General features: G+C 36.2%; 3 protein-coding genes across 5 annotated transcripts; 1 reads left to right on the top strand and 2 right to left on the bottom strand.

Annotated features, from left to right (window-relative positions):
* Positions 1-22,510: 22,510 nt before the first annotated feature.
* Positions 22,511-29,317, top strand: LOC138307665 (protein NEL-like). The gene is made up of 6 exons (XM_069248486.1): positions 22,511-22,697; positions 22,879-22,995; positions 23,264-23,346; positions 23,882-24,052; positions 24,298-24,534; positions 25,253-29,317. Exons 1-6 carry the CDS (start codon positions 22,694-22,696, stop codon positions 25,304-25,306), a joined length of 666 nt encoding a protein of 221 aa, XP_069104587.1. The 5' UTR covers positions 22,511-22,693; the 3' UTR covers positions 25,307-29,317.
* A 20,251-nt stretch (positions 29,318-49,568) lies between these two features.
* Positions 49,569-69,639, bottom strand: LOC138307674 (ciliary microtubule associated protein 1A-like). 2 transcript variants are annotated; one of them, XM_069248496.1, is made up of 5 exons: positions 69,500-69,639; positions 57,674-58,096; positions 52,406-52,530; positions 51,243-51,383; positions 49,569-50,845 (listed from the first exon to the last, which is right to left on the bottom strand). In XM_069248496.1, exons 2-5 carry the CDS (start codon positions 58,071-58,073, stop codon positions 50,753-50,755), a joined length of 759 nt encoding a protein of 252 aa, XP_069104597.1. In that variant the 5' UTR covers positions 58,074-58,096; positions 69,500-69,639; the 3' UTR covers positions 49,569-50,752. The 2 variants fall into 2 exon arrangements, with proteins under 2 accessions (XP_069104597.1, XP_069104606.1); XM_069248505.1 differs by lacking the exon at positions 69,500-69,639 and adding an exon at positions 58,883-59,035.
* A 4,357-nt stretch (positions 69,640-73,996) lies between these two features.
* LOC138307681 (DEP domain-containing protein 7-like) lies at positions 73,997-109,490 on the bottom strand. 2 transcript variants are annotated; one of them, XM_069248517.1, is made up of 7 exons: positions 109,349-109,490; positions 78,007-78,206; positions 77,363-77,583; positions 76,728-76,933; positions 75,563-76,083; positions 75,055-75,256; positions 73,997-74,761 (listed from the first exon to the last, which is right to left on the bottom strand). In XM_069248517.1, exons 1-7 carry the CDS (start codon positions 109,434-109,436, stop codon positions 74,562-74,564), a joined length of 1,638 nt encoding a protein of 545 aa, XP_069104618.1. In that variant the 5' UTR covers positions 109,437-109,490; the 3' UTR covers positions 73,997-74,561. The 2 variants fall into 2 exon arrangements, with proteins under 2 accessions (XP_069104618.1, XP_069104626.1); XM_069248525.1 differs by lacking the exon at positions 109,349-109,490 and adding an exon at positions 81,854-81,991.
* Positions 109,491-110,138: the final 648 nt, after the last annotated feature.

Consider the following 110,138-nt stretch of genomic DNA (forward strand, 5'->3'; position numbering starts at 1 on the left):
GGAAGTTGTGTGATGGGTTGTTGTAGGGATGAGTTGTTGAATTGTGATGGAAGGAAGAGAAGATGGTGAAGTTGTGATTGTTGTGATGTGTTGTGTGAAATTGTAGGGGGAATTGAAGGTGGAAGTTGTGATTGTTAGTGATGGTTGTGTGAAAATTGTAAGGGGAAAGAGAATGAATGGAGAGTTGTGTTGATTGGTTGTGTGAAATTGTTCGGGGGGAAGAGAAGATTGAAGTTGTGATTGTTGTGATGGGGGTTGTGATGAATTGTATTGTTGTGATGGGAAGAGAAGATGGATTGTGATTGTTGTGATTAGTGTGTTAGGGGAAGAAGGTGGAGTTTGATGATGGGTTGTGTGAAATTGTAGTGGAAGAGAATATGGAAGTTGTGATGATGGGTAGGTGGGAATTTAGGGGAAAGAAGATTGGAAGTTGTATGATGGGGTTGTAGTGCAAATTGTAGGGGGAAGAGAAGATTGAAGTTTGTGAATTGTTGTGATGGGTTGTGCTTTAAATGAATTGTTAGAGGTAATAGAAGAATGAAGTTGTGATGATAGGTTTTGTCGATGAAGTGTAGGCGTAAGAGAATATGGATTTGGATGATGGGTGTGTGTGAATTGTAGGTGAAGAAGAAGATGATGGACGTTGTGATGATGGGGTTGTGTGAATTGTAGTAGGGAAGAGAAGATGAAGTTGTGTGATGATGGTTGTGTGAATTGTAGGGGGAAGAGAAGATGGGAAGTTGTGATTGTTGTGATGGTTGGGTGAATTGTAGGGGAAGAGAAGATGGAAGTTGTGATTGATGATGGGTTGTGTGAATTGTGGGGGAAAGAGAAGATGGAAGTTTTTGATGATGGGTTGTGTGAATTGTAGGGGAAGAGAAGATGATTGGAAGTTGTTGATTGTTTGTTATGGGTTGTGTGAATTGTAGGGGAAGAGAAGATGGAAGTTGTTGATGATGGGTTGTGTGAATTGTACTGGGGGAATAGAAGATGGAAGTTTTGATTTTGTGATGGGTTGTGTGAATTGTAGGGAGAGAAGATGGAAGTTGTGATGAAGTTGTGTGAATGATGGGGAAGTGAATATGAATTTGTGAGGTGACGAGTTTTGTAATTGTAGGGGAAGATTAGATTGAATTTGTGATGACGGGTTGTGTGAATTGTAGGGGGAAGAGAAAGAAAGTTGGTTGGTTGAATAGTTGTGATTGTTGTTATGGTTGTTGTATGAAAATTGTAGGGTAAGAGAAGAATGGAATTGTGATTGATGGGATGTTGTGAGAATTGTTGGGGAAGAGAAGATGAATTGGTGTTGATGGGTTGTGTTAATTGTAGGGGAAGAGAAGATGGGAAGTTGTGATATGTGTTGTTGTGAATTGTAGGGGAAGAGAAGATGGAAGTTTGTGATGATGGGTTGTGTGAATTGTTAGGGAATAGAATATGGAAGTTGTGATTTTTGGTGATGGTTGTGTTAATGTAGAGGAAAGAAGTGGAATGATGAAGATTGTTGTGATGGTTGTGTTAATTGTAGGGGAAGAGAAGATGGAAGTTGTATATGATGGTTGTGTGAATTGTAGTGGGAAGAGAAGATGAGAAGTTGTGATGATGGTGTTGGGTTGTGAGAATTGTAGGGGGAAGAGAAGGTGGAAGTTGTGATTGGTGTGATTGGTTTGTTTGAAATTGTATGGGAAGAGAAAGATGGAAGTTGTTGTATTGTTGTGATGGGTTGTTGAATTGTAGGTGAAGAAGAAGATAGAAGTGTGATGATGGGTTGTGTGATTGTAGGGGGAAGAAATATGAGTTGTGATTGTTGTGATGTTGTGTGAATTGTAGGGGAAGAGAAGATAAAGATGTGAAATTATTGGATTGTTGTTTGAATTTAGGTGAAGAGAAGAAATGGGAAGTTGTGATGATGGGTTGTTGAATTGTAGGGGGGGAAGAGAAGAAGGAAAAGTTGAGAATAGGGGTTTTTTTAATTGGAATGTAAGATAATATTAAGAATTTTCTGAAAGTTAATAATCGCAATACGTTCCTCCCTCAGTAGGTAATATAAATAATATATGAAGTTGGAACATGATGGGTTGTGAGGATTGTAGAGGAGAGAAGATGGAAAGTTGTAATGATGGGTCAGTGAGAATTTTAGGGAAGTAGAAGATGGATTGTATGATGGGTTGTGTGAACGGTTTCCTCGCTCAGTCCCTAATATATCAGATCAATTTAATATATCCAATACGTTTCCTCTCCTCAGTCCCTAATATCAATAATTAATCAGTTAATATGATCCAATACGTTTCCTCTCCTGAAGTCCTAATATCAAGTGAAGATGGACAGTTAATATGTCAATACTCGGTTCCTGTGAATTGTCAGGTAAGAGAGAGATCAGATTTAAACTATCCATGATGATGGGTTTCCTCTCCTCAAGTCTAATATCATCAGTTAATATGATCCAATACGTTGATCCTCTCCTCAGTGTGAATTAGTAGGTTATCAGGAGAATATATGAATCGTGATGATCCTTCCTCAGCTCCTGAATATCTAGGGAATAGTAGAAGATGAAAGTTGTTATTGGTAAAATCAAAAATGCCCGTTCCCTCTCCTTTGTCCTAATAATATCATCAGTTTAATATATCCAATACGTTTCCTCTCCTCAGTCCTAAATCAATCATCAGTTAATATATCCAATACGTTTCCTCTCCTCAGTCCTAATATCATCATAATATCAGTTAATATATCCAATACGTTTCCTCTCCTCAGTCCTAATATCAATAATATCAGTTAATATATCCAATACGTTTCCTCTCCTCAGTCCTAATATCAATAATATCAGTTAATATATCCAATACGTTTCCTCTCCTCAGTCCTAATATCATCAGTTAATATATCCAATACGTTTCCTCTCCTCAGTCCTAATATCATCAGTTAATATATCCAATACGTTTCCTCTCCTCAGTCCTAATATCATCAGTTAATATATCCAATACGTTTCCTCTCCTCAGTCCTAATATCAATAATATCAGTTAATATATCCAATACGTTTCCTCTCCTCAGTCCTAATATCATCAGTTAATATATCCAATACGTTTCCTCTCCTCAGTCCTAATATCAATATATCAGTTAATATATCCAATACGTTTCCTCTCCTCAGTCCTAATATCATCAGTTAATATATCCAATACGTTTCCTCTCCTCAGTCCTAATATCATCAGTTAATATATCCAATACGTTTCCTCTCCTCAGTCCTAATATCAATAATATCAGTTAATATATCCAATACGTTTCCTCTCCTCAGTCCTAATATCATCAGTTAATATATCCAATACGTTTCCTCTCCTCAGTCCTAATATCAATAATATCAGTTAATATATCCAATACGTTTCCTCTCCTCAGTCCTAATATCATCAGTTAATATATCCAATACGTTTCCTCTCCTCAGTCCTAATATCATCAGTTAATATATCCAATACGTTTCCTCTCCTCAGTCCTAATATCATCAGTTAATATATCCAATACGTTTCCTCTCCTCAGTCCTAATATCAATAATATCAGTTAATATATCCAATACGTTTCCTCTCCTCAGTCCTAATATCAATAATATCAGTTAATATATCCAATACGTTTCCTCTCCTCAGTCCTAATATCATCAGTTAATATATCCAATACGTTTCCTCTCCTCAGTCCTAATATCATCAGTTAATATATCCAATACGTTTCCTCTCCTCAGTCCTAATATCATCAGTTAATATATCCAATACGTTTCCTCTCCTCAGTCCTAATATCATCAGTTAATATATCCAATACGTTTCCTCTCCTCAGTCCTAATATCAATAATATCAGTTAATATATCCAATACGTTTCCTCTCCTCAGTCCTAATATCAATAATATCAGTTAATATATCCAATACGTTTCCTCTCCTCAGTCCTAATATCATCAGTTAATATATCCAATACGTTTCCTCTCCTCAGTCCTAATATCATCAGTTAATATATCCAATACGTTTCCTCTCCTCAGTCCTAATATCAATAATATCAGTTAATATATCCAATACGTTTCCTCTCCTCAGTCCTAATATCATCAGTTAATATATCCAATACGTTTCCTCTCCTCAGTCCTAATATCATCAGTTAATATATCCAATACGTTTCCTCTCCTCAGTCCTCATATATCAGTTAATTATCCAATATCCTCAGTCCTAATATCATCAGTTAATATATCCAATACGTTTCCTCTCCTCAGTCCTAATATCAATAATATCAGTTAATATATCCAATACGTTTCCTCTCCTCAGTCCTAATATCAATAATATCAGTTAATATATCCAATACGTTTCCTCTCCTCAGTCCTAATATCATCAGTTAATATATCCAATACGTTTCCTCTCCTCAGTCCTAATATCATCAGTTAATATATCCAATACGTTTCCTCTCCTCAGTCCTAATATATCAATAATCATCAGTTAATATATCCAATACGTTTCCTCTCCTCAGTCCTAATATCAATAATATCAGTTAATATATCCAATACGTTTCCTCTCCTCAGTCCTAATATCATCAGTTAATATATCCAATACGTTTCCTCTCCTCAGTCCTAATATCAATAATATCAGTTAATATATCCAATACGTTTCCTCTCCTCAGTCCTAATATCAATAATATCAGTTAATATATCCAATACGTTTCCTCTCCTCAGTCCTAATATCAATAATATCAGTTAATATATCCAATACGTTTCCTCTCCTCAGTCCTAATATCAATAATATCAGTTAATATATCCAATACGTTTCCTCTCCTCAGTCCTAATATCATCAGTTAATATATCCAATACGTTTCCTCTCCTCAGTCCTAATATCATCAGTTAATATATCCAATACGTTTCCTCTCCTCAGTCCTAATATCATCAGTTAATATATCCAATACGTTTCCTCTCCTCAGTCCTAATATCATCAGTTAATATATCCAATACGTTTCCTCTCCTCAGTCCTAATATCAATAATATCAGTTAATATATCCAATACGTTTCCTCTCCTCAGTCCTAATATCAATAATATCAGTTAATATATCCAATACGTTTCCTCTCCTCAGTCCTAATATCATCAGTTAATATATCCAATACGTTTCCTCTCCTCAGTCCTAATATCATCAGTTAATATATCCAATACGTTTCCTCTCCTCAGTCCTAAATCAATCATCAGTTAATATATCCAATACGTTTCCTCTCCTCAGTCCTAATATCATCAGTTAATATATCCAATACGTTTCCTCTCCTCAGTCCTAATATCAATAATATCAGTTAATATATCCAATACGTTTCCTCTCCTCAGTCCTAATAATAATCATCAGTTAATATATCCAATACGTTTCCTCTCCTCAGTCCTAATATCAATAATATCATATATCCAATACGTTTCCTCTCCTCAGTCCTAATATCATCAGTTAATATATCCAATACGTTTCCTCTCCTCAGTCCTAATATCATCAGTTAATATATCCAATACGTTTCCTCTCCTCAGTCCTAATATCAATAATATCAGTTAATATATCCAATACGTTTCCTCTCCTCAGTCCTAATATCATCAGTTAATATATCCAATACGTTTCCTCTCCTCAGTCCTAATATCATCAGTTAATATATCCAATACGTTTCCTCTCCTCAATCCTAATATCAATAATATCAGTTAATATCCAATACGTTTCCTCTCCTCAGTCCTCATCAGTTAATATATCCAATACGTTTCCTCTCCTCAGTCCTAATATCATCAGTTAATATATCCAATACGTTTCCTCTCCTCAGTCCTAATATCAATAATATCAGTTAATATATCCAATACGTTTCCTCTCCTCAGTCCTAATATCATCAGTTAATATATCCAATACGTTTCCTCTCCTCAGTCCTAATATCATCAGTTAATATATCCAATACGTTTCCTCTCCTCAGTCCTAATATCAATAATATCAGTTAATATATCCAATACGTTTCCTCTCCTCAGTCCTAATATCATCAGTTAATATATCCAATACGTTTCCTCTCCTCAGTCCTAATATCAATAATATCAGTTAATATATCCAATACGTTTCCTCTCCTCAGTCCTAATATCATCAGTTAATATATCCAATACGTTTCCTCTCCTCAGTCCTAATATCATCAGTTAATATATCCAATACGTTTCCTCTCCTCAGTCCTAATATCATCAGTTAATATATCCAATACGTTTCCTCTCCTCAGTCCTAATATCAATAATATCAGTTAATATATCCAATACGTTTCCTCTCCTCAGTCCTAATATCATCAGTTAATATATCCAATACGTTTCCTCTCCTCAGTCCTAATATCAATCAGTTAATATATCCAATACGTTTCCTCTCCTCAGTCCTAATATCAATCAGTTAATATATCCAATACGTTTCCTCTCCTCAGTCCTAATATCATCAGTTAATATATCCAATACGTTTTCCTCTCCTCAGTCCTAATATCAATAATATCAGTTAATATATCCAATACGTTTCCTCTCCTCAGTCCTAATATCATCAGTTAATATATCCAATACGTTTCCTCTCCTCAGTCCTAATATCATCAGTTAATATATCCAATACGTTTCCTCTCCTCAGTCCTAATATCATCAGTTAATATATCCAATACGTTTCCTCTCCTCAGTCCTAATATCATATAATACGTTTCCTCTCCTCAGTCCTAATATCATCAGTTAATATATCCAATACGTTTCCTCTCCTCAGTCCTAATATCATCAGTTAATATATCCAATACGTTTCCTCTCCTCAGTCCTAATATCATCAGTTAATATATCCAATACGTTTCCTCTCCTCAGTCCTAATATCATCAGTTAATATATCCAATACGTTTCCTCTCCTCAGTCCTAATATCATCAGTTAATATATCCAATACGTTTCCTCTCCTCAGTCCTAATATCAATAATATCAGTTAATATATCCAATACGTTTCCTCTCCTCAGTCCTAATATCATCAGTTAATATATCCAATACGTTTCCTCTCCTCAGTCCTAATATCAATAATATCAGTTAATATATCCAATACGTTTCCTCTCCTCAGTCCTAATATCATCAGTTAATATATCCAATACGTTTCCTCTCCTCAGTCCTAATATCATCAGTTAATATATCCAATACGTTTCCTCTCCTCAGTCCTAATATCATCAGTTAATATATCCAATACGTTTCCTCTCCTCAGTCCTAATATCAATAATATCAGTTAATATATCCAATACGTTTCCTCTCCTCAGTCCTAATATCAATAATATCAGTTAATATATCCAATACGTTTCCTCTCCTCAGTCCTAATATCATCAGTTAATATATCCAATACGTTTCCTCTCCTCAGTCCTAATATCAATAATATCAGTTAATATATCCAATACGTTTCCTCTCCTCAGTCCTAATATCATCAGTTAATATATCCAATACGTTTCCTCTCCTCAGTCCTAATATCAATAATATCAGTTAATATATCCAATACGTTTCCTCTCCTCAGTCCCAATAATCATCCTAATATCATAATAATTATATCCAATACGTTTCCTCTCCTCAGTCCTAATATCATCAGTTAATATATCCAATACGTTTCCTCTCCTCAGTCCTAATATCAATAATATCAGTTAATATATCCAATACGTTTCCTCTCCTCAGTCCTAATATCATCAGTTAATATATCCAATACGTTTCCTCTCCTCAGTCCTAATATCATCAGTTAATATATCCAATACGTTTCCTCTCCTCAGTCCTAATATCATCAGTTAATATATCCAATACGTTTCCTCTCCTCAGTCCTAATATCATCAGTTAATATATCCAATACGTTTCCTCTCCTCAGTCCTAATATCAATAATATCAGTTAATATATCCAATACGTTTCCTCTCCTCAGTCCTAATATCAATAATATCAGTTAATATATCCAATACGTTTCCTCTCCTCAGTCCTAATATCATCAGTTAATATATCCAATACGTTTCCTCTCCTCAGTCCTAATATCATCAGTTAATATATCCAATACGTTTCCTCTCCTCAGTCCTAATATCATCAGTTAATATATCCAATACGTTTCCTCTCCTCAGTCCTAATATCATCAGTTAATATATCCAATACGTTTCCTCTCCTCAGTCCTAATATCAATAATATCAGTTAATATATCCAATACGTTTCCTCTCCTCAGTCCTAATACATCATCAGTTAATATATCCAATACGTTTCCTCTCCTCAGTCCTAATATCATCAGTTAATATATCCAATACGTTTCCTCTCCTCAGTCCTAATATCATCAGTTAATATATCCAATACGTTTCCTCTCCTCAGTCCTAATATCATCAGTTAATATATCCAATACGTTTCCTCTCCTCAGTCCTAATATCATCAGTTAATATATCCAATACGTTTCCTCTCCTCAGTCCTAATATCAATAATATCAGTTAATATATCCAATACGTTTCCTCTCCTCAGTCCTAATATCATCAGTTAATATATCCAATACGTTTCCTCTCCTCAGTCCTAATATCAATAATATCAGTTAATATATCCAATACGTTTCCTCTCCTCAGTCCTAATATCAATAATATCAGTTAATATATCCAATACGTTTCCTCTCCTCAGTCCTAATATCAATAATATCAGTTAATATATCCAATACGTTTCCTCTCCTCAGTCCTAATATCAATAATATCAGTTAATATATCCAATACGTTTCCTCTCCTCAGTCCTAATATCATCAGTTAATATATCCAATACGTTTCCTCTCCTCAGTCCTAATATCATCAGTTAATATATCCAATACGTTTCCTCTCCTCAGTCCTAATATATCATCAGTTAATATATCCAATACGTTTCCTCTCCTCAGTCCTAATATCATATATCAGTTAATATATCCAATACGTTTCCTCTCCTCAGTCCTAATATCATCAGTTAATATATCCAATACGTTTCCTCTCCTCAGTCCTAATATCATCAGTTAATATATCCAATACGTTTCCTCTCCTCAGTCCTAATATCATCAGTTAATATATCCAATACGTTTCCTCTCCTCAGTCCTAATATCAATCATCAGTTAATATATCCAATACGTTTCCTCTCCTCAGTCCTAATATCATCAGTTAATATATCCAATACGTTTCCTCTCCTCAGTCCTAATATCATCAGTTAATATATCCAATACGTTTCCTCTCCTCAGTCCTAATATCATCAGTTAATATATCAATACGTTTCCTCTCCTCAGTCCTAATATCATCAGTTAATATATCCAATACGTTTCCTCTCCTCAGTCCTAATATCAATATATCAGTTAATATATCCAATACGTTTCCTCTCCTCAGTCCTAATATCAATAATATCAGTTAATATATCCAATACGTTTCCTCTCCTCAGTCCTAATATCATCAGTTAATATATCCAATACGTTTCCTCTCCTCAGTCCTAATATCAATAATATCAGTTAATATATCCAATACGTTTCCTCTCCTCAGTCCTAATATCATCAGTTAATATATCCAATACGTTTCCTCTCCTCAGTCCTAATATCAATAATATCAGTTAATATATCCAATACGTTTCCTCTCCTCAGTCCTAATATCATCAGTTAATATATCCAATACGTTTCCTCTCCTCAGTCCTAATATCATCAGTTAATATATCCAATACGTTTCCTCTCCTCAGTCCTAATATCATCAGTTAATATATCCAATACGTTTCCTCTCCTCAGTCCTAATATCATCAGTTAATATATCCAATACGTTTCCTCTCCTCAGTCCTAATATCAATAATATCAGTTAATATATCCAATACGTTTCCTCTCCTCAGTCCTAATATCAATAATATCAGTTAATATATCCAATACGTTTCCTCTCCTCAGTCCTAATATCATCAGTTAATATATCCAATACGTTTCCTCTCCTCAGTCCTAATATCAATAATATCAGTTAATATATCCAATACGTTTCCTCTCCTCAGTCCTAATATCATCAGTTAATATATCCAATACGTTTCCTCTCCTCAGTCCTAATATCATCAGTTAATATATCCAATACGTTTCCTCTCCTCAGTCCTAATATCATCAGTTAATATATCCAATACGTTTCCTCTCCTCAGTCCTAATATCATCATATATCAGTTAATATATCCAATACGTTTCCTCTCCTCAGTCCTAATATCAATCATCAGTTAATATATCCAATACGTTTCCTCTCCTCAGTCCTAATATCATCAGTTAATATATCCAATACGTTTCCTCTCCTCTCCTCAGTCCTAATAATCATCAGTTAATATATCCAATACGTTTCCTCTCCTCAGTCCTAATATCAATATATATCAGTTAATATATCCAATACGTTTCCTCTCCTCAGTCCTAATATCATCAGTTAATATATCCAATACGTTTCCTCTCCTCAGTCCTAATATATATATCATCAGTTAATATATCCAATACGTTTCCTCTCCTCAGTCCTAATATCATCAGTTAATATATCCAATACGTTTCCTCTCCTCAGTCCTAATATCAATAATATCAGTTAATATATCCAATACGTTTCCTCTCCTCAGTCCTAATATCAATAATATCAGTTAATATATCCAATACGTTTCCTCTCCTCAGTCCTAATATCATCAGTTAATATATCCAATACGTTTCCTCTCCTCAGTCCTAATATCAATAATATCAGTTAATATATCCAATACGTTTCCTCTCCTCAGTCCTAATATCATCAGTTAATATATCCAATACGTTTCCTCTCCTCAGTCCTAATATCATCAGTTAATATATCCAATACGTTTCCTCTCCTCAGTCCTAATATCATCAGTTAATATATCCAATACGTTTCCTCTCCTCAGTCCTAATATCATCAGTTAATATATCCAATACGTTTCCTCTCCTCAGTCCTAATATCAATAATATCAGTTAATATATCCAATACGTTTCCTCTCCTCAGTCCTAATATCATCAGTTAATATATCCAATACGTTTCCTCTCCTCAGTCCTAATATCATCAGTTAATATATCCAATACGTTTCCTCTCCTCAGTCCTAATATCATCAGTTAATATATCCAATACGTTTCCTCTCCTCAGTCCTAATATCAATAATATCAGTTAATATATCCAATACGTTTCCTCTCCTCAGTCCTAATATCAATAATATCAGTTAATATATCCAATACGTTTCCTCTCCTCAGTCCTAATATCATCAGTTTAATATATCCAATACGCTTCCTCTCCTCAGTCCTAATATCATCAGTTAATATATCCAATACGTTTCCTCTCCTCAGTCCTAATATCATCAGTTAATATATCCAATACGTTTCCTCTCCTCAGTCCTAATATCATCAGTTAATATATCCAATACGTTTCCTCTCCTCAGTCCTAATATCAATAATATCAGTTAATATATCCAATACGTTTCCTCTCCTCAGTCCTAATATCATCAGTTAATATATCCAATACGTTTCCTCTCCTCAGTCCTAATATCATCAGTTAATATATCCAATACGTTTCCTCTCCTCAGTCCTAATATCATCAGTTAATATATCCAATACGTTTCCTCTCCTCAGTCCTAATATCATCAGTTAATATATCCAATACGTTTCCTCTCCTCAATCCTAATATCAATAATATCAGTTAATATATCCAATACGTTTCCTCTCCTCAGTCCTAATATCATCAGTTAATATATCCAATACGTTTCCTCTCCTCAGTCCTAATATCAATAATATCAGTTAATATATCCAATACGTTTCCTCTCCTCAGTCCTAATATCATCAGTTAATATATCCAATACGTTTCCTCTCCTCAGTCCTAATATCATCAGTTAATATATCCAATACGTTTCCTCTCCTCAGTCCTAATATCAATAATATCAGTTAATATATCCAATACGTTTCCTCTCCTCAGTCCTAATATCATCAGTTAATATATCCAATACGTTTCCTCTCCTCAGTCCTAATATCATCAGTTAATATATCCAATACGTTTCCTCTCCTCAGTCCTAATATCAATCATCAGTTAATATATCCAATACGTTTCCTCTCCTCAGTCCTAATATCATCAGTTAATATATCCAATACGTTTCCTCTCCTCAGTCCTAATATCATCAGTTAATATATCCAATACGTTTCCTCTCCTCAGTCCTAATATCATCAGTTAATATATCCAATACGTTTCCTCTCCTCAGTCCCTCATCATCAGTTAATATATCCAATACGTTTCCTCTCCTCAGTCCTAATATATCAGTTAATATATCCAATACGTTTCCTCTCCTCAGTCCTAATATATCAGTTAATATATCCAATACGTTTCCTCTCCTCAGTCCTAATCAATCATCAGTTAATATATCCAATACGTTTCCTCTCCTCAGTCCTAATATATCATCAGTTAATATATCCAATACGTTTCCTCTCCTCAGTCCTAATAATAATCATCAGTTAATATATCCAATACGTTTCCTCTCCTCAGTCCTAATATCAATAATATCAGTTAATATATCCAATACGTTTCCTCTCCTCAGTCCTAATATCAATAATATCAGTTAATATATCCAATACGTTTCCTCTCCTCAGTCCTAATATCATCAGTTAATATATCCAATACGTTTCCTCTCCTCAGTCCTAATATCATCAGTTAATATATCCAATACGTTTCCTCTCCTCAGTCCTAATATCATCAGTTAATATATCCAATACGTTTCCTCTCCTCAGTCCTAATATCAATAATATCAGTTAATATATCCAATACGTTTCCTCTCCTCAGTCCTAATATCATCAGTTAATATATCCAATACGTTTCCTCTCCTCAGTCCTAATATCAATAATATCAGTTAATATATCCAATACGTTTCCTCTCCTCAGTCCTAATATCATCAGTTAATATATCCAATACGTTTCCTCTCCTCAGTCCTAATATCATCAGTTAATATATCCAATACGTTTCCTCTCCTCAGTCCTAATATCATCAGTTAATATATCCAATACGTTTCCTCTCCTCAGTCCTAATATCATCAGTTAATATATCCAATACGTTTCCTCTCCTCAGTCCTAATATCATCAGTTAATATATCCAATACGTTTCCTCTCCTCAGTCCTAATATCATCAGTTAATATATCCAATACGTTTCCTCTCCTCAGTCCTAATATCAATAATATCAGTTAATATATCCAATACGTTTCCTCTCCTCAGTCCTAATATCATCAGTTAATATATCCAATACGTTTCCTCTCCTCAGTCCTAATATCATCAGTTAATATATCCAATACGTTTCCTCTCCTCAGTCCTAATATCATCAGTTAATATATCCAATACGTTTCCTCTCCTCAGTCCTAATATCAATAATATCAGTTAATATATCCAATACGTTTCCTCTCCTCAGTCCTAATATCATCAGTTAATATATCCAATACGTTTCCTCTCCTCAGTCCTAATATCATCAGTTAATATATCCAATACGTTTCCTCTCCTCAGTCCTAATATCATTAATATATCCAATATCAGTTAATATATCCAATACGTTTCCTCTCCTCAGTCCTAATATCATCAGTTAATATATCCAATACGTTTCCTCTCCTCAGTCCTAATATCATCAGTTAATATATCCAATACGTTTTCCTCTCCTCAGTCCTAATATCATCAGTTAATATATCCAATACGTTTCCTCTCCTCAGTCCTAATATCATCAGTTAATATATCCAATACGTTTCCTCTCCTCAGTCCTAATATCAATAATATCAGTTAATATATCCAATACGTTTCCTCTCCTCAGTCCTAATATCAATAATATCAGTTAATATATCCAATACGTTTCCTCTCCTCAGTCCTAATATCATCAGTTAATATATCCAATACGTTTCCTCTCCTCAGTCCTAATATCATCAGTTAATATATCCAATACGTTTCCTCTCCTCAGTCCTAATATCATCAGTTAATATATCCAATACGTTTCCTCTCCTCAGTCCTAATATCAATAATATCAGTTAATATATCCAATACGTTTCCTCTCCTCAGTCCTAATATCATCAGTTAATATATCCAATACGTTTCCTCTCCTCAGTCCTAATATCAATAATATCAGTTAATATATCCAATACGTTTCCTCTCCTCAGTCCTAATATCATCAGTTAATATATCCAATACGTTTCCTCTCCTCAGTCCTAATATCATCAGTTAATATATCCAATACGTTTCCTCTCCTCAGTCCTAATATCAATAATATCAGTTAATATATCCAATACGTTTCCTCTCCTCAGTCCTAATATCATCAGTTAATATATCCAATACGTTTCCTCTCCTCAGTCCTAATATCATCAGTTAATATATCCAATACGTTTCCTCTCCTCAGTCCTAATATCAATAATATCAGTTAATATATCCAATACGTTTCCTCTCCTCAGTCCTAATATCAATAATATCAGTTAATATATCCAATACGTTTCCTCTCCTCAGTCCTAATATATCATCAGTTAATATATCCAATACGTTTCCTCTCCTCAGTCCTAATATCATCAGTTAATATATCCAATACGTTTCCTCTCCTCAGTCCTAATATCATCAGTTAATATATCCAATACGTTTCCTCTCCTCAGTCCTAATATCAATAATATCAGTTAATATATCCAATACGTTTCCTCTCCTCAGTCCTAATATCAATAATATCAGTTAATATATCCAATACGTTTCCTCTCCTCAGTCCTAATATCATCAGTTAATATATCCAATACGTTTCCTCTCCTCAGTCCTAATATCATCAGTTAATATATCCAATACGTTTCCTCTCCTCAGTCCTAATATCATCAGTTAATATATCCAATACGTTTCCTCTCCTCAGTCCTAATATCAATAATATCAGTTAATATATCCAATACGTTTCCTCTCCTCAGTCCTAATATCATCAGTTAATATATCCAATACGTTTCCTCTCCTCAGTCCTAATATCAATAATATCAGTTAATATATCCAATACGTTTCCTCTCCTCAGTCCTAATATCATCAGTTAATATATCCAATACGTTTCCTCTCCTCAGTCCTAATATCATCAGTTAATATATCCAATACGTTTCCTCTCCTCAGTCCTAATATCAATAATATCAGTTAATATATCCAATACGTTTCCTCTCCTCAGTCCTAATATCATCAGTTAATATATCCAATACGTTTCCTCTCCTCAGTCCTAATATCAATAATATCAGTTAATATATCCAATACGTTTCCTCTCCTCAGTCCTAATATCATCAGTTAATATATCCAATACGTTTCCTCTCCTCAGTCCTAATATCAATAATATCAGTTAATATATCCAATACGTTTCCTCTCCTCAGTCCTAATATCATCAGTTAATATATCCAATACGTTTCCTCTCCTCAGTCCTAATATCATCAGTTAATATATCCAATACGTTTCCTCTCCTCAGTCCTAATATCAATAATATCAGTTAATATATCCAATACGTTTCCTCTCCTCAGTCCTAATATCATCAGTTAATATATCCAATACGTTTCCTCTCCTCAGTCCTAATATCATCAGTTAATATATCCAATACGTTTCCTCTCCTCAGTCCTAATATCAATAATATCAGTTAATATATCCAATACGTTTCCTCTCCTCAGTCCTAATATCATCAGTTAATATATCCAATACGTTTCCTCTCCTCAGTCCTAATATCAATAATATCAGTTAATATATCCAATACGTTTCCTCTCCTCAGTCCTAATATCATCAGTTAATATATCCAATACGTTTCCTCTCCTCAGTCCTAATATCAATAATATCAGTTAATATATCCAATACGTTTCCTCTCCTCAGTCCTAATATCAATAATATCAGTTAATATATCCAATACGTTTCCTCTCCTCAGTCCTAATATCATCAGTTAATATATCCAATACGTTTCCTCTCCTCAGTCCTAATATCATCAGTTAATATATCCAATACGTTTCCTCTCCTCAGTCCTAATATCATCAGTTAATATATCCAATACGTTTCCTCTCCTCAGTCCTAATATCAATAATATCAGTTAATATATCCAATACGTTTCCTCTCCTCAGTCCTAATATCATCAGTTAATATATCCAATACGTTTCCTCTCCTCAGTCCTAATATCATCAGTTAATATATCCAATACGTTTCCTCTCCTCAGTCCTAATATCATCAGTTAATATATCCAATACGTTTCCTCTCCTCAGTCCTAATATCAATAATATCAGTTAATATATCCAATACGTTTCCTCTCCTCAGTCCTAATATCAATAATATCAGTTAATATATCCAATACGTTTCCTCTCCTCAGTCCTAATATCATCAGTTAATATATCCAATACGTTTCCTCTCCTCAGTCCTAATATCATCAGTTAATATATCCAATACGTTTCCTCTCCTCAGTCCTAATATCATCAGTTAATATATCCAATACGTTTCCTCTCCTCAGTCCTAATATCATCAGTTAATATATCCAATACGTTTCCTCTCCTCAGTCCTAATATCATCAGTTAATATATCCAATACGTTTCCTCTCCTCAGTCCTAATATCATCAGTTAATATATCCAATACGTTTCCTCTCCTCAGTCCTAATATCATCAGTTATATATCCAATACGTTTCCTCTCCTCAGTCCTATCAATATCATCAGTTAATATATCCAATACGTTTCCTCTCCTCAGTCCTAATATCATCATCAGTTAATATATCCAATACGTTTCCTCTCCTCAGTCCTAATCAATAATCATCAGTTAATATATCCAATACGTTTTCTCCTCAGTCCTAATATCATCAGTTAATATATCCAATACGTTTCCTCTCCTAGTCCTAATATCATCAGTTAATATATCCAATACGTTTCCTCTCCTCAGTCCTAATATCATCAGTTAATATATCCAATACGTTTCCTCTCCTCAGTCCTAATATCATCAGTTAATATATCCAATACGTTTCCTCTCCTCAGTCCTAATATCATCAGTTAATATATCCAATACGTTTCCTCTCCTCAGTCCTAATATCAATAATATCAGTTAATATATCCAATACGTTTCCTCTCCTCAGTCCTAATATCATCAGTTAATATATCCAATACGTTTCCTCTCCTCAGTCCTAATATCATCAGTTAATATATCCAATACGTTTCCTCTCCTCAGTCCTAATATCATAATATCAGTTAATATATCCAATACGTTTCCTCTCCTCAGTCCTAATATATCATCAGTTAATATATCCAATACGTTTCCTCTCCTCAGTCCTAATATCATCAGTTAATATATCCAATACGTTTCCTCTCCTCAGTCCTAATATCATCAGTTAATATATCCAATACGTTTCCTCTCCTCAGTCCTAATATCATCAGTTAATATATCCAATACGTTTCCTCTCCTCAGTCCTAATATCATCAGTTAATATATCCAATACGTTTCCTCTCCTCAGTCCTAATATCAATAATATCAGTTAATATATCCAATACGTTTCCTCTCCTCAGTCCTAATATCATCAGTTAATATATCCAATACGTTTCCTCTCCTCAGTCCTAATATCAATCATCAGTTAATATATCCAATACGTTTCCTCTCCTCAGTCCTAATATCATCAGTTAATATATCCAATACGTTTCCTCTCCTCAGTCCTAATATCAATAATATCAGTTAATATATCCAATACGTTTCCTCTCCTCAGTCCTAATATCAATAATATCAGTTAATATATCCAATACGTTTCCTCTCCTCAGTCCTAATATCATCAGTTAATATATCCAATACGTTTCCTCTCCTCAGTCCTAATATCATCAGTTAATATATCCAATACGTTTCCTCTCCTCAGTCCTAATATCAATAATATCAGTTAATATATCCAATACGTTTCCTCTCCTCAGTCCTATATCAATCATCAGTTAATATATCCAATACGTTTCCTCTCCTCAGTCCTAATATCAATAATATCAGTTAATATATCCAATACGTTTCCTCTCCTCAGTCCTAATATCATCATTAATATATCCAATACGTTTCCTCTCCTCAGTCCTAAATATCATCAGTTAATATATCCAATACGTTTCCTCTCCTCAGTCCTAATATCATCAGTTAATATATCCAATACGTTTCCTCTCCTCAGTCCTAATATCATATATCAGTTAATATATCCAATACGTTTCCTCTCCTCAGTCCTAATATCATCAGTTAATATATCCAATACGTTTCCTCTCCTCAGTCCTAATTCAATATCATCAGTTAATATATCCAATACGTTTCCTCTCCTCAGTCCTAATATCATCAGTTAATATATCCAATACGTTTCCTCTCCTCAGTCCTAATATCAATAATATCAGTTAATATATCCAATACGTTTCCTACGTTTCCTCTCCTCAGTCCTAATATCATCAGTTAATATATCCAATACGTTTCCTCTCCTCAGTCCTAATATCATCAGTTAATATATCCAATACGTTTCCTCTCCTCAGTCCTAATATCATCAGTTAATATATCCAATACGTTTCCTCTCCTCAGTCCTAATATCAATAATATCAGTTAATATATCCAATACGTTTCCTCTCCTCAGTCCTAATATCATCAGTTAATATATCCAATACGTTTCCTCTCCTCAGTCCTAATATCATCAGTTAATATATCCAATACGTTTCCTCTCCTCAGTCCTAATATCATCAGTTAATATATCCAATACGTTTCCTCTCCTCAGTCCTAATATCAATAATATCAGTTAATATATCCAATACGTTTCCTCTCCTCAGTCCTAATATCAATAATATCAGTTAATATATCCAATACGTTTCCTCTCCTCAGTCCTAATATCAATAATATCAGTTAATATATCCAATACGTTTCCTCTCCTCAGTCCTAATATCATCAGTTAATATATCCAATACGTTTCCTCTCCTCAGTCCTAATATCAATAATATCAGTTAATATATCCAATACGTTTCCTCTCCTCAGTCCTAATATCATCAGTTAATATATCCAATACGTTTCCTCTCCTCAGTCCTAATATCAATAATATCAGTTAATATATCCAATACGTTTCCTCTCCTCAGTCCTAATATCATCAGTTAATATATCCAATACGTTTCCTCTCCTCAGTCCTAATATCATCAGTTAATATATCCAATACGTTTCCTCTCCTCAGTCCTAATATCAATAATATCAGTTAATATATCCAATACGTTTCCTCTCCTCAGTCCTAATATCATCAGTTAATATATCCAATACGTTTCCTCTCCTCAGTCCTAATATCAATATCATCAGTTAATATATCCAATACGTTTCCTCTCCTCAGTCCTAATATCATCAGTTAATATATCCAATACGTTTCCTCTCCTCAGTCCTAATATCATCAGTTAATATATCCAATACGTTTCCTCTCCTCAGTCCTAATATCATCAGTTAATATATCCAATACGTTTCCTCTCCTCAGTCCTAATATCATCAGTTAATATATCCAATACGTTTCCTCTCCTCAGTCCTAATATCAATAATATCAGTTAATATATCCAATACGTTTCCTCTCCTCAGTCCTAATATCATCAGTTAATATATCCAATACGTTTCCTCTCCTCAGTCCTAATATCATCAGTTAATATATCCAATACGTTTCCTCTCCTCAGTCCTAATATCATCAGTTAATATATCCAATACGTTTCCTCTCCTCAGTCCTAATATCAATAATATCAGTTAATATATCCAATACGTTTCCTCTCCTCAGTCCTAATATCATCAGTTAATATATCCAATACGTTTCCTCTCCTCAGTCCTAATATCATCAGTTAATATATCCAATACGTTTCCTCTCCTCAGTCCTAATATCATCAGTTAATATATCCAATACGTTTCCTCTCCTCAGTCCTAATATCAATAATATCAGTTAATATATCCAATACGTTTCCTCTCCTCAGTCCTAATATCATCAGTTAATATATCCAATACGTTTCCTCTCCTCAGTCCTAATATCAATAATATCAGTTAATATATCCAATACGTTTCCTCTCCTCAGTCCTAATATCATCAGTTAATATATCCAATACGTTTCCTCTCCTCAGTCCTAATATCATCAGTTAATATATCCAATACGTTTCCTCTCCTCAGTCCTAATATCATCAGTTAATATATCCAATACGTTTCCTCTCCTCAGTCCTAATATCATCAGTTAATATATCCAATACGTTTCCTCTCCTCAGTCCTAATATCATCAGTTAATATATCCAATACGTTTCCTCTCCTCAGTCCTAATATCAATAATATCAGTTAATATATCCAATACGTTTCCTCTCCTCAGTCCTAATATCATCAGTTAATATATCCAATACGTTTCCTCTCCTCTCTAGTCCTAATATCATCAGTTAATATATCCAATACGTTTCCTCTCCTCAGTCCTAATATCATCAGTTAATATATCCAATACGTTTCCTCTCCTCAGTCCTAATATCAATAATATCAGTTAATATATCCAATACGTTTCCTCTCCTCAGTCCTAATATCAATAATATCAGTTAATATATCCAATACGTTTCCTCTCCTCAGTCCTAATATCATCAGTTAATATATCCAATACGTTTCCTCTCCTCAGTCCTAATATCATCAGTTAATATATCCAATACGTTTCCTCTCCTCAGTCCTAATATCATCAGTTAATATATCCAATACGTTTCCTCTCCTCAGTCCTAATATCATCAGTTAATATATCCAATACGTTTCCTCTCCTCAGTCCTAATATCAATAATATCAGTTAATATATCCAATACGTTTCCTCTCCTCAGTCCTAATATCATCAGTTAATATATCCAATACGTTTCCTCTCCTCAGTCCTAATATCAATAATATCAGTTAATATATCCAATACGTTTCCTCTCCTCAGTCCTAATATCATCAGTTAATATATCCAATACGTTTCCTCTCCTCAGTCCTAATATCATCAGTTAATATATCCAATACGTTTCCTCTCCTCAGTCCTAATATCAATAATATCAGTTAATATATCCAATACGTTTCCTCTCCTCAGTCCTAATATCAATAATATCAGTTAATATATCCAATACGTTTCCTCTCCTCAGTCCTAATATCATCAGTTAATATATCCAATACGTTTCCTCTCCTCAGTCCTAATATCATCAGTTAATATATCCAATACGTTTCCTCTCCTCAGTCCTAATATCAATAATATCAGTTAATATATCCAATACGTTTCCTCTCCTCAGTCCTAATATCATCAGTTAATATATCCAATACGTTTCCTCTCCTCAGTCCTAATATCATCAGTTAATATATCCAATACGTTTCCTCTCCTCAGTCCTAATATCATCAGTTAATATATCCAATACGTTTCCTCTCCTCAGTCCTAATATCATCAGTTAATATATCCAATACGCTTCCTCTCCTCAGTCCTAATATCAATAATATCAGTTTAATATATCCAATACGCTTCCTCGTCCTCAGGTCCTAATATAATATCAGTTAATATATCCAATACGTTTCCTCTCCTCAGTCCTAATATCATCAGTTAATATATCCAATACGTTTCCTGTCCTCAATCCTAATATCATCAGTTAATATATCCAATACGTTTCCTCTCCTCAGTCCTAAATATCAATACGTTTCCTCTCCTCAGTCCTAAATATCAGTTAATATATCCAATACGTTTTCCTCTCCTCAGTCCTAATATCATCAGTTAATATATCCAATACGTTTCCTCTCCTCAGTCCTAATATCATCAGTTAATATATCCAATACGTTTCCTCTCCTCAGTCCTAATATCATCAGTTAATATATCCAATACGTTTCCTCTCCTCAGTCCTAATATCATCAGTTAATATATCCAATACGTTTCCTCTCCTACCATGATCGCTCTACAATGTCTATCACAACTAATTGTAATTGCGTAGACATCAAAGGTAGGGTTGATGGTCCGACTGGACTTTATCTGACGGAGCTCCGTCAATAATTACTGAGACGACCTAGGCCAGTGTAACCGGGGCCATCGGGTACAGAATCGCCACAGAGTAAGGTCTATTAAAAGGTTTTGTGCTAGCATGCATATGACAAAAATCCTCTTAAACGTATTATCAAAATAAAACGACCAAGTTAGCCTGTTACCATTTGATTTATGAACTTGTTGACTATGTTTCAAATCCAGTATGATCTGTACTGTCGTCTGGGATCAGTTCTTCGTTATTAAGATTTTATATTACATGGACATCCAATCTTACAAACTAATTTTCTTATTGCCAACTATGGACAGTAACAAATAGTATTAAATACGAAGGATGTCATTAGATTTAGTTAATATGGCAGCATTGATGGGAGTTAATATTCAAATAGCATGTAAAGGTGTAGAATATTTATCAACAGAGCTGAAAATATGAACTTCAACTTTCGGTGTCCAAGACGAGGGCTTGTTAATATAAATTGTGTGAGAACTGTTAAAAAGATCTACACTGGACGATGCAAGTCTTAGTCGACATCAGGATGACTTAGCAGAGTCGTCCAGTTGTGATATTTTGTCCGATTTGTTCAATACTTCTGATGGATATGATAATTTGTAGCCTGATCTGGGTGGGACCTAGATCTGTATTGCACGTGTTTTGACAGATATAGACGAGTGCGCTATAGAGATTGCCGCCTGCCATCAGAACAGTATCTGTGTGGATACCCCCGGCTGGTACCAGTGTGACTGTATAGAGGGATTCCACAGTACCTGGCCAGACAACCGTTACGGAAGCCTCTGTATGGGTAGGTTTCATCCGCGATCCTTCTCAATAGTTCCACTCCTTGTACAGTTTGCTTTTTATTGTATTTTCGTTTGGAAGCTTTCTTCATTTACTCCAAGCATACCGCGATGCAATTCTGGTTCCACCATAATGCATTAGATGAATTAGGAAAGATTGGTATCATTGGTGGTTTTTTCCTTCAGACATCAATGAGTGTGCGGGAGAGGGCCAAGGACACACCTGTCACCCTAGTACAAAGTGTCATAACCTGGAGGGCAGTTATGAGTGTCGGTGCCAGCCCGGAAAGCCTTGTATACAGCGTAAGTCACCTGCCTCTCCACTGTAGATTCTATTTTGACTTTAGCTCGATAGATTAAGTGTGATATTAGTAAGCCAGATGTCCCGGGTTCGATCCCTAGCTTACACAACTACGGCGTGAATTAGGAGTTCAGTCAAAATGTCAACTACAAAGGTCACTGTTACTAAAATTAGGTAACGGTCACTGTAATAGCTTCGGGAGATCGGCAAAGAAAATGTATTGGTTCAGAAATACCCAGAATACGTATATACCTAATGATTTGTTTCCAGAATGTCACGACAAGGATAGTTACCATGACAACGGAAGCATTTGGACGCCATCGGAGGACAAGTGTATGGAATGTTCATGCAAGGTATGGCAGATGGCATTGCGTTGGTCCCCACCTCAATCAATGTCTTTATCAGCGGTAGAAATGATGTCTTAGTGTTTTGGAGATCTCTATATGGTCTGATAACAAAAAGTTCAACCATTTTTGCATTTATTTTATTTGGGAACATGTGGTGTTAACTTAAAAATTTTGAAACTGTGCATTATTTACTGTGTTATCATGTCTAAAACAATGGTTATATTCCTCAAATGTTAAAACGAATACTAAATAGTAACGGATGACGTATTTGTGTTTCAGTCAGGGGTGACCTTATTAAATGATGACATATTTATGTTTCATTTAGGGGTGACCACACAATATATGATGACATATTTGTGTTTCAGTCAGGGGTGACCACACAATATATGATGACATATTTGTGTTTCAGTCAGGGGTGACCACACAATATATGATGACATATTTGTGTTTCAGTCAGGGGTGACCACACAATATATGATGACATATTTGTGTTTCAGTCAGGAGTGACCACACAATATATGATGACGTATTTGTGTTTCAGTCAGGGGTGACCACGTGCCATAAACGTGAGTGTGACTGCAGTAACCCCCACACAGACTATGACTGTTGTCTTCACTGCGACAAGTCGTCCCAGTGCATGCATCAGGAGGTACCCCTGATGTTTGATAACGGGGAGAGGTGGATCTACCAGTGTCAGACCTGCGAGTGTCTCGTACGTCGCTTTTATTTATACTCAAATGTTTCAAATATTGTGTTGTTTTTAATGAGAAATTAGCAACGACATTTTGTTCAAAGGATCTAATGATAAAGGCAAGACAAAATCTTACAGTAAGAAAATATCCAGGTGTTCTCTTTTGTTAAAGTTTAGGGGACAAATGGAAGTATAACTGTCAAACTGATTATTTGTTTCTTTACCTGCATTTCTATGATGTAAAAGCTATTTCGTTGTTTCCCTAGGAGGGTGAGATTGATTGCTGGCCGCTTCAGTGTCCTTCGATAACATGCCATACAACAGTCCTAGAGCCCGGGGACTGTTGTCCGCGCTGTGTGGAGGACAATCCGTGTGTCAGTCAGGCTTACGTCACAGGAGGGGCAGATAACTCCGCTACTACATGTCTGTACAAGGGACATGCGTACACACATGGAGATACCTGGGAACTAGGAGCCAAGCCATGCAGCACTTGTGAATGTAGAGTAAGTGTATGGTGCACAATTGCTTTCCTGGTAATGGTAATAACTTGTACAAAATATATCGCTGAAAACTCGAAGTCATTTATTTTTTTAGCCCGCCATCTGATTCAAATCGCTTTTTGTCCGTGGTCCGTCCGTCCGTTAACAATTCTTGTTATCAAGATTTCTCAGAAAGTACTGATAGTACTGACAGAAAGTAAATTTCAATGTAAGTTCTCCTATGGAGTTGTGCATGTTGTCTTTTGGGACCAATCGGTCTACAAGATGGCCGCCAGGCAGCCATCTTGGATTTTAATAGTTAAAGTTTGTTATCGCTATTTCTCAGAAAGCATTGAATGGATCATTCTCAAATTTCACATGTCGGTTCCCCCAGGGCCCTAGTTGTGCATATTGTGATTTGGGACCGATTGATCAATAAGATGGCCGCCAAGGAGTCATCTTTGATTTTGATAGTTAAAGTTTGTTACTGCTATTTCTCAGAAAGTACTAAAGCGATCTGTCTCAAATTTTATATGTAGTATATTTGAAAAAAAATGAAAAGTAGAGAAAAGATCCAACTTTCCATTGTCAGATATAGATCATTCTTTGGTGGGCGCCAAGATCCATCTGGGATCTCTTGTTTTTTAATTTTCATTTCGTTGATAAATTGCGATGTATTTTATACATTCCACTTACAGATCTAGCTTTACGTTAATTATGATGGTTTTTTTTCTGTCTGTAGGTTGGTCACATCTGCTGTCTCTACAACCAGAACTGCACCTCTATACTCGATTAGTACAGCTGCGAGCTGCTTACAAATTACATCATAATTTAATTAGTAGACGTTGTTTTTTAACTTCTGCTAAAAAGTGACCTAATTTATTACGATTGCATTGTTTCTATTGTAATGTAATAACAAAGCCATCTGACGGTAAATTTGTAGACGATTTGTCTAACAATGAATCCGCTATATCAGTGTGTAACGGACATTGTTGTAGTTGGACCATCGCTGTGATATGTGTGCGTAGTTTGTGCAACACCAGACCTTTCAGAGTTGGGTGGAACGAACATTTACAGAAGAAGAGAGACAACTCTTTATTGAAGTGGTTTTATTCACTGCATGTTTAATTCCATTCTGCTTGATACTGGAGCAGTGTGTACGACGGCTTGTGAAGTCAGTCGACGGTATAGTAACTAGTTCAATTGGACGACCGTTTTACCTTGTGGTAATGTTATTGTATTTTACTCAACTGTAGTTGGTGTTTATAATGTATTTAAAAGTATAAAAAAATGTGTATTAAGTGCAAGCCATCTTATTCAATCATGTTCATTTTACTCAAACATGACAATTTCTTAATTGGACTGATCTCTGCCATTGAAAATTACTTGTGAAGTGTTTCAGATTTGTGGGTGAAGTCAGAAATATAAAGATACAAAAATCAATGGATTTCTTTTTTCGTTACTCTTTGTCGTCATTAAGTGACTCTGACGTAAATCTATGCCCAGGTTTGTTCTAAGTGTTTGTACTTTATTTCATGTTTAGTCGTATTTTTGCTGAAAGTTTGAGTCCCTAGTTCCGACAACAAACTTTATTTTATTTTCATTTTTCATTGCTCTTTGCCGACATTTTGTGAAAATGTGTTTCTATGTTGACATTGAGTGACTCCGATGTATTTATGTCCATGTTTGCTGTAAGTACTTGTTATTTATTTCATGTTTATTTACACTTGGTAATACAGAACTGTAGCATGATTTACCGACACCAGACTTAGTCCCGTACATTTGGTAATATCTTGATTTACTGACACCAAACTTAGTCTCGTACACTTGGTATATATAGAGAGAAAAGTCTATAGAGCCAAACGCATGTGGTCAGTGTGTCAGAATGTCTGAGTTTAGTGTCAGAGTGTTAGTTTGGTGCCAGAGTGTAAGTTGGGTATCAGAGTGTAAGTTTGGTGTCAGAGTGTTAGTTTGGTGTCAGAGTGTTAGTTTGGTATCAGAATGTTAGTTTGGTGTCAGAGTGTTAGTTTGGTGTCAGAGTGTTAGTTTGGTGCCAGAGTGTAAGTTGGGTATCAGAGTGTAAGTTTGGTGTCAGAGTGTTAGTTTGGTGTCAGAGTGTTAGTTTGGTATCAGAAAGTTAGTTTGGTATCAGAGTGTTAGTTTGGTGTCAGAGTGTAAGTTTGGTGTCAGAGTGTAAGTTTGGTGTCAGAGTGTTAGTTTGGTGTCAGAGTGTTAGTTTGGTATCAGAGTGTTAGTTTGGTGTCGGAGCGTTGGTTTGGTATCAGAATGTTAGTTTGGTATCAGAGTGTAAGTTTGGTGTCAGAGTATTAGTTTAGTATCAGAATGTTAGTTTGGTATCAGAGTGTTAGTTTGTTACCAGAGTGTTAGTTTGGTACCAGAGCGTCAGTTTTGTGCCGTAGCATCAGTTTTGTGCCATAGCGTCAGTTTTGTGCCATGGCGTCAGTTTGTTACCAGGGCGTTAGTTTTGTGCAATAGCGTCAGTTTTGTGCCATAGCGTCAGTTTGGTACCAGGGCGTTAGTTTTGTGCTGTAGCGTCAGTTTTGTGCCATAGCATCAGTTTTCTGCCATGGCGTCAGTTTGGTACCTGGGCGTTAGTTTTGTGCTGTAGCGTCAGTTTTGTGCCATAGCATCAGTTTTGTGCCATGGCGTCAGTTTGGTACCAGGGCGTTAGTTTTGTGCCATAGCGTCAGTTTTGTGCAATGGCGTCAGTTTTGTGCCATAGCGTCAGTTTTGTGTCATAGCGTAAGTTTTGTGCCATGACGTCAGTTTTGTGCCATAGCATCAGTTTTGTGTCATTGCGTTAGTTTTGTGCCGTAGCGTCAGTTTTGTGCCATAGCGTCAGTTTTGTGCCATAGCGTCAGTTTTGTGTCATGGCGTCAGTTTTGTGCCATGGCGTCAGTTTTGTGCCATGGCGTCAGTTTTGTGTCAGTTTTGTGCCACAACGTCAGATTTGTGCCATGGCGTCAGTTTTGTGCCATAGCGTCAGTTTTGTGCCATAGCGTCAGTTTGGTAGTAGAGCTATGTTACTACCTCAGTGGACATTAGGACCAATATTATACAGTGGTAGATGTAACGTTACATTGCTACAGAAGCTCCTCAATACGTGTTGTGATTAGTAAGCCCAGCATATAGGTCACATATAGACCTGTGTTGCTGTAGAGGCTTGATTGTAATTAATTTTAGACTATCGCATATATCATATGCAATTTTATGTGCTTTAACTCTTAGTTGATAATAGCTATTTTGTTCCATAAACAGACACAATATTAATCCTAAAAAGCGCAGTCTGTGATTTCACAAATACAAAACGGTAAATGACCTGCGAACGGATTGGAAACAAAATATCAATAAGTGGTGTGTGAATGCCTCTATTTAATGACACTGAAGATCTTTGTGGAAAACAATTTGATTTTTAAAAAATAAAATGAAAAAAAAATAATAATAAAAACATTGCAATGTTTCTTATCGGGAAGTAATTGCCATGATGTTGAAGAAGCAGTCGCGCTTCTTTGGATTAATACGGCGTACAGTAAAATAGCTGTGGTACTGGGTAGCCAGTCTGTCAGTAATAATTTCTGATGTCATTGTGTCATGTTTTATACCTGTATTTACAGATATACAGGTAAGGGTCGGCAGATGTTTGTACAGTGAGGTTTTCATGGTAGGTATAGAAATACTGTATACATTGGCGTTGAGTAAATACCAGTTCTCGGTATTTAAGGCTAATTGTAAACTGTGTACAATTATAATGATCAAATACAATACCATGTAATATCGTTATATAGAAAGTTGATATCATACTTATAGATATTTGTTTGAAAAAAAAAATATTAAACAGATTTTGTTAAAAACGTATCAGAGAACTAAACACGTTTATAAAATGTTTTCATCGTGATTTATCTTGTTATCAATAATTGTCTGGTAGGTTTTGTCACCTCATGGAAGGTCTGTGAACTCTGAAAACACAGTCACTTCCAACAATCGGCTGGTCTGTGAACTCTGAAAACACAGTCACTTCCATCAATCGGCTGGTCTAAGAACGCTGGAAACACAGTCTCGTCCATCAATCGGCTGGTCTTAGAACTCCGAAAACACAGTCACTTTCCAACAATCGGCTGGTCTGAGAACTCTGAAAACACAGTCACTTCCATCAATTGGCTGGTCTGAGAACTCTGAAAACACAGTCACTTCCAACAATCGACTGGTCTGAGAACTCTGAAAACACAGTCACTTCCAACAATCGGCTGGTCTGAGAACTCTGAAAACACAGTCACTTCCATCAATCGGCTGGTCTGAGAACTCTGAAAACACAGTCACTTCCAACAATCGACTGGTCTGAGAACTCTGAAAACACAGTCACTTTCCATCAATCGGCTGGTCTGAGAACGCTGGAAACACAGTCTCTTCTAACAATCGGCTGGTCATAGAACTCCGAAAACACAGTCACTTCCATCAATCGGCTGGTCTGAGAACTCTGAAAACACAGTCACTTCCAACAATCGGCTGGTCTGAGAACTCTGAAAACATAGTCACTTTCCAACAATCGGCTGGTCTGAGAACTCTGAAAACACAGTCACTTCCATCAATCGGCTATATCTTATATCCCTTGTTCTAGTCTTGGTAAATCTGTTCAGTGATTGAATTCTACATTGGAGAACACGGTTCCTTGTAGAAATAGTGCCTATAATGTTTTGGTGGGTATTGATAGACAGTTTATATGAATGTATGTGGTGTACACTTTATATCATCTGATTCTTTTGTTCTACAACTGTTGTATAGAGGTTAATGTCCATACATTGAGTATGTCTGGTATACAGTAGTTTGTATTTCTATGTTGTCGACTGTAACTGTTATACATCGTATGGTATCTAGTCACCTTTTTATATTCTGTTATATATCGTACGAAATCTAGTCACCTTTCTGTATTCTGTTATACATCGTATGATATCTAGTCACCTTTCTATATTCTGTTATACATCGTACGAAATCTAGTCACCTTTCTATACTCTGTTATACATCGTACGAAATCTAGTCACCTTTCTATATTTTGTTATACATCTTATGGTATCTAGTCACTTTTCTATATTATGTAAACATCGTACGAAATCTAGTCACCTTTCTATATTCTGTTATACATCTTATGGTATCTAGTCACCTTTCTATACTCTGTTATACATCGTACGAAATCTAGTCACCTTTCTATATTTTGTTATACATCTTATGGTATCTAGTCACTTTTCTATATTATGTAAACATCGTACGAAATCTAGTCACCTTTCTATATTCTGTTATACATCTTATGGTATCTAGTCACCTTTCTATACTCTGTTATACATCGTACGAAATCTAGTCACCTTTCTATATTTTGTTATACATCTTATGGTATCTAGTCACCTTTCTATATTTTGTTATACATCTTATGGTATCTAGTCACTTTTCTATATTATGTAAACATCGTACGAAATCTAGTCACCTTTCTATATTCTGTCACACATCGTACGAAATCTAGTCACCTTTCTATATTTTGTTATACATCTTATGGTATCTAGTCACTTTTCTATATTATGTAAACATCGTACGAAATCTAGTCACCATTCTATATTCTGTTATACATCGCACGAAATCTAGTCACCTTTCTATATTTTGTTATACATCTTATGGTATCTAGTCACTTTTCTATATTATGTAAACATCGTACGAAATCTAGTCACCTTTCTATATTCTGTTATACATCTTATGGTATCTAGTCACCTTTCTATACTCTGTTATACATCGTACGAAATATAGTCACCTTTCTATATTCTGTTATACATCGTATGATATCTAGTCACCTTTCTATATTATGAAAACATCGTACGAAATCTAGTCACCATTCTATATTCTGTTATACATTGCACGAAATCTAGTCACTTTTCTATATTCTGTTATACATCGTACGAAATCTAGTCACCTTTCTATATTCTGTTATACATCGTACGAAATCTAGTCACCTTTCTATATTCTGTTATACATCGTACGAAATCTAGTCACCTTTCTATATTCTGTTATACATCGTACGAAATCTAGTCACCTTTCTATATTCTGTTATACATCGTACGAAATCTAGTCACCTTTCTATATTCTGTTATACATCGTACTCTGAAAACATAGTCACTTTCCAACAATCGGCTGGTCTGAGAACTCTGAAAACACAGTCACTTCCATCAATCGGCTATATCTTATATCCCTTGTTCTAGTCTTGGTAAATCTGTTCAGTGATTGAATTCTACATTGGAGAACACGGTTCCTTGTAGAAATAGTGCCTATAATGTTTTGGTGGGTATTGATAGACAGTTTATATGAATGTATGTGGTGTACACTTTATATCATCTGATTCTTTTGTTCTACAACTGTTGTATAGAGGTTAATGTCCATACATTGAGTATGTCTGGTATACAGTAGTTTGTATTTCTATGTTGTCGACTGTAACTGTTATACATCGTATGGTATCTAGTCACCTTTTTATATTCTGTTATATATCGTACGAAATCTAGTCACCTTTCTGTATTCTGTTATACATCGTATGATATCTAGTCACCTTTCTATATTCTGTTATACATCGTACGAAATCTAGTCACCTTTCTATACTCTGTTATACATCGTACGAAATCTAGTCACCTTTCTATATTTTGTTATACATCTTATGGTATCTAGTCACTTTTCTATATTATGTAAACATCGTACGAAATCTAGTCACCTTTCTATATTCTGTTATACATCTTATGGTATCTAGTCACCTTTCTATACTCTGTTATACATCGTACGAAATCTAGTCACCTTTCTATATCATGTTATACATCGTACGAAATCTAGTCACCTTTCTATATTCTGTTATACATCTTATGGTATCTAGTCACCTTTCTATATTTTGTTATACATCTTATGGTATCTAGTCACCTTTCTATATTTTGTTATACATCTTATGGTATCTAGTCACTTTTCTATATTATGTAAACATCGTACGAAATCTAGTCACCTTTCTATATTCTGTCACACATCGTACGAAATCTAGTCACCTTTCTATATTTTGTTATACATCTTATGGTATCTAGTCACTTTTCTATATTATGTAAACATCGTACGAAATCTAGTCACCTTTCTATATTCTGTTATACATCGCACGAAATCTAGTCACCTTTCTATATTTTGTTATACATCTTATGGTATCTAGTCACTTTTCTATATTATGTAAACATCGTACGAAATCTAGTCACCTTTCTATATTCTGTTATACATCTTATGGTATCTAGTCACCTTTCTATACTCTGTTATACATCGTACGAAATCTAGTCACCTTTCTATATTTTGTTATACATCTTATGGTATCTAGTCACTTTTCTATATTATGTAAACATCGTACGAAATCTAGTCACCTTTCTATATTCTGTCACACATCGTACGAAATCTAGTCACGTTTCTATATTTTGTTATACATCTTATGGTATCTAGTCACTTTTCTATATTATGTAAACATCGCACGAAATCTAGTCACCTTTCTATATTCTGTTATACATCGTACGAAATCTAGTCACCTTTCTATATTCTGTTATACATCGTATGATATCTAGTCACCTTTCTATATTATGAAAACATCGTACGAAATCTAGTCACCATTCTATATTCTGTTATACATTGCACGAAATCTAGTCACTTTTCTATATTCTGTTATACATCGTACGAAATCTAGTCACCTTTCTATATTCTGTTATACATCGTACGAAATCTAGTCACCTTTCTATATTCTGTTATACATCGTACGAAATCTAGTCACCTTTCTATATTCTGTTATACATCGTACGAAATCTAGTCACCTTTCTATATTCTGTTATACATCGTACGAAATCTAGTCACCTTTCTATATTCTGTTATACATCGTACGAAATCTAGTCACCTTTCTATATTCTGTTATACATCGTACGAAATCTAGTCACCTTTCTATATTCTGTTATACATCGTACGAAATCTAGTCACCTTTCTATATTCTGTTATACATCGTACGAAATCTAGTCACCTTTCTATATTCTGTTATACATCGTACGAAATCTAGTCACCTTTCTATATTTTGTTATACATCGTATGATATCTAGTCACCTTTCTATATTCTGTCACACATCGTATGATATCTAGTCACCTTTCTATTTTCTGTTATATATCGTATGGTATCTAGTCACCTTTCTATATTCTGTTATACATCGTACGAAATCTAGTCACCTTTCTATATTTTGTTATACATCTTATGGTATCTAGTCACTTTTCTATATTATGAAAACATCGTACGAAATCTAGTCACCTTTCTATAGTCTGTCACACATCGTACGAAATCTAGTCACCTTTCTATATTCTGTTATACATCGTACGAAATCTAGTCACCTTTCTATATTTTGTTATACATCTTATGGTATCTAGTCACTTTTCTATATTTTGTTATACATCTTATAGTATCTAGTCACTTTTCTATATTATGAAAACATCGTACGAAATCTAGTCACCTTTCTATAGTCTGTCACACATCGTACGAAATATAGTCACCTTTCTATATTTTGTTAACATCTTATGGTATCTAGTCACTTTTCTATATTATGAAAACATCGTACGAAATCTAGTCACCTTTCTATAGTCTGTCACACATCGTATGATATCTAGTCACCTTTCTATATTCTGTCACACATTGTATGATATCTAGTCACCTTTTGTTATGTAACTCTTTTGTCATACTGGGAAATTGTCATTGTTTCTCGATATATATACGTTTTGTTGATATTAGAATGATGAGATTCCACGATACATAGTAATTAACTTTGATATTCAAAATTCTTGAAATGCCTTTTGTTTCAGGATTGTTATTATCAAATTATTTATGTTTACAACAAAACCATTTTATTATAACAGGGTACTGAATAGTGTTGAAACGTCTCACATGTCAACATACACCACAGTTATTAGGATGAACATATGGTAGGACTACTATTGTGGCATACATTTATTACTTGTGATAGGGCTACTATTGTAGCATATATATTACTTGTGACGATTTTTACTGATTTGTGATTCTTGTCCTTGATATGTTTTCCAGTGATAATTATGTATTTGCTACATTGTATAGAAAATGCCTTATTTCAAAGAACAATACTAACAAACCATCCACAGTGGATATTTGTTTACATTTAATTAGTGTTCATTTTTAGCATTTTGATCTATATTCTATACGTTTGCTGTATACGTTGTGTTTTGGTGTAGACAAAGAGCTCTTTTGAAGTAGACAAAACGTATAATACGACTTTATTCTAATGTGTTTTATAGATAAGAAAGTGTTTACCTATCGCCTCCTCAGACTTTACAAATTGTAAGTAGATATGCATTGCAATGGACATTTTGGACGCGTATGCTACAATGTCACCTTTTCAGAAAACGAAATGGTAATCGATTTTTATGTTTATATGAATATATATATCGAGAATATTCAGGATGATGTCGCTTGATGATGCAACACTTGTTAAGCTTTGTCACGTGGTGGAATTGATGTTTAACATGTAAACGAATCTGTCGTGTTAATGCGCACGTTTATTAACAATTTACACTTTTTCATTTTCAATGTCTTTTGGCGCCAATTTATTTTAATGAATAACATTTACGTGAATACATTAAAATCGTGATAAAGGAATTCCTCGCTATTAAAAAAAATAAAATGATGAAATCGTTTTACTTTAAGGTCGCAATTCTACAATCAAGTCATATCGTGAATTTGATAAGTACTTTGTGTGTCACAAGTGCCGTATTTTGGTGTTTTCACTGGTTCACGACACATTTCTTCTGGTTATCAGTTTATTGGAAAGAAACATGTTTACTTTCCAGAGGTAGGGAATAAACTATCACCTGTAAACCTCTCTGATCACGATAATATTAGTTACACAGCTCGATAATGACCTAATAAGGCCATATCGGGCGAGACGAAGTCTGATACAGGTTTCTTTTAAACCAAATATTTTCCATGAGGTCATCAACAGAACGGTTAAAAAAATTTATCTCGTCAAAGTACGGTGGCTGATTTGTGCCATTTCGTCTTTTCGCCCCGAAAAGACGAAATTTAACAAATTTAAATTTCGTCTTTTCGCGGCGAAAAGACGAAAAGACGAAAAGTCAAACACGAAAAGACGAAAGTGATACACGCTAATTAGCGACTTTGATTCTCGTCTTTTCGCCTTCAAAATTCTCGTCTTTTCGTCTTTTCGCCCCGAAAAGACGAAAATTATTCGTCTTTTCGCCCCGAAAAGATGAAAATTAGCAAACCTTAAATTTCGTCTTTTCGTCTTTTCACCCCGAAAAGACGAAAATTAACAAACCTTAAATTTCTTCTTTTCGTCTTTTCGCCTTCCGGTCCGGTGTGGAAGTCAATTTGAAATCTTTTTATCTTAATATTGACTTAATTGTTCAATATAGAAGCATCAAAGTAGTTTATGATAACAATCGATTTATTAAATTGATAGTATTACAAGTATCGTCATCAATAACTAAGATTAGAAGTTTTAAAACAGAATTCAACATGTTTTTACAGCAGTTACGTAGATTTCTCAAACGTGGCATATGCCACGTGCCACTAACAGATTCATCATTCCGCAAATCCTTTAGCGTGATTGATACATTTTTTAAAATTCATGAATATCTTATTTTTTGTGTTCTAATCGCCCTCTTTAGCAATTACGCTTATCAAAACATTGCCGTGTATATGTTAGGACCATAATGAACTTAAGATGCTATTAAACATAGCACTTACAGGAGTTACCTCCCCTACACAACTTGAAAAAAAAAAGTTGTCGGCGGGTAATATTTGAAAGCGTTTGAACCACGGATAAACTTGTTAACAAAATAATTTATGAAAGACAACTCGTGAAGACTTTGAGTTTAAAGGAAGGACTTGTACCAAGAAATTGCTCAAATACAGTTAATTATAACAGTCAATCAGTAGGTACAATGTACTGTGTATTATTTGAAAAGACATTTTTGCCCTGCTCATTCTTATACAGCTCTAAACTACTACTTGGACTACATCGTCTTCCCTGCAGCATAGCTCTGTTCACACAAAATGATCAATGCAACAAGGTAATGGCGTTCATGGCTCACCCCAGCCGGGGTGGCCGGATTTATTAATAATAAAGTCGATTAAAATCTTACTTTTTTATCAAAATATAAGTTTTTTGTGTGAAGGTGCGGCTAAAATACCGCCAAACTTATGGTAAATATAAACACAACCTTTGACTAGAACAACTTACTTAAAATCTATTAATAAAATGCATCATATTGAATGTAACATCATGAAAATAATACTGATCGGTTCCATAATACATAAAATTAAAGTGAACCAAAAACTAAATGGAGCTGATAAGAAAAGAAGGGCTTGTGGAGGGAGGGTTTTTGTTAAAATGAGAACAATTGAGCCATTACTCTGGAGCGTTTTTGGCTGTGATGATTTTTAAAGATGGCGTCTCTATAAGGGGTTAGCTGTGGGGCCGCTGTGGGGCTACCCAAAGGTAAAGTGCCCACGGGGTCACCAGTCAGCTAAAATTTCGAAATCGACAAACGGACGGACCGAAACTCGGGATTAATGATTAAACTATCAAATAAATATTATAAAGAGGGGCGAATAATTGTGCAAAAAATTGTCTATAAATATAGACGTTTATTTTTGCCCTGCTCATTCTTATACAGCTCTAAACTACTACTTGGACTACATCGTCTTCCCTGCAGCATAGCTCTGTTCACACAAAATGATCAATGCAACAAGGTAATGGCGTTCATGGCTCACCCCAGCCGGGGTGGCCGGATTTATTAATAATAAAGTCGATTAAAATCTTACTTTTTTATCAAAATCTCAATAATGCATGTTCGTTCCAAATTGAACGACAATGTGACCAAAATACAATAAATGGTTCTGCATGTAGACGAGAGGAAAGCAAGGCATTGACTCTGGCGACACGTTCATTGTAAATAGCAACCGAAACATCACCCTTGTGTAATCGCGTTTTCGCCCGTTCAAATAAAGCACACACGTAAACAACACGAACCCCGAAGCGTGCTAAAAGGCATGTTGCCAACTCGATAATGCCATCAGCAACACGATCGGCATTGGCTGAGTGGGAACTCAAATCGTTACCTCCAATTTGTAGGCAAACTGCATCGTAGCGATTCCCCGCAAAAATACGTTTGAGGGCTGATCGAATACGACAGATCTGAGCTCCCGGCAAGCCATGAAAGGTGACGTAATCCCGATCGAGACCTAAATTAGCCTGCCCGTGTAAGTCTAAAGCATAACGCTCTAAACGCGCTATGAAACTATGCCCCAACACCAAAGCTTGCCTCCCTCGACCTGCCATAACGGATTATCTTGAATAAAACCGTTAAACCGAGAGATAACCTCTCAAAATATCACAAAAGGATACTAATAATGTAAACAATGTAAATACTCACTTGCTTTGTCCAAATATTTTTGTTAAAATGAGAACAATTGAGCCATTACTCTGGAGCGTTTTTGGCTGTGATGATTTTTAAAGATGGCGTCTCTATAAGGGGTTAGCTGTGGGGCCGCTGTGGGGCTACCCAAAGGTAAAGTGCCCACGGGGTCACCAGTCAGCTAAAATTTCGAAATCGACAAACGGACGGACCGAAACTCGGGATTAATGATTAAACTATCAAATAAATATTATAAAGAGGGGCGAATAATTGTGCAAAAAATTGTCTATAAATATAGACGTTTATTTTGACTACATACATGACATGGTCTTTATCATGATTGTACATTAGAAATAACATTATAATCTCCGTCGTATATGAAAGATGACAAAGTCTTTTCGCAAAAGACGAAAATTAAAATTTGTTAAATTTCGTCTTTTCGGGGCGAAAAGACGAAATTTAAGGTTTCTAATTTTCGTCTTTTCGCCCCGAAAAGACGAAAAGACGGGATTTTTGAAGGCGAAAAGACGAAAATTAAAGGCGCTAATTAGCGTGCTTCACTTTCGTCTTCGTGTTTGACTTTTCGTCTTTTCGTCTTTTCGCCGCGAAAAGACGAAATTTAAATTTGTTAATTTTCGTCTTTTCGGGGCGAAAAGACGAAAAGACGAGAATTAAGATATTTAATTTTCGTCTTTTCGGGGCGAAAAGACGAAAAGACGGAATGGCATAAATCAGCCACCGTATCAAAGGCCATTAAGAAATAGTTTTTAATTTTTGGTGTCCTCTGGTGTATGAACGGCATTTTTTTATTAATATTTTAAATGACGCGCGTCATGATGAAATACCTGTCCAAAACTCACAGCAAGTTTTTCATAACAATACTTTCAATCGTAATGAGATATTTGTTATTTTGACGTTATACGCATGATTGGGACAGCCGTGGAACTGATTGAATGTTGTAACAGCCTATCCAGATGTCTCGAGAAACTTTGTTACAACAAAATAGAGTTCAACAATGGGTTCGTCTTTGTATTCCGTGTCTATGGACATTTCAAACATTTACATGTTCAAATTTATAAATTCATTAGATTTGGATATTAAGGGATGAGTTTATTTGCAAAATAGAAATTAGGACGTAAAAGGTTGTATTTGCCGAATCAATGTCCCGATCTTTACTGTCAATGTATTCGTATGCGTCAAAGTAAAAAACGGTTTTTAAGCTGTGTTTGTGTCCTTGATTGAGATTTGGCCAGTAATGTGTTCATTGATTAACCATTCTTTCTGAGATTCGGTCAGTTATGTGTTCATTGATTAAACATTCTTTCTGAGATTCGGTCAGTTATGTGTTCATTGATTAAACATTCTTTCTGAGATTCGGTCAGTTATGTGTTCATTGATTAAACATTCTTTCTGAGATTCGGTCAGTTATGTGTTCATTGATTAAACATTCTTTCTGAGATTCGGTCAGTTATGTGTTCATTGATTAAACATTCTTTCTGAGATTCGGTCAGTTATGTGTTCATTGATTAAACATTCTTTCTGAGATTCGGTCAGTTATGTGTTCATTGATTAAACATTCTTTCTGAGATTCGGTCAGTTATGTGTTCATTGATTAAACATTCTTTCTGAGATTCGGTCAGTTATGTGTTCATTGATTAAACATTCTTTCTGAGATTCGGTCAGTTATGTTATCAAGAAGGACATGGAATCGACAAGGTGAAGGTCGATTCGGCAATATACGTTTTTATTAACGGTTTTAGGGTTACTTTGCTGAAATTTGGCCAGTTACGATTATTATAACGATCTTGTATTTTGCCATTGATGATTCGATATTTGGTCAGGTGAGTTTTCATTGATGATTCGATATTTGGTCAGGTGAGTTTTCATTGATGATTCGATATTTGGCTAGATGTGTTTTTGTTGATGATTCGATATTTGGTCAGGTGAGTTTTCATTGATGATTCGATATTTGGTCAGGTGAGTTTTCATTGATGGTTCGATATTGGTCAGGTGAGTTTTCATTGATGGTTCGATATTTGGTCAGGTGAGCTTTCATTGATGATTCGATATTTGGCTAGATGTGTTTTCATTGATGATTCGATATTTGGTCAGGCGAGTTTTCATTGATGATTCGATATTTGGTCAGGTAAGTTTTCATTGATGATTCAATGTTTGGCTAGATGTGTTTTTGTTGATTTCATCGATGATTCGATATTTGGCTAGATGTGTTTTTGTTGATGATTCGATATTTGGTCAGATAAGTTTTCATTGATGATTCGATATTTGGTCATGTGAGTTTTCATTGATGATTCGATATTTGGTCATGTGAGTTTTCATTGATGGTTCGATATTTAGTCAGGTGAGCTTTCATTGATGATTCGATATTTGGTTAGATGTGTTTTCATTGATGATTCGACATTTGGTCAGGTGAGTTTTCATTGATGATTCGATATTTGGTCAGGTAAGTTTTCATTGATGATTCGATATTTGGTCAGGTGAGTTTTCATTGATGATTCAATATTTGGCTCGATGTGTTTTTGTTGATTTCATTGATGATTCGATATTTGGCTAGATGTGTTTTTGTTGATGATTCGATATTTGTTCAGATGAGTTTTCATTGATGATTCTATATTTGGTCAGGCGAGTTTTCATTGATGGTTCGATATTTGGTCAGGTGTGCTTTCATTGATGATTCGATATTTGGTTAGATGTTGTTTTCATTGATGATTCGATATTTGGTCAGGTGAGTTTTCATTGATGATTCGATATTTGGTCATGTGAGTTTTCATTGATGATTCGATATTTGGTCATGTGAGTTTTCATTGATGATTCGATATTTAGTCAGGTGAGTTTTCATTGATGATTCGATATTTGGTCAGGTGAGTTTTCATTGATGATTCGATATTTGGTCAGGTGAGTTTTCATTGATGATTCGATATTTGGTCAGGTGAGTTTTCATTGATGATTCGATATTTGGTCAGGTGAGTTTTCATTGATGATTCGATATTTGGCTAGATGTGTTTTTGTTGATGATTCGTTTTTTGTCTAGATGTGTTTTTTTGATGATTCGATATTTGGTTCTAGATTGTTTTTCATGATGATTGATTCGATATTTTAGATGGTTTTTGTTGATAGATATTTTCATTGATGATTCGATATTTGGTCAGGTGAGTTTCATTGATGATTCGATATTTGGTCATTGATTGATGATTCGATATTTGGTCAGGTGTGTTTTCATTGATGATTCGATATTTGGCTAGATGTGTTTTTGTTGATGATTCGATATTTGGTCAGGTGAGTTTTCATTGATGATTCGATATTTGGTCAGGAGATGATTCGATATTTGGTCATTGATGATATTCGATATTTGGCTAGATGTGTTTTTGTTGATGATTCGATATTTGGTCAGGTGAGTTTTCATTGATGATTCGATATTTTGTATGTTGTTTCATTGATGATTCGATATTTGGCTAGATGTGTTTTTGTTGATGATTCGATATTTGTTCAGATGAGTTTTCATTGATGATTCGATATTTGGTCAGGCGAGTTTTCATTGATGATTCGATATTTGGTCAGGTAAGTTTTCATTGATGATTCGATATTTGGTCAGGTGAGTTTTCATTGATGATTCAATGTTTGGCTAGATGTGTTTTTGTTGATTTCATCGATGATTCGATATTGCTTAGATGTGTGTTTTGTTGATGATTCGATATTTGGTCAGATAAGTTTTCATTGATGATTCGATATTTGGTCAGGCGAGTTTTCATTGATGGTTCGATATTTGGTCAGGTGTGCTTTCATTGATGATTCGATATTTGGTTAGATGTGTTTTCATTGATGATTCGATATTTGGTCAGGTGAGTTTTCATTGATGATTCGATATTTGGTCATGTGAGTTTTCATTGATGATTCGATATTTGGTCATGTGAGTTTTCATTGATGGTTCGATATTTAGTCAGGTGAGCTTTCATTGATGATTCGATATTTGGCTAGATGTGTTTTTGTTGATGATTCGATATTTGGTCAGATGAGTTTTCATTGATGATTCGATATTTGGTCAGGTAAGTTTTCATTGATGATTCGATATTTGGTCAGGTGAGTTTTCATTGATGATTCAATATTTGGCTCGATGTGTTTTTGTTGATTTCTTTGATGATTCGATATTTGGCTAGATGTGTTTTTGTTGATGATTCGATATTTGTTCAGATGAGTTTTCATTGATGATTCGATATTTGGTCAGGCGAGTTTTCATTGATGGTTCGATATTTGGTCAGGTGTGCTTTCATTGATGATTCGATATTTGGTTAGATGTGTTTTTATTGATGATTCGATATTTGGTCAGGTGAGTTTCATTGATGATTCGATATTTGGTCAGGTGAGTTTCATTGATGATTCGATATTTGGTCAGATGATTCGATATTTGGTCATGTGAGTTTTCATTGATGATTCGATATTTGGCTAGATGTGTTTTTGTTGATGATTCGATATTTGGTCAGGTGAGTTTTCATTGATGATTCGATATTTAGTCAGGTGAGTTTTCATTGATTATTCGATATTTGGCTAGATGTGTTTTTGTTGATGATTCGATATTTGTTCAGATGAGTTTTCATTGATGATTCGATATTTGGTCAGGCGAGTTTTCATTGATGATTCGATATTTGGTCAGGTAAGTTTTCATTGATGATTCGATATTTGGTCAGGTGAGTTTTCATTGATGATTCAATGTTTGGCTAGATGTGTTTTTGTTGATTTCATCGATGATTCGATATTTGGCTAGATGTGTTTTTGTTGATGATTCGATATTTGGTCAGATAAGTTTTCATTGATGATTCGATATTTGGTCATGTGAGTTTTCATTGATGATTCGATATTTGGTCATGTGAGTTTTCATTGATGGTTCGATATTTAGTCAGGTGAGCTTTCATTGATGATTCGATATTTGGTTAGATGTGTTTTCATTGATGATTCGACATTTGGTCAGGTGAGTTTTCATTGATGATTCGATATTTGGTCAGGTAAGTTTTCATTGATGATTCGATATTTGGTCAGGTGAGTTTTCATTGATGATTCAATATTTGGCTAGATGTGTTTTTGTTGATTTCATTGATGATTCGATATTTGGCTAGATGTGTTTTTGTTGATGATTCGATATTTGTTCAGATGAGTTTTCATTGATGATTCGATATTTGGTCAGGCGAGTTTTCATTGATGGTTCGATATTTGGTCAGGTGTGCTTTCATTGATGATTCGATATTTGGTTAGATGTGTTTTCATTGATGATTCGATATTTGGTCAGGTGAGTTTCATTGATGATTCGATATTTGGTCAGGTTGATTCGATATTTGGTCATGTGAGTTTTCATTGATGATTCGATATTTGACTTTATGTGTTTTCATTGATGATTCGATATTTGGTCAGGTGAGTTTCATTGATGATTCGATATTTGTTCAGATGATTCGATATTTGGTCATGTGAGTTTTCATTGATGATTCGATATTTGACTTTATGTGTTTTCATTGATGATTCGATATTTGGTCAGGTGAGTTTCATTGATGATTCGATATTTGGTCAGGTGAGTTTTCATTGATGATTCGATATTTGGTCATGTGAGTTTTCATTGATGATTCGATATTTGGTCAGATGAGTTTTCATTGATGATTCGATATTTGGTCAGGTGAGTTTTCATTGATGATTCGATATTTGGTCAGGTGAGTTTTCATTGATGATTCGATATTTGGTCAGGTGAGTTTTCATTGATGATTCGATATTTGGTCAGGTGAGTTTCATTGATGATTCGATATTTGGTCAGGTGAGTTTTCATTGATGATTCGATATTTGGTCAGGTGAGTTTTCATTGATGATTCGATATTTGGTCAGGTGAGTTTCATTGATGATTCGATATTTGGTCAGGTGAGTTTTCATTGATGATTCGATATTTGGTCAGGTGAGTTTTCATTGATGATTCGATATTTGGTCAGGTGAGTTTCATTGATGATTCGATATTTGGTCAGGTGAGTTTTCATTGATGATTCGATATTTGGTCAGGTGAGTTTTCATTGATGATTCGATATTTGGTCAGGTGAGTTTCATTGATGATTCGATATTTGGTCAGGTGAGTTTCATTGATGATTCGATATTTGGTCAGGTGAGTTTCATTGATGATTCGATATTTGACTTTATGTGTTTTCATTGATAATTCGATATTTGGCCAAGTGTGTTTTCATTGATTATTCGATATTTGGCCAAGTGTGTTTTCATTAATAACCCGAGATTCAATCAGTGAGATTGTCATAACGACTTAAGATTATGTTTTAATTGTCTAAATCCGGCCATTTACATGTTCAGTACAGAAATGTGATACGCGGCCTTTGACACGTCAATATGAACTTTTAACTTTGTAGTCAGTATGATTGTATCTGTGATCAGCTTATTGGTTAGCTAGTTAGAATCATATATTGTAACCGCCTTATCAATATGAATAAATTTACACTAAGATGATTTGTGTTGAGTAATTTGTTAAAATCATGAATAAAATGAAGCGTCATCATTTCAGGCAGGTTTCAGTTAAATCAAACTGTTCAAACTTGATTTTTTTTAAAGATGGCAGCTGTGGCGGCCGTTTGGTATTGCAGATCAACCCGAAAAATAACAACACTTGGTCGGTATCAATATTTGATCAGGATCATTTTATTTCAGTTTCAGCTAAATCGCAATGGTAGAACTTGAGAAAAAGTTTAAAATATGTTTTTAAGATGGCGGTCAACTTAGATTTCAAATTGACCCAAAAAATAACAGCACTTTGTCGGGACCATGTGAGAATCATTTCAAGCAAGTTTGAGCTAAATCACACTGGTGAAACTTAACTCGAAAAATAACAAACACTTTAATTAGTCAGTACCAAGTCGGGATCATTTCTGACAAGTTCCAGCTGAATCACATTGACAAAACTACAGACGATCAATATGTGTCTTTAAGATGGTGAAACTGTTGGCCATCTTGGATTTCAAATTGACCGGAAAAATAACAGCACTATACATGAACCAGACCATGTCGGAATCATTTCAGGCAAATCACACTGTTAGTTAACAGACGGCGCTGACTGGTCACGTGTCCTAAAACTCCTAATACTGGCTAGTAAATCACTTCAGCATTCTCAAATTTAAGTAGAATAAATTGATACATAATTTTCTACATAGAGAGCCAGGCGCGTAGCTACCATAGACTCCGGCACTCCCGTGCATCAAAATAATTTTCATTTTCATTTTAAGATTAATACGTTTTCACACAAAATTTATAAGAAGCAAGATTGCTCTGTACTTGTATTGTAAGCTATACTCTTGCTAAAATAACTCCAATGAATATCTATACTCCCAACCAGATTTATTGATAGCTTTAAAGTAACTAGCGTTACTATGGTGATATTATATTGTTGGAAATCAAAATGTATTGCTAGTAATCATATATACAGTGTATATATATTTAGATAAAATTTTCAAATAATCTTATGGCCACGTGGAGGTCGGTATGACATAGCATATGGACTTGGGTTTTCATTTTTTTAGAAACATTAATGACATAGCATATGGACTTGGGTTTTCCTTTTTTTAAACACATTAACTAATATTAGTTTCAGTGACGTCATAGACGTATTCATATTCACGCGGCACTTTTGAATTCCACTGTGCAAACGTTGAGTTCACTAGGGTAGTTTTCTATGACCATTTTTTGTTAGTACATGAAGCAAAAAAAATTGGAAGTACATGTAATTTTGATCTTAGCATACAAGGAAATCTCTACAGAGAGGATTTTGCATCCACATTGTTTTAACCTTGGGTATAGATGAGCTCCATTTGGCAAAACTCGGACGGAATCGGCCGAGGTTTGCCGAATGTTATGAGCGCAGTCTAGCTAGCGGAGAGAATTGGTACTAAGGCAGGTAATCCAGTCTAACCCTGGCTACGCCCCTCAGAGCATTAACAAACAAGAGGCCCATGGGCCTTAAAGGTCACCCGAATTCAGATATAGAATGAAACAAAGATATTAACACTATGAACGTACTGGCCCTCGACGTCGGTCAGTGATTTTTAATCTATGAAGAGTATTTGCTTCCATCAAACCCACAGGGACCCGGCACGAAAATTTTTAACCAACAGTATACATATATATATGTTATAGTATCAAGGGTATGAATTCGGCGGTCGAGAAAAACGGACCTATTTTTTTTTTAAACCGTGATTATTTTCATAAATGGGTTCTATACAACATTGACGGATATCTTACCTTTAAGAGAAATAATTTATCTTTCCATTGAGTGCTTGATGAACAAAATTGGCCAAGTATTGACGAAGTTATGGCTTGATATATCGGGAAATTTACGAAAAATATGCTAGGTAGACATTTCCCTGTCCGGTCGAAATGTCGTCTCGGCTCTAATGGGTACCTCAAAAACCAAGCCAAAATCACAAAATCTACGCTTGTGGTGGTAAACAGTACCCATAACTGTGTTCATCCACAATCTCCTTTGGAGGTGTCATGACCCGTACTTTGTAGAAACTCCATAAAAACATCGTGTAGCTCACTTACTTTAACCGTCACCGCCATGTTCATTTTTCTCTCGGAACGCTTCTCGACTTTACATAATGTGACTACATTATGCAAATTATGTAATGTTGTGCTTTTGGGTAAACTCGAGAAGCATTCCGAAGAACAAATGAACATGGCGGTGACGGTTAAAGTTAGTCCGAATGATTCTGACTATCTATCCGCTTTTTATATACTGACGTGGGCGGATGATAGTCAGAAGTCCGTGCTCTTTCAAAACGCCAAAAGTCAGCGACCCTCAACAGGGTCGCTAGTTTTTCAATGTTTTCTCTTTTCAGGTTTCATGTGATTTTTTAGTCTCGCATTCCCCAGACTCTCGCCGCCCTGAACGAGAGTCTGGTCCGGTTCGTGTTTGAATTTCGCGACCGGTAGAGGGCGCGCTGAAACAGTAAACAAACATGGACGGCAGCAGACGAAAAGTAGAATGTATCTTCTTTGTGCATAATATTATCCTGAAGAAAGGTGATTTGTATTTTTTTTAACTGAAAATTTTATTTTTGTTGTTTAAGTGTGGCTAACAACGTTTTTTCAATTTTTTTTTATCCGTCATATTTGTGGGTGTGTAGCTATCAGCCAATGAAAAGCTTTACCGATTTTTCGGTAAGCCTCGATTTGAAATCACAAAACGGAAATACGAACCGGACCAGACTCTCGTTCGGCTGATCTCATTCAGCGGCGAGAGTCTGGGGAATGCGAGACTAGTATTTTTTTTGACAATTGCATAGTTCGATAGAAAAATTATTTTTACACTACCTTGACATGTTGAAAAAAGTAAATTATATCTCTCAGCGTGCAACTTGTGGTATTTCTTTGAGACTTCTCAAAATTTCCCGGCTAGATCGTCCATATTGGTTGAAGTTATCACGTGATTAAAATCTCGCCGGAAGTCAAGGGAAGCCGTTGATTTTTAACCTTCATTTTCTGACGTCACTCAAATTCTCGCGAGATTGGTTTTGGCAGCCATATACAAACAACGTGCTGAAAATGACGAAGTCCGAAGAAACTGGAGGAAATGCATTTGTTAATAGTCGTTTACACATATAATTGATATGGAAGGTAGTGTAAAAATAATTTTTCTATCGAACTATGCAATTGTCAAAAAAATCACATGAAACCTGAAAAGAGAAAACATTGAAAAACTAGCGACCCTGTTGAGGGTCGCTGACTTTTGGCGTTTTGAAAGAGCACGGACTTCTGACTATTTTCATAAGAATTTTTTTGTTCTGTGTATAATTGTTGATTGATGATTGTTGGTTGTTTTCGAACCGTTGATATTGGGTTAAATTAGCAGGACACAAAACAAAGAGTTCGACTGGCTTGTACTAGTTTCTTGTATTGTTAATTTGATTTGGTTTTCATATCATAATTTAATAAAATAGTGGCACATTGCTTAGAAGGTAAAATTAAAGTTCACTGATATTGGTAATCCAATGTAGACACTGTATATTATGTCCGTAGATGGCAATCCATCAATAAGTTCACTGTTTCACACTTGTTCTCTATTTGGAAATCCAACATTGAAAATATGTAATAAATGTCCGATGGTGGACCGTCCTGTCCGGTTGATCGTTGGCAATCCAACTGGCCTCCAAATATCAAAAGGCGTTTTTATGAAGTCTACTGTCCAGTTTGGCAGGTAACTCCGGATGTAAGGTTAATTACATAACAATTGAAAGTCTTGACAATAGAGTGTGTGCTTTGATATACAGTAAAAAAAAAGACTTTCCAAGCCTTAATGACACCAACGCCTCAGGTAGAGATATCGACAGTATACACGCTTTGATTGACACGTGAAGAATTGAGCGTCATATTAATTGGCGGTAATTCCACAAAGATAAGGACATAAGGTAGATATAAAGATCTGAATAATTAACTATCAAAACATTCACAGGTAAATTATAAACAATTATGTAAGAACAATAAACGTACGAAATTTCGCTATGATACTATCATCCGCCCACGTCAGTATATAAAAAGCGGATAGATAGTCAGAATCATTCGGACTAGGTTAAAGTAAGTGAGCTACACGATGTTTAAATGGAGTTTCTACAAAGTACGGGTCATGACACCTCCAAAGGAGATTGTGGATGACGACAGTTATGGGTACTGTTTAACACCACAAGCGTATATTAGGTGATTATGGCTTGATTTTAGAGGTGCCCATTAGAGCCGAGACGACATTTCGACCGGACAGGGAAATGTCTAACAAAGTTACCTGGCATATTTTTCATAAATTTCCCGATTCATCAAGCCATAACTTCGTCAATACTTGGCCAATTTTGTTCATCAAGCACTCAATGGAAAGATAAATTATTTCTCTTTAAGGTAAGATATCCGTCAATGTTGTATAGAACCAATTTATTAAAATAATCACGGTTTTAAACAAATAGGTCCGTTTTCCTCGACAGCCGAGTTCATACCCTTGATACTATAATATATATACAGTATATGTATACTGTTAGTTTAAAAAAATCGTGCCAGGTCCCTGTGATCAAACCTGTGAACTCAGAATTTTTTGAAATTTTAGTAATTTTGACCCTGTTTGGTCCCGTCCCTCTGGGCCCCCAGGGGGTCAGCGAGGACCGATATGGACGACTGCTATATCTTCTAGGCAAAAAAAAATCATCAAGTTTGACTCTTTTCCTATGAATATTGAGCCAATACTGTTTATAACTAACCGTATGGTAATGACACCGGAACTAGGTACCTCCTGAAGAGAGAGTGAGAAATTAAGGATTTGAACAGAGCTAAGATTGTCACACCAAGGGAGGTACCGATGGAAAGTTCTTTTCCAGCATCTGCTCTAACGACAGGCGATTTATAAAATTACGTCGGTACATCCCTTGGTGCATGTTTACAGCTGGCAAGTTTTTTTTCGCGACACTTCTCGAAAAACATTTATCATTGTGTGGCTGATATATTCGGAAACAAGTGTACCAAACGTCAGTACCAAACGTGAGACCCCAGGGTCGTATAATTCACAATTTTTATAAAACACCTTAAGACCTTTCCATCAATAAGGAGCATTTGATTCTACCATTTCCAGAATTTCAGAATAAGACTTTTGAAGTTTTAGCTTTTTTACCCCTTTTGGCCCCGCCCCTCCCCAAGGAGGTCAGCCAGAGCCAATATGGATATGATGTTAAAATGAAAAAAAAAATATATCAGGTTAATAATTCTAACTAAGTTTGACTCATTTCATATGAAAATTGGGCAAAAATGCTTATAAATGTGCTTTCCCTATATAAATTATAGTAAACTTGACACCCTCCTTAGGGGGAATCGAGACCCCAGGGTCATATAATTCACAATTTTGTTAAGGACCTTAAGACCTTTCTATCTATGAAAAGTATTTGATCCTACCATTTCCAGAATGTCGGAACAAGATTTTTGAAATCTTAGCCTATTTGACCCCTTTTAACCCTGCCCCTAAGGCCCCTGGGGGTCAGTCATGGAAAAATTTGTTTTACAGAATTCAATGGCCATCTGATACTGCTAATTCTGACAACATTCGACTCATTTTCTATTACAAATGACCAAATAATTCTCAAAAATGTGTTTTCCCTATATAAATTACAGTAAAGGGGAAACAAGAGACCCCAGGGTCATATAATTCACAGTTAATGTAGAGGGCCTTGAGACCTTTCTATCTATGAAGAGCATTAGATTCTACCACATCTGTGAATATAGAAGAAGATTTTTGAAATTTTAGTCAGTTATAGCCCTTTAGGCCCCTTCCCACAGCACCCTGGGGTTTGGGAACCAATATGCCTTAGAAGGTTTGTGCAAAATTTCATTGAAATTGCTTCAGCAGTTTTGGAGGAGAAGCAGAAAATGTAAATTGTTTATCGTTGCACAACAGTCGACGATGGACAAAAGGCGATTAGCATAGTTCACCTGATAAACATCTTACAGAAATATTAAGGAATGAAAGCAAAAAAAAACACACTAAATATAGCATGAAGGCATTTTATTGATCTGTTAGTTCATTACCACAAAAAGGTAGCACATATACAACAAAACCTACACTACTAGGTGTCGCTGGACAAAAATACTGATCAATATGTGCTGGTATTTTGTAGGCAATACTTAGGTAGGTGGACAAATGGGTTCATTGTATTGAGCAATGCAATTTCATCTAGGATTGTCCCATTTCACTTTTTAATTAGATCCCAGATCGGAGAATAAATCACAGAAACTTTTTAATACCAATTATCTTTTGATCTTAATTCTGAGCATGAAAAATTATCTGATTTTAATCAATCAATCAATCAATCAATATTTAATAATTGTAATAGTGTTGGGGTAATAGTTACAGAACATATGAGAATCAAAAGGAATGGAAAATTTGGCATATGGTATCATATGTTGAATAAAACATCCTTTGGATCAGAAAATGACAGCATAATGCTTGCTATTTAATACTTAAATTGGCATCCATACAGACACACACAATACATGATTTGATAGCATTAGTTTATATCTACAATGTATAAGCCAGGAGATTGCAGCATACGAAAAGATAAAGAATCTATAAAAATGTTTATATACAAAGGACTGAAAATCATTAAATATGTAAATAATCTTTCATAAATACTTGCTATCTGAACATTACCAGATATATCATACAGATGAATGAATGTAAAAACATGACCAGTTCATTATCACAATAGTGCCATTGTTACAAATGTGACGACAAAAATAACCTCCAAAAAATCTCCTGACCAAAGGTTCTACACACAGACTATAGTAACATATAAATATAGAAATAAATCCTCTCTTTAACTTCCAACAATCTGACCCTGAATGTGATACGGTATTAATACTGACATCGTTAACACTGAGCTTGGTTTACTTTATATTCTAAAAACTCACTGGGAGAAAAATAAACACAGAACTGAAAGACAACAATAACTAGAATCTACTACACAAAAACAGCGATATCACAGCCAATGGTCGGTTAGAGTGCATGGAAACAAAGTCCAAGAATTAAAAGAAAAAATTTGAATAACATTTCAGAAATATATTGGCAGGAATGTATAATAACTTATCTTACAGAATTTAACTGTAGATTACAATTGTAAACAAAAGAGTCTTTATCCAAAAATTTAAAATCATCCAAGAATGTGTGATGTTGTTAGTCTACACAATCCACTATCAGAGGAGCCAGGTACTGTGAATGACGAATCCCAAATGAATATTGTGGGGCATGCTTCTTATTGATGTTTACCTGTCAAAACAAGACAAAAATATTAATGACATATTTCTGTAAACATGACAATTCATCATTTGAAATAGTTTCAGAAAAAGTTATAAGAATAACATACGAAATGTATAAAGAAATTCATTGCGCTTTGTTCCTTCACTACTAATTAATGCTCTCATTTTACTAGAAATTATTTAAGTTTCAAATGAAAATACTTTCCATAACTTATAACCAAACGAACCTATCAAATCAACAAGTCTAGTATGTCAATGACAGAGATATTAAAATTATTGAATGTGATGACTTGTTCCTTGCCAAGGTGAGCCGGACCCTTGAGGTAACCCCCCAGAGTGAGCCGGACCCTTGAGGTAACTCCGAGGGTGAGCCAGACCCTTGAGGGACCAGACAGACTTATACTTACAGTCTCTGGACAGTGAGCGCCGGGTCCTGGTTTCTGTGTTGTATCACCTGGCATCAAATTTCTACTTGTCATACTGTACAAAGCAGCTCTAGATTTGTAGGAACTAATATCAGCAATATCATATGTTCCGGGTCCTGGTGTCTGTAAGCAAACAATAGCTTAATTAATACCAATTAGTCTGTGTAAATAGCTTAATTAATACCAATTAGTCTGTGTAAATAGCTTAATTAATACCAATTAGTCTGTGTAAATAGCTTAATTAATACCAATTAGTCTGTGTAAATAGCTTAATTAATACCAATTAGTCTGTGTAAATAGCTTAATTAATACCAATTAGTCTGTGTAAATAGCTTAATTAATACCAATTAGTCTGTGTAAATAGCTTAATATACTAATAATATCAATTACTGTGTACAATCTTGTTTACCAAACTCTACACCAGCATACTACATAAGGAAGAAAACAAATCATTATCTATGTAAGTCAGCTATACATTACATTGAGTTAGGATTTCAACAATTCCTTTCCATTTTCAACATTTTTCTACTTCACACTTGATTTCACTTCTTTGTTTGTTCTATGCTGGGGAGATAAGCCTTACCTTTGTTTGTTCTATGCTGGGGAGATAAGCCTTACCTTTGTTTGTTCTATGCTGGGGAGATAAGCCTTACCTTTGTTTGTTCTATGCTGGGGAGATAAGCCTTACCTTTGTTTGTTCTATGCTGGGGAGATAAGCCTTACCTTTGTTTGTTCTATGCTGGGGAGATAAGCCTTACCTTTGTTTGTTCTATGCTGGGGAGATAAGCCTTACCTTTGTTTGTTCTATGCTGGGGAGATAAGCCTTACCTTTGTTTGTTCTATGATCTTGAGGGAGATAAGCCTACCTTTGTTTGTTCTATGCTGGGGAGATAAGCCTTACCTTTGTTTGTTCTATGCTGGGGAGATAAGCCTTACCTTTGTTTGTTCTATGCTGGGGAGATAAGCCTTACCTTTGTTTGTTCTATGCTGGGAGATAAGCCTTACCTTTGTTTGTTCTATGCTGGGGAGATAAGCCTTACCTTTGTTTGTTCTATGCTGGAGAGATAAGCCTTACCTTTGTTTGTTCTATGCTGGGGAGATAAGCCTTACCTTTGTTTGTTCTATGCTGGGGAGATAAGCCTTACCTTTGCCAAGTCCTCCCTGAAGTTTCCCACATTCTGACGACCAGTGATGGAGTAGATTGGAGATTGTTTCTTTCCACTCTGAACGGTTTTACCAGTCATGTTTGGAAGGGTGTACTTGTTAGCAGCTGAAAGTCATTTAAAACTTTATTAATTAAACAAAATCTTTGAAGCATTGTAAGAAAATACACATCATGTTACTTATAGGTATATATATTTCATTTTCTGTTCATACATTTTTTCTTTTCTTTTTAGGAAGGATGAAATATCAATTTTAATTTTTGATTAAGTCTGATTTATATTTCACTTTTTTAATAGAAATTAATTATCTTTATCTCCATTATATATATCTAACATAAACTATTAACATACATTTATATGGTGCTATCAGTGGGTATCAAAATACATAAAAAGGATTGTCTGACAATGTTCCATAATGATCCAGTAAATATTTATTGATTTAATTTTATGTTTGTATAAAGAGCCATTAGCTCCCGGATGAACACCTAGCTGGTAGATCAGCTGTACACAAAAGGGTCTCTGTAGCAGATCAGCCAAGCCTCTCAAATTACATTGAGAATTTCATTGACTTTTGTCAGGAGCCTGTACCTGTGCGCTAGATATGGATATCATGATTACCTCAGTGATAAGGATACTCAATATGTGTGACGTAGGGAAGCTAACACCCAAATTCAGTACAAGTACAGGTGACTAGTGAATTAATTGGCACTGTAATTGTGAAGAGATGAGATTTAAGGTCAACTCACATATACTGTTAAATATACTACAGCAGATATATATCGAGTGTTTGTCTGAATAAAACAATATTGATGACATTAATTTTAGACAAACTGCCGAACTTTGTAAGCTAATCTACTGACCTCAACACACTAGACATTTTAGTCTACAGAAGGTGTAAAGTCTAAATAAGATTGACTATAGAACATACAGCCAGTATAGGGGTTCCGAGACTAAAGCTTCGAAATAAGATGGACTATAGAACATACAGCCAGTATAGGGGTTCCGAGACTAAAGCTTCGAAATAAGATGGACTATAGAACATACAGCCAGTATAGGGGTTCCGAGACTAAAGCTTCTAAATAAGATGGACTAGAGAACATACAGCCAGTATAGGGGTTCCGAGACTAAAGCTTCGAAATAAGATGGACTATAGAACATACAGCCAGTATAGGGGTTCCGAGACTAAAGGTTCTAAATAAGATGGACTAGAGAACATACAGCCAGTATAGGGGATTCCGAGACTAAAGGTTCTAAATAAGATGGACTAGAGAACATACAGCCAGTATAGGGGATTCCGAGACTAAAGGTTCTAAATAAGATGGACTAGAGAACATACAGCCAGTATAGGGGTTCCGAGACTAAAGGTTCTAAATAAGATGGACTAGAGAACATACAGCCAGTATAGGGGATTCCGAGACTAAAGCTTCTAAATAAGATGGACTATAGAACATACAGCCAGTAAAGCTTCTAAATAAGATGGACTATAGAACATACAGCCAGTATAGGGGATTCCGAGACTAAAGCTTCTAAATAAGATGGACTATAGAACATACAGCCAGTATAGGGGGGTTCCGAGACTAAAAGTTCTAAATAAGATGGACTATAGAACATACAGCCAGTATAGGGGTTCCGAGACTAAAGCTTCGAAATAAGATGGACTATAGAACATACAGCCAGTATAGGGGTTCCGAGACTAAATTTTCTAAATAAGATGGACTATAGAACATACAGCCAGTATAGGGGTTCCGAGACTAAAGCTTCTAAATAAGATGGACTATAGAACATACAGCCAGTTTAGGGGATTCCGAGACTAAAGCTTCTAAATAAGATGAACTATAGAACATACAGCCAGTATAGGGGTTCCGAGACTAAAAGTTCTTAATAAGATGGACTATAGAACATACAGCCAGTATAGGGGTTCCGAGACTAAAGCTTCTAAATAAGATGGACTATAGAACATACAGCCAGTATAGGGGTTCCGAGACTAAAGCTTCTAAATAAGATGGACTATAGAACATACAGCCAGTATAGGGGATTCCGAGACTAAAGCTTCTAAATAAGATGGACTATAGAACATACAGCCAGTATAGGGGTTCCGAGACTAAAGGTTCTAAATAAGATGGACTAGAGAACATACAGCCAGTATAGGGGATTCCGAGAATAAAAAGGTTCTAAATAAGATGGACTAGAGAACATACAGCCAGTATAGGGGATTCCGAGACTAAAGCTTCTAAATAAGATGGACTATAGAACATACAGCATAAAGCTTCTAAATAAGATGGACTATAGAACATACAGCCAGTATAGGGGATTCCGAGACTAAAGCTTCTAAATAAGATGAACTATAGAACATACAGCCAGTATAGGGGTTCCGAGACTAAAAGTTCTTAATAAGATGGACTATAGAACATACAGCCAGTATAGGGGTTCCGAGACTAAAGCTTCGAAATAAGATGGACTATAGAACATACAGCCAGTATAGGGGTTCCGAGACTAAAGCTTCTAAATAAGATGGACTATAGAACATACAGCCAGTATAGGGGATTCCGAGACTAAAGCTTCTAAATAAGATGGACTATAGAACATACAGCCAGTATAGGGGTTCCGAGACTAAAGGTTCTAAATAAGATGGACTAGAGAACATACAGCCAGTATAGGGGATTCCGAGAATAAAAAGGTTCTAAATAAGATGGACTAGAGAACATACAGCCAGTATAGGGGATTCCGAGACTAAAGCTTCTAAATAAGATGGACTATAGAACATACAGCCAGTATAGGGGTTCCGAGACTAAATTTTCTAAATAAGATGGACTATAGAACATACAGCCAGTATAGGGGTTCCGAGACTAAATTTTCTAAATAAGATGGACTATAGAACATACAGCCAGTATAGGGGTTCCGAGACTAAAGCTTCTAAATAAGATGGACTATAGAACATACAGCCAGTATAGGGGTTCCGAGACTAAAGCTTCTAAATAAGATGGACTATAGAACATACAGCCAGTTTAGGGGATTCCGAGACTAAAGCTTCTAAATAAGATGAACTATAGAACATACAGCCAGTATAGGGGCTCCGAGACTAAAAGTTCTTAATAAGATGGACTATAGAACATACAGCCAGTATAGGGGTTCCGAGACTAAAGCTTCGAAATAAGATGGACTATAGAACATACAGCCAGTATAGGGGTTCCGAGACTAAAGCTTCTAAATAAGATGGACTATAGAACATACAGCCAGTATAGGGGATTCCGAGACTAAAGCTTCTAAATACCCACATCGCCATTCTAACTGTATGTATAAGATTCTGTTTAGTGTTATGTTTTAAGCCGACACGCACATGTCCAGTCTGCTTCTACCTAGAACTGACCAGTCTACTTAAGTACTAATAGTACTGAACAATACTTATCAGACGGTCAATACACATTTGTGGAATGTGGAGAGTTAATGTAAAAATCAATCCCTAACGGTGTGCTGACACTCCGTCAATATATTATTGATTAATTCTCAAGTGAGTGTTAAAATGTTCTTATTTGATTACACAGTTTTTGCACTTTTAAATGTTTGAAATTACATTAGTTAAAAATTATAAAAAGTTAATTTCAGTTTATCGTTGGGATCATTTCAGTTTAAAATACTTTTATCTGATGTGAATTTGTAAGCACATGGTAATGTTATGTACAACCTTTTAAATGTGTATGCATTAATGACTTACAAAGCATGTTCTGACTTGATACCAGTTAAATGGCAGTTAATTAAATCCTTAAGATACAATCAAAATATCAGTTAATCCTACAATAGGTATATGTTACTGGCATTTTTATAGTTATACCTTCCAGATTGATGGAGCTTAATATAATTATAAACGTTTATCAATAGACCAAATGGAACCTTCAAAATCTTGCAAAACTTACAAGGATAAGAGAAATAAACCAGAGTAATGAATTTTTCTTGGGAATGTCCCTTGATCTCTTACAAAGAAAGTTTTTGGGATCTATTTTTGTTTACCGTGTTCTACATGTTTTAAGCATAGTGCTACTTCTATGTAAATTTTGATATGTTAACATTTTAGTAAGGTTTTATGTGTGGTTTGAACTCTTCTGAGGCTACAGAACAATTAACACACACAAAATTCTCAGGTGGAAACACAAGGTAACCAACTCTCAGGTGGAAACACAAGGTAACCAACTCTCAGGTGGAAACACAAGGTAACCAACTCTCAGGTGGAAACACAAGGTAACAAACTCTCAGGTGAATTAAACACAAGGTAACAAAAACAAACTCTCAGGTGAATTAAAACACAAGGTAACAAACTCTCAGGGAAAACAAGGTAACAAACTCTCAGGTGAATTAAAACACAAGGTAACAACTCTCAGGTGAATTAACACAAGTAACAACTCCAGGTAAACACAAGGTAACAAACTCTCAGGTGAAACACAAGGTAACAACTCTCAGGTAAACACAAGGTAACAAACTCTCAGGTGAAAACACAAGGTAACAAACTCTCAGGTGGAAACACAAGGTAACAAACTCTCAGGTGAAAACAAGTAACAACTCTCAGGTGAATTAAAACACAAGGTAACAAACTCTCAGGTGAATAAAACACAAGGTAACAAACTCTCAGGTGAAAACAAGTAACAATCGGTGGAAACACAAGGTAACAAACTCTCAGGTGAATTAAAACACAAGGTAACAAACTCTCAGGTGGAAACACAAGGAAACAGAACAAACTCTCAGGTGAATTAAAACACAAGGTAACAAACTCTCAGGTGGAAACACAAGGTAACAAACTCTCAGGTGAATTAAAACACAAGGTAACAAACTCTCAGGTGAATTAAAACACAAGGTAACAAACTCTCAGGTGAATTAAAACACAAGGTAACAAACTCTCAGGTGGAAACACAAGGTAACCAACTCTCAGGTGGAAACACAAGGTAACAAACTCTCAGGTGGAAACACAAGGTAACAAACTCTCAGGTGGAAACACAAGGTAACAAACTCTCAGGTGGAAACACAAGGTAACAAACTCTCAGGTGAATTAAAACACAAGGTAACAAACTCTCAGGTGGAAACACAAGGTAACAAACTCTCAGGTGGAAACACAAGGTAACAAACTCTCAGGTGAATTAAAACACAAGGTAACAAACTCTCAGGTGAATTAAAACACAAGGTAACAAACTCTCAGGTGGAAACACAAGGTAACAAACTCTCGGGTGAATTAAAACACAAGGTATCAAACATCCGGGTGCGTACCTGGTGTGCAGTCTGTCCTCCTGTTTTGATGACGAGTACCAAAGCTGTAGGCGGGGTGCCTGTGGTGAGCTGTGGGGCCAACTTTCTCTGGGCTGTATGCACCTGGGCCGGGCACTTTGAACTGGGAACTGTCCTTCTGACGGCCGTAAAGTGAATAATGAGGGGTTCCATCAGTACCGTCTTTATACACCTTAGGGTTAAGTAAGTAGCAAGGGCCGGGGCTGCAATCATCCCTGAATTTTCCGTGACGAACTCCGAAGGGATAAGCAGGTCCCTTAAAATGCAGACTCCTAGGGTCATGAGATTTTTGTCCAACTAAGCCAGGAAGTCCATAACATGGGCCAGGGCTGCTGTACATAGCAGCGATTGGCCCCCTAGGCTTCGTATAATTGTAAACCATGATGAATCACTGTCTGCTCACACCTGAAACAAAGCAATAGTTCATTAATCGCAATGTACATCTTCTTAATCTTGTACATGAAGATTTACATAATGGTACCACGACTTCACAAGTTTGAGTTGATTTCTACAATTAACATAATGCCCGTACAGCAGTGTTTTAACTATTTGTAATGTTTTATTAAGGGGAAGTAATTAATTACCTATTATATAGAGTTAGAATAAATCAGTTAAACCATCCAGTGTTAGAAGTTTGAAGAACGTCATCATTCATTTAAAAATTACATTCATTAAATGTTTCATAAAACATACGAGGCAGATGATCACATTTCCTTAAACTCTTGTTGGCTTTTACTGAATGTCAAAGTGAATTTTCAAGTTTGTTAAAGTTGAAATCGTACATGGGTGTATGTAGAGCAGGTCTGTTGAAATTGACATGTCCCTAGCTACACTTTACAATCTAATAGAACCCCTATAGCATTTACTACTTCAAAGCACTTAGCATGGCAAAATCACTAGGCAAACAAACTAATACATAGTATCATAATTATAGTCAACACATCATATCAGTCCATATGGTAAATCTTTACAACATTGCTCATACTCATATGAGAAATTATATACATGTAGTTACTTAAATTAAAAAATCATAATTTAGAATTAATAACAAGTATGATGACTAAAAGATAAAGAAACCAAAAACGTAGCCATCAGATTTTGGTCAGTCCACAGTAGCTCTGTAACAATAACAGTAAGATAAGACTATCAAATCTAAACAAACAATCATTTTTACAAAGTAAACAATCTTACCTTAAACCCACAAACAAAAACTTGTCAATAAATTGACAAAGCGGCCAGGGAAGTTATCTATTAGTGTCGGACAGGAGAGACATTTACAAACATCACACACACCACAGAGTGGACGAAACCAATATAGCTAGACTACAATGATTCTAGCACTGAATGTTTGAGTTATTGTTTGGAGATCGCTACCCAGCAACCAGCTCACAGGCCTTTATAGGTTCATTAATACACACGGTGAACCTAGGCCGCTCGCCCCATTGTTCATTTAAATGGCATGCCTGGGACAAAGGCATTAGGAGGATTTAAGTAGATATATTCTTTGTCAAACACAATACACAGGCCTTAAAAACTGAACTTAAAAGGATTAATATTTTTTTTTTAGCCGTATTAATAATCCCCCAGAGACCTTTACCTGCATTTTATGTTGCCCTATTTTAACTCTTATTTTTGGTTACCTGTAATAAATTAAGAAATTTTAGGTAAAAAAAAATCTTCTTTACAGAGACGAGAATATCTGTACGATCTTTAAAAGGACAGGGAAAATGAGTTCTACCTATGTGTAATTGTGAGATGTTATATAATGTTACAGAATAACTAGTGAAATCTGTCCAAACATGTGTGTCGCAGTCTTTAACATGTTTACCAGTGGCCTTACGCAAGTGTTCAACCAAATGTCAATTCATAATAAATTACTTAAAACCCTTTCCAACTTTTTTTTGTGTACCGTATTCACCATTATTAGCACCCGTCCCCCTAAAGTGCCTCTCCCCTTTTGTGAAGGAGAAGGAGTTGAAGTTGTAGAAACACCCCATCCCATGGTTTTTACAATGTTTTACAAATGTGTGATGCTTCTACCTAACAGTAGATGTACCATGAGTACAAAAGAGTTAAAATATTGCTGACTTATTCGTCCACAACTTATCTTTTGGTTCACTAATAAGCGCCCATGGTTTTTACATTTTTATGCTCCTTGGGCGCCAATTACAACAAAAACGATTTTTATTTTCTAATCATTAATAACCAAGCATTCAGATTTCTTTAAGTGTTGATGAAACCTTTTTTTTTTTAAATGAACCAAGGTATAAAAGAAATTTTGTTTACAAACTGTGAATCTCTGTAGCAGATTCTCATAAAAGTTTGCAAACAAAATTTACTTCATAATCCGATGAAGTTAAAAAATAGCTACATTAATACTTATAATTAAAATTGATTTTTCAGACTACATGATAACATAATATATGTATAAACATAAGATTTTTTTCATTATAGTAATATGAAGAAAACGTATCGGCCAATCAGAAAGTTGGATTCAGTATGAAAACAAATAGAAACTAGAAATTGTCATAGACAATTTGGCGGGCTTTTCACTATATTTAGTTTACAATACCGTCATTGCCAGGTAAGTTAAGAACTAGGTAATGTATGGGTTTTGAAGTTGTAACCAATAAATGACCTTGACTTTCAGCCCTGAATAAAAGTGTTTTAGTGAAGATCTGCATGAAGTTTGATCAGCCGAAGAGAACTCTCATCTTAATACAATTCATATTTCCAAATTCGTTTGAGCAAATGATAACGAGATTGAATGCGCCTTAACGTCATCTGACTTCTGTGATGTTAAGTATATATACCCTGGTATGTATATTTAAACTCTGGACCCCTGTGACCCTGGACGTATGAAGACTCTTGTAATTTTGGTTATTGTTGAGTCATTTAAAGATTTGAACATATTTGACTCATGTGACCTTGAATATGGGTCAAGGTCATTCCTAGTATCTGACTTTATAGCCTATCCCCTGGACATCTTATATATGAAATATGAAGATCCTAGACCTTACAGAACTTCAGGAGAAAAGTTTTCAAGTTTTTTGTTAAAAACAGGACCTTTAACATTTGACCCTTACTGGAAACCGGAAGTTGCCATTTTTTGTAATAACATGTAGAGAGAAAAAGTTAACGCTTAAGATTATCTGCAAAAAATATTGTTGGATGAAATCTGTGAAAAGAACTGTTAGTGAGTTATAAGCGTTTTTAGATTTTAAGATATGACGTCATAGCGGCCATTTTGTTTTTTGATGAAGATGAAAATCATATCAAACGTTAGAGAACATTAGAGGGGTCTTTCCTATAGCAATTGCAGACTATATTAGTCATTCAGTTCAACAATATATAATGTTAAACATTTTGGCGGGAATTTAGCAAAGATCAAAGGATTGTTCAAAACGGCATACAGCATTAACCGGAAGTGCTATCGAAAAATAAAAGACACCAAATTCATAAGAATGACATTCTGCATCGATATGTAAAAGGAAATTTCGCGAAATCAAAAAAATCAAAATTCGTGAACTTTGACCTCATAGCGAACTTTTTTGTTTGACCTTTGACCCAATTGCTGTAATTGAATAAAAGTTAGTCTTTTAAGCGGTCTACATAAAACATCAAGAATATTTGCTGTATCTTAAACGGTTTTTGAGTTATGGCTGTTTTAAACTTTTTAGGTATGACGTCATGGCGGCCAGCTTGGATTTTTGACCTACTTAAAAATGTTGCGGTCACCCCTTCAACTCATGCCATACAATATAACAATAAGGCCATTGGCATAGCTCTTACCATTTTGAAGATCTTTTGGACACAAAAAAAGTGTAGAAGAAGAATAATAATAATAATAAAAAACAGAACAAAAACAATAGGTCTTTTCACCACATGGTGAAAAGCCCTAATTAATTATAAATATAAATATACACTAAAGTATACATAAATAGAATAACATGTGTGTGAGTAGTGCATGGAAAACCATTAACAAAGAGTACTGTCCCTCAACCCCTGGCGGCCATCTTATAATTGGCACCCTCCAACCTTCATCACCACAAATAAAACCCTGACAAAGAGTACTGTCCCTCAACCCCTGGTGGCCATCTTAGAATTGGCACCCCCCAACCTCCATCACCACAAATAAAACCCTGATGCACATCCAACCAATGGAACACAAGTTTCATGACATTCACTCAGTAATTTCTGAGAAAAACTTTTAACAGCCAGGGTCAATAAGGACAGCCTCCCATGTATACTGTCCTATTTACAGCCAGGGTCAATAAGGACGGCCTCCCATGTATACTGTCCTATTAACAGCCAGGGTCAATAAGGACAGCCTCCCATGTATATACTGTCTGTTATGTGTGTAAAACATCCTATTAACAGCCAGGGTCAATAAGGACAGCCTCCCATGTATACTGTCCTATTAACAGCCAGGGTCAATAAGATGGCCTCCAATGTATACTGTCCTATTAATAGCAAAGGTCAATAAGGAAGGCCTCCCATGTATACTGTCCTATTAACAGCCAGGGTCATTTAAGGACGGCCTCCCGTGTATACTGTCCTATTAACAGCAAGGGTCAATAAGGACGGCCTCCTATGTATAACGTCCTATTAACGGCCAGGGTCAATAAGGACAGCCTCCCATGTATAACGTCCTATTAACAGCCAGGGTCAATAAGGACGGCCTCCCATGTATACTGTCTGTTGTGTGTGTGTAACGCCCTATTAACAGCCAGGGTCGATAAGGACGGCCTCCCATGTATAACGTCCTATTAACAGCCAGGGTCAATAAGGACGGCCTCCCATGTATAACGTCCTATTTAGTCGAATAATCAGAGGCGATTCGATTAATGAAGCTAATCGTTGATAATCGATTTAAGATTTTATTAATCGTTAATCGTAACATGCATAGCAAGTGCATTTTAAGCTGACTAAACACGTTGACAGATATTGGATTTCCTAGTAAGCCATTCCGACTGGAGTTTCATCTCTTTATGTAAATGTTTTGAACTCAACAAAGCATATGTGATGTGAGAAATACTTGTTAAATTACGTCTCTGTGGAAGTTAAAGTCATTAATCAATGAAAAAGAGGATGTCATGAGAAAGCTTGCAGCACGCTGTTTGCCAATTTTCACTAGCGATCGACTTCATGTTGTTACGTTACGGAGGCCTAATCGCCGCCTGAACGCGAAGGAGCAGTAATCTTGAACATTTTTTACTATTGCATGTGTTTATCATATAAAAAGAATGTTTTTGTTCATATTCTAATTGAATAGTAATAATAAGAGTTGTTGATTTAATTTATTTTTTTGATCACGGAAATGAAAAAGTTCATTGACGAAAATTTGGTCATGTCGCTCCGTGACGACCCAGATTTGGTTGATTAGTCGTACGTGTGAAGGTCACGTCAAAACAGCGGGTTAGCAGACTGGATTTAAATGATGTTACAGAAGACGATTTGGGATAAAATATGTTTTTTTGTAAATAAATATATTCTTTTTTGTTGGTAGGCTTATATTTTGTAATATCGTACAGTAGGTGTTATTATTAGTTGATACCAAAACATGTTGGACGTTTTCAGTACTGTTGTCAGTAGTGAAACAATATAGTTGCCTTCAATTCAAACGATTAATCGATTAGTAATCGATTACATGTGACCGAATAATCGAATACAAAAATTACTAATCGTTTCAGCCCTAGGACAACAGCCAGGGTCAATAAGGATGGCCTCCCAGGTATGCAGTATGTTGTGTGTGTGTAACATCCTATTAACAGCCAGGGTCAATAAGATCGGCCTACCATGTATACTGTCTGTTGTGTGTAACGTCCTATTAACAGCCAGGGTCAATAAGATCGGCCTACCATGTATACTGTCTGTTGTGTGTAACGTCCTATTAACAGCCAGGGTCAATAAGGACGGCCTCCCATGTATAACGTCCTATTAACGGCCAGGGTCAATAAGGACAGCCTCCCATGTATAACGTCCTATTAACAGCCAGGGTCAATAAGGTCGGCCTCCCATGTACACTGTCAGACACCTGAGGTAAGGGTCTGTGTAAACTTTGTAAAGGTCAGACACCTGGGGTAGGTGTCTGTGTACACCTGGGGTAGGTGTCTGTGTACACCTGGGGTAGGTGTCTGTGTAAGTGTAAGGGTCAGACACCTGAAGTAGGTACCTGTGTAAGTGTAGGGGTCAGACACTTGAGGTAGGTGTTTGTGTAAGTGTAGGGGTCAGACACCTGAGGTAGGGGTCTGTGTAAGTGTAGGGGTCAGACACTTGAGGTAGGTGTCTGTGTAAGTGTAAGGGTCAGACACCTGAAGTAGGTACCTGTGTAAGTGAGTAAGTGTAGGGGTCAGACACCTGAGGTAGGGGTTTGTGTAAGTGTAGGGGTCAGACACCTGAGGTAGGGGTTTGTGTAAGTGTAGGGGTCAGACACCTGAGGTAGGTGTCTGTGTAAGTGTAGGGGTCAGACACCTGAGGTAGGTGTCTGTGTAAGTGTAGGGGTCAGACACCTGAGGTAGGTGTCTGTGTAAGTGTAGGGGTCAGACACCTGAGGTAGGGGTCTGTGTAAGTGTAGGGGTCAGACACCTGAGGTAGGTGTCTGTGTAAGTGTAGGGGTCAGACACCAGAGGTAGGGGTCTGTGTAAGTGTAGGGGTCAGACACCAGAGGTAGGTGTCTGTGTAAGTGTAGGGGTCAGACACCAGAGGTAGGTGTCTGTGTAAGTGTAGTAAGTGTAGGGGTCAGACACCAGAGGTAGGTGTCTGTGTAAGTGTAGGGGTCAGACACCAGAGGTAGGTGTCTGTGTAAGTGTAGGGGTCAGACACCTGAGGTAGGTGTCTGTATAAGTGTAGGGGTCAGACACCTGAGGTAGGGGTCTGTGTAAGTGTAAGGGTCAGACACCTGAAGTAGGTACCTGTGTAAGTGTAAGGGTCAGACACCAGAGGTAGGGGTCTGTGTAAGTGTAGGGGTCAGACACCAGAGGTAGGGGTCTGTGTATGTGTAAGGGTCAGACACCTAAGGTAGGGGTCTGTGTATGTGTAAGGGTCAGACACCTGAGGTAAGGGTCTGTGTAAGTGTAGGAGTCAGACACCTGAGGTAGGGGCCTGTGTAAGTGTAAGGGTCAGACACCAGAGGTAGGGGTCTGTGTAAGTGTAGGGGTCAGACACCAGAGGTAGGGGTCTGTGTATGTGTAAGGGTCAGACACCTGAGGTAGGGGTCTGTGTAAGTGTAGGGGTCAGACACCAGAGGTAGGGGTCTGTGTATGTGTAAGGGTCAGACACCTGAGGTAGGGGTCACACCTGAGGTAGGGGTCTGTGTAAGTGTAGGGGTCAGACACCTGAGGTAGGGGCCTGTATAAGTGTAGGGGTCAGACACTTGAGGTAGGGGTCTGTGTAAGTGTAGGGGTCAGACACCTGAGGTAGGGGCCTGTGTAGGTGAGTAAGTGTATGGGTCAGACACCTGAGGTAAGGGTCTGTATAAGTGTAGGGGTCAGACACTTGAGGTAGGGGTCTGTGTAAGTGTAGGGGTCAGACACCTGAGGTAGGGGCCTGTGTAGGTGAGTAAGTGTATGGGTCAGACACCTGAGGTAAGGGTCTGTATAAGTGTAGGGGTCAGACACCTGAGGTAGGGGTCTGTGTAAGTGTAAGGGTCAGACACCTGAAGGAGGTATTTGTGTAAGTGTAGTGGTCAGACACCTGAGGTAAGGGTCTGTGTAAGTGTAGGGTCAGACACCTGAGATAGGGGTCTGTGTAAGTGTAAGGGTCAGACACCTGAGGTAAGGGTCTGTGTAAGTGTAGTGGTCAGACACCTGAGGTAAGGGCCTGTGTAAGTGTAGGGGTCAGACACCTGAGGTAAGGGTCTGTATAAGTGTAGGGGTCAGACACCTGAGGTAGGGGTCTGTGTAAGTGTAGGGATCTGTGTATGTGTAAGGGTCAGACACCTAAGGTAGGGGTCTGTGTATGTGTAAGGGTCAGACACCTAAGGTAGGGGTCTGTGTAATTTAAGGGTCAGACACCTGAAGTAGGTATCTGTGTAAGTGTAGGGGTCAGACACCTGAGGAAGGTGTCTGTGTAAGTGTAGGGGTCGGACACCTGATGAAGGTATCTGTGTAAGTGTAGGAGTCAGACACCTGAGGTAGGGGTCTGTGTAAGTGTAAGGGTCAGACACCTGAAGTAGGTATCTGTGTAAGTGTAGTGGTCAGATACCTGAGGTAAGGGTCTGTATAAGTGTAGGGTCAGACACCTGAGGTAGGGGTCACACCTGAGGTAGGGGTCTGTGTAAGTGTAGGGGTCAGACACCTGAGGTAGGGGTCTGTGTAAGTGTAGGGGTCAGACACCAGAGGTAGGGGTCTGTGTATGTGTAAGGGTCAGACACCTAAGGTAGGGGTCTGTGTATGTGTAAGGGTCAGACACCTGAGGTAGGGGTCTGTGTAAGTGTAGGGGTCATATACCCGAGATAGGTGTCTGTGTAAGTGTAAGGGTCAGACACCTGAGGTAGGGGTCTGTTTAAGTGTAGGGGTAAGACTCCTGGATAGGGGTTTGTGTAAGTGTAGGGGTCAGACACCAGAGGTAGGGGTCTGTGTAAGTGTAGGGGTCAGACACCTGAGGTAGGGGTCTGTGTAAGTGTAGGGGTCAGACACCTGAGGTAGGGGTCTGTGTAAGTGTAGGGGTCAGACACCAGAGGTAGGGGTCTGTGTAAGTGTAGGGGTCAGACACCTGAGGTAGGGGTTTGTGTAAGTGTAGGGGTCAGACACCTGAGGTAGGGGTCTGTGTAAGTGTAGGGGTCAGACACCTGAGGTGGGGGTCTGTGTAATTGTAGGGGTCAGACACCCGAGGTATGGGTCTGTGTAAGTGTAGGGGTCAGACACCTGAGGTAGGGGTCTGTGTAATTGTAGGGGTCAGACACCTGAGGTAGAGGTCTGTGTAAGTGTAGGGGGTCAGACTCCTGGATAGGGGTCTATGTAATTGTAGGGGTCAGACACCTGAGGTAGGGGTCTGTGTAAGTGTAGGGGTCAGACACCTGAGGTATCATCCATACTGAAATCTTATCCATTTCCCAATATACGGTATGTTCATCCATAGTGTTTTTTTCTTTTCATTGTTTCAAAAGTATCCAATTATTATAGTTGAACATTTTTTTGTTTACTTTCAGTTTTTTGTTGAAGCTTTTAAAAGATATCTCAGGTGAATGTTTGTGGCCTAATACATTCCTGCCAAGCTCAACATCATCACTAATTCATGACCAATGGAAAGATGTTCTGATCATCGATCAATGATACCATCGCCTTGCTGAGAGTAAACTGTACTAAGTAATAACACAATGGAGATTTGTTATCACCTTATATACTTAGTAAAGATATATAGCATTATCAATTTATACAAATAAAAAATCTCTTCATTTTTCAATAAACTCTAAAATCAATCGAACAAGCTAGCAAAGGTGTTTGACATACTTAGGTATAGGAATGTATACTGTGTGATATCATAAATAAGTCGTAGGCCATATTAAAAGTCATGTTAGCAACTGTGAACAGCCGGAAAGAAGTGATTTATAATACAGTGATTTCATTGTGATATCTTTGGTGGTATCTATTTAAATTTTTACAACCCAAGCTAGTAATGTTGGAAACAAAACAAAAAGAATGGCTGTCCAGTAACAAATCATCATTATGTTCAGAAAATATTGTTAATGGGGAGGTACCAAGTTTAAGAGGAAAGCCAGATTATCCACAGCAAAACCATCAACATATGGTTAAACTACATGCCAACTGTCCCACTTGGAATTTGAACTTGAAACCCAGAGAAGTAGAACTAGTGTGAAGTAGGAACATCTTAATCAAATCAAGAAATTTTCTACCACGACCACACTTGAGAGGGATAGAAATGACACATTGACCCCTAAATTTATTTAAATAATTCTGGTTGCATAGCATTGCAATTAATGTTTAGAATTTAAAATATGAATATCATATGAAGATATAGGCCTGAGGTCAGTATCAGGAGAAAAGTAGTAAGTATACTGGTACTGGTATACTTGGTATCCTTTCTTATTCTTGTCGTTTACGCCCCGTTCTTTCTTTAATAGCGTATTATAACCAGCTCATCTTCCTTTTTTCAGAATTATTAGGGGAAGACTTGATTGTAATAAAAAATCCCAAGTGAAGAAACACAAATCTAGCAATAACAAGAGGCCCATGGGCCTTAACGGTCACCTGAGTTAGAATATATAATGAAACAAATTAAAGACATATATACACTGTATGCTGGGCCTTGAAGTTGGTCAGTGATTGTTAAATTTGACTTTTTAGACTATGAAGAGTATTTGCTTCCATCAAACCTGTGAACTTAGAAGTATTTTTTGAAATTTTAACCTTTTTGACCCTGTTTGGTCCTGCCCCTCTGGTCCCCCAGGGGGTCATCGAGGACAGATATGGATGTTAAAATGCTATATCTTAGGCTAATAATTCTAAGCAAGTTTGACTAATTTCCTATGAAAATTGGACAAATAATGTTCACAAATATGTTTTTCCTATATAAACATAAGTTAACTTGACCCCTCCCCAGGGGGTAACGTGAGACCCCAAGGTCATATAATTCACAATTTTTGTAGAGGGCCTTGAGACCTTTCTATCTATGAAGATTATTTGATTCTACCACATCTGTGAGTAGAGAAGAAGATTTTTGAAATTTTATTCAATTTTACCCCTTTTGGCCCCTTCCACAGCCCCCTGGGGGGTAAGGACCATATAATTCACAATTTTAATTGGCCTTATGCCTTAGAAGGTTTGTGCAACATTTCATTGAAATTGCTTCAGCAGTTTTGGAGAAGAAGTCGAAAATATAAATTGTTTACGGACATACGACGCACGACGACAGAAAGAAAGCGATTAGAATAGGTCTCTTGAGACTTAGTCTCAGAAGACCTAAAAATTTTCATATATATAAAGGCCCACTTATTTTCTAAAACAGCTTTTGATTTTTCAAAAGGGAATGTAAAACAGTTATTCCCAATAGCTTAACATTAATAGTACACTTTTCATCAAATGAAACTTCACTGTTACCATAAGAGTATGCAGGGAAACTTTTGATTGGTGTTGTACCCTCATCTTTAATTTTTTACTCGGAAAGGTAGTGGGCCTTTAAATGTATCATCAAATCACATTCAATATTAAGAGATAAGTTAACTTGTAGTAAACCCTTCCTTGAATCCAAAATCATTAAGTAATAAATATGACAGAGTGGATTGGCTAAAATCAAACAATCATTAATTATAGGAAACCAATAATTAAGAGCATTCATGTCAATTTTATGATGCGTAAGTCGGTAACCATTAACCATAAAACTAATAACAACAACATACATCAACATTTAATGTTATGATTATGACAAGCATAACAATTAAGATCAATATGATCATGAATGAATTTTATACAGTTGGGTTACCATGCACAGACATTCTGGATCGCTACCAACTCGATCCAAACACGTGTAGCTGTATTCCATAAAATGATTATTATATTCCGTAAATTAGATTAAAATATCAAACACTTGCTAAAATATTCAAGTTTAATCTGTAATCTTATCACAAACACATAAGAAGTCTCTTATTGTTTGCTTCCATCGCCTACTGTCACGACATGTTTTACTTGATCGACAAATAATACGCTTGAACCCGATGCAGAGATAGGCTATGGAACAAGACACCGGTTGGAAAAATACATTTATCGTGCATATATTGACTAGTATTGCTTTCAATGACCGTCTGTATGTCTTAAATCTGATAGAATAGGCTATTATCAATTTACTTACCTTCTTATGGCAGATAAGTGAACTCAGAATGCAATCTATACGGCTACCTTTCCTTATCTCCTCTCCGCGAAAGGTTGTCAAACAAACACGCGTACGTCACGAAGTGCACCTCGTGATCAGTTTCTACGATTGTCATTGGTAGCAAGGTTTCCAAGTGCGCCCTTAGTAACAAGGGAGGTAATCGAAACGGAAGCAGTTATAGAGTAATGTCCCTTTGTTTGCAATAGGTATAGTATTTACCTGATTGTATGGCATCGCACTAGGTCGCTCTATATTGTATCATTTTAACATGCATCAGCTATAATTGTTGTGAAAAATATCAATATCATTTCCACAAACAACTAAATAAATATCAAATATTGATGATTAGACAAAATAGTTATACTATGTTCTATTTCGATCAATTCATATTATCAGTGAGTACATATTAAAAAAATATATAAAAAAATAAACAAATAGAATATCAAATATTATTTAAATATATATTTGATATTAAGATTATTGTTATAATTGATAGAATGAGTAGTATTGTGTTTCCATTTTAGCGAGCAAATAGGCATGTCTAAAATGGCATACATAATGCAATTACTTACAATAGGTAATTATATCTCCTAAAATAGAACTTTAACACCTTTACGTAACACTTTTGGCAAATACAATAAATTGAAGTATAACAGTTATGATGTAGAACTCGAAAACATTAATAATTTGATTGTAACGGTTAATGGTATTGAATTACACGCGAGCGATCTGTGTTATCATGCAATAATATTCTAGCTACCCAGGAGTTTTAAATGATGTTGGTAGTTGATATTTAATATATGCGTGTGTAAAGACCTTCAGGAGTGGTATACATTACTACATGTATATCGGATAGATATTCGGGAGTTTTAAACACCCGACAAGTAGATTTGTAAATATATTAAAGTACTGAACGCATAATAAATGTAGACAGTAAATAATAAAATGTTTCTTATAAATCAACCTTACCATAAAACTTTAAAGTGAAGATGGCAATTCGGGGAGATTTAAGAGGATTATAAACTGGGAATACTCGTCGGTCTGTGTACATATTTGAGTGTCAGTAAGAGCTAGACAGATCCATATTATAAAATCAATATATGTAGGGCATTTAACACGTAATAAGAACGATTAGATAAACTGGTGAATGGATTGAGCCACAAACAAAAACATCTTGGTAGAAAACAAGCAAGTAGGTCGCTTAAGGTAATAACACGTTTACATACAGAAAACTTATCTCTAAAAGGATGAAAATTGGTCGCAAATCATTTAACGATAATTTGATTAAAACACGTATCCTTTTTATCACTACGTTTGATAAGAGGATCTGACAGCATCCCATAAAGGGTTCAGATGAACTTTATGCCACATTATTTTGTCCTCACATTACGTTAGAGGAATATGAAAAAGAAAAAAAAAACAATGACCACGCCCCTTTCGCTCCCTGATGTTTTTTAAATATGACCGATCGCCAGGTGTAATATAGCCACGCCTCGCGCTCACAAACGCACGTGTTTCTATTCAATGTCGGAGCAAACATCGTAGCACACACAATACAAAATGCAAGGTCACGTGCGACTTGATTGACAGCCTCTTGTACTTAAATTCTTATTAGTTGTTATAAAAAATAACCCATTTAGCTTACATACACCGTCTGCGTCTGTACAAATAACTTGGAATTTTTCATTGAATTAAAAATGTCTGTTTTATAACTGTTGCATGGTTTTTAAGATTATGACTGATTGGGTATGGATAGAGGGTTACACCCCTCCTACTGTGATGAGGTATGAGGTCTATAGAGGATCACACCTCTTACTGTGATGAGGTATGAGATCTATAGAGGATCACCCCTCCTACTGTGATGAGTTATGAGATCTATACAGGATCACACTTCCTACTGTGATGAGGTATGAGATCTATAGAGGATCACCCCTCCTACTGTGATGAGTTATGAGATCTATAGAGGATCACCCCTCCTACTGTGATGAGGTATGAGATCTATAGAGGATCACCCCTCCTACTGTGATGAGGTATGAGATCTATAGAGGATCACCCCTCCTACTGTGATGAGGTATGAGATCTAAAGAGGATCACACCTCCTACTGTGCTGAGGTATGAGATCTATAGAGGATCACCCCTCCTACTGTGATGAGGTATGAAATCTAAAGAGGATCACACCTCCTACTGTGATAAGGTATGAGATCTAAAGAGGATCACACCTCCTACTGTGCTGAGGTATGAGATCTATAGAGGATCACCCCTCCTACTGTGATGAGGTATGAAATCTAAAGAGGATCACACCTCCTACTGTGATAAGGTATGAGATCTATAGATGATCACCCCTCCTACTGTGATGAGGTATGAGATCTATAGAGAATCACCCCTCCTACTGTGAAGAGATATGAGATCTATAGAGGATCACCCCTCCTACATGAGATCTATAGAGGATCACCCCTCCTACTGTGATGAGGTATGAGATCTATAGAGGATCACCCCTCCTACTGTGATGAGGTATGAGATCTATAGAGGATCACACCTCCTACTGTGATGAGGTATGAGATCTAAAGAGGATCACACCTCCTACTGTGATAAGGTATGAGATCTATAGATGATCACCCCTCCTACTGTGATGAGGTATGAGATCTATAGAGAATCACCCCTCCTACTGTGAAGAGATATGAGATCTATAGAGGATCACCCTCCTACTGTGATGAGGTATGAGATCTATAGAGGATCACCCCTCCTACTGTGATGAGGTATGAGATCTATAGAGAATCACCCCTCCTACTGTGATGAGGTATGAGATCTATAGAGGATCACCCCCCCCTACTGTGATGAGGTATGAGATCTATAGAGGATCACCCCTCCTACTGTGATGAGGTATGAGATCTATATAGGATCACCCCTCCTACTGTGATGAGATCTATAGAGGACAACCCCTCTTACTGTGATGAGGTATGAGATCTATAGAGGATCACCCTCCTACTGTGATGAGGAATGAGATCTATAGAGGATCACACCTCCTACTGTGATGAGGTATGAGATCTATAGAGGATCACCCCTCCTACTGTGATGAGGTATGAGATCTATAGAGGATCACCCCTCCTACTGTGATGAGGTATGAGATCTATAGAGGATCACACTTCCTACTGTGATGAGGTACGAGATATATAGAGGATCACCCCTCCTACTGTGATGAGGTATGAGATCTATAGAGGATCACCCCTCCTACTGTGATGAGGTATGAGATCTATAGAGGATCACCCCTCCTACTGTGATGAGATCTATAGAAGATCACCCCTCCTACTGTGATGAGGTATGAGATCTATATAGGATCACCCCTCCTACTGTGATGAGATCTATAGAGGACAACCCCTCTTACTGTGATGAGGTATGAGATCTATAGAGGATCACCCTCCTACTGTGATGAGGAATGAGATCTATAGAGGATCACCCCTCCTTCTGTGATGAGGTATGAGATCTATAGAGGATCACACCTCCTACTGTGATGAGGTATGAGATCTATAGAGGATCACCCCTCCTACTGTGATGAGGTATGAGATCTATAGAGGATCACCCCTCCTACTGTGATGAGGTATGAGATCTATAGAGGATCACACTTCCTACAGCGATGAGGTACGAGATATATAGAGGATCACCCCTTCTACTGTGATGAGGTATGAGATCTATAGAGGATCACCCCTCCTACTGTGATGAGGTATGAGATCTATAGAGGATCACCCCTCCTACTGTGATGAGGTATGAGATCTATAGAGGATCACACTTCCTACTGTGATGAGGTATGAGATCTATAGAGGATCACCCCTCCTACTGTGATGAGGTATGAGATCTAAAGAGGATCACACTTCCTACTGTGATGAGGTACGGGATATATAGAGGATCACCCCTCCTACTGTGATGAGGTACGTGATCTATAGAGGATCACCCCTCCTACTGTGAAGAGATATGAGATCTATAGAGGATCACCCTCCTACTGTGATGAGGTATGAGATCTACAGAGGATCACACTTTCTACTGTGATGAGGTATGAGATCTATAGAGGATCACCCCTCCTACTATGAAGAGGTATGAGATCTATAGAGGATCACCCCTCCTACTGTGATGAGATCTATTGAGGATCACCCCTCCTACTGTGATTCTATTGCTACAAGACAGGGATTATAATGTCAATATTTTTGTTAGATCTAATTCTAACATCATTTCACTTATCTTTCCAATCCAATTTATCCTGGTTTGTGCACCATTGCAGCAGTTTGTTTGTACTTTCCCATTATATATTCTTCTACAATAAAATCTTGTCATACTGCCATTTCATTTCCAACAAATGAAGAGGATCATTTTAACCTCAGAATTACACTATAAAGAGGTCCATATAGGATGATATAAGGGCAATTTACAGACAGTATAACAAGATGTTTGTGTACATGGTTCAGAAATGAGGACAGCAAAAAAAAAGAAATTCAAAATTTGATGTTTTAATCATATAAAACATGATATGTACATATTCCACACTCACTCACAAGTAATCGGCTTGATCTCTGTAGGGATGGCCTAATGACAATCAGAATATCTCATTCACACTAATGTACACTATATACAAATAAATATATCTCTCACAAATAAATATTTGGCGTATCAACAAATTTAAATGCCTTATAAAAGCATTATCTATGTACAAATTATAAATGCTGTACAAATAATATCACATATGGCAAGATCTAAGTGGAGAGAGATAGAAAGAGTAGTGTTGTACACAACAGAAACAGAAGATATTATGCACTTTGTGTTCTCAACTACTAAATTTGAGATAATGATGAAATTCACAGTCAGAAAAGTAAGGAAGTCCACTGGGATAATATCACTAACTACAGTAAGTCTGTGACTGGCACAAGTCTGTCTGTCCATGGGGACTAAAAGTCATTCAGAACTAACAATATCACATATTTGACACAATAATTGCACTTTTGACACATCACGTTTTATGCACCATCTTGCTTTGCTGGATTGACAGTGTGTTAATCTACAACATGCCGGGGAAATGAGCCTCGTACAGGTTTGGATGGTGCTTCTGGAACTGTCGCAGTTTCTGCTTCTTTTCCTTCAGGCTGAACTCGGTGTTGTCGAGGATGTTGTTCATCATGGAGACCAGGGCATTCTGGGTACATTCTGTCGTCTGCTGCTCAAACTCCTGGCGTGACACCTGCTGGCAGTATGTGTTTTCTGAGGAGAAAAAATAAAGAGTTTAGTACAAAATCTGTTTATGGATTTAAAACCTTACTCTATAATATATAGGTATTGTTTTCTAAGACAAAATCAACATCACAAATTATTCCTATTATGTGTTGATGTCTTTTGTTACTATTATTTTTTATATCTTATATTTGAGCGTGTAGCTGTTCCTTAAATTTACTAATATTTTATCTTATAACAATATTTTAAGTCATCATATAGGAGTATTGTCATTCAGATAATTTTTTCATAAAGTTTTTTAAACATGATGTTCAGATAATTACCTCTAACTGGTGAGACCTCTCCAGTGCGGAGATCGTCGATGCGAGAGTTAACACGATCACGGATCTCCTTGGGGACGCTGAAGATCTCCTCAACATTCTCAACCATAAAACCAACCAGGATGCGGGCAAGCTTGGGAGCAACCACCTTGTGCTTCATGATAGTATCGGTGAAGGTGTTCAGCAGATGGACCTCATTGTCGTCCTGGTAACAGAAATCACATATTATAGAAATGTTATATGATGTCACAGGGCACTTAAATATGGCCAAAATCTTTATCACTTTGGAACTGGTGATCAAAAATATTATTTCATCATATCAAACCACTAAACCAATGCATTTACTTAATAAAGATTGTTAGCGCAAGTAAAAAAGGAGGGAAAACTCTTTGAATTCAGAGAAAAGTAAAGTACTCTTTTGTCCCTTTTCCTTAGTAAATTCAAGCCGGTTGTAGCTGGGATATAACATTTTATGCATTATAAGAAGATATTATTTTCCACTTGATCTTACCTTGGCATCAATCTGCATGGACTCGTTCTTGACGGCGGACATGAACCTGAGAAGACGCTGGAGTTCTTCCCTGATGTGCCATGGCAGTAGGATCATGTCCAGCTGGAGAGCATCGATGGCCTTCTGGTCAGTCTGCTGCAGGATAAAGTTGAGGACAGCAAGGTGAAGGTCGATGAAGCGCTCCGGAAGTAGGGACTCGTCGAGCTGTGTGGTGTAGTGTTCACTGATGATGTGGAAGGCCTGAAGCTTGGCAGCAGGATTGGTGTCACGGACAAAGCTGTTCTCTAGGATACTGATGCCCTTGGGGAGACACTCGATACAGCTGAGAGCAGACGACATGAAGGGGTCCTGTCCTGTAGAGGGAATGTTCCAGTGCTTGGCTACCACGTTGGAGATGATGAGGTTCTGCTTGATGTACTTCTTACTCGGCTTCTCCTCCACCAACAGGCCGTCCAGGAAAGGAAGGTCAATCAAGGTCAACAGCTGGCACAAGGCTACCTCCTTCCACAATTCCTCCAGAGCTGATAAACAATAAACGATGATGTCACACATATGGAACACACAAAATAGTGACATAAACAATGTGCACACAATAGGGTAAGATTATGCTATAACCTGATACGTCTATTGGTTATCAGAGCATTACTGATGGGTCTGCACTTAATAGTTAAATCAGTACATATCTAAACATTTGTTTTGCTACTCATTCAGAAAAAGGTTTATAAACCATCATGATGCATATGTAGTTAGGATTCACTTAATCAGTGGCACACACAACATGCTAACATTACACTAGTCAGGACTATACATAACACATGCTATCTGTTTGTGATGTGATACTGTGGTGATTCTAAAGCATTGGACAACACTTTCATTCCATATACTGATATCATCTATCTATGTGAATAACAGTCATATCTAAATATCTTATCTATAGCTGGCATACACTAACAAACGCATTCAAAATCTGGTCAGAACTAAGTTTTTTATTTTATTTCAAAAGTGTTTATAAATTCTAAAAAAACAATGAATTTTCACAATTGTAGTTTTGCTTTGCAGATTATTTTTAATTCAGTTTGTCAGTTCTAATATAAATAACACATTCTTTATGAAAACTTTACAACTGACCAGATATTGAACTATAATTGAGTGCTGAGACACCAACCTTCAGGAGATACATCATGCTTCTCCTTCATGCTACGCATCAACATGGACGTGTTGGCACACTTGAGCGAGCTGCGACTACGTCTACGGCTGTACGAGTTCTGTAGCGACATGATCTCTTGCAGCACCTGACCTTTCTTGTTGACGGCGATGGGGTTACAGATCACTCCATCCTCGATCAGGTCTGGCTCCACGCTCGGGTCAATTCTGAAACATGGAAAGAGATCTTATAATACGTGGTTCATACATCATTGGCATACTTCTATTGTAATTACTTCTATTGTAATTACTTTTATTGTAATTACTTTTATTGTACATTATTTTTACCATTACATTCACAAAATTAGGAAGCTTTTATCATTTACTTGATTTGATCATTGAACAATACATGAATGGACAAAATGTTCTCGTCCTCAGATATAGACCTATTGAGTTTTTACTACATGTCTACAAATTTTTTTTTCTCAGTTATATTAAGATTGGATAAAGTGTTATCATACTGTATAGAGAACATTTTTTTCTATTTCAATGATACATTGAGGGATTCACTTTGAAAGATCTCAAAACATTTTCATAGGAAATGCTATATTTATTATCTGTGTAACAGTATACACATAATTACTACGGAACACTTACCTCATCTCGTCAGTCTTGCTGCGGCAGTCGACGACAATAGAGTAGTTCTGGTCCTCATCCGACTCCTCTGACTCGACGATGCGGTTCTCCTCCTCGTGTTCCAGATCAGGGCCTACAAAGCGGTACAGCTTGCTGTGACTATCATCGAAGGTCTTCTTGATCTCGCTGGTCCTGGAGCTGACCGGGCTGAACACATTACGATCCATCAGAGATTGACAGAGCTGTTAAATTGAGAAAATATAAATTATACTTACAAGGTTTAAACCATTTTTCTCTTGGGCCAACATTGCTTATCACAAGGACATGTGGTCATTTATAAATGTAAAATCAATTACTTCTATGTATCTTATTCCAGTTCTGTAATTTTGAAATCAGTTTTTTTTACCACATACAATAAGTAGATATTCCATCATAGAGGATGATATTTCTGACTGGAATTCATATTTGGTGCCATTATAATGTATATTTTATTTCACTAATGTCATACAGATATAATTACTTGCCAAAATACTTACAGTGTCATCTGCATATACTTCTATTATAATATTCTATAATGCACTTATTTATTTATAATATTCATGAACATTATATAAAAACAAATTTCCTTGTATATGATAACTGTCTAATTTGTGCTGTGTACTGACCTTGATAGCCTTTTCCCGTGAGAGGTCGCTGCTGAAGGTGTTACGGTCACTAAGGAGGTAGTGTAGAACCACGTCCACTGCATCTGTCCCGCAGAAACAGTTCTCGTAGGTACGCATCTTGTAGCGGCGACGCTTCACCTCAACCTTGGACTTAAGGTGTTCGATGATCTCGTTCCATATCTGAGTGGCACGGAATGGCCCTGTAAAAGGAAAACAATAATTAGCATGGTTTGATAAATAGTATTAATAATTCTTACCAATCACTACTGATCTCCTACATCTATAAAGATATACACAACAAGAGATTTGGTCACAATATTCAGGCAATAATATTATTAATAATGTAATAAAATGTTCTGAATTTAAACAGTGTTAATCTTTTATAAAAATATAAAACAAGTTTTTGTTTACTGTAACTTTACAGGGCAAATAATCACTTCATTTACATGGAATGTTTGAGCATTATATCAAAATTATTTAACATTAATTAACATGATTTCTAAAGCCTTGTTTTGATTTTATCAAAGTTAACAGTAGAGTGTAAAGTTAATTACGTAATGAATATCTTAATTTGTTAGATATTATAAAATGTCATTTGAAAACTAAAGTGATAGCCTGTAAAAAAGGCTAAACATAGAATATATGGGAATACAATGGCACCAAATATTAAATCCAAGTCTACCTCTCCTGGTGGAGTTAATGGTCATACTGGTGTCCAATGTCCTAGTCATGATGTAGAAATGGTAGATCTCTTTAGATCACAGACAGTATAACAGTGATACCAACAGCTCAATATAAACCTCAAACTTGTCAACTTTATCTTATTAGTGTGCTTCTGATTTGCTGACCACTGAGTGGAATGACCATTCCTGATATTGACCAGTATATATATGGTGTGTGGTCAGTGTGTTTGGACTACAATGTCCAGTAAATTGAGTACCTGGTGACATATGTTATGGAGGAATAGTTGTGGCCAGAAAAACACCCTACCCTAAATAAACCTCAGTATCACAACACTGACCACATGCTTGACCATTAGTACTAACACAACATCCCCTACCCTACAAGGTGCCAGTACAATGTTGTTACTACATCTTAACCAATGATAATCTTGAGTTGATATTTCACCTGAGATGAGTATAAGGAGAAGATAATCACACTTGCTCCCTCAACCTGTTTTCCCAGTTATAAGCTGTTTATGTTAAACCTCCTCAACACCTTTACATTTCTGACCATATGTTGACTTTTGTACCATTAGGTGTAATTGTTACCTATAATATCCCAGACATTGTGGAACTTTTCTCATATACACAGGAAGTAGTTCAAAGATACAAGGTTCCCACCAGGTAGGTTAATTCCATAAAAGGACTATTAATTAATGAAGTGTTAATTATCTATTTCCAATCATTTATACAGGAAATGGGATTGATATAGAAAAACCTCTTTAAACAACTATATTATTATTCTCTTTATTTCCTCTATTTTGCAGATTACCTTAATAGAATAACATACATTTTTTATGTCATGTGACCTAACATACACTCAGTTCTTCAGAATAGACATAAAATAATTATCATTAAAACCAAGAACACATAATGTAGCTTTACTATGTCTTATCTCATTTTCGTGTGTGTACATCAGCTTGCAATGAGTTTTTTTTTTTTATTTTCTGGCAGGGACATTTTGATATACAGTGTATTGTCTGTGATGTTTTCCATGTTTTAATTATTATAAGTCTATGACTCTAAATATCATTAAATAGAGATAATTATTAATAATAACAATAATTAATAATTTGTCATGGAATTTTGTAGATTTTTAATACAAATTGAAAGTTAACATTATATTTAATATAATTTCCGATAGCAAAAATTTTATTCCTAGAATAAATAATATAGAATATTAAAATAGTCAATAGCTAGAAGCTGTTGAATAGTTTGGAGTGAATGTATGATTGTAGGAAAAATGTTTGTTATCAAACAAAGAAATAATTCCTTTTATACATGTAAGAAAAAAGAATCTTTGTTCTAAGAAATACAATTTTCATCTAATTTTAATGAATGATCAATTAAAATTATTTGAAATGATGATAAAATGAACTATTTTCAGAAAAAAATGCATCATTTTTTTCCCAATGCAGAAAATTGATGTTTCAGTCAAGATGTAGTATTTAAAGGCAAGGAAGTTCCCTGGGAACATGAATAATAGTAATATATATATATATATATATAATAAGGTAAAGCAAAGTACTATCAAAGTTGTGATGTTCCATTTTCTGTGTGTATATATTCGTTTTCACATGATGATGCACTTATATATTTGCAACATGTATTTGTGCTAATAAAGAATTAATTAGGTTTAACATGAAATGGAAAATGACTCAAATGACATATAAACAGCACAAGTGATAGCGAAATACAAATTTCAGAATGTTAGAAAATGACTTAAATGCATTGAGGGTATAATATATCAATGTCTAAATCAATGTGATAATCAGTCAAGAATCTCCATCTAAACTACACATTATAACCCCCTGTATCTATACAGAAAGCTCATTATAATTATGTCCCTTAAATTTAAGGCATGGAAAGATCAAATGAGAAATAACTACAATGTTCAGAAATTGATATCGCATCAAGATGAATAAAAACATTTTCAACAAAACACTTCTGAAATATCAACTGTTAATTTGGAAGAATCTTTAATGGCTTCAGAAAAGTTTAAATAAAAATTATTTTTTTTAAAGTTTATACATTTTCTTCAATTTTTGTAACTAACAATTATTTAAAGAATGTTGTATTTTTATCTCCTATTGACAATATAATTATATTATAATTTTATTATGTATGATAATTTTATCCTGAAAAAAAAATTTGGCATTCCAATGATTATTTTTTCTTTAATATCTAAATATCATACTAGAGTTAGCTATCTTTTCCTAAATTCATAAGCAGCTATCTTTTTCTTCAATTTATCTAACACTTTTTTTACCCTATCAGAAAATGTGTAGTATAAATTCAAATAATGTGAGTCACAATCATTTTTGTTTTCAATTGACAATACAATATGCCTTTGAAAATTTTAATAAAGAAATTGCATTTAGCAAAATGTATAATTAAATCTTTATAAACAAAGCCAACAAGTTTAACAATGATAAAACTATCTTTTTAAATGAATTATTTTAATTTAAAGATGCTCTACTGCCGACAAAGCATAGACGATACTCATCATTTAAACAATAATTGATGTTTAATCATGCCTATATGTCTATTAAACACAAAAATTAATTAGAAATAATTTATTTTACTTCTGATGCATAGAATATAGCGCCATGGATTTTTTTCCGGATACAATTAGTTTTAATATTATTAATTTGAATTAAAATTAGAAGCTCAAACTTAAAATGTTGGTAATGGTGTAAAGTAAGTAATTTTTGAAACTGAAGAAAATACAAATTGATCCTGTTTTTGATAGAGAAAAAATTCCATTTGTCAGTGGTGTAGCATATTAAATATTTATTTCAGAAATTAACTTATTTATGTTATTCCAATTTGAAAAAAAAAATGAAAAAATAATTTATTAAAAAACAACTTCAATATTACATATGTAAATATTTGGCTTTGAACTGTACCTTTAATTCCAGCTGGTGAGCTTGTCATTGCGTTGGTAACAGAGCTGGACAACAACCTAACCTTACTGGGGCTATCACACACAGCAGGTGACCACAGAAATCTCATCCTTATATAAATATAAATCACTGACAACTAACAAATGTCCTTACTCTATTCTACCCTGAATCTTAATGATGCTGTAGAGACTGTGCACCTGTAATTTATGATGACCCTACCTGTACTCCACAGGTAAGACATTGACACCAATATACAAATTCTCACGCTCCAGTGATTGACATCCTTGGCAGTAAACAAGAAGATGTTTTCTCAGCAATCCTGATGAGATTAGTGACCTGTTACCAGGTGAGACTCAGCTTAATTGGTATTTGGAAGGAGTATACTGATTATAATGACAGGTAACTTCTGTATGTTATTTACAGAGAGTATTGCCAATACCCTATTATACTGACAGGTCTTGTTATGCATCAATGAACATCATACAATCTGTCCCATTCAAAAGGGACAAAAAATGTATATAAGAACTGATTTTGTTTTGTATTTTTTGGTTAAATTGCTTCAAGAGAAAATAGGACCATTTAAAAAAAATATAATTGCTCACATTTTTTTGGCAAACAAAAATGTGATGTTCATATATTTGTATTGAGAGTGTTTAGTTTGTGTGCATATTGTGAATCTAAATGAAATATCCCATATAAATTAGTTACAATGCAATCACCAGTACTGGTAATTATACCAAACAATAACCCAGTATTCATCTAATTATTTGTTAAAGTACAAAACAAGTAATTATGATGAAGTTTTTTGCTTCCAATGAAATCATACCACTTTGAGTTAAAACTGAAACACATGTTATTACTAAAGGTGTCCATTAACAGTCTACAGGGGTCCTAATGAAGCACAACACAGCAATCAATGAGTAACAACAGCTAGCCTAATTACAGTTCATTACAAGGTTGTCATTGGTGTTGAACTGTTCATTTATAAAGATGACAATACAATCTTTAAAAATTACATATTATAATCTCTCGTCAAAATCTGTCTGCGTACGAAGAAATTAATTTAAAGTATAGCAATCCTAAAACGTCCTCCCGGCTGACTATGTCCGTGGTTACATTTCCACGCAGCCTCGCTTTCAATGCTTTCAACTTTCTTTATTTCAGTGGTCTGAACTGGGAAATGTAAGCAGAACTTGACCGTCGTATTAATATGTGAGAACTTTTGGAAGGCCAATGAACGCATTTAGACTGGTTTTCTTTGCCCGACTATTCACTTTAAAGATATCAAATTTTTCGTAATTTAAATAATGGATAATCTTGATTTAAATTCATGGTCTGTAAAAGTTTAATGTATTTTCTGTATAACAGGCATTAAATATTGAGTGCATAAATTAATTTTATACTAGTTTTAAAACTTGTTTACAAATTCATAACCTGATCATATCTAATCCGTTGTAAACAATAGATAATATCATTGTGAAAAAAATGAAATCAAATTTATAGTAATTATATAATAAGCAGTTTTTAAACAGGTTTTATCCTTAATTAGACTGAAAAAGTTTTATAAATCCTTGGAAATGATAACACTAATTTAATCTGAATAATGTATTAATTAACTGATATACATGTTTTCAGTTCCAAGAGAGCATTGTTAGATTATGATTTTAAAACACTTAATTCAAATATAATCTAGAATTTCAATATAATAACACATTTTTGCCAGATAAGGAAACATTTTATTATATAAAAAAATTGTATCAAAATAATAAATTATAATTTATTAATTTTGGTTGAATTTATATTTTATGGCTTTTTTAAGTTTTTATTCTTTCAACACAAACAGACAAACTTGTCACCAACAAAATGGGTATGAATATTTTGCAGTTGACACAGATAATGTAGACTAATTTATTGTGACCTAGATATTAACCTTGACAGGTGTAGACAGTTACAGCAGGTGGTAGCTTTAACACCTGGTCAGTACAAAAGGATGGAGCTATATAGAGTAGCTTTACCTATGGTTATATCAACAATCTAAAATATGTAGATTTATAGTGCTCAGCAATCCAAATAACCATACCTATATATCACTATTAAATCAAAGTAAATGTATATTTATAACTTTTTATATCAATCACCATTTAATATGGCATTATTAATTTTTGTTTTTAGATGTAAATACAGGGATATTAAATTTAGATTGTATAATTTCTCAGAAAAGACTGTGTATTCCATTCCTTTGTACAGCTTAATATTAAAATATCATTCATTATGTACAAGATAATATCTTACACTAGTTTGATGACCAAATCCCAATTATGTTGAGACTGTAAGTGAATTGTAAGATTTATGCATGGATGTAAACAATAAACAGATAACTAACCTGATGGTATACAGGTGATCTTGATATAACAAGATTTGTGGATGTAAACAATAAACAGATAACTAACCTGGTGGTATACAGGTGATCTTGATATAACAAGATTTGTGGATGTAAACAATAAACAGATAACTAACCTGGTGGTATACAGGTGATCTTGATATAACAAGATTTGTGGATGTAAACAATAAACAGATAACTAACCTGGTGGTATACAGGTGATCTTGATATAACAAGATTTGTGGATGTAAACAATAAACAGATAACTAACCTGATGGTATACAGGTGATCTTGATTGGATGTAAACAATAAACAGATAACTAACCTGATGGTATACAGGTGATCTTGATATAACAAGATTTGTGGATGTAAACAATAAACAGATAACTAACCTGATGGTATACGTGGTGATCTTGATATTACAGTCATGATGATGGTGTAGAGGAATTAAATACAGATATAGCACTAAACTATGTGAGCACTTGTCCTGGGCCTATGATGGAGCTTGAATAAAATCTAAGTGTAAAATGATGAATGTGAACCACTTGTAATATATATACCCCATTACCCAGCAGGAAGTCTAATTACTGAGGTCAGAACAAAGGAAACACCAATCTCACCTGTTAATTGGTAAATCTACCTGTTCCAGGTGATCAAACAGTGATTCTTACACCTGTGTCTGTTTGATTGTGTTAATTAAACATGTGTTTTCTCACCATTTACCTACCCTGTAGGGTGTCTTTGATCCCCCTAAGCCATACTTTCGATTTTATCTGTCCTTTTCAATTAGCTGTTATCTTGTATCAACTCCAGGAAACATATATGGCACATGTAACTAATTATCTTTTGATTGTAATTAAGAAACTTGACATGTCTGTTGATTTTAAACATTTATTATCTATAACTTTGATAGATATTTACAATATTTAGTGTTTACTGGTTATCATTGCTTTCCTTTATAATATATATAATACTGGTACATTTAAAATAAACTATATCTATTTGTACATGTATACATATGCTGGTTATATTGCTTTCCTTTAAAATTATATATTACATTTAATTTAAAATAAATTATATCCATTTGTACATGTATACATATGCTGGTTATATTGCTTTCCTTTAAAATTATATATTACATTTAATCTAAAATAAATTATATCCATTTGTACATGTATACATATGCTATTATTCAAGTCCTTTTATACCAGGTATTTCATATAAGAAATGTAACATGTATTTTTACAGAATCTTCACCAGCAGAAACAATAAAGTTGAGTGTTACACTGGGATATATATAGCTATGTGTTCCTCTAGCTAGTTTATTGATATATAGTATATGTACAGATACAGTGAGATATATGGCTAATTTCTGTGGGAATAGTCTTGCTCACATATAAAATGTCCTGAATTGCTTTCTTACACATCTATATTATTAGTCTTGATATCCTTGTTATCAAGTTTATATTTATTTGTGCTTATTTCAAGTTTTTATTGAAACTAATTACAAAGTTTAAGTATTTTGCTCACAAAAACAGAAGTTTGTAAGACCTACGTTTACTTCATCAAACCTTATACCAAATCATACAGAACACTGCAGGTATCCCGATCAATAGTTTCATATACAATGTACACTGACCACCAATTGTGTCAATAACATCAGTTTTCCTTATATCCTATATTTAGATCCACAGAAAAAAATTGTCTACACAGATTAAATAGAGTTTGCAATTTGACAAATGTAAAGTTTGATTTAATTGCCATCCTAGCTGGTGCTGCTGTCTCCATAGTTATAGTTCCCTAAAAGATTGGTATATTCTACTATAAAGTTTGGTTTTATTAGTTTAACTTCCTCCTAACAGTCAGGCTCATGGACGTGCCAGGTTTATTGGTGGAGAAAAGACAGAGAAAAACCATTGACCAGCAGTCAGTATCTGGCAACTGCCGCACATGGGATGCGAACTCACAACCCAAAGGTGGAGGGCTTGTGGTAATATGTCGGGACATGTATCTTAACCACTCGACCATCGTAGCCCCATTTTAAAGTAGATGAAAATATTGCCAGAATAACAGAACATCCTCCAACATATAGCTATGGCAATTACTTTTCAAAATAAACACAAAATAGAATGGGTATATGTTAGCTATTCCTTTCTAACAACAAATTTAACAAAAGGCACACAGGCCTTAAAGGTCATCTGGCTTCCTTGTGTGAAGTCATATAGGAAATTAAATAGATATGGTGTCATAGTAGCCATCTTGGATTTGGGATCAACCAGAGATTTAACAACTGAACACTTGGTCAATATCAAATCAGGATCTTTTCAGGCAAGTTTCAGCCAAATGGCACGGTGAGAAGAAGTTCAAACTGTATTTTCAAGATGGCTGTAACGGCCATCTTGGATTTTGGATTGACCCAAAAAAATAACAACAATTTGATGGGACCAGGATCATGTGATCATGAGTGAAGTTTTATCAGAATTCGTTGATGATTTTCAAGTTTCCGTCTGGAAACAATTTTTTTTTGAAACAATCTATTTTAGTAACAGTGACCTTTGTTGTTGATGACTTTTTGACCCCAAACTCAATCCCAAGCTGTATTTTCCCATATGCTACCATTGTGTGAAATTTGATCAAAATCCATCAATTCGTTCTCAAGTTATCATCTGGAAACCAAATCCGGACGGACTGATGGACGGACAGTTTGACAGACAGACAGACAGACAGACAGACAGAAGGGAACAAACATGATAGTCACTTCCAGTTTCACCAGCAGAGGACTAACAATCTATTTTCAGTAGCAGTGACCTTTCTAGTTGACCTTCAAGCTGTTCATGTGTTCTAAAATTATAATCCAGAAACTAAAATTTGTAAAACAATCTATTTTCAGTAAGTGACCTTTGTGGTTGACCTTTTGACTCCTAATTCAATCCAATGCTTTTTTTTCTCTCATATGCTACCATTGCGTGAAGTTTGATAAAAATTTGTTAATGTTTTCAAGTTATCGTCTGGATTTTTTTTTTTTTTTTTTAAACAATCTATTCTTAGTAACAGTAACCTTTGTAGTTGACCTTTTAACACCAAATTCAATCCCAATCTGTATTTTCCTTTATGCTACCATTGTGCGTAGTTTGATCAAAATCTGTTGATGTTAGTTTTTCTCAAGTTAATTATCGTCTAGAAACAATTTTTTTTGAAACAATCTAATTTTAGTAACAGTGACTTTTGTAGTTGACTTTTTTACCCCAAATTCAATCCCAAGCTGTGAATGCCGCATATTTCCCATATGCTGCCAATGTGTGTTATTTGATCAAAATCCATCAATTCTTTCTCAAGTTATTGTTTGGAAACGAAAATCCGGACACATCTTCCCATATTCAAAGCTATGGGCCCCATTCCCAAAGCAGTGAAAAAAAGCTCTGATGTAACTATTGTATGAAGTTTGAACAAATTTTGTTCATGTGTTCTCAAGTTATAAAAAAAATCCGTAAACTAAAATTTGTAAAACAATCTATTTTTAGTAACAGTGACCTTTGTAGTTGACCTTTTGACCCCTAATTCAATCCAATGCTGTATTTTCTCATTTGCTACCATTGTGAGAAGTTTGATCAGAATTCGTTGATGTTTTCTCAAGTCACCGTCTGAAAATGAAATTTATTTGAAACAATCTATTTAGTAAGAGTGACCTTTGTTGTTGACCTGTTGACACCAAACTCAATCCCAAGCTGTATTTTCCCATATGCTACCATTGTGTGAAATTTGATCAAAATCCATCAATTCGTTCTTAAGTTATCATCTGAAAACCAAATCCGGACAGACGGGAACAAACACTATAGTCCCGTTCGGTTTCACTAGCAGGGGACTAATAACAATTGGTTGGGACCATTCAGAACTCGTTTGCTATCTAATTTAACAATGCAATGAAAATTAATGTACAGTAAGATAAAATAATGTTTGAAATTTTCTTTTGTTTTGTAAATATTTGAGGATAAAAAGAATTCATTCACTATTACGTTTTGACAAACATTATTAAATGATCGGACAAGGGACATGATCAAGGTGATTGGTTAAGGTACTCTATAAAAAGCTGACCAGTATGAACATCTGTACAGTATTATGATAAAGATAATCCTGAGATTATCAACAAACAAGAACAGAATGTTTAATTCCCCTGAGCTGATTACTAGTGATTATTCTGATACAGCTGGTATACATATATATATATATATATACATATATGGACATAATCGACATATACGCAGAGGTGAAGGTGTAAAAAGTGGTACTCTACAAGCTTGACCTCCAGCTTGCCTTAACAGAAAACAGATATTTGTCAAAAGATTCCAGCAAAGTTGACCCTATCTATATAGAGTGAGCTAACTGATATCAAAGTCAGAAATGTTACCAGCCAGAGCCTTTCTACTTAAACAATTTAGTCACTCAAACACGAGGTTTAACTGGATACATGAGAGGGGAGGTCTAGTCAATCAGACACTTGGTTTAACTGGATACATGAGAGGGGAGGTCTAGTCACACAGACACTCGGTTTTACTGGATAAATGAGAGGGGAGATCTAGTTACTCAGACATTTGGTTTAACTGGATACATGGGGGGGGGGGGGGGGGGGGGCGAGATCTAGTTACTCAGACACTCAGTTTAACTGGATACATGAGAGGGGAGATCTAGTCACTCAGACACTCAGTTTAACTGGATACATGAGAGGGGAGATCTAGTCACTCAGACACTCAGTTAAACTGAGTGTCTGAGTAACTAGATCTCGCCCCCCCCCATGTATCCAGTTAAACCAAATGTCTGAGTAACTAGATCTCCCCTCTCATTTATCCAGTAAAACCGAGTGTCTGTGTGACTAGACCTCCCCTCTCATGTAAACTGGATACATGAGAGGGGAGATCTAGTCACTCAGACACTCAGTTTAACTGGATACATGAGAGGGGAGATCTAGTCACTCAGACACTCAGTTTAACTGGATACATGGGAGTGGAGATTTAGTCACTCAGACACTCAGTTTAACTGGATACATGGGAGTGGAGATCTAGTCACTCAGACACTCAGTTTAACTGGATACATGAGAGGGGAGATCTAGTCACTCACACACTCAGTTTAACTGGATACATGAGAGAGGAGATCTAGTCACTCAGACAATCAGTTTAACTGGATACAAAGAAGGGGGAGATTTAGTCACTCAGACACTAAGTTAAACTGGATACATGAGAGGGAAGATTTAGTCACTCAGACACTAAGTTTAACTGGATAAATGAGAGGGAAGATTTAGTCACTCAGACACTCAGTTTAACTGGATACATGGGAGTGGAGATCTAGTCACTCAGACACTCAGTTTAACTGGATACATGGGAGTGGAGATTTAGTCACTCAGACACTCAGTTTAACTGGATACAAATAAGGGGGAGATCTAGTCACTCACACACTCAGTATAACTGGATACATGGGAGGGGAGATCTAGTCACTCATACACTCAGTTTAACTGAATACATGAGAGGAGAGATCTAGTCACTCAGATACTCAGTTTAACTGGATACATGGGAGGGGAGATCTAGTCACTCACACACTCAATTTAACTGGATACATGGGAGGGGAGATCAAGTCACTCAGACACTCAGTTTAACTGGATACATTTCAACAAATTTTATTTCGAATAACGAAAAAGGATTAAACAACAGGCATTGCCTATATTAGTTTTCTCCTAGTAACAATGAGTATATACGTATGATTCAACAAAGTTCTAATTTTAAACATATTCATGAACATATACTGTAGCAATTGTATTGATGAATAACGTTGGGATAAGGACAGCATTTAAGATAGCATCTCCAATATACTTATGTGCGAAATTTATTGTTTTTCAAAATATATATAATCATAATTTAGAGATTAGAATATAATATAAATGACTGGATCTATCCACACATAGGATACAGACCTAAATGTCAATAATGGCTTATTTGCCAGTGGTCATCCACCTATGTATTTTTGGATCCAGTCAGGGATAATATATTCAAGGTTTAGTAATAAAATAACTGTACTATCACTGAAGATGGAATATATCATTAATATCAATGGATTTGAATGAGATGAAGTTAATTTAGATTCAAGATATTTTGAATAAATACATAATCTTGATATTGTCCTTATTTCATAAACTAACCTTACTTATTACATAAACAAACAGTTATGTATTCTTTCATAAAAATCCGTAAACTAAAATTTGTAAAACAATCTATTTTTAGTAACAGTGACCTTTGTAGTTGACCTTTTGACCCCTAATTCAATCCAATGCTGTATTTTCTCATTTGCTACCATTGTGAGAAGTTTGATCAGAATTCGTTGATGTTTTCTCAAGTCACCGTCTGAAAATGAAATTTATTTGAAACAATCTATTTAGTAAGAGTGACCTTTGTTGTTGACCTGTTGACACCAAACTCAATCCCAAGCTAGTATTTTCCCATATGCTACCATCATCTGAAAACCAAATCCGGACAGACGAGAACAAACACTATAGTCCCGTTCGGTTTCACTAGCAGGGGACTAATAACAATTGGTTGGGACCATTCAGAACTCGTTTGCTATCTAATTTAACAATGCAATGAAAATTAATGTACAGTAAGATAAAATAATGTTTGAAATTTTCTTTTGTTTTGTAAATATTTGAGGATAAAAAGAATTCATTCACTATTACGTTTTGACAAACATTATTAAATGATCGGACAAGGGACATGATCAAGGTGATTGGTTAAGGTACTCTATAAAAAGCTGACCAGTATGAACATCTGTACAGTATTATGATAAAGATAATCCTGAGATTATCAACAAACAAGAACAGAATGTTTAATTCCCCTGAGCTGATTACTAGTGATTATTCTGATACAGCTGGTATACATATATATATATATATATACATATATGGACATAATCGACATATACGCAGAGGTGAAGGTGTAAAAAGTGGTACTCTACAAGCTTGACCTCCAGCTTGCCTTAACAGAAAACAGATATTTGTCAAAAGATTCCAGCAAAGTTGACCCTATCTATATAGAGTGAGCTAACTGATATCAAAGTCAGAAATGTTACCAGCCAGAGCCTTTCTACTTAAACAATTTAGTCACTCAAACACGAGGTTTAACTGGATACATGAGAGGGGAGGTCTAGTCAATCAGACACTTGGTTTAACTGGATACATGAGAGGGGAGGTCTAGTCACACAGACACTCGGTTTTACTGGATAAATGAGAGGGGAGATCTAGTTACTCCCCCGAGATCTAGTTACTCAGACACTCAGTTTAACTGGATACATGAGAGGGGAGATCTAGTCACTCAGACACTCAGTTTAACTGGATACATGAGAGGGGAGATCTAGTCACTCAGACACTCAGTTAAACTGAGTGTCTGAGTAACTAGATCTCGCCCCCCCCCATGTATCCAGTTAAACCAAATGTCTGAGTAACTAGATCTCCCCTCTCATTTATCCAGTAAAACCGAGTGTCTGTGTGACTAGACCTCCCCTCTCATGTAAACTGGATACATGAGAGGGGAGATCTAGTCACTCAGACACTCAGTTTAACTGGATACATGAGAGGGGAGATCTAGTCACTCAGACACTCAGTTTAACTGGATACATGGGAGTGGAGATTTAGTCACTCAGACACTCAGTTTAACTGGATACATGGGAGTGGAGATCTAGTCACTCAGACACTCAGTTTAACTGGATACATGAGAGGGGAGATCTAGTCACTCACACACTCAGTTTAACTGGATACATGAGAGAGGAGATCTAGTCACTCAGACAATCAGTTTAACTGGATACAAAGAAGGGGGAGATTTAGTCACTCAGACACTAAGTTAAACTGGATACATGAGAGGGAAGATTTAGTCACTCAGACACTAAGTTTAACTGGATAAATGAGAGGGAAGATTTAGTCACTCAGACACTCAGTTTAACTGGATACATGGGAGTGGAGATCTAGTCACTCAGACACTCAGTTTAACTGGATACATGGGAGTGGAGATTTAGTCACTCAGACACTCAGTTTAACTGGATACAAATAAGGGGGAGATCTAGTCACTCACACACTCAGTATAACTGGATACATGGGAGGGGAGATCTAGTCACTCATACACTCAGTTTAACTGAATACATGAGAGGAGAGATCTAGTCACTCAGATACTCAGTTTAACTGGATACATGGGAGGGGAGATCTAGTCACTCACACACTCAATTTAACTGGATACATGGGAGGGGAGATCAAGTCACTCAGACACTCAGTTTAACTGGATACATTTCAACAAATTTTATTTCGAATAACGAAAAAGGATTAAACAACAGGCATTGCCTATATTAGTTTTCTCCTAGTAACAATGAGTATATACGTATGATTCAACAAAGTTCTAATTTTAAACATATTCATGAACATATACTGTAGCAATTGTATTGATGAATAACGTTGGGATAAGGACAGCATTTAAGATAGCATCTCCAATATACTTATGTGCGAAATTTATTGTTTTTCAAAATATATATAATCATAATTTAGAGATTAGAATATAATATAAATGACTGGATCTATCCACACATAGGATACAGACCTAAATGTCAATAATGGCTTATTTGCCAGTGGTCATCCACCTATGTATTTTTGGATCCAGTCAGGGATAATATATTCAAGGTTTAGTAATAAAATAACTGTACTATCACTGAAGATGGAATATATCATTAATATCAATGGATTTGAATGAGATGAAGTTAATTTAGATTCAAGATATTTTGAATAAATACATAATCTTGATATTGTCCTTATTTCATAAACTAACCTTACTTATTACATAAACAAACAGTTATGTATTCTTTCATATGTGATAATTTGAATATATCATTATAATATGTTAAACAATATAAATTAGGTGCCATAAATTACATGCCAATCAGAAAAAAGGGGGAGGGGGGAGAAGGGGGAGAGAGTAGAGTAGGTGACCATATTTAAAATAAAGTGTGCTATGTATTAATGCTATTTTTAGTAAGGAAAAATATAAAAAGCAGATCGCAGATCAATATTGGGATGATATCAAGATCTATACAGGTAAAAATCGATTGGTAGCTCTAATGAACTCAATGACACTATCAAATATGTTTAAATTGGTTAATCTATTACAAGTTTCACAGCCAGACAAAAGCATATTTAAGTTATAATGATTACGATTTTGATTTAGACCGAGTAATTTCTCTCTTAGTATTCTTCGAGGTTCATCATATTTATTACAAGATAAGAAGAAGTGTTCAACTGTTTCATGGCCATTACCACACGTACATGCTGGGGATTCAGTAAGATGATCTCTGTGTAAGTCAAAGTTAAGATTGCTCATATTGTTTCTTAACTGACAAAGGAGTATATTGTTTTTCCTGATGCCAGCATTAAAATAATTAAAATTAACATTTTCTAATCTGATATCACTTAAATACATTTTTAAAAGTTTTTTTAAACTGATAGATTGATGTAACACTGGTGAGGTCATACCTTGCTGCAAGTTCATTATAATCTTTCAATGTGGCTGGAATAAAACTTTTTGCATAGATATTGGTTCTGCATAGTGGAATAGTAAACATTCAAGATAATTTGGGGTTGTTCCAAAGAGAATTTTATAAAGGAGTAATAGTCTATGTTTTTTCCGTCTTGCAGCAAGGGTGTCCCAACCAAGTTCATAGTAAAGTTTATAGTGAGAGGTTCCCTTACGCAGTCCTGTGATAATGCGGGCAGCTTCAATTTGTATCGATTCAAGTAAATTTGCTTCTTCTTGGGTACAGTTATCGAAAATAATATCTAAGAGGTATACAAAGTGACTAGTGTTTTACGGCTCATTTTATATTTTACTGATTTTAGTAGATTAAAGGCCCACTACCTTTCCGGAACAAAACATAAAGGTTTCTTAAAAAACCATTAATAACATCAGAAAATATATACCGATGGCCTAAGATGAGGTTACAACACCAAACACATGCAAGATTTCCTGAGTAATATATGATAACAGTGGAGAGTCATTTCGCCGTTTTGCCGTCTGGCGCAGAGATAGTCAACTACCGCGCGGTATTTAGGACGACGGCGGGAAACATAAAACGACCCGCGTTATGAAAATTAACATTTCATTTATCTTCATAAAATTGTTCAGAAGGTGATGATACGTGTAGTATTATCGGTAAGTTAATAACTTTTGTGACTCTACAAATTATCGATCTCGTTTTTCATTCCCATTTTAAAAATTAAGCTGTTTCAGAAAGGTAGTGGCCCTTTAAGACGTTTACATGCTTTATCATAAATATAATCAATGTGATGATGCCATTTACCATCTGCAGAGAAAAATATACCGAGGTGTTTATGTGACGTTACATTTGATACAATTTCATTTTGGAATAAGATATCAGGATAAATTGTGTTCCTTTTACGACTAAAAGTTAATGACTCAGTTTTATTTGGATTGAATTTAATGTCCCATTTTTTGGACCACACATCAATATTAACTAGGTCACTGGATAAGCTATTGGCAGCATATATTGGTGTGGTATGTATTACTCTAAAGATAGATGTGTCATCTGCAAATAATCTTTTTTCATTAGTTATACAATCAGTAATATCATTGATATATATAAGAAATAGAATTGGGCCGAGGACTGATCCCTGGGGGACACCAGCACTTACCTGTCGTGGAGATGAACAGAAGCCTGGATACATGGGAGGGGAGATCTAGTCACTCACACACTCAGTTTAACTGGATACATGGGAGTGGAGATTTAGTCACTCAGACACTCAGTTTAACTGGATACATGGGAGGGGAGATCAAGTCACTCAGACACTCAGTTAAACTGGATACATGAGAGAGGAGATCTAGTCACTCAGACACTCAGTTTAACTGGATACAAAGAAGGGGGAGATCTAGTCACTCAGATACTCAGTTTAACTGGATACAAAGAAGGGGGAGATCTAGTCACTCAGACACTGGGTTTAACTGGATACATGGGAGGGGAGATCTAACTGTTGGTGATGCCACCAATTAAATCCCCTCATCTGTGGATACTTGGCAAACTATATTGGTGATTACACAGAATATCAACATTACAAACATGTGTACTAACACCACGCCCGAAAGGAAGGTAAACAAACATTGGTGATAACTTCTGACCGACTCTTCTAAGATCTGAATTATTCTAAATATATAGTAAATAGCATGGAATTAATAATCACAAGACTATGGAATTAGTAATCACAAGACTAGCCTTTTGCCTTACTAAAGGTATCCTAATAAGGATGGAAACATTCCAAATATTGACCACGGCGACACAGAACCTGTGTGACCCGGAGCAAATCTAATCCAAAACTGATCCCTGACGCTGATGTCCGCCTTTTATAGCCTTCGATTGTATCCCCAACTCCGCCCCTTTTTACCATATACGGAACAACATATCCCCAAACATATCTATAACTCCTCGTCTTTTACCATAAGAAACAATGTATCCCCAAAACATATCTCAGGACCGAAGCACTCCGTTTCCCCAACACAATTCTTAGTAAATGAGTGTGCTTCCGCTAAAATATAGTTATAACAAATACATTCATAATAGACCGTTAGTAAACCAACCTAATCAGAAACATCATTTCAATACTTATAATCATAGATATAAACACTTTATAAATATATTTCAGCTGATGAAAAGGCAGAAATCAACAAATAAATAAGTATGTCACTAGTTCACTTGCTCGGCCACTTCCGAGAGTTGACTGAAGGAACGAGATGAACACTGTGCAAACCCTCGCCGAATACTGCACTATTAAATCTTTAACTGAAAGAAAGATTGGAACAGTTATGTTTCAGATAAGGTATTGTTACAATTGATCTTAGCTACCGTAATTTTAACTACTGTCTTCCGCATGACCTGTTCCTCAGGAAGCTGCAAACTTATGGGGCATCAGCTGATGCTGTTCGTCTGATGGGTAGCTACCTGGGGAACAAGAAGCAGAGGGTTGGTTTGGGGGGCATCACCAGCGAGTGGGTGTCCATCATTAAAGACGTCCCCCCAGGGCTTGTACTGGGGCCTTTGATTTTTAACATTTTTATCAATGATATATTTTATTTCATCAAAGAAGCTACATTATATACATATGCCGACGACAATACCCTAGGTTATTTTAGTCAAAATATAAACAATCTTAAGGGAGTCTTAGAAGATGAAGCCAGTGTTTTAATTAAGTGGTTTAACATAAATGGAATGAAGGCAAATCCAGAGAAATTTCAGGCTATCTCTCTGGGTAATAACATTGTGAAACATTTTAATATCTCTAACTGAAATTGTTTGTGAAGATAGTGTTAAACTTTTAGGTATCAAAATCGACCATCTTTTAAAATTTGATAAACATGTTTCAGATATATGCAGGAAAGCATTTAAGCAGCTAGCAGTTCTGAAAAGGATCGGACATTTTTTACCAAAAGCAACCAAAATTTTAATTTACAAATGTTTTGTTTTATCAAACTTTGACTATTGTCCCCTTATTTGGCATTTCTGCAGTATTTCTGCAACTAGAAAAATCGAACGAGTGCAAGAGAGGGGCTTGCGATTCATTCATAATGACTTCACCTCTAACCTTAAAGTGCTAGCTGGATCAAATTTGTCTTTTTTACATGTCCACAGGATGGAAATGATGGCCTGTGAGGTTTTTAAAAGTTTTAACAATATTGCTCCTGACTACATATGTAACCTTATTAAAAAACAAGAAAACACTTATAATTTCAGATCTGAAAACAAAGCAAACCTACCCAGAGTTAACACCATCAGGTATGGTAAGAAATCATTCAAGTACGAGGCGTCCCGCATATGGAACAGCCTCCCAAATGACCTGCCTAAGGTTGAAAACTATGCAAAGTTTCGGAGGCTGCTCCGTAGGTGGGACGGCCCTGACTGTAAGCGTAAACTTTGTTCTTAATGTCTCCCTGTATCCTGTGGTGTAACACATGTCTTTATGTCTTTATTTTATTTTATTTTGGTTTGCTTTGTTGCTTGTGTTGCCACCCCTTTTAATATAAATCTGTGAACAATTCTGTGATAGCTTATATAGTGCCTGTACCTATAATTACTGACGACTGTAATGCTTCAGTTTTAATTTTCTGTTATATATACAATATACTTTGTTTTGTCGAAATACAAGCTCGACCGAGCTTATGTTACCATGTTTTTATATATTTGACACTAAATAAAGTTTCTTGTATCTCGTATCTTGTATCTTGTACTACTATATATATGAATATCTCTAAAACATTACACTTTCTCTCCAGTGAATTACACTCTCAGTCTTATAGACGTCACTGTCAACAAAGATGGGGGCTATATGCCTACTAAATTTAGTACAACTCGTCTAGTTTACGAAAAATACAAGCAAATATGGAAAGTCATTAGAATTTAGTGGAAATTAAACTTAAGCAGCATGGCACTTAAAATTTGTTCTCACTATTACTTGTTCACATTTACAATGAATATTGATATAAACTCTCAGCACACACAAATACATGCTGTACAATATATGCAGTCAAATATATCAGCTGATTTTACGATCAGCTGATCAGCAACATATGATCTGAGTACCGGTACTCAGATAATTCCTGTATAACCATTACCAGTATACATGCAACAGAGCATAAAATAATATAGTAGTTTTCCAGTACAGGAACACATTATTTTCCTCTACACTGGACTCAAATTAATGATTAAAGTTAATATATTACAGACATTTTCCGGTTATGGCATATTGCCCTATAGTTATAAATAATATCATGTTTACTTAAGAATTGATCAAGACTGTTTTTAAAAGTGTTTATGTTTGGAGCTGATACAATTTCTTCTGTTAGACTATTCACCATTTAACTGTTCGGATCAAAAAGCTGTTTCCTCTTTTCTTGGTCTTAAACTGTTGTGGGAAGATCATTTTGTTATGACCCCAACTACTCTGTCTGTATCATACATCTTTTCAAAGTTTTAAGAATTTACAAGACTCCTTGTCATAAATATTGTTTGTTATTTTAAAAAGTTCAATCATGTCTCCTCTAATCCTTCTATATGTTAAAGTAGGTAGTTTCAGCTTCTGCAGTCTTTCTTGATATGGTAGTTCTTTCATGCCTGGTAAACTTTTCATGGCTCTTCTCTGTACAGATTCAATTTTATCGATATCTTTTATTCAAGTTGTTGACCACACTGTGTTGCCTCAAATATTAGTTTGCAACCTTAAAATAGGATAGTTGCTCAGAGTTACTTCCCTTGCTTGTATTTTATAATTATTCTTCAGAGTGATCTCCCTTGTGTTCACTCTTTTGTAAAACGTTGATACAACGATCCAAAACATGGACGACCACGGTTAACGTGCATAGCCCCATATGATGTAAGTTTAGATAATATTAGGTTGATGCTAAAGATATATTGGTATATATGATGCATATGTATGTACATTTAGTGTTTAATCGATCTAATAGCTAATATTTGTGTAATTCTAAAGATTATGTCAATATCATGATATCGTTGCTGATACAGATTTTGTTTCTGTATTTCAGCCTTACTTTATTCGTCAGCATTAAATAACATCCTAACAAGACCAGGTCTCGTGTCGTAACAAGACCAGGTCTCGTGTCGTAACAAGACCAGGTCTCGTGTCGAAACAAGACCAGGTCTCGTGTCGTAACAAGACCAGGTCTCATGTCGTAACAAGAACAGGTCTCGTGTCGTAACAAGACCAGGTCTCGTGTCGTAACAAGACCAGGTCTCGTGTCGAAACAAGACCAGGTCTCGTGTCGTAACAAGACCAGGTCTCGTGTCGTAATTTTCGTCGCTGTACAGTAAAGGATCATTTTGTTAGCTATGAGCATATAAACCATGTCAGATTTGTCCAAGCCATCGAGCTTAGTAGCTCACCCCGACCATGAAGGGTCAACACGTGTTTCTGCTCGGGATCCAAACGACAGTAAGGGGTCAGCAAGGAGTACTAGTAGTAAACAATCCTATAGATCTAGTAGGTCAGCAGATCTAATACAGATACGAGCTAAGGCTATAGCAGCAAGAGCTGGACTAGAGTTTGAACGACGTGAAAATGAATTAGAGAAAGAAAGGGCTAGACTCAATGAAGATAATGCAATATTACGTGCTGAAAATGAACGAAAAAGGTCTGAAATCGATGCAGATCTTGATTTAATAGAAAAGGAAAAAAATGTTATTAAAGCAGAAGCTGAATTTCAAGCCTACGACTCAGACTTTCCTACAGACATTGAATCAACTAATTATAAGTCTAAGAGGACTAAAGAATATGTCTTAGATCAGAACACAAGAAGTTGTTCACCGGATCATGCCAGATCAGACCATCATGAACCTGAACTAGTTCACACTACTGAACAAGATAATTATTTGACTCCGGAACCACTTCAAAATACTGAGCTAGCACGGCCTAGTCAACCCGAACCTCACACATACAAATCGAAGCAGGGAGAACTTGTTCAGTCATTTTCCCATGAACAGATTTGTGAACCAGTTCATCTATCACATCATGAATCTGATAGACTTATGTCCAACAAACCAGACAACTATTCTACTGAAATCCCTAAAAGTAGAAATTATGGTAAAGTTCAACCTGTGCTACACGAACCAGCCTATAGTTACCATACACCTGAACATGAACAAACTCTGTTGTCGACACAGGGCTACATCATGCCTAAGGGACAAGTCAACTCTACACATCCTAAACAGAATAGTGCTACTCATGAATCTTATAATCAGCACAGATATCCTACATTCTCTGAACCAAATCGTGAACCTTCCATACAGCTTCATCAAACAGCTCGCCCATTTCATGAACCAGCTAGCCGTTCATTGGATATCACAGGTAGCTTTGAACATCAACAGCCAGCACACGCATCACCAGACATTCAACATCATGCCGGCTGTGAACAATCGCTCCCCACCTTTCATGAACCTGAACGCCATACGTCCACAGGGTTCACAGAATTCACTCAGTTTCTGATGAAAAAGGAACTAATTCTACAGAGATTGTGCAGTTTTGATGACAAACCTGAACATTATTCTGTGTGGAAAACCAGCTTTGTTAGAATAAAATCTGAACTAAACCTATGCCCTTCTGAAGAGTTTGATCTGCTGATTAAGTACCTTGGGCCTGAGTCTGTGAAACATGCAAAAAGTCTTCGGGCGTCTAACCCAACGAACCCTACTAGAGGCATACTTAGACTGTGGCAGCGATTGGACGAAAGATACGGAAGCCCAGAGATTATTGAAAGAGCCTTACAAGAAAAAACTAGCAAACTTTCAGAGAGTGGAAAAAGATATGAAGAAACTTTATGAACTGTCTGATATATTATCAGAGAATCGGTAATGGAGGATCCAAAGTATGAAACCTTGTTGAGTTACTTCAATTCTTCAATGGGGGTACTCCCGATTGTAAACAAACTACCGAACAGTCTTCAGAACACATGGACTAGCAGAGCGTCAAAGTACAAAAAGCGTCATACAGTCTCCTTTCCCCCGTTTACAGAGTTCTGTAGAGAACAGAGCACCATGATGAATGACCCAGGTCTAGTGTGCACCCCAGCATCTGTTAGTAGGTTAGATACTACAAATAATACTTCCTACAACAAACAGAACAGTCATAAGCCTGCAGGAACAAAACAGATTTCGTCTGTCACAGTCAGAAAAACACAGATAGGCAACACATCTGCAAACACATCATCAACTCCTCTGTGTCCAATCCATGAAACTAAGCATTCCTTGAATGATTGTAGAGGATTCAGAAGAAAACCATCACCCAACGAAAACAGTTTCTGAGGGAAAAAAAACTGTGCTTCAGGTGCTGTGAGACTTCTGCTCATAGTTACAAGAACTGTACTGCAAAGTTGCAGTGTAGTGTTTGTAGTAGCGACAAACATCCAGGTGCACTACATAAGGAGGAACTACGAGAAAAAACAGAAACCGAGGACAATACGGTCAGCGTGTCTACAAGGTGTACAAAGTTATGTGGACAAGGTTTTACATGGCGATCTTGCGCAAAGACAGTCTTAGTTAATATTCACTTAGCAGGACAGCCGGACGAAAAACATCAAGTTTATGTAATCACAGATGACCAGAGTAATCGGACATTAGGACACCCTGATTTGTTCAAATATTAGACATTTCGGACAGGGACATGTTTCCTTACAAACTTATCTCGTGTGCAGGTGGTCTTGATATGCAGGGACAGAAAGCTACAGATGTTATCATTTCGTCGCTTGATGGTAGTTTTAGTCTTGTTCTTCCTACGATTACTGAATGTGCATATATCCCTAGTTCGAGGGAAGAAATACCTACCCCTGAAGTTAAGAACTACTTTAATCATCTGGCTGATGTAGAGATTCCACCCTTAAATGACGATGCCTCCATTCTCCTTCTCGTTGGTAGAGACGTACCAGAGGCTCACCATATCATAGAACAGGGCACCGGTCCCAAGGGTACTCCATTTGCTCAAAAACTTGGCTTAGGCTGGACTACAATTGGAGAAGTATGCCTTGATGGTCAACACTTACCACCATCTACACCTAGCTCACTGAAAGTCCTCAAGACTACCGTGATGCATAACGGTCGCCCCACTACCCTCCAAGAATGTGATAACAGTCTCACGGTCAAGGACCAACCAAGCTATGAAGCTGGTTTGTTCGAGAGAACAGCACATGATGACAAAATTGGTCTGTCTATAGAGGATAAGGAGTTTCTGTGTATTATGGGCCAGGAGTTCCAGAAGGATGAGAGCGATCATTGGACCGCACCTTTGCCATTTCGGTAATCGCGGCCAAGGTTACCGAACAACAAACCACAAGCCCTAAAGCGTGCCCGACTCTTGGACACATCACTTAAGAAGGACCCAGTTAAGAGACAACACTTCTTCCAGTTTATGGATAAACTTTTTGAGAATGATCATGCAGAGGAAGCCCCTCCCATACAAACGAATGATGAGTGCTGGTACCTCCCAGTGTTCGGGGTCTATCATCCACACCCTTATCGGCGTCCTACTAAGGTTCCGTAAAGGCACCATTGCAGTGACGGCAGACATACAACAAATGTTTTACCAATTCTACGTGCATGAGAAACACAGAGACTTTTTGAGGTTTCTTTGGTATAGGAACAACAATATAGATGGAGATCTAATTGAGTACAGAATGAAAGTCCACATATTTGGGAATAGTCCCTCTCCCGCTGTAGCGACATATGGTCTACGTAAGACAGCTGGGTGTGCATCGTCACTTTATGGGAAGGATATTGAGGACTTCATCAACAACAACTTTTATGTCGATGACGGACTTGTCTCTCTTCAGTCGGCAGAGGAAATCACCAGTCTTGTGCAAAGAACTCAAAAGGCACTTTCACACGTCGGAAAGTTGCGCCTCCATAAGATTGCGTCTAACAGCACAGCAGTGTTAAAGGCCTTCGAAAACAGCGATCTTTCCAGCAGTATCAAGGATCTCGACCTCGATGTTGATACCCCTCCTGTCCATAGAAGTCTTGGTCTCTGTTGGAATATAACAGCAGACTATTTCACATTCCACTCTACTGCAGAACCCAAACCATATTCACGGCGGGGAGTATTAGCCACCATTAACAGTCAATATGACCCTCTAGGCTTTGCTGCACCCGTCAGTTTGAAAGGAAAACTGCTTCTTCGGGACCATGTAGCCGGTGCGCTGGACTGGGATGATCCCCTACCCGAAGATCGTCGCGAAGAATGGGAAACCTGGAGAAACTCTCTTTCTTCCCTCAACCAAGTACAAGTTCCACGGCAGTACGTCAAGATGTCATCATCTGCAATTACTGGTCAAATCCACATATTCTGCGACGCTTCTCAGGAAGCTATAGCTGCTGTAGCATACATGAAAGTGTGTGATGGAAATATCTCCAATGTTGGTTTTGTAATTGGCAAGGCAAAAGTTGCACCCAAGCATGGTCATACCGTGCCGAGATTAGAGCTTTGTGCAGCTGTTTTAGGAGTTCAACTAGGTCAAACAATAGAGGAGGAGCTTGGCATTCCTTCAAAGGACATGAACTTTTATACAGACAGCAAGGTCGTATTCGGATACTTGCATAATCACGTTCGTCGATTCTACATTTATGTTTCAAACCGCGTCGACAAAATCCTTGCGTTCTCACAGCCTGACCAATGGAAGTACATACCAACAAATTTCAACCCAGCTGACCAAGGCACCAGGTGTCTTAAAGCAGAACTCCTACAAGAAAGCATGTGGTTAATGGGACCATCAGTATTGAAGAATCAAGTCCAACCAGTCAGCACAGATTTTGAATTAGTCAACCCTGACGAGGATGCAGAAGTACGTCCACAAGTCAAGGTCGTCTCTCAGGTTACAGTTGCCAAAACACAAGTCTGTCAGTCTAGTCTCGGGATAGAAACATTTGAGAGATTCTCTAGTCTTCAGAGTCTAGTAAGGGATATCGCGTGGATCATCCATATAGTTTTCAGACCCCTAACGGGAACTGTCGTGGCTGGCACCGTTGTTCCTCATTCCTCAACATTGACAATGGGAAACGTACTACTCATCTCATAATCAAGGAGGTACAAAGCAAGTTCTACGGCACAGAGATAGAGCGTTTGAAAGCAGGAAAACCTATACCAAAGGACAGAAACATTCTTTCTCTGTCTCCCATCTTGGATGGCAATGGATTACTACGTGTCGGTGGTCGATTACGCAAGGCTCAACTACCTTCGTCACAGAAGAACCCGTTACTGATACCTGGCAAAGCCTACCTTGCTAAGCTAATCATTACAGACTGTCATAAAAAAGTCAGCCACCAGGGCTGCCATTTCACTGAAGGTATGGTGAGACAGATGGGTTATTGGATTACAGGAGGAAAACGCTTGATTTACCAATTAATCAGCCGTTGCGTTAAATGCCAGAGACTCTTTGGAAGGATGTGTCAACAACAAATGAGTGATCTACCAGATGCTCGTCTTACACCTGCTCCACCCTTTACCTATGTAGGGGTTGACGTTTTTGGGCCATGGAACATTGTAGCTAGAAGAACACGAGGAGGAGTATCAAATTCTAAGCGCTGGGCTGTCATGTTTACATGTTTGACATGCCGTGCAGTCCACATAGAACTTGTTGAAGATATGAGTTCATCTTCCTTCATAAACAGCCTCAGAAGATTTCAGTCTATACGCGGGAAAGTAACGGAATTCAGATCCGACAGGGGAACTAACTTTGTCGGTGCTTCCGATGACCTCCATATTAATGCCATAAATGTCGAGGACATACCCTTGCGGAAACATCTGTATGCTTCAAGAACAGTCTGGAAATTCAATCCGCCATGTTCATCACACATGGGCGGCAGCTGGGAAAGGATGATTGGAGTGATCAGACGAGTATTGGATTCTCTGCTCCTGGATGAGGGAAGGAAAAACCTCACACACGAGGTATTGTCTATATTAATGTGCGAAGTGATGGCAATCGTGAACTCTAGGCCAATCACACCAGTTTCATCAGACCCAGAGTCACCATTTATATTGACACCAAACATACTCTTAACTCAGAAGACAGACGCCTCTGTGGAACCATTTGCTAACCTGGATGTGAGAGAAGTATATAAGTCATACTGGAAGCATGTCCAAGTTCTTTCAGAACAGTTTTGGAAACGATGGCAGAAGGAGTTTCTGCCAACTCTTCAACAAAGACGTAAATGGCACAAGGAGCGCCCCAACCTTAAGGAAGGTGATGTCGTCTTGATGGAAGACAAAGACTTACCACGTAATCATTGGCCCCTAGGAGTTGTCTCGCGCGTCTTTCCAGGAGATGACGGCTTGGTCAGGAAAGTGGAAGTTCATATCAGTCGTGATGATAAGATTTCAATCTTCATTCGTCCAGTGGTTGATCTAGTCAAGCTTATTGACGTGCAACAGTGACTTGCGAGTGTAAATGTTAAAACGCAAACATTCACGGTACGAGACAACCGCCTTGATGACATTTCGAATTCATTTATGTGTTTGAACCATATTCGAATTTAAAGTTTACTTAAATGTTAGTTTACATGAGGACTTTCAAGTAATTGTCATTATATACATGTAAGATGTGGATTATTGTTTGTGATATTTTGAATATCAGACAGGGAGTGTGTTGCCTCAAATATTAGTGTGCAACCTTAAAATAGGATAGTTGCTCAGAGTTACTTCCCTTGCTTGTATTTTATAATTATTCTTCAGAGTGATCTCCCTTGTGTTCACTCTTTTGTAAAACGTTGATACAACGATCCAAAACATGGACGACCACGGTTAGTTTAGATAATATTAGGTTGATTCTAAAGATATATTGGTATTATATGATGCATGTGTATGTACATTTAATGTTTAATCGATCTAATAGCTAATATTTACAGTCAGTGGTGAATTGATAGTATAAACCCCGTTGATTTCAACCAAAGGCTACTCAACTTTATTTCTCGATAAATTGAGTATGTCACGCGCAATTTGGAGCCGCGCGGATGAATTTATGAGTATGTCACGCGCAATTTGGAGCCGCGCGGATGAATTTATGATGGTCCAAATCAGAAACTTTTGGTGTTTTCAGTAACCGAACGTACGTTCGATATCAAAATAGGTTTGAACACATATACATGTATGTGTGTAAATACAAATGTAGAAAAGTTACATTGTTTATGTTACTACCGTACATCTTTGAGCAATGCTTCCGTGCGTATGATAAATAAACAATGTTGTACAATGTACAGTTTTGCAAATTCCGATGACGTCGCAATGTTTACATGTTGTGTGTCTGTGAGTCTGTGTTGTTCTCTACAACATGTACCCTAGATCTACATTATATTCGTATTTTTAACATCTTTGGTTGTACGCGAATGGATAAGATATGTCAGAACAACATCAGTATATATTTGAGTTGGATAAGTGTAACCAAAACGACCTAGCACGACAATGCATTTTTGTTCACCTCGGCGGACAGACAAGTCCTGTACGTTATCTAGAATCTACTGTGAATCGGCGAGAGTAGGACTTACATACACAATGTACGTTTGGGTGTTTCGAAATGTCAATGAAACGGAATCCTTCAATTGTAGCTTTACAATACTTGTAATAGACACCTCTAATATTGATTGAAGTGTTTAAATCAACAATATAAATATAGCTAACATTTTGAGAGTGGTACAGTAAACGTTTACAGTAGTGGGCCTACCTGTGTTTGTACATGTTCCTCGAAACGACGTCCGATACATTTGAAAATCTCTAAAATCCGGAAATAATGACATGGAACTATGTAAACATCCGTGTATTCAAGAAATTTCAAACGTGAACTGATTAAGTAGAACTCAAGTGATCACAAAATTGAAGAAACTCTCTGTCACACCTCCTTGACACAGGCGGTTTGAATCGGACGCCGCGTCACAACTACGTTAAATATCCTGCCACGTTATGAATTGTGTAAGCATGTGAAATCATACGAAGCAAAATATTAAAACCAAACAGCTTTGCACCATGGTGTTTTTAACAACAGATAAATAAAATGATTTATAGTTCCATACCGGGAAAACCTCAGATATATGCTTCATCAGACGGAACTCATTTTATTGGTATGTTCATTGATAAATTGGCGGGAATTTCCGCCACTTCAAGTGGCTGTTCGAAATGCCTGTCGGAACCAAACGATATAATTCAATTTTAGTCTTATAAATGCCATAAACACTATTAAGGGTAAATTTTGAGCTATGAAAATAATAGTTAAGACTGTAAATATAAGGATTAAAGTCTCTTTCTGGTGGTTCTATCGAAGGATAAAGTTGAGTAGGGTATCGATATTTGGAATGGACCGCGAAGCTTCGCGGTCCATTCCAAATATCGATACCCTACTCAACTTTATCCTTCGATAGAACCACCAGAAAGAGACTTTAATCCTTAAATAATTGTGTAATTCTAAAGATTATGTCAATATCATGATATCGTTGCTGATACAGATTTTGTTTCTGTATTTCAGCCTTACTTGATTCATTCAGCATTAAATTGCATCTTAACAAGACCAGGTCTCGTGTCGTAATTTTCGTCGCTGTACACACACAGAGCTTGCATAATCAAGATGTGTTCTTACTAAGCTTTTATATAATGGAAGGAAAGTTTTGTGGTTCATGAAGTGAAATGTTCTCCTTAAAAGTCCAAAAATCTGGTTTGCTTTGTTTACTTTTTCGCTTATGTGATTTTCAAAACTTAATTCTGGGTCAAAGATTTCTCCAATATCTTTTTCTTTTTCTGTTAGTTGTAAATTATTCCTTTCCAAGTAAATGATAGGTTGCTTCTGTTCCATTTCTTTGTTTTGTGTTTCTAGCAACTGACAAATATTTACATTTCTCTGGGTGCATCTTCAATAACCATTTGGTGATCAGATCATCTTGTCATATTGATTTGTCTTCAATATTTTATCATTTTAAAATTTTCTAAAAATTTACGTATCATCAGCAAAAAGATACATCAGATTTTGCAATGTCTGGTAGCTATAGATCGTTTACGAATATTACAAATAATAATGGTCCCAGGAATGACCCTTGTGGGAAACCCGATGTAACCTCTTGCCATTCAGATTTTGTGGAGTTTATTGAATTGTTTCTTGTTGTGTTCTCCCTTCTAAAAAACTTGATATCCAGTTGATGATTTGGTCCGAAATCTTATATGATATCTTTATTATTCTTATTTTACTTATTAATCTTCTGTGTGGCACTGTATCAAAAGCCTTTTGATAATCCATATAAATACAACCAATTACATGCCCATAGCTGCCGTCCATTTATTTAGCACCTCCAATATTTGCAGTGAAGTAGATCGACCTGATATAAATCCATATTGTCTCAAACTTGAAGAAAACAGTTCATTTGAACACATATAGTTATTGATGAGCTTGCGGACAATAGTTACCATAACCTTACATATAACGGATGTAAGGCTAACTGGCCTGTAGTTTCCTGCTACCTTTTTATCTCCTTTTTTATGTATGGCACATACACGGGCAAGCTTCCAGTCTAAAAGCTAAAAAGATGCTCTCTATATGTGCAAATAATGCCTTTACAGGATATTATTAACATTATTTAGAGTCTTAAACTATAGGACTTGTAAAATTCCCAGCAAGTGTTGTAGAATATTATAACACTTCTAAATACTGTACACTGTAAGTGGGCCGCCTACTGTATATTATGTTGTCAGTATTGCAGACTTCACTAGTCCTAATGTAAAAGGAGCGGGTCGGTGTGACTTGTACATAGTGTTAAATACGGTCTCTGTCACTCAGCTGACGGAGCATGCTTCTTTGGCTCAGTCGGCATTCTCATCCATCAGAGTTACTTCCCTTCATTTCACTCTGTCAGTTGGTATAGCGATAGCTTGACAGCCGATGGGGGCCGAGAATGCTCAGTCGGTAGAGCCGTAGATTTCCACGCCGGAGACCCGGGTTCGATTCCTGGTCGGGGCACTCGACAGGAATCAGTGTTCAATCTACGATTATTTTTCGTGGGTCCTTTTCAATGGTTTTTGTAAAAACAATGGGTCCCTCAGTGTTATAGATACCCTTCCCAGAAATTTCATGGGTCCTTTTAAAATTCTGTGAGTCCAGGACTCGGGATGCGCATGTAGATTGATCACTGAGGAATGTGTATTTTCCCTGTTCTTCTACATTGGCGCCCAACTAAATAACCCATTGAAGGTGGTTAAAGAGTCTCGGGTTGAGATTTAGGAAATCTCAAGAAAAACAGGGGGAGTAGTGTAAAAGGAGCGGGTCGGTGTGACTTGTACATAGTGTTAAATACGGTCTCTGTCACTCAGCTGACGGAGCATGCTTCTTTGGCTCAGTCGGTAGAGCCGTAGATTTCCACGCCGGAGACCCGGGTTCGATTCCTGGTCGGGTCACTCGACAGGAATGTGTATTTTCCCTGTTCTTCTACACTAATACTGTTAAGTGAGATTATGTTCAACCCGTTTTCTGTACCTAGATATGTTACACATTAAACGACTATGAACGCATATAACAATATAAATTCAATTTTGAATCCCTTTAACTATCTTGATTTGAAAAATAGATAAGTAAATAGATGCATAATTAGCCTATGTTAGCACACCACACATTCTCAATCCGTTGTTTACAAACGGGCACCTGTCATGACCTACGGTGATTTAGCAGTATCCATTTATTTTCAGTGTAGTTTAGATACGTTCAACTCTTTCATATGACATTAATTGCGTTATTACTTACCTAGATGAACTTTTGAAGCTCTCAGTGGAATCGATCGTTGGAAACCAGTAAATCTCGGACTGTCGATCAAGCCATCGTACGAAGCCATCTTGCTTTGAATTTCGAGCCTTTTATTTCCCACAATGCATTTGGCTTCCGTAAATAAACATTGCCACGTGCTTCCGTGTTCCTTTCGCCCGAGGCGGTGATCTGGACAAGGATTTATAAGCGAGACATAGGCTAAATTCGGTACCGCTAAATCCTTGATATACAGTATACATGAGCTTAAATGACAACAAATTTCATTACTTTAATACATTGAAACAAACCTGTCATAATTAATTGTCTTAATTAAGAAAGCAAACGTAATTCTCTGTTCTTCTACACCTATATATGATATTTCGAAGATTTATCAAAGTAATTAGATGACAATATAAATCATTGTTGTTTTATTTTAATTAAATTCTTCAGAAGGTTATCACAAGTGCTAGTCTTGTGACTTTACAAATCATTAATCAATTTACATTCCCCAAGGATTTATAATTCATAATGTTAGTGTGCCTTTAAATATCACAAACAAAAATGATTAACAAAAAATGTTTCTCCCATGTATGCATCGTACATTAAAATATATGCTTATTTTGATACACAGATTTAAAAAAATCATTTTAGTTTTGCAAAACAATTTATTTTCTATCATTTTTATACTCAATCACCATGATCTAACATTTTTTAACATGGGAAGACTGACATGACCTCCCATTGACCACAGGGATATGGGGAGACTGACATGACCTCCCATTGATCACAG

The sequence above is a fragment of the Argopecten irradians genome, chromosome 1, assembly GCF_041381155.1.
Source record: "Argopecten irradians isolate NY chromosome 1, Ai_NY, whole genome shotgun sequence".
Lineage (NCBI taxonomy): Eukaryota > Metazoa > Mollusca > Bivalvia > Pectinida > Pectinidae > Argopecten > Argopecten irradians.

What these genes read in the sequence shown, in the direction of transcription:
- LOC138307681 (XM_069248517.1), bottom strand. Translation starts at nt 109,436, where the DNA reads ATGGCTTCGTACGATGGCTTGATCGACAGTCCGAGATTTACTGGTTTC. An exon ending in AGCTTCAAAAGTTCATCTAG is followed by an intron (nt 78,207 to 109,348) that starts GTAAGTAATAAC and finishes TTCCTTTTACAG; the next exon opens with GGCCATTCCGTGCCACTCAG. An exon ending in CCATGCAGATTGATGCCAAG is followed by an intron (nt 75,257 to 75,562) that starts GTAAGATCAAGT and finishes TTCTGTTACCAG; the next exon opens with GACGACAATGAGGTCCATCT.
- LOC138307674 (XM_069248496.1), bottom strand. Translation starts at nt 58,073, where the DNA reads ATGGTTTACAATTATACGAAGCCTAGGGGGCCAATCGCTGCTATGTAC. An exon ending in GAGGACAGACTGCACACCAG is followed by an intron (nt 52,531 to 57,673) that starts GTACGCACCCGG and finishes AATGACTTTCAG; the next exon opens with CTGCTAACAAGTACACCCTT. An exon ending in GCGCTCACTGTCCAGAGACT is followed by an intron (nt 50,846 to 51,242) that starts GTAAGTATAAGT and finishes TTGTTTTGACAG; the next exon opens with GTAAACATCAATAAGAAGCA.
- LOC138307665 (XM_069248486.1), top strand. An exon ending in CGGAAAGCCTTGTATACAGC is followed by an intron (nt 22,996 to 23,263) that starts GTAAGTCACCTG and finishes ATTTGTTTCCAG; the next exon opens with AATGTCACGACAAGGATAGT. An exon ending in GCAGCACTTGTGAATGTAGA is followed by an intron (nt 24,535 to 25,252) that starts GTAAGTGTATGG and finishes TTCTGTCTGTAG; the next exon opens with GTTGGTCACATCTGCTGTCT.